General features: G+C 42.2%; 5 protein-coding genes and 1 long non-coding RNA gene across 9 annotated transcripts; 5 read left to right on the top strand and 1 right to left on the bottom strand.

Moving 5' to 3' along the window:
- Nucleotides 1-12,133: 12,133 nt before the first annotated feature.
- On the top strand, nt 12,134-16,913 carry LOC117559316. Its single transcript, XM_034236028.1, has 3 exons — nt 12,134-12,244; nt 12,453-12,611; nt 12,883-16,913. The coding sequence occupies exons 1-3, from the start codon at nt 12,207-12,209 to the stop codon at nt 16,832-16,834; spliced, it is 4,149 nt and encodes a 1,382-aa protein (XP_034091919.1). The 5' UTR covers nt 12,134-12,206; the 3' UTR covers nt 16,835-16,913.
- A 10,261-nt stretch (nt 16,914-27,174) lies between these two features.
- Nucleotides 27,175-28,201, top strand: LOC117559320. The gene is made up of 3 exons (XR_004570957.1): nt 27,175-27,195; nt 27,565-27,656; nt 28,097-28,201. It is a non-coding gene; the product is annotated as an uncharacterized LOC117559320 (long non-coding RNA).
- A 65,145-nt stretch (nt 28,202-93,346) lies between these two features.
- eppk1 (epiplakin 1) lies at nt 93,347-114,294 on the top strand. The gene is given in 4 exon segments (XM_034236027.1): nt 93,347-93,492; nt 100,441-100,547; nt 101,698-110,470; nt 110,472-114,294. Coding segments are annotated over 2 exon segments (11,676 nt in total). The 5' UTR covers nt 93,347-93,492; nt 100,441-100,547; nt 101,698-101,711; the 3' UTR covers nt 113,389-114,294.
- fbxl6 (F-box and leucine-rich repeat protein 6) lies at nt 114,283-129,890 on the bottom strand. Its single transcript, XM_034236034.1, has 10 exons — nt 129,271-129,890; nt 121,042-121,643; nt 120,281-120,439; nt 120,110-120,173; nt 119,469-119,600; nt 118,591-118,698; nt 118,360-118,473; nt 117,824-118,055; nt 114,912-115,155; nt 114,283-114,719 (listed from the first exon to the last, which is right to left on the bottom strand). Exons 2-10 carry the CDS (start codon nt 121,566-121,568, stop codon nt 114,593-114,595), a joined length of 1,707 nt encoding a protein of 568 aa, XP_034091925.1. The 5' UTR covers nt 121,569-121,643; nt 129,271-129,890; the 3' UTR covers nt 114,283-114,592.
- Nucleotides 129,397-137,462, top strand: LOC117559317. 4 transcript variants are annotated; one of them, XM_034236030.1, is made up of 3 exons: nt 129,397-129,485; nt 134,229-134,299; nt 134,581-137,462. In XM_034236030.1, exons 2-3 carry the CDS (start codon nt 134,239-134,241, stop codon nt 137,100-137,102), a joined length of 2,583 nt encoding a protein of 860 aa, XP_034091921.1. In that variant the 5' UTR covers nt 129,397-129,485; nt 134,229-134,238; the 3' UTR covers nt 137,103-137,462. The 4 variants fall into 4 exon arrangements, with proteins under 4 accessions (XP_034091921.1, XP_034091922.1, XP_034091924.1 ...); XM_034236031.1 differs by lacking the exon at nt 129,397-129,485 and adding an exon at nt 132,259-132,318; XM_034236033.1 differs by lacking the exon at nt 129,397-129,485 and adding an exon at nt 132,600-132,703.
- Nucleotides 137,463-138,596: 1,134 nt separating this feature from the next.
- On the top strand, nt 138,597-143,398 carry slc52a2 (solute carrier family 52 member 2). Its single transcript, XM_034236035.1, has 4 exons — nt 138,597-138,869; nt 139,626-140,475; nt 140,573-140,696; nt 141,917-143,398. Exons 1-4 carry the CDS (start codon nt 138,740-138,742, stop codon nt 142,121-142,123), a joined length of 1,311 nt encoding a protein of 436 aa, XP_034091926.1. The 5' UTR covers nt 138,597-138,739; the 3' UTR covers nt 142,124-143,398.
- The last annotated feature ends 781 nt before the right edge of the window (nt 143,399-144,179 follow it).

The raw sequence follows: 144,179 nt of genomic DNA, 5'->3' as shown, positions 1-144,179 counted from the left end.
CCGGTCTGAGAGCTTCAGCCTCGACTTCACATCATGCTGACCAGAGAGGAAAAGCTTCTGCAGGGTGTTAGAGATGAACACCTCCAGTTCTCTTAATACTCCGTGAAAATAAGCAATCTCAAGACATATAGTAAAATAATACAATATCAATGGTACCTTCCCTTAGTTTGGTAAATATAATGAATGCATTTACAAGTTGTCAAATGTAATCATTTTGTTCATTTTCGCAGATCGAATCTAAATATTAAAAAATAATGTTTTTCATTTCGTAAGTTGATCATACAGATCCAAAACACGCATCACTGCACAGGTGTGATGTATCATAATGTGTACATATGTACATAGATTACCAATATTATACATGAACATTTTTATTTTTACTTTCAATAACTAACTATTACTCTACTATTAGCAAGAAAGAGAGTAAGCGTAATAATGATGTGTTCACGAGCATCCAGAAGTATCTTATTGTAATGTGTGGTATTGTCCACCAGGGGGGCAGTCCTCTTTAGTTCCTCTCCCAGATCTTTCAGGCGTGCAGTCTGCCTGACAGCAGAGCAAAAGAAAAGAAACACGAGGAGTCTATCATCATATCACCACTATTAAAGCTGTAAGTAAAACATTAGAAAGCCCTGAAAAGTTAATACATTTACTCAAGTACTGTACTTTATTGTAGTTGTAGGTTCTGGTGCTGTACTTTTCAATTCATGCTACCCTATACTTTTCTCAATCAAATCTATTTAACAGCTTTAGTAAATAGAATTAGGTTAAGATTTGACATAAACAAAATGAGAAAAGCCTTTTAGATACAATAGATTGTTGTTCAGCTTCCTTATCTTTTAGTTTTGTTGCAGTACTAAACTCCTCCAACTGCTGTATTCAATGTCTGAGGCTCTGCAAGGTAATCCCATAGACTGTCTATTTAAAGGGTACAACTCAAACACACAAAAGATTAAACACTGATGTATAGCAGTACTTTTCTCCGTACCCATTTCGTTTATAAAACCCCTCAGAAGAATCGGGTGGCCCTTCGGAGGGGACCCGACCCCCAGCTTGGCGACCACTAAAACTACCAAATACTATTATATAAAGTCATTACAGGTGCAACAGTACGATGCTGCTACATTGATGCTTCAGGATTAACAATGTAATGATAAATATCTATGTATTTGTCACTGGGCCAGGTACTTCTACATTTACTTACTGCAGTGTGCTGCTTCATAACTGAAGCTTGTCACTGAAGTGTTACAGCCTAATGAAAGATTCCAGGACGAAGGACAGGGCACATCGCAGCCCACTGGCATGGCTGCTGGGGCTGTCATCTGAATGATTCATGTTGGGATCATAGTGGAAATGCCAGGAGATGAGATATTATTATTTGATTAAAAAAAATTATTGTCATTAGTAGTTTTAAATATGTATTATAAGCTGCATGAAGGTAGAAAGTTAAACAGTTCATAATTCCCTCTCTAGTTTCTATTTCATATTGCCTTGAAACATCTAAATGAATTGTTTTATAAAGCCACCTTTTACAAAATTGCATTTCTTACATCTTGATGACATAACATTGTTTTGTTTGCCCAATACACCGTTTTACTAAACACAACTTGAATGCATTATAATGTAACTTATTGTAACCTCTCTCGTGTCATTGAGCTCTGGTAATTAGCCAAATGGGAATGTTGACAGCTGGCTGCTAACTGCTAACAGCTAGCCGCTATAAGCTAACGTTAACTAGCTCAACTCCTGCTGTTTCAACGGGTCTTTTAAAAAAATTAAATGTAGCATTATTATCACCAAATGTTTTTCCCCTGTCAGAATCAGAATCAGAAACAGGTTTTTTGCCAAGTAGGTTAAGAGGAGCTTGTCTTGGTGTTTTTGTTGCATACATAAACATACATGCATACAAATAAAACAATGATAAAAAAAGTATTTCAAGAAAACTATAATGATATTAAAATATAGAAAAAGTTACATTGAATATGGATGGAACATAGCATAAGTTAAGTGGCCTTAACAATATGTTTTAAGATGAATAAGTGTATGTTACATTTGATGTGTAAATTGAGATGCAAGTAGAGTATGTTTTAAATGTATTATTTATTTATTTTTCTATTATTGATGCATTGCCAAAGACTTCATAAGCACATTTATTATTTTATCAATGCCAAAGCTTGTAGTGTTATTTACTTTTTGTTGAAAATAACAACACGAGTTGGACTGGCCACACATTTTCAGCTAAAATCAAATGACTTCTCCTACTGCTAAAGATGTTTGTTAGCTGTGTTCATATCTGAATGTTAAGAAAAACAAATGTAATTGTAAACAGATGGTGCCACTTGTGCGTCACCTTTACTTTAATCTAATCCATGTAATTTAGTAGTAACAGCCACAAACTCATCAGATTTTGAATCATGTTGCCATTCTGACTGAAAAATATGGCATCTGCATGATTCAAGTAGAAGTTAAAAGCAAGTCACAGACCCACCTGCACTCGATTTGTATGTCTGCAGTTTGTGTGATGTCAGAGAGGCACCAGTTCAGCTGGTTGTGTAACAGTAACACACATGGAGCTGTTTGTGATTATACAGAAGCATGACTACTGAAATACTTCTGCACTTACTCTAAGTGCAGAAGTATTACAGCAGTCATGCACCACTTGTTTGCACATCTGGACAAAGATGAGAACTCATATCAATCATCACAGACTAAATACACACAGAGTAAGTCAACATTGGAGTTCGTATGAAAGTACGCCAGCAAAACAAGTTCCAACACTGTATCATCATCACCCTCATTCAGCCGTATACTGCAGAAGGATCTTTCATCACATAATGTGTCAAGGGTCATGAATTCTGACTTTTGAAATTCTTACCTCCTTAGTGAAAAATCAAAACAAGCTACAGCAAATGCCTAGCTTTTACACATGGCCTTACAATCCCCCACCTCCAACATAAAGAGGTTTGTGTCATATAATATGTCAGATAATGTATGACACAGGTTGTAGGGTTGGGTATCGTTTGCATTTTCACGATTCTGATTCCGATTCTACTTTTCGATTCCGGTTCTTAACGGTTCTCAATTCCGATTCTTTGAGGGGCAGGGTAAAAAAATGATACATGCTTCTTCCACCAAAAAAAATTACATTTATTCGAGAAACTTTTACACAGGTTAGTTTACAGTAATATTCACATTAATCAGTCTGTTTATATTCACTGCTATGTAACTGTAACCTGAGAACCACTGAAGCTACAACAGTGCAACTTTTAAAGAACAGTTCTTGTTGAGAAAAACAAGCATATCTGCCTTCTCAGGCATACCGGGAAGAAATGTTTGAACATTTTAAAGTAAAATGCTTCAATCTGGTGCACTTTAAGCAGAATTACTAGAGACTAGATCTAGGGGGTACAACTCTAAACACCCATATGAAAAAGATCGGTTTACATTTTAATAATTAAATAAGTATGTGAACATAACCAATAACCTACCATAGCCAATAACAAATACATGTAACATATTTTATTTTTGTTGTTCATTCATATCTTATTTTACTATTTTATTTATGCATATTTTGTATCTCTCCAGTTTAAAACGATATGTCTGGTTTACTGTCCTATAGTATACATTGGAATGATTTCAAACCTGTTTTATCCCAATCATTATAAAAGGAGTGCCTTGGAAATATGTGTTTACATAAATTGGTAGCTAAGTAGCCTACCGGTGCACCCCCCCTTTCTCCCTCGCTCGCTCCCACGCTCACTCGCACTTTGGCTGTGAGCCAACATCCCCCATTTTCATCACTTTTCATCGTACAGGGCAAATGAAAAGTGTAACCGGGGTGAAAAGGGTGTTATATTTACTTAATTATGAATGTTGTTACATCAAGGCCGAAAATTAGGATGAGCACCAACGGTCAAAACAGTTTTTTCCCTCCCAGAGCTGTCAGCGCAGCGCCTCCACAGATCTGGCGCCCTAGGCGAACATCTATAACGCCAGTGCGACGGGTCGGCCCTGGGTTGCGGTCGGATAGTTTAAAAATCAGCTCCTAAGTTCTAACCCTATCTCCTATTCCTTGACCTCTGAGTGAAACGTCACGGGGTTAAGGGATAGTGGATAGGAGAATTCAAAAGGATTTAGGAGAAGAGACTGCGGTACTTTAGAGAATCCAACGTGTTTATGATGCGCCAGCGGACGTCATAAATGTGCGTCTGCTGCTGTAAGGAAACTATGGAAACTACAGTTTTCTATACAGCGGACTACAACATGGATGTTTAATAAGAACGAGGGACTACTGTAAACTCATCTCGAGACTCTGCACCGTGCTCTGATGCTGTTGTTTTATGCTTTATGAACGTGGACAACAGAGAAACATATTCTTCAGGACCAAAGTTGGAATTGAAATAAAAAAGGAAAGTGAAACTTATGCTCGTCACCCTCTCCCTCCGGTCCACATTAATACAAATGATCCCAGTATGATTGTATGAACTATGAAAATATCTTAAAATCAATACAAATGTATTTATTATAAACGTTAGTCCTTAACATCTATCACTGTGTATATCACCATTCAAACATCTTTTAAAAGTTGAACAACCCCACACAGCTCAGTAAAGACTGTGAGATGTTGACTTTATTTGATCATTTCAGTAAAAACTAACGTTCATATTTCTCTTTTTGATTATAATACTGATGAACGTTCAAAACAAAGCACTTTGGCAACTTACCACATACGTTTTAAAATGCTTAATAAGCACCGTAACTTTCATGATATAATTTCTCCGTCATAATCGGTTGTTTCCGTGAACCGCCGACTGTTGAGTGACGGCAAATGCTGCGGCTGCAAGGCATTGTGGGGCAGCATTTTCTCCTCTCCTTTCGGTTAGGGAGGTCCAGTGGTTCCTAAGCTAAAGGAGGTTATAAAGGAAGTTTGAAACCTCCTTTCCTATTATTCTAGAGAATTCGAACAGCACTTATCATGGCTGCCACTGAGGGACTTCCGGGTCATTTCACTCCGTTAGGAAGGTTCCTAAGCTAAATGGACTATTCGACTTCAGCCCTGGGGCCTCATTTACGGCCCGTCCACACTACAGCGTCGACAGCGTCGACAGCTTCAATCTGCCCATTCACTTTGAATGGGGTGACGTCACGTTGCCGCTTTTTTTCGCCGAACTGAATTGTGGGTAGCATAGCGGTCCGTCTCCGCCGGAGACGCCGGAGTAGCCAGCGCCAGCCAATCAAATCCCGTTTCGGAAAATCTGACAGCTCAAGCCGTAGCCAATCAAACCGCGTCTAAGCTGGGAGAGATATCCCGCCGTTCATTTCTATATTTCAAAAAAAGATGGAGAAACTAATTATCGCCGTAGAAAATCACCTGGTTTTGTATGACCAGACCCTCTTCACCTACCCGGATACAAACCGGAGGAACCAGGCATGGAGGGAGGTGGCAGAGACAGTGGGTGAAACTGGTAGGTTTTCGCCTGTTTGGGGAGTTTATATATATATTGCTCCCATAAAATCCCCGGGGTTTTTTGTTTTGTATGTCGGGGGCGGGAGATTCATGTGATTGGTTGTTGGTCGCGTTGCTTGAATAACATCCCCAAGCTTCAGACACGCCCAGCTCCAAGCTTTTTTTGAAGCTGTAGTGTGGACGCTCCGTTATAACGCCGTGCGTAGGATTCACGTGGGAAGGTTGCTTACGTAGTAGAAATCCAAAAAATAGGTACAGAAATTTTCCGACATTTTCCGATTCACCAAACATTGCGTACCGGCGAGGAAAGTGCGTACAGCACTTCCTACGCCGGTTTCCCTTTATAAATCACAATCGACTCGAAATGCGGTGCAGCTTTTGCGGGCTTCACGTAACGCCCATATTTGCCTATAAATGGTCAAATAAACGCCCATTCATTCATTCATTCTGACTGACTTTATGAAGAAGATAGCAGGAAATGACGACAGAACAGCTCACACCGTGTCAGATTTTGGTTATTTTGGGGAGGTCGAGATAAATCATATTGTTTGGTGGATGCAGTTTGAACCAGAGTAGCAGCATGGACGTCGGATCGTCACCAACATAAATAAATAAGTGGTCCGAAAAAGGTTCATGACAAAAAACATACACATAGCCTTCCTCAGGCAGTATGTTTGTAGCGGGGACAGGAGACACCTCCTTGATGAGAAACTGTAAGAAGTGAACGGGGAATCCCTCCGGAGTGGAGTCATGACGACTGGATCTGAATTATGTTTTCGTATTTGGTGGTTTGTGTCCCAGCTGTCGATCAGCTGTGCGCAGCGTCTCCACTGCAGCAACCCTATATCCACCAGTTAAAGGAAATACAACCAATGTGTTGTGTTATATTAGCTGTACAATTTACCACATATGGTGTTCTTAGCTTCCATACCTCCTGTGTTTTATGAGCGACTTATCAAGTCTTAGCAAACGGCATAACACATGATTAAACATGATAGTATATAAAACCATGCTCGTACAACCTATAGAAATGCAAAACCGCATCATTTATGAGAAAACATTTCATAACATTAACACAACATATTCGAGGTGGTTTTAAATAACATATCCGTATTTATTTATTTCTCCAAGTTATGTTTTTGTGTGCACTGAGGAGTTGCAAACAGACGTTTGTTTAATCATTTTAAGATTGGCTTTAATCAATGTTTGAAAATGAATTCTTCATATATGATAAATGAGAGGTAACATTTTATTTATGGTATTATTTCCACATATTTCTCTCCATTCTTCCTTCTGCCAACGGTGTCGCAGTTTCTCGTCTCTCCCGTGTGTGTGCTTAGTGCGTACGCATGGGTTAGAGTTTGCGTGGAGGACCGCACGTTTTCCCGTCAAGTTAGTATTTTATAAATCGCAAACATTGCGTAGAAACTGGCGTACGCCATTTTTTGAGCGTATATCCCTTTTATAAATCAGGCCCCTGGTCCCAGGTTACGCTGTAGGAAGTTTGTCTAAAAGCGGAACCGAAATTCACATTTCTAAATGATGCCGTTGGAATCGAAATGTTGGAACCGGTTCTCGGTACCCAACCCTAACAGGTTGGATGCCATGGGGCTGAGATATTTAAAATCATAAAACTTATATTTTTCTATTGGGGCTTCCTAACTAGCAGTGCAAAATCTTGTAATCTTGAAAATCAGTCATGGTTGGATGAGGGCTTTAATCTGCTTCTTAGGCAGAATATTTTCACATTTCAGTTTAACAGATGAAGACATGCCAACTAAAGTCAGTATGTGTGGGTTTCTGTATGCCGTGCCAACATGAATACAATACATCATGGTTCAAGCTTGGTGTGTGCCAGCAGTTCTCTGGAAAATCATTACTTAAGAGAAGCCAAGGCAAGACAAGTCTGGACTGTTAGACAAAGGCAGCATAGGAGCTGTTTTCATTTGACTGACACTCCGGTATTACCTCACAAAGAGTGAGCCAGCCACAGTCCTCACAAAGCTACACATAAACGTTTTTTCAGGCAAAAAATAAGTGATGGTTTTGACATTCTTTACCTTCCTATGCTCAGACAAATGTACCAAGGTAACAAAGTAAAACAACCCTGTCATTGAGATATTCTTGGATTGTTTAAAGGGGCCCTATTTTTCACAACTGCTTACTTTCAGGTTCATATTAGTACTATAATGGTTCTCTACTGTGACATGTCTCCATGCTTTAATGTTCAAAAAGCTCTTTATTTATATCATACTGCCTGTGCTGCAGCACCTCTTTTCACCCTCTGTCTGAAACCAGAGTCCAGTCTGCTCTGATTGGTTAGCTGCCCGGCTCTATTGTGATTGGTCAACCTCTCAGAGATGTCCCGCCCCTTATGGTGCGTTCACACCGGAGGGGATGCGATTTTTGGGGGGGGCGCAATTACATGTAAAGTCAATGCAAAGACGCGGACGGACACAAATTCGCTCCGGCGGCGCGAATGAAGCGGTTGATGCGAATGACGCTGCGCGATTGAAGGGGTCCGGGACAAGTTCACGTGACGCGTTCTCGCGATAGCCAATCAGCGGTGAGGATCTCCGCCTGCCGTCACTGACGTTGAAGCAGAAAACCAAAAGATCAGCCATTAGCTGTTAGCACTCAGAGCTCACAGCTCCTCATATCTGTTCAGAAACTGGACAAAAGTTAAACATGAACAAAACACAGACTGTCTGTGTCATAGTGAATACAGTCGCTGTTGTATCTGTGTCTGTATCATGTTGTTGTGAGTTTGGACGGAGCAGCTACAACGTTAGCTTAGCCTGATCCCCTGATACTCTGACCTGAGTTTCAACAGTCACATTAAAACTGTTACTAAATCAGCCTACTATCACCTAAAGAATATATCTAGGATTAAAAGACTAATGTCACAGCAGGATTTGGAAAAACGTGTCCATGCTTTTATCTTCAGTAGACTCGACTACTGGAATGGTGTCTTCACAGGTCTCACTAAAAAATCTATTAGAAAGCTGCAGCTGATTCAGAACGCCGCTGCTCGAGTCCTCACTAACACTAAGAAAGTGGATCACATCACTCCTGTTCTGAAGTCTTCACACTGGCTTCCTGTGTGTCAAAGAATAGATTTCAAAATACTGCTGCTGGTTTATAAAGCACTGAATGGTTTAGGCCCAAAATACATTTCTGACCTCCTGCTAAATTATGAACCATCCAGATCTCTCAGGTCTTCAGGGACTGGTCAGCTTTCTGTCCCCAGAGTCAGAACTAAACATGGTAAAGCAGCGTTCAGTTATTATGCTCCAAATATCTGGAACAAACTCCCAGAAACCTGCAGGTCCGCTGCAACTCTGACTACTTTTAAATCCAGGCTGAAGACTTTTCTTTTTGTCGCTGCTTTTAATTAAATCAGGAGAGACGTGATGTATGAGTACATGTTTATTATAGGGACACATGACATGCGGGAATAGTGATTGACGTATTACAACAAGTAACTGTAATGATGTTTTGGCGATTAGGCCCCGGGTTTGCAGGATGATCATTCAGGAGGGAAAGAACCGCTCTGATGAACCCCCGCGGTCTAGACACTGGTGGTGGTGATAGTAGTTCGGTCCGATCTGAAGGGAGAAGGTTTAGCTTGGCCCTGTATTTAGGAGACAGGAGGCGAAGGGGTGGAGGAGGGTTGTGCGTTGACACCTGAAATGACAACTGACAGGAAGGGGAGCGCAGATTTAAAGGGGTTAGCAGGTGCGATGATTGGCTAGCCGGGGCGTAATGCCCCTGATAACTTATTGAGATAACGTGTGACGCCCGATGATGTTGTCTTCCTGATTGAACTTACTCTGAGCTACATTTCAATCAGGAGAGACGTGATGTATGAGTACATGTTTATTATCGGGACACATGACATGCGGGAATAGTGATTGACGTATTACAACAAGTAACTGTAATGATGTTTTGGCGATTAGGCCCCGGGTTTGCAGGATGATCATTCAGGAGGGAAAGAACCGCTCTGATGAACCCCCAAAAGAAGTGAAGTATGAAGTACGGAGCTGTGAGCAATTCTTACCTTGCGGCTGGCTGCGGAGATCTATGGATGAAATTAGAGATTAACATGGGGACATGATGAGCGCCGGAATCACTTCCGGGCTGCGGGGTTAGACATGCGCGGGCCCACTGGCCGCAACCTGCACTGCAGGGTTAACATGACGCAGACCCACTGGCCGCAACCTGCACTCGCAGGGTTAAACCTAAACGCGGACCTGTGTCCGCAACCTGCACCCGCAGGGTTAAACCTAAGCGCGGACTTGTGTCCGCAACCTGCACCCGCAGGGTTAAACCTAAGCGCGGACTTGTGTCCGCAACCTGCACCCGCAGGGTTAAACCTAAGCACGGACCTGTGTCCGCAACCTGCACCCGCAGGGTTAAACCTAAGCACGGACCTGTGTCCGCAACCTGCACCCGCAGGGTTAAACCTAAGCACGGACCTGTGTCCGCAACCTGCACCCGCAGGGTTAAACCTAAGCACGGACCTGTGTCCGCAACCTGCACCCGCAGGGTTAAACCTAACGCGGACCCATGTCCGCAACCTGCATCGCAGGGTTAAAGCTACCACAGACCCATGTCCGCAACCTGCATTCGCAGGGTTAAACGTGACGCGGACCCACGTCCGCAACCTGCTCTTGCAGGATTAGCGTACGCAGATCCGGAGTCATAGCCTGACAGTTACGAGAACAGTAGACACATGACACATGCTGACGTGTTACCACCACCAGTTATAGGCATAATGACCATATTTTAGTGTTTGAGGGACCTCTGGATAGCCAGCACGGCACTGATGTCCGGGCAGATGTAGGATGTGAAGGCAGAGGAGGACCATCGTCCGAGTTGTTGCAGGGATGATGATTTTCATTTCATTTCAAACCTTATTAACAAGATTGGTCCCATTGAGATCATAGATCTCTTTTTTAAGGGAGACCTGCAGCATATAGGTTCCACATGAAACATAAAACATAAAGGACATTATACATTATATTTACAGGATACATTTACCTAGTTATAGACATTTACAAGTGCCCATAGTATCAACAAGCATTTCATTTAGCCTAGCTTTAAAAACATGCAGAGGAATGAGATTGCTCAGTTTAAATTCTTACTGAAGATTGTTCAAGCAAGTGGAGCTGCGCACGTAAAAGCTGTCTTACCTAAGACAGTCCTTGCTCTTGGCACATCTAACAATACTACATGCGATCTCAGACAATAGCTGCTTGCAACTCTCTGTGTTATCAGAGAGCAGATATAATACGGGAGTTTACCCAACAAAGCTTTATAAATAAACGTGTACCAATGACTGAGCCTCTTTACAGTAAGTGATGGCAAACCTGCCTTAGCATACAGGGTACAGTGATGAGTAAGTGCTTACAATTTGTGACAAATCTCAGTGCGCTGTGATAGGCGGCATCTAACTTGTTCAGGCGATAGGCAGGTGCATTCATATACAACAAATCACCATAGTCCAGCACAGGTAAAAAGGTCACAGTGACTAGCCTTTTCCTGGCCTCGAGCGAGAAACCGGACTTGTTTCTGAAAAAGAAACCTAGTCTAACCCTCAGCTTTTAGGCCGCAAGGTGAACCTCGAAAAGTCCTTTAGAAAAGAAATCCCGCTCCACAGAAGTGAAACTACACAATCTTTAGTTCATAAAAAAGAACGATTCATGCTTATCCACCAAAAAAAATTTCGTCGCTAAAATTCCTGCCAATTCTTCTAGGCACGTAATTATTGGCTGAACTATTCCCTTCGAAGCGTAATAATATCTTGGTCCAAAGTCGTGCCACGGTTCATCACGTGATCGTGCTACACCAATTGGGTAGCTGCATATTGTCAACAGAAGTGAAAGATGGCGGCCGCCATGGTTTCATCGAGTAGCGGAGACGAGGAAAACGCACCAGAAAGTCTCAAAAAGTCAAAATTGTCAACACACAAACATTGTTACATGCATATTACGTCTGTGAAGCACGAAAAGGTTGATTGTTTTACCAATACAAGATGGAATACGTACAGGACAAGCTTACAACGGTCGCTCGGCTTGAAGGGAGACTCTCGGAACGTGGTGGCTGAAAACCACAAGCACTGTCTTGATTTCGAGTTCGAAGATATTCCTGAGGACGCTGGCTTCCACCACACATGCTACATAAGGTTTACCGACACAAAGGCCACGAAGGTGGAAAGACGGCTCGCACGTGAGGGAGATCAAGACGTTAGGGAGGACCTTGAGGTCGAGCCCATCCCATCGACGTCTCGCAGCACGTACCGAAGCCAAACAGAGAAGCTACGATCAAGGTCAGGCCTGCCAATCGCAGGCTCTGGCCCCGTCCTTCCTGCCCTGTGCATTATATGCAAGATGAAGGAGAAAATGATCATCAAAGCAGGCAAGCGACAAAGGGATCAACTGTGTAAGGCTGAAACATTAAAAGCAGGTAAGCAAACCCCCTCCCCCACCCACACACACTACACACACACCACACACACACACACACACACATTCTCTGTGGTTGAATAACTGAAAGGTACAATTATGTGTGAGAGATACGTCAACAAACTCATTGAGTTGTCCTTTTTTTCCGTTTAGGCAAATTGCAGAAAGCTGCTGAGAAGAAAGATGACCAAAGTGTTCTTTTACATATAAAAGACAAAGACTGTGTGGCTCTGGAGGTGCGGTACCACAAAAGCTGTTACAGTCAGTACACCATGTTTTTGCTGAGACCTGACAAACCAGAGACAGAACAGTAAGTTATTTCTCCTTGGATTGCTTTACCTATTTGCACTACCACCAGACTGAAGTCCAGGTGTGTGTCGGCGATGGCTATATATATATATACACATACACATACTTAACATTATAAGTAAACATCCAATTTCCTTCTGTTATATGTGCACACAATCACAACACTTATTCATTTATCCATTTATTTACTTCTCATTCATGTGTTGTAGGGATGAGGCAATGTTTGATGCCAGTTACAAGCTGTTCTGTGAGAGGATCATCCGCCAGAGGCTGCTTGTCAACAATGAGGTGCTTAGAATGGGCCAGCTGAGGCAGGCCTTCATTGACATGGTGAAAGCAAACGAAGGTGTTGATGCTTCAAACTACAGGTAACTGCAATGTAATACAAGTCTTATTATTTATCATGTGCAAGGCCAGCTTTAAACAAAATGTGTATGACAGGCCTGTTTGGAGAAACCCCCATGATGTGTAGTGTGTAGTGTTGTTTGTGATGATGTGGGCCTTTATTTGGCTTCTTTGGTGTTAAATGTGCTGTATGGCAGATAGGTTCTAGTCTGTAATGTCTTGTATCACCTCCACCACTCTGCTTTTGATGGTACTCCTGTGACTCGTAATTGTCACTGTTTTGTTGTGTTACAGACAGGATCTGTTGAAGAAGAGGCTGGCTCAAGATTTCCCTCAGCTAGCGTTTCACATGCCCACCAAGCGCAACGTCTGCGAACTGGTTTTTGCTGAGACTCTGTCAAAGGATGCACTCGTGGACATGCTACCAGATCCATCCGGTACGGAAACAACACAGTCCAGTGAATTGAGCCAGACAGACAGCGACAATGAAACAGGGAGAACAAAGTGCCAAACAACACATGAGGACACAAGGACACTGTATACAGCAGCGTTGTTTTTGAAAAGACTGCTTAGTGACACTCCTGGCATGTCATGCCCATGGCCTCCCACTTCTGAAAATGTAAATGTCACTGAATCTCAAACTGTTGTCCCCATTGGACTATACAATCTGCTCAGCTGGATTATAGGTTCCACTGAGGAGCCAACACTGGATCATTATGTCAACATTGATGATGACGTACATTTGAAAGTGTTGTCTGTTTGTCAAGACATTGTGTACCTTGCTTCCAAGGGCCGCAAGCAGACACCCAAGTCCTTGGCTTTAGGTTTAACTGTTCGACATTTAACTGGATCATCACGCATTGTATCACTGCTTAACAGACTGGGACATTGTGCATCATGGGACACAGTTTTGAGTCTAGACACTAGCCTTGCCCAACTGACACTAGTAGAAGGCAGAGACAAAATACCGAAGGGATTCTCAAAGCGGACACCCACAACACTTGTGTGGGATAACATTGACTTTGGTGAGGAGACACTATCGGGTCGTGGAACTACTCACCATACAAATGGAATTATGCTCCAGAGTGTGCCCGGCGAGCCTATGTCCACAGCAATCAGACAGCCACTGAGAAAGGGAGTTACCTCATTCATAGCCCCCCCCCCAATGCCTATACAACCTTACCATCAGTCCAAAAGGCAAGGGCCACAGAACTTGTGTCAACCAGTGCAGTCAGCGACATGCAGAATGGACACCCACTTTGCTGTACAAGCTGAAATGGCATATGCTTTTGTGAAGTCCACATGTACGGATAGTTGTACAATCCCAAGCTGGACAGGGTTCCATACACTGCTTCAGGATGAAAACACTCTGCAGAAGTCCGCATTGTATTATCTTCCAGTCATTGAAGCCTCACCAACAGAGATGTCAACAGTCAACACTATCCTGAAGCGAAGTGTCCAGATTGCTGACCAGCTAGAACTGGATCATATAGTTTTAGTGTTTGACCAGGCTATATATGCCAAAGCACAGCAAATACGCTGGAAGGATGTTGAGTTTACAAAGCGTCTGGTGATTAGACTAGGTGAATTCCATACATGCATGTCCTACCTGAGTATTCTAGGCAAAAGGTTCGGAGATGCAGGACTGCAAGATATCCTCATTGAATCTGAAGTTGTTGCCCCAGGATCCATCAATGGGGTACTCAATGGCCATCACTACAATCGCAGCATGATGGCTCATAAACTTCTATATGAGAGTCTGCAGCGCATCCGGTTTATCACCTTCATGGACTCCTTGCCACCCCAAGAGAGAGCTGCGTGCATGGATGTCATCACTGAGATGGAATGTGCCTTTCCAGACAGATTGATGGATGTTTTGAGTGCAGATCAGAGGTTTGATAATATGTGCTCGAAATATGCAGACTTTGTGCAGAGGAGGAGTACAGAGAATGCAACATTTGCTTTCTGGAGCTCATACATTGACATGATGCAGCTACTCCTCCTGTTTGTGAGAGCAACGCGAGAATCAAACTGGCAGCTTCACCTGTCAACCGTCCGGTTAATGATGCCATGGTTTTTTGCCTACGATAGAGTAAATTACGCTCGATATTTACCTGCATACTGGCTGGAAATGATGAATCTGCCTGTCACACATCCCTCTTGCCATAGTGACATGAATGTGAAAGGCCAGTGGACTGTCCAGCGACAAAGTGTTCATGGATTTGCCTCCATTGCTTGCGACCAGGCTATTGAGCAAACGCTTAACAGAGATGCCAAGACCAAAGGTGGCTGGACAGGGATCACACAAAATCGGTCTGCAGTGTATCGCTGGATACTGTCACAGCATGAAAGAGCCGCGATAGCAAGACAGTGTGAATCAATGGCAGGGATATCTCCTGAGCTACGGACAAGAAAAGACCTGGACAAGACACGCATCTCTGCTGATGCAAAGGCTGTGAGTAGAATCTTGGACACTATTGATTCCATGCTCAACCCTTTTGATGTACACCAAGACGGCATTGTGTGTCTTAGCTCTGGAAGAGTAGCAACAGGAGAAATCACAAAGGATTTGCTTGTTGCCTCAGAAAAGGGTGAAAATGCTGTAAAGGAGTTTATGGAGCAGAGACTGTTATCCAAAACAGTTGACATATTTGCCCCCATAATATCACAAAAACTCAAGACTCTCAGTGATCAGAAAAAGCCCCCCAAAAAATCTGCAGCAGGCAAGGAAGTGATTTTGCGTGCTGACAAGAAGTTATTTTCCAGGCTCCTCATCCTTGGCCAGAGCAGAAAAATTGAAATGAGGGAAATTCTGTCATATTCCTTGGGAACTGTGTCATATCCATTAGCAAGTGCTGATGGTTCACTTGCCAAAACAAACAAATCAGCTCTCATGGATCTATTGCAGAGCAAAGGTGGAGAGTGCTTGGTTGACAAAGTTCCAATAGGTGGTGCCATTCTTTTTGATGGCATGGCAGTCATGCAGGCCATGCCATCCAGACCAGCAACATTTGGAGAGCTTGCAGAGACCATACTGCAGAGCATACTCCAACTTGCTTTGCATCACAAGTGTACACGCATTGATTTTGTCACTGACCGGTATCCACCCATCAGCATCAAAAGCCTAGAACGGTCCCGTAGAGCTGATGCAGGGTCACAACTAATAACAATCTTCAGCCCAGATCAGAGAACTCCAACCCAGTGGAAGAAGTTTCTCTCTGACGGAAAAAATAAGGAAGCACTGGCCGAATTCCTTTATGTGGCATGGACACATGCAGACCTCACAACAGTGGGTAAAAACCTCAGCTTGTACATTGCCCATCAAAATCAATGCCACTGTGTAACTGTCATGGAGGGTGTACAGTCTGTTGATGTTGTTGAAGACCTGCAGTGTGATCATGAGGAATGTGACACACGGGTGTTTTTACATGCCCAACATGCTGCACAGGAGCACAAAGCTGTCATCATCAAGAGCTCGGACACTGATGTGGCAGTCATTGCTGTAAGTCTGCAGGCAGATTTGCCATGCAGCTTATATGTGTTCACAGGGACTGGCAACAGGACACGGATCATTGACATTGCCATGGTGTCATCAGCTCTCGGAACCAGTGTGTGTTCAGCCTTGATTGGAATTCACACGTTCTCTGGGTGTGACTCCACAAGCGCTTTCTATGGCAAAGGCAAAAGAAAGTCATTTGCTGTTGCATGTGAGAAAGATGACTACCTTAAGGCTTTCAGAAGTTTAGGTACTAACTTTGACTTGGAGCAATCAACATTTGCACTTCTTTGCCGGTATGTATGTCACCTGTATGATCAGCCAGCAGCCGAACATGTAAATGATGCTAGGTACAAGGCTTTCTGTATGGCATCATCGGCCTTGCCAGAATTAAGCATTCCCCCTACTCATGATGCCCTCCATCAGCACTGCAAAAGGGCAAATTACCAGGCAGCAATAATGAGGTCCTGTCTCAAAAGAGAAATGAATGCTCCATCACCTGCTGGATATGGTTGGGAAATAGAGGATGGGAACTTACACGTCACCTGGATGACAAGAAATCCTGCCCCTGACAGTGTGTTGCATGTGATACACTGCAGCTGCAAAGAGTCTGCCTGTGAGAAAGGCAGATGTTCATGCTTCTCTGCAGGACTCTGTTGCACAGACTTATGTCGTTGCTCAAATTGTGCAAATAAAAAAGAAACAGAGGAAGAGAACGATGACTGCCCTGACACTGACAGTGAGGAATAGGAATAAAAGAGCCTTCTTTCCATCTTTCTTAAGCTCTTTTCTGTTCTTTTGGTTTTAGTGCCTGGCCGACGCGCTCACACATCACTCATAGATGCGTTTGTTTTTGGTACTAGAACAGAGTATAATCAGCAGGACTCTTTTAACCAGCTGAGGCAATCACAGCACCAATCAGCCGCTCCGCCCAGCCTGACACCAATCAATTATACTACATTACATGTCCTACTGTTTTCTATGTCATACCTTTTATATTTGTAATAAATCTCGTTTTTATGGTTCATCAGTGTTGTTTTCATTTGTGGAGGGATGAATGAGTAAATAAATGAATCAATGGACATTGGTATAAGTAAGGCAAGGCAAGTTTATTTATATAGCACTTTTCAACACAAGGCAATTCAAAGTGTTTTACAAAAAATTAAAGACATTAAGAAAATGGCATTTAAAATCAGTCATTCAAAAGAAAAGCTAATAAAAGAAACATTAAAAGAAAAAATACATGGATAAAAGTTACAGTGCAGTCTAAGATATGAATAGTTCAATTAAAAGCAGCAACAAAAAGAAAAGTCTTCAGCCTGGAAGTACTGCATTTTATTGATCTAAATTACTTAACGTAACAAGTTAACCTTCTTCTTGGACGCAGAAATCAAGTCATGTTTATTTTAAGAGTGCATTTAACGTGTACAGGGTAACAACAGACAGACAAAAAGTCCTCAGTCTAATGGAATAATCCCAATGAACCTAGCGATGTGAACATGGCAGTCCAGGAATGATAGTTTGATAAATATGAGTTTGATATACTTTATTAATCCCCGTGGGGAAATTGTTTGTAGCTGGAGTTGGCTGATAAACGCTGCTAGTCAATGTTGATTCGATGGTCAACTCTGTTCCCAGATAGTAAAACCTCTCACAAATACCGCGTATATAACGCAAATACCTCGGACTTAGTGATGTATTAAGACATATGACAAAACATGACATAAAACAAGCATACAGCACTGTTTAGAATCCATTTGGTCTGGTTTAGCGTAACCATGGCGGCCGCCATCTTTCACTTCTGTTGACAATATGCAGCTACCCAATTGGTGTAGCACGATCACGTGACGAACCGTGGCACGACTTTGGACCAAGATATTATTACGCTTCGAAGGGACTAGTTCAGCCAATAATTACGTGCCTAGAAGAATTGGCAGGAATTTTAGCGACGATATTTTTTTTGGTGGATAAGCATGACTCGTTCTTTTTTTATGAACTAAAGATTGTGTAGTTTCACTTCTGTGGAGCGGGTTGAAACGATAACAGGGTTCACCTTATGGCCTATTTGGAGGATGAGACGCCTTGATTAGCAGCGGAGGTAGCTGCGCCTATCCTGAACGAATGCCCCGAGATAATTGGGGTGATAAGCCGGATCTAATGAGAACTTGCTTAAGTAATGTGATGAGGGATACTAGTGTTAGATCCAGAGAGTGTGATAATAAATGTGTAAGCGATGGTGGAATCTGAGCTGCCGCTATGGCGGATGATCTCATGCAGATATTCCCCCCCAAAACGGAGGATGTGCAATGCACGTCTTTAAGGGACGGGGAAACCGCGATCGTCGTGAGGCCGGCGGATGCCACGTCCAGAACGGGAGATGATGGCGTGCCGAAGATTATCCGCATGCAAAGTACGGTTGCCCGGTGAGGAAGAGCAATTGTCGTTGGAGATGTTTGCTGTATACGTCTTGACGTTTATGTGGCTACACGCAGTTGGTTAGAGGAACATTAATACCATGAGCTTGATGTGATGCCTAGGCACTCCAGGTGTGTGACTAAGCCTATAGTTCCTCATGATTAGGCACGCTGTGCTCCTGGAGGAGTCTCTTCTTGTTTCTTCTTCTCTCTTCTCTTTTCCCAGTTGAGCGGGGTTATAGATTAGTAATGTTGTATTTGAACACTAGATGGCGTAAAGCAACGCATGAGGGGATCTCCCTGGGCAGTGGGTGATTGAACTGGGGAGAGACACTATTAATATTATTTACCCGAATAGCCGGTGCACGCGTAGTTTCTCCTTACTTGGCTCCCGCTTAAGGCTGAAAGACTTCCGCTGACGGATGATGGGAACTTAAAGCGCGTCGTTAATATCTTCTTTGAAGAGCCAGCCTTGCCTGCACGCTATTTAAGATTACATTATCTCCGTGCGTAGAAAGGGGAAACATTGACCTTGTCATCGAGATTGCCCTGAGCAATACCAGTCATGCTAGTAGCCTACGCTAAAGCGAATAGAGTTGTAACAAGCAGTAGCGCTTGAACAAAGTGACTAGAATGCGACCGCACCTTGAAATATTTATACAGTCGGGCAGCACTAAGAATCTGTTATTGTGTAGGAAACGGTTTAATGCCGCAATGATAGTGACAGTCATAGATATATACAGGGGTGCACATAACTTTTTTGCCCTGGTTCTCAAAGGAGCACCTGGAGATGTTGCTTGGTGCTCATCCTTAAAATGAAATAAACCGTAACTTTTGAGGGGGTCTTGACTTTATTTGCCAGACACACGGCACTGAACACACATGCAGAGGTGAACACAGAACACACATGCAGAGGTGAACACAAGACAACATTAGCACGAGCAGTAATCCTACAAGCTGTCATCACTCCCTCCTGACTGTTGTCCTCACTGTCTTCCTCTCTGTCAGACATGGTAGCTGATGATGTAGGCCTACTTCTTTCTCTCTGGTTGAGTCTGCGATTAGCTGCTTGCATCCACAAGTCAACAGCTGGTTTTGGGTCGAAAGTCTCTGTTGTCATCTTAGACAAGTGGATGTAATCAAATAAGTATGTGAACATAACCAATAACCTACCATAGCCAATAACAAATGAATGTAACTTATTTTATTTGTGTTGTTCATTCATATCTTATTTTACCTTAACATTTATTTATTTTATTTATTTATTAAGACCTCATGAAAGAAAAACTAAGAAGTGAGGATACCCGGCCCGGAGGAAGCCCGGGGTCCCCTTCTGGAGCCAGGCCCAGAAGGAGGACTCGTCGGCGAGCGTCTGGTGGCCGGGCTTGCCACGGAGCCCGGCCGGGCCCAGCCCGAAAAGGCAACGTGGGCAACACCTCCGCTTCTCCGTCCCGCGGGCCCACCACCTACGGGAAACATCAATGGGGTCGGGTGCGCTGCCAGAAGGGTGGCAGTGAAAGCGGAGGGTCTCGACGGACCAGACCCGGGCGACAGAAGCTGGCTTTGGGGACGTGGAACGTCACCTCTCTGGGGGGGAAGGAGCCGGAGCTTGTGCGGGAGGTGGAGCGTTACCAGTTGGATCTGGTTGGGCTCACCTCTACGCACAGCGTCGGCTCTGGAACCTTACTTCTGGATAGGGGTTGGACTCTATTCTTCTCCGGAGTTGCTCAAGGTGTGAGGCGCCGGGCGGGTGTGGGGATACTCACAAGTCCCCGGTTAGGTGCTTCGTTGTTGGAGTTTACCCCAGTGGACGAGAGGGTCGCCTCCCTACGCCTGCGGGTTATGGGGGGGAAAACTCTGACTGTTGTGTGTGCTTATGCACCCAACAGCAGTTCAGAGTATACAGCCTTCTTGGAGACCCTGGAAAGAGTCCTGTATGGGGCTCCTGAAGGGGACTCTTTAATCTTGCTGGGAGACTTCAACGCACATGTGGGCAATGATGGAGACACTTGGAGGGGCGTGATTGGGAGGAACGGCCCCCCTGATCTGAACCGGAGTGGTGGTTTGTTACTGGACTTCTGTGCTAGTCATGGATTGGCCATAACAAACACCATGTTCGAACATAAGGATGCTCATAAGTGTACGTGGTACCAGAGCACCCTAGGCAGAAGGTCCATGATCGATTTCGTTATCGTATCATCGGACCTGAGGCCGTATGTTTTGGACACTCGGGTAAAGAGAGGGGCGGAGTTGTCAACTGATCACCATCTGGTGGTGAGTTGGGTCGAGTGGCGGGGGAAGCCTCTGGATAGACCTGGTAAGCCCAAACGTGTAGTTCGGGTGAACTGGGAACGTCTGGAGGAGGCCCAAGTTCAGGAGGCCTTCAACTCACACCTCCGGCGGAGCTTTTCGGGCATTCCTGTGGAGGTTGGGGACATTGAACCAGAGTGGTCGGTGTTCAAAGCCTCTATTGCCGAAGCCGCGGCGGGGAGCTGTGGTCTCAAGGTCCTAGGTGCCTCAAGGGGCGGTAACCCTCGAACCTCCTGGTGGACACCGGTGGTCAGGGAAGCCGTCCGACTGAAGAAGGAGGCCTTCAGGGATTTGTTATCCCGGGGGACTCCCGAGGCAGTTGCAAGGTACCGACAGGCCCGAAGGGCAGCAGCCTCATCCGTGGCCGAGGCAAAGCAGCGGGTGTGGGAGAAGTTCGGAGAAGACATGGAGAAGGACTTTCGGGCGGCACCAAAGTTGTTCTGGAAAACTGTCCGACACCTCAGGAGGGGGAAGCAGGGAACCATCCAATCTGTGTACAGTAAGGATGGGACGTTGTTGACCTCAACTGATGGAGTGTTAGGGCGTTGGAAGGAACACTTTGAGGAACTCCTGAACCCGACAACTCCGCCCTCTATGTTAGAGGCAGAGCTGGAGTATGACGGGGGATCGACACCAATCTCCCGGGGGGAGGTCACTGAGGTCGTCAAACAACTCCACAGTGGCAAAGCCCCGGGGGTGGATGAGATCCGCCCGGAAATGCTGAAGGCTCTGGGTGTTGAGGGACTGTCATGGTTGACACGTCTCATCAACGTTGCGTGGAAGTCGGAAACAGTGCCGAAGGAGTGGCAGACCGGGGTGGTGGTCCCCCTTTTTAAAAAGGGGGATCAGAGGGTGTGTGCCAATTACAGAGGCATCACACTACTCAGCCTCCCCGGGAAAGTTTACTCTAAGGTACTCGAAAGGAGGGTCAGGCCGATTGTCGAACCTCAGATTGAGGAGGAACAATGCGGATTCCGTCCTGGTCGTGGAACGACGGATCAGCTTTTTACTCTCGCAAGGATCCTGGAGGGGGCCTGGGAGTACGCTTATCCGGTCTACATGTGTTTTGTGGACTTGGAGAAGGCGTATGACCGAGTTCCCAGGGAGTTACTGTGGGAGGTGCTGCGGGAGTATGGGGTGAGGGGGTCTCTACTCAGGGCCATCCAATCTCTGTACTCCCAAAGCGAGAGCTGTGTCCGGGTCCTCGGCAGTAAGTCGGACCCATTTCCGGTGAGGGTTGGCCTCCGTCAGGGCTGCGCTTTCTCACCAATCCTGTTTGTAATATACATGGATCGGATTTCGAGGCGTAGTCATGGGGGAGGGGGTCTGCAGTTCGGTGGACTAAGGATTGCACCACTGCTTTTTGCAGATGATGTGGTTCTAATGGCTTCATCGGTCTGCGACCTTCAGCACTCTCTGGATCGGTTCGCAACCGAGTGTGAAGCGGCTGGGATGAGGATCAGCACCTCCAAATCTGAGGCCATGGTTCTCAGCAGGAAACCAATGGACTGTCCACTTCAAGTAGGGAATGAGTCCTTACCCCAAGTGAAGGAGTTCAAGTATCTCGGGGTCTTGTTCTCGAGTGAGGGAACAATGGAGCGTGAGATGGGCCGGAGAATCGGAGCAGCGGGAGCGGTACTGCAGTCGCTTTACCGCACCGTTGTGACGAAAAGGGAGCTGAGCCAGAAGGCAAAGCTCTCTGTCTACCGGGCCATTTTCGTTCCTACCCTCACCTATGGTCATGAAGGATGGGTCATGACCGAAAGAACGAGATCGCGGATACAAGCGGCCGAGATGGGTTTTCTCCGCAGGGTGGCTGGTGTCTCCCTTAGGGATAAGGTGAGAAGTTCGGTCATCAGGGAGGGACTCGGAGTTGAGCCGCTCCTCCTTCGCGTCGAAAGGAGCCAGTTGAGGTGGTTCGGGCACCTAGTTAGGATGCCACCTGGGCGCCTCCCTAGGGAGGTGTTCCAGGCACGTCCAGCTGGGAAGAGACCAAGGGGTAGACCTAGGACCAGGTGGAGGGATTATATCTCTTCGCTGGCCTGGGAGCGCCTTGGGATCCCCCAGTCAGAGCTGGTTGATGTCGCCAGGGAAAAGAAAGTTTGGGGCTCTCTGCTGGAACTGCTACCCCCGCGACCCGACCACGGATAAGCGGAAGAAGATGGATGGATGGATGGATTTATTTATGCATTTTTTTTTATCTCTCCAGTTTTAAAGGATATTTTTGGTTACTGTCCTATAGTATGCATTGGAATGATTTAAAACCTGTTTATCCCAAAAATTATAAAGGAGTGCCTTGGAAATATGTGTTTACATAAATTGCGACCAAACCGTTTGAACTTAGACTTTACCTCACTGAGCTGTAGTTATCAGTCTGAATGGAGAGGACTCTCCCTCCACATTATTGTAGAAACATCTTCTTCTTATATCCGTTAGAGCAGCTAGCACGGCACCAGATTCTAATAACAACAGCGCTGGTACCGGTGCACCCTCCCTCGCTCACTCGCATTTTGGCTGTGAGCTGCGGGCGCCAGATAAGCCAACATCCCCCATTTTCATCACTTACTGTACAGCGCCCATCGTACAGGGCAAATGAAACGTGTAACCGGGGTGAAAAGGGTGTTATATTTACTTAATTATGAATATTGTTACATCAAGGCCGAAAATTAGGATGAGCCCCAACGGTCAAAATGTTTTTTTCCCTCCCAGAACTGCCAGCGCAGCGCCTCCACAGATCTGGCGCCCTAGGCGAACATCGAGCCAGCGCTACGGGCCGACCCTGAGTTCATATCAGGGGCCTCGCCTGGGGTAGGCATCCGGGGCTTTAGCGGATGCCCGGATGTTTTTTCTTTAGCCCCGGACAAATTCTCCCTCAATAATATAATACATTAACCTACTTTACCTATAGGACGGACGGCAGGGATGTAATTTCCCATGTTCAGTGAATGCAACACAGAGGCAAGACGACGCCACCAGACCAATCAGAGAGTTGCATGGAAATACACGTGTTTTATTGGCTGACAGGTACGTACCTCTCCTCTGTGACAATGTTTAAACTTTAAACTGTCAGCCCCGGACGCGGAGATTCTGAAGATGGACATTAGACATTTCTTTAATAAAAAAGACGGCAATTCTCAAGTGGTGGCTCACACAACAACCCCAGAGCCACCACCTGAGCCAGGTGAACAAGGTATGTACCTGTCAGTAAACCTACAAGTTATGCGAACATGTAAGCAAAGCATAAATTATAGCTACGTTGACGTTACTTTGAATCGCGCGGGTAAGCTAAACCGTTAGCAAGTAGCTATAGCTAGCCAGATATATTAAATAAACACTTTGTCATACAATCTAAATGTTGTGTTTTTTAGCGTTACTTGGTGATTTCAAAGAAAGCTCTCTGGGAAATGTTGACTTACTGTCTGTGTTCGACATGAAGCTAGAAGCTACCTTACATTACACAGTTGATCCTGAGTCCTGTCAGTTAAAGTGTTTCATAGTTAGCTTAGCTAAGCATCAACCTAGCACTGAAATATATATATGGATGTTATGTGACAGTATTTCTGAGAAAAAGTCAGCTGAAATGGTGGCATAGTTGCCACTGCTTTACGTGTCGACAGCATGTTTGAACGTATTTGCAGCAGTAAATGTGGCTGTTTGGCCACTGACGTTGCCATAACAACACCTGCATTTAAATGTGCAACCTCTTTTTGTGACAGATTTTGCATGAAAATATAATTCTTCTGATTGATATTTCCTATTGACAGCTAGTTTCTATGTGAACATTATGAGATGGACAGCCAGCTAACAAGCTTTTTATACAAATATTTCAGATCAAAGCTAATCCAGTGGGGCTCCTGAAAGGGAGCAAGGGACACTATGCTCCCAAATATTAAGCCTTGACCCGCATCTTAAAATTGATATGATCAAAAAATGATCTGCATTGTCGGAGGCCTTTTTTCCTCATTATCATGTCAAATTGTACAGCTTTCCTTAGTGTTGAAAGCAGAAAGATGACTATATTAGAGTATTAAGTGAAAATGACTATATTAAAGTTTTAAGTAAATATATTAAGTGAATTACTCAAACTGCATTTTGTATAGGAATGATTCTGTCCTATTGGCAGACAACTACTCTAACAGTGATATCTACAAGAGATGTCAATTTAACTATTTTCAATTGGTTAGTATTACATTTTGTGACAGTGTGGTGACACTCATTTGAATGAAGACAAATGTGTGTATCTTGAAATTCATTTATTTGACAGAGCTGGAAACTGATTGACTTACATACTTGTTTGTGTTTACCTACACAGTCATCACAGATGAGCCAAACAGATGAAGAAAAGGAGAACAGGAGAAAGGGACACACAAGAAGGAGATACAAAAGACAAGAACGACAATGGAGACAACAATGAACAGGAACACCAGAACAGACAAGAGTCAATGAGTAACATGACTGATTTAGGGACTGCAGATACAGGGCCAAGGCAAGTGAGACATCACTGCTTTCCATCCAGCATGTTTGGCCAGCAAAAGAGATCATTTCAACCGCAAACAGCAAGAGATGAGGGATTATTATTTCCTCCTTCCATCCCTTTTTTCTGTTTAATCTGATTATTAACAACTTCTAATAAATTGACATAGTTTATGATTTAATTGGAAAATGAAGTGTTTTTAAATAATAAACCCGTTTCTGATTCTGAGATTTATTTTTGACATATGGGTGTTGAGAGATGTATCCATATCTCTTGATGTTGCTCTCAAAGTGCACAAGATTGATGCTTTTAACTTCAGTATTTAAAAAAAGTCTTCCTGGGGGACCCCAGAGGAGGTGAGTTCCCCCCAAAATAGCACTTTGTCTGTGCTTATGTAACTCCGGTGTAGTGTCCCCTCGTCAACAGATCACTCAGAGCTGGTGATTACTTTCCTGCATTTCAATGGACAGCATATAAAAAGGACACGTGAGCTGCATTGCTTAAGAGATCCTCACATGCTATCTCTTTTACAAAATAAGTGTCCAGTCAACAACAAATTTCAGTGATCGTATAGTGGTAGTATATTTTTCACAAGCAATGTGAAACATTAAACTTATACAAACTGGTGTACAAAACTCACATACCTGCGTTGATCTCCTGGAGTGTCTCTACTCTTTCTTCTCCACATCTCTTGTCCACCATCAGAGATTGCAAACATTTCAGAAACAGCTAGAGGTAGGGGACAAACAACTTGTTCGCTGGGCATGTCAAAAACCTCCTGCTTTGATCAAGACTTTAGGGAGCCTTTAGCCCCTCTAGCAAAGGGACTGGAAAGCAAGCTTTGAAAATGCAGTACCATCTACATGTTGTCATGTTCCAGACACTGCTCTCAACCACTCAGGGCCTGCTTGAATACCTGCAGAAAGAAACAATTGACTTGGTGCAGGCAGTAGATTACAAAACAGCAGTTGAGAACACACTGAAAAGTTACCAAAGTAACGAGAAAGCACATGAGGTCTATGACAAGACCAAGGCCCTGTGCAATGATCTTGATATTCCCGAAACTGTGACACAGAGGAAGAAGCGAAGAAACATGGAAGACTTTGTAGTCGAGGCATCATGTGGAGCAATGTGAAACATTAAACATAAATAAACTGGTGTACAAAACTCACATACCTGCATTTCAATGGACAGCATCAAAGGACTCGTGAGCTGGGTTCTGGTGCTCAGATTAGCTATTGATGATCACGTTGATAAATCATATAAAACAAATAGCCAATCACACTAAAAACATGTTGCTGTGACTGTGAGCATTAAACAATTAACATTAAACTAAACAAACACAACAGAACGTTATTGTCCTTATAAAATAAAAACATACATTTTGTCCACCGAGATAATACAGGCACCTTACCCTCAAGAGATCCTCACATGCTATGAGAGTCTCCCACACTCCATTGCCGTAACAAAGCTTTTTGTTTGTGACACCAGATGGCGCAATTGTGTATGTGCGTGTGGGGAGTCTTGCAGTAGAACATTTGACTGTAGCGCCGCCACTGTGGGCTAAGCCCCGAATGTTTCCAGGTCCAGGCGACGCCCCTGGTTCATATCATGGTTCATACATGTATGCAACTCGCAAATATCTTTCTCTCTCTCTCATCTCTCCTCTATTTTCTCTTTTCTCTTCTCCCTTCTCTCTCTCCCTCTCTCAATGTTGGTACGCAAATGCGCTTTGTTTCAAATGACCCGGTGCTCTTTTTTTGGCGGAGGTGCGCATGCGCACCAGTTATGTGCAGCCCTGGATATATATAAACACTAGATGGCTCATGGGAGATTGTCCAGTGTAGCTCACCGGCCGCCATCTTGCTACAGTCAACAGCTACTCTGGTACGCGCTATGATAGTTGTTGTAAGGTGAGTGATCTGCACAAAAATACTCTTAAATCGCTGAAATCTTGACTGATTTACTAACGGTTTTGAATTATTATAAACGTTATTAGCATGGCTATGATACAGGATGCTTGGACATGTTGAAATTGCAGCTTTTCTTTGTGTATGACGTGGTTGTATTTATTAGCTGGCTAATAACAAGAGGCTGTGAGTGAGACCTAGTATTACAAAGTTGACCCAGCAACTTTACACCAGTGGGAGAGGCAGAACTGCTCTTTCTTTTCAACATAATTTAAGTTACACATGATTTCTTCCAAGTGGTTGGGCTTGTTAAAAACATCTTACATTTTAGATACATTATGATACAGGAAATTGCTGGCTTTGTGTTTACAGAAGTACCTGACTATGCCTGACTTTTGTGCAGCCTACGGCTGCTCTAATCGCCGCAGTCTGCAAACAAGAACCCGTGGGATCACCTTTCACGTGTAAGATATGACAATATTATGACTATAATTAGGATAATCGTTAATTACTTAGTGGATTTATGTATATTACAAGTCCTGCTACACAGGATCAGTGGGGCTATGTGAGATAATAGTATTGCAAGATTGATGTTGACCCAGCCTCTTTAGAATATGTTGCTACCATTTCTTTACACAATTATGTAATGTTTCTTTTGGACACCTTTGTTATTACTCTTAGTGTGGTTGTCTTATTCTTAAAGTATACATACATTACATACATACACACACACACACATACATACACACACACACATACATACATACATACATACATACAATTACCCCAAAAATATGATAATTTCGGTGTGTATTTTTGTCCTTACCCTTAATGTTAAAGGAAAGAAGGGCGGACAATGTTGACAATAATTTATATATCTGGCTACCTTTCTCATGTTTTTAAGGTTTCCCAAAACCGGAGAGAGGAGGAGGCAGTGGGAAGTTGCCCTAAGAAGGGACGGTTTTGTTTCCTCTGGCAGGACGCTGCTCTGCAGTGAGTACTTCAGGAGTGAGGACTTTTTTTTATTTTTTTTTTTATCAACAAACAGCCAGACAGACAACACAATAGCAGTTGGCAAACAAGTTAGGATGACAACAGTGTGATTTGTGTCCGACAGGATAAAAAAACAGAGACAAAACAAAAAATAAATGAATAAAACGAAACAAAAAATGGACTGCGACAGGACAAAAAAACAAAAACAAAGTCAGGATCTAAAGGCTCTGAGTCTAAGTCCATTATTAATACCATAATGCAATTTAGAGATCAAATAATGTGTATAAATGGAACAAAAAGACCAAGTATATCAAATAAAATAAAAACACAGCACTTGTTGGTCAGTCAGCCGCCTGCTAATCACAGTTTAACACCGCAGGTCCATCACCCTATTGTACAGAGACATCCGGCATGTCCAGCTCCCGTATATACTTGTAGAAGGGGTTCCACATCTTGTGGAATTTCCCCAAGGAGCCCCTCACTATGCACCTTATTTTCTCGAGTTTGGCTGAATTTAGGACTTCTTTTAACCACGAGGTGTGTGAAGGGGATGTTGGAGACTTCCACATGAGCAATATCAGGCGTCTGGCTAGTAAGGTAACAAAGGCTATGTAGGCTGTCTCCAGAGAAGAGAGTGGGCATGTGGGTGGGGTTACACCAAACAGTGCAGTCATGGCATTAGGAGTGACCGGTTTTCCAGTAATTTCTGACAGTGATCTAAAGATGTCAGTCCAATAAGAGTGTAAGACCGGACAAGACCAGAACATGTGTGCGTGACTCGCCGGTGCTTGTCTACATCTGTCACAAGTTGGGTCCACTTCCTTATATATTTTAGAGAGCCTAAGCTTAGTGAAGTGTGTGCGATGTACTACTTTGCACTGAATCAGTCCATGTCTAGCACAAATAGAAGATTTGTGTACATTAGCAAGGGCTTTTTCCCAAAGTTCTTCTGAAATCTCCTCCCCAAGATCTGTTTCCCAAAGAGATTTAATGGAGTTCAGGGTAACCAAACGAAGAGAGTAAATCTGAGCGTAAATACACGTCATCATTCCCTTCAGAGTAGGTAACGGCCTAAGGAGTGCGTCTAGCGGCGAATCAGCTGGGTGATTAGGAAACTGAGGAAATCTATTATTAACAAAACTGCAAATCTGTAGATACCTGAAGAAATGTTGCCTAGGTAGTGCAAATGTGTCAGATAGCTGTTGGAAAGAGGCAAATGTGTTGTGAATATAAAGGTCTTTGAATGTTTTAACGCCTTGGTTAAACCAAATAGTAAATGCGCCATCTAATAAGGATGGAGGAAACACATGGTTTGCAGTTACAGGGGCTAGTGTAGAGTATGTTTGGAGATCAAAGAAACGTCTGAACTGATTCCAAATGTTCAAGGTTGCTTTGACAATTACATTTTTAGTGTAAGCAGAGGAGGGGGTCTTAATGAGAGAGTGAGCCAATGCTGAAAGAGATACTGGACTACAGGAAGCAGCCTCCATTTCAAGCCAAACAGGCGGAGAATGCTGTGAGTCAGACTGCAGCCAGGACTGTATTATTCTCAGGTTTGTAGCCCAATAATAGAACCTCAAATTCGGCAGAGCAAGTCCACCCCGCGCCTTTGGTCTCTGTAAACATTTCTTGCGTATCCTTGGGGTTTTCTTGTTCCAAATAAAGTTAGAAATAATAGTGTCAGTTTTACGAAAAAAAGTTTGAGGTAGGAAAATGGGCACACATTGAAATAAATATAGAAATTTGGGGAGTATATTCATCTTTATAGAGTTAATTCGGGCAACCAGAGACAGATTTAACACTGACCAACGGTCGAAGTCTTCCTGTACGCGGGACAAAAGGGGGGCAAAATTAGCTTTATAAAGATCTTAGGAGTGAGGACTTTGACAGGACGGGGCAGACTGTCCGGCTTAAAGATGGTGTTGTGCCAACAGTATTCAATTTCCCAGCTCATCTTCAAAGGGTATGTGTATCATTGGCCAACAAGAATTCAAGGTGTATAAGATTGATTGATAAATATGTGATTAAATGTCACACTTTAGTTTTTCTTTCTGCAAGTTTAGGAATAAATAATGTGTTGTGTATTACAGCACATTTTAAACACTCAAAATGTCTTTAATTATGTTTATTTTAGCCGGAAGCAACAAGAAGCACAACCACTTCAAGAGGAGCGGAAGATGAACCTCAGCCTAATGTTGTGAGTATTCTGAATGTGGCCAAGACCAGAGAGATGGTCATTGATTTCAGGAGGGTGAGGACGTCTCTTCTACCCCTAGCCATAACTCAACAAATCACCTCTGGCTGGAAGATAACTCTCTGCTCCATAGTTTCTCTTGAATATAACCACGTTGTACATTTTACACATATATCATCTATTTAATATTTAACATTAATATTCCATATGCCTTATATTTATGTATATTATATATATAATATCCTGCCAAACTGTATATTTTCCTCTTTATTTATTTTCTTTATTTTTCTTGCTTATTTCTAATTCATTGTCAAATGCTTTGTCCCTGATGCTGCTGTAACTAAAAATGTTTCCCCAAATTGGGATCAATAAAGTACCATCTTATCTTGTTTTATTTGCATGTGGAATGTCACTAACAAATGAGAGCATCATATGGCTTGTCATATTAAATCCTTTATCTCGGTGGTACCCAGGAAGGTCTATGATGGTGTTACTAGGAGAGCCCAATATAATTTGAGGTGGTACTCTGTGTAAAAGGTTTGAGAACCACTGGCCATCTCACTTGCTCTATGTCAGGCATCCTCAAACTACGGACTCCGGTCCGGATCCGGACCGAACCACCACTGTCTCCGGACTCTGAGCAAATTATACTTTTCATATGTATTATCTCTCTGTATTATATGTGAGACATCGCCACAACGTATTCGCAACGAGTCAAAATTCTCCGCTATGTCCACTGCAAACAGCGCTCTGCATGTCTGACTGTTCCACTGTGTTCCACCTGTGTGTGTCAACGCTTTGGTCCAATCACATTCAGCATCCAGTCAGCGTTTTTTCCCCCCAAACAATCTGCGAATCAGAGGCACAGTAGGGCGGGTCTTCGCGGAATGCGGGTGGGAAAAATGTGTGTGTCTCTTTCAACCTGTCTAAGTCAGAGCGAGAATAAAAAAAATCAGAGCGAGAGTTAACAGCTCATCTAGTTCCATCTGTACTGTAGCTAGTAGCCTAGTTTCACCTACCGGGGTGGCAACTGACAACCTAAAAATAGGCCTTGCCACCCCAGTTGGCAGCTTTGTTTTGAAAGAAAAGTTGTGGCTCATCGGACATTTATGAGAGAAAGTCTCTAATGTCCGAGTGCAAGTGAATGCAGCACAAGATGCACGTCATGCACGTCCCCCGGTCCTGGCGCGAGCGTGGACATACGTTTGGCGGCGATTTCATTTTGAACTGGACGGCGCAAAACGATAAGCATTCGGACCCAAGCACTGAAGGAATGAGGTATTTGCGGTCTACAATGACAGAGAAGAGACTGTGTCAGTGTGGCTGTACTCAGCATTGAATCAAAACGCACTAAAGCTGTTGATCTTAATACGTTTGTGAGTCGTTTTGCTGAACAAGATGGTAATCACCGCATTCAGCTGTAATAGACATGTCAACTTGATGCTCTGCTCACGGATGAGCATACACAACTATTAAGATGATGACCTTACGTGTGTAAATATATTGTTTTCTTTGAGGGGGTCTGCCCCCAAAACACTGTTTTAAGTCCTGAGAAAGTCAAATAAGACGGTGTGTAAAACTACACTGCCCAGCCAAAAAAAAGTAACCACTTTGATTTAACTAGGCCAGTAGGTAAGGGCATTCCACTGGATAATAACTGCAGTATAAAATAATGCATGACTGAAGTGATGGAGACCATGTTGAAGGCAAACAAAAAGAGGAAATAACAGGTCAAATCAAGCAAATCCCCCTCTCAGATTCCACAGCAACCAGAAGAACATAAATACTGGCTGGTGATTTGATTCATCAGCTTTGTGATGGAATAAAAAATGCACAGTGCATTTCCTTAGCTGTGGGTGAGTCCACTGATACCACTGACAATGCTCAGTTGCTGGTGTTTGTGAGTTTTTATGATGAGGCAAAGAGGGAGTTTGTTGAAGATGTGTTGGGCCTGACGAACCTCAGTGGACACACAAGGGGGAATACATTTATAAAGCAATAATGGGAATGCTGAATGAAAGAGGGTGCAGCTGCCTTTATTCATAACTGCAGCTCTTACACTGCGACTCTGAGGGGTCAAACACAGACACAATAACAATGAAAACTGCTGCATACAGATTATTTTTGTTTTTGCAACCTCGTGTTAATGACCGTAATAAACGGACCTTTTTCTTATTGAAACATTTATTTTGGACCTTTAAGATTTGTATTTGAGTACCCCTGCTCTATGTCACTCATACACTTGAATAAACATGTGCAAACATTGAAACTACACCCAGGGATTGGCAACCTTTACAATCAAAATAGCCATTTTTGTCCAGAGCCTCAAAACATATTTTTGCCTTTATAAGGGGAAAAGCCTATTAAGATCAATTTCTTAAAAGTACACTGAGTTGTGTTTTCTGTTGGAGAATGTAAAAAAAAATCAGGCTCACAGTATTGATAAGTGAACATTGAATTGTTAAAAAAGCAACTTATTAATTTCCATATTACTATTATTTATATAATTGTGATAAATGAGACAGGACTGGCCTGTCTGTGAGCTCATTTTATGTTGGTTTGGTTCTATAAAGGTGTGAATATCTAAATAATATACCACCATATGCTATTGTCATTAGTTGTGTCCCTATTCTTCAAGCTAAGGCATTGCTACAGTAAATTAACAACTCTTGGCTTACAGAGTGGTAACATGAGACCGGTTTTTATATATAAAATATAAATATATTTTTATTTTATAATTTATTTTAAATATTAACAATATAATAAAAATAAATGGAAATATATACACCGGCAAATATTTAATATAAATACCTTGTGTGTGTGTATAGCTATTGCTTTATCTGCTTAATGTTATTTTCATAAGAAAGTCCATGACTATAAGTATACAGTATCATAACTACATCTTTGATGTTTATAAAAAACCAAACCGTTTGAAAATTGAGCAAGCTATGGTTATTTAAATAGTAAACCATAATGTTATGTCACTACCTGTAGCAAGATGGCGGCCATGTGGCAACGTCGGTCTCCATTGGCCAGCAGCGCGGGTGAGTCATCTAGTGTTTATATATATCTATGGTGACAGTAGTCAAGATGACTGATTACCCTGGTTGCTAAGCAACATCACCTGTAGGATGCCAGAGAACCTTAATGACGTTGTTGTGATGCCGACAGCGTAAATACATACTGAAACACATCGCTAACAGATGGGAAATATTTATAGCTGCTTATATGACAGTCGGACAGTGAATGCTTAATGACGACTGCTGCGTGTGAGTTAACAGTGGAATAGCTCCGGTGCACAATGCACTGCAGCGGCGTTTATGCCGCTGAAACACGTGATAACCGATACAACACGGCATTCTAGAAAAGTATAGGTTGAAGAAGTAGATCTGATTGAATCTGGCTTCGTATGATTGGAAACTACCCGACACAATCCTCCATGTTGTTTGACAGCGGTAAGGGAGAAAAACGGCGACGTAAACAAACGCAGACGCGATATTACACCTTTGAACCTAATTCACCTCTGTAATGTGTAAGGATTTAGTGGATCAGAGACTGTGAACGGATTGGACAGTCCTGCCGAAAATATGTTGTTGTCGCAGATCCAGCCGTTGGTGCACCGAAAAACGGAATATTCTAGTGGAGAAAAAGAAAAACGATCATTAAGTCAATAAATCGTTCAATTAATATTGGGAGTGAATTCCTAATTTATTTAGTATCTGGTCGTGTCATAAACAGGAATGTGCAGCGACTTAGTCATTGAGGAAAAGAAGCCCTACGAAACACCATTCATTTCAGGTAACACTGTGATGAAGCTTGAACTGCGTTAGTTACTGATCATTGTAATGGGTAGTAATACTCGAACTGCATTAGCAATGCATTACGATCTTCGTACGCAAAGAAATACGTTACTGAAACTCCATACTGTAACACGTTACGCCCAGTGGCGTTGCGCAATATTTCGGGGCTCCCCCGCAGGTCGGACCATGGGGCCCCGCCCCCTCCCCTAAATCAATAATAGAGTGACATGGGATAGACATCGCGGCCACTTTTTTAAATGTTTATTTTTTCAGGCATCTTTTGTAAACAGTAGGCCTATAGGTCAGTAGGAACTTTCTGTATAAAGATACATCTGATTTAAACAGTATAGGGTCAGTAGGAACTTTCTGTATAATATACATCTGATTTAAACAGTAAGGTCAGTAGGAACTGTATAATAATATACATCTGATTTAAACATCATTGATAAATACAAACAAGTGGCTGTGTATTTTTTGTAACATGAAGGTATATTGTAGAACGTTATAGCCTATCATCATTGGAGTTCACACAACGGAATGGTTCACATATATATAACATTCTGTATAAAAGAAAAGTAGCCTACAAAAAACAAACAAATCCTATAGGCTACATAGAGGATGCAATCAGGAGCTGCTTTGTAGGCCTATTATTTTATACGAGCGCGTCTCCTGGCATTCTTCTGCGCAAAGTCCTGTATAACAGTCTTTAAATCTATACTGCGCGCGTGTCGGCTCTCAATACTAAGGACTGCTAACCCAGACAGTCTCTCTTGCGACATTGTGCTCCTCAAATATGTCTTTATTAATTTAAGTTTTGAGAAAGATCTCTCAGCACTGGCAACAGTCAGTATAGTTAAAAACAATTTCAGTGCTGTGGCAACATCGGGGATACTTGGCAAAATGGACTGATTTTCAATGAGCAGGGTTTGTGCAAGGTCTTTGATTGTTCCACGCTCAATTTTCTTTATAGTAGGCCTAAGAGTATTACGGAGGGACAGGATCTGGAAAGGAAACTCGGCTGACAGGTCGTCTTTATACTGGCCTGATAAAGCACTTGCGGACTCAGACAGATCCTTGTCTGTTGCGCGCAAAAGTTCGCGGGGAAGCAGAAAAGAAAATCGCTGTGCAACTTCGCTCATTCCAACAAATCGATTTTTGAGTTGGGCAACGACAATATCGATATTTGCGTAAAATACCGCCACTCTAAAATGCTCTCCTGGGTCTTGGAGCCGCTGGTCCTCGCAAAGCTCTGAAAAGTGCCTCTTTGTGCGCCTTGCGCGTCTGTCTTTGAAGAGACTGTGGACACCCCATGAGGATGCCAGGTCTTGTGCGTGCGCTTTTAAGCCATCAAACTCTCGGAGTTGGGCAAGTGTTCGGCACGTTCCTCGCTTTTTTTGGAGAGCAAGTCTATCTTAGTTAGCGCTTGCATAATGTCAGCATAACGGAACCGCAATGATTGGACGGCGTCTTGTCTTGATGCCCATCGTTTCGGGCATAGTCTCTTCAGTGTAGGCTGGCCAGCCTTGGGCACTGAGAGGTGTGTTTCCAAAAGCTCCCATCGTTTGATGCTTCCACTAAAGAATACATATAGCCTTTCAACAGTGTCGTAGTAGTCTTTTATCTCAGGTATATTTTGACATGCGTCATTGAGTACAAGGTTTAAATTGTGCGCAGCACAATGAATGTACACTGCGTTGGGCTCTTTATCCCTTATGCGTTTTTGTACACCGGAGTAGACGCCACTCATATTGCTAGCCCCGTCATATCCTTGTCCGCGGCACTTCCCAAGTAGTATCCCCTTTCTCTCCATCGATTCGAGAATTTCTCTCTCTAGACCTGCAGCAGTTTGGTCTGTGACTGCATGGAAGCCCAAAAAACTTTCATTTATTTTCACCTCTGTAGGGTTTCCATTTTCATCATTTGCTATAGTAACATATCTGAACACTTGACTCAGTTGGTCTACTTTTGAAATGTCCTGGGTAGTATCCATTATAATCGAATAGAATTCTGCATTCTGTATGTCTGTAATGATTGTGTCCTGTACTTTTTTCGATGGCAATGAAATTATTTCGTTTTGAGTTTGAGGACTTAGGTAGTGCACCTTCTTTTTGCTTTCAATAAGCCTTTGCAGAACTGGATCATAACGCGCCATAAGTTCTATGGTAGATAAGAAATTACCATTATCTATATCACCTATTTTCTCTGTGACCCCGGAAAGCAGAGTTGCGAGAGGCCAGTGTTAGTGTAACATCAGTTATTCTGGTTAGGACCTCGGTCCAATACCCCACCTCTCTCTTAAACTCAGATGATATTTGCGCGTCAATGGTCAGATTATTTTTCCACGTATCATACACGACACATGCTGCCAAATGAGAGCGAGAGAATTTGTTTTCCTTAATCTTTTTAGAGAGACCCTGCCAATCATTTATTCCTATTCTCCACCCTTGGTGGAGGTGATGGGCAGACGGTCTGTCACCGAACAGCCAGCACTGCTCACAGTACACCCGGTCCATAGCCACTTGCGCGGAATTCTACATCCAAATTTGGATGTTTTGTTATAGAACTCTTTTGAAAAGCACCTTCCCTTCCCATCCCTTTTGAATGGCCCTTCAGGCTTGCATGGCCCGTTATTCAGAATGTACCGGTTAACATCATCGTCTTCTAAATCTACAGGGAATTTCCCCCTATCAGTAGGGTATTCAGTCACAGAGTTGTCGCTGGCCAACGTGTCCCTGGGGTGGGTGGGAGCTGCTGTCACTGTCGGGGCATGGCTAGCTGGCTGGGCAACCTTGGCTATGTCTGAACTGGCCTCGGAGGGGGCACAGCTGACTTCTTGCTGACCTGCAAAAAGGAACGGATTATATTCCAATTCCAATGTAACCTGTAGCATACTGACTCGTACTGTTTATGGCGATTGGCGAATAAAACTTTCTATTATTCTAACCTGTCTCGAAGCGTGAGGCACGACTAGCTGGCTCGGCTGTAACGGGGCTGCTGGGATCTGTGGGGGCATGGCTAGCTGGCTGGGCAGCCTTGGATATGCCTATGTCTGAACTGGCCTCGGAGGGGGCACAGCTGACTTCTTGCTGACCTGCAAAAATGAACGGATTAGATTCCAATTCCAATGTAACCTGTAGCATACTCTTACTGGTTATGGCGAATAAAACTTTCTATTATTCTAATGTCTAACCTGTCTCGAAGCGCGAGGCACGACTAGCTGGCTTGGCTGTAACGGGGCTGCTGGGCTGTCTGCCTGGACTCGGAGCTGACGGCCGGGGGCCGGGGGGGGTTGCTAGCGGTCTATCTGCAGTAACGTTAGAGTCTACGTCTACCTTTGCTGCCTGCCGGAACAATGACGTTATTTTAGGTAGTTTTGCCCTCTCTTGTTCGGCTTTCGCTCTCATTTTGCTTTTCTGAGCACCGCTTGGGTAGTGGCGCTTCATTTTTCATGTTTACCGGCAACGCAACTAATGAACGTTATTTATATGAGCAATGCTTCCCGCTTTGTTTTGAACGCTGCCCAGCCTGCCAATGAACATTAGTTATCAGCCGGCTAGCCCTATCGCAGGTGAGCAAATAATTATAATGATACACTGTTGTACTACTACAGGCAGCGTACACATGACGTAGCAACATAGCAGGGAGGGGGGGGCCCCGCCCTCTGGGCCCTGTTCCCGCGTTACGAAATCTAAGAGGATAGCCTACAGTGGGGGCGGGGCCCCCTAAGCTCCAGGGCTCCCCCGCACCGCGGGGGGTGCGGGGGCCTCCGCTACGCCACTGGTTACGCCCAACACTGCCTGAAACTCACCTTAACCCTGAACTAAAGGTAGCAATTTATTGTGTTAAACTTCCTGTCGGCTCCCATACCGTAGTCGAGGAAACGGGGGGGATGACTCTCTGTCATCTCCCAGGCAGAAGCAACGCTTCGGGTTCAATAACCCATTTATCGGAAAGACTGAAGAGAGGCGAGCTCTTCTTGGGAGGTCGTTGCATTTATTTAGCTCTTCTGTTTCGGAAGATAGATTCGGAAGATCACGGACCTTCCTCCTGCTGCCTCATTTACTTCTAGAAAGCATGTATCCCGCTCGCTCGCTCGACCACACCCACGTGCACGCGCCACACTCCTCTCTTAAAGGGGTAGCGATCTCACTCTGCATGACCCAATATCATACAATATAACAACCCAGTCTCATGGCATTTCGTGTTCACCAACACGATTTTTAATCTATTGATTCGTGTTCACCAACACGATTTCCCCCTTTTTTTCGTGTTGCACAGCACGACTTTAAAAGCAATGTATTTCTACTGGTAATGACGCTCATGGAAGCACGGCATTCGTTTGTGTCGGCTGCCCTTAAAGGCAATGTAAGCGTCCATTCTCATTGGATAACGGAGAATTGTACACCCGGAATTAAGTATTCCCCTTACTGTCGATTGATTTTACAGTGATATCTGCACTACTCATCAACTAAAAAACACCAGATTATCCTTGTTAATTACACAACATTGATTGGTTTAAATTGTGTGCAATCCTTTTGTATTTTTCCCCTTCGATTCGGAGAAACAAATATGTTTTCGGAGTAAAGGATAGCAGAAGACACTACACTACCCAGAATCTCCAGCTATCGTTTGGACTACACCATGTGCTCTGTTTGACAAACCCCGTGATAGTCCTCAAGCTCTGTGATTGGAGAGTGTGCTCCGAGGGTTACGCCGAGCCTCGAACAGCACTTGAAATGGGATGGAACCACGGCAGACTGTCCAAAACTGGATTTGAACGGGTCCACCGCGTCCCCCCCTCCCCCACCCCGTCCCCAGAACTACACATGCTGGCTATTCTGTTTCGCAACATGTTCTTTATATATGGCACGGCTCTACTGGGAGTTGTAGTTTTAAAAGACGTTTTCGTATTTCCCATAATAAGAAGTTGCCAGTATTGAACTGTGTACATCCCTGGAGGTTTAGGGGGTAGGAAACACTCAAATTTAAAACATATAATTAATAAATGGGTGAAAATTGCTTGTGCCCATAATGGGCAGCATTAATATATATACACACATGCCAGCTAAGGTCAGAAGAGCTTTATTTAACAGCTGGTCTTATGTTTGTGACCCCTGTTGTTAATTGAGAATATTACATTAATTGATAAGCCTGAAACATGCACTTGTCAAGGTTCAGAGGCACATTTTGCAAATACGGCAGTAGCCATCGATCAGCTTAAGATAAGATATACTTTATTGATCCCAAGTTGGAACATTTGCGTTACATCAGCATGTGTAACAGTTGTATGCAGTGGTGTTTATTTGTAAATCATTTAGTATAATCACACAAATTCTGTGTTTTATATTTAACAATTCTGTGTTCTTTATTTATTGATTGTTCAATACCTGACAAGGCCGGAGATGAAATATCTACATATATCTTATAAGAGTATAATACATTATGTATAATATCAGTTAAAATAAGTGCTTCAACATAGTTAACATTGCTGGAGGTATGCACAAATATTGATAGATGTCTTGTAATGCACTATTGAGGAACCTGCGACCCAAGTTTTTCATTCAATGCATAACTACACCATAGTTGTGTAGGCCTATATGATATGTCAATAAACCTTAGAAAATCTTGAAAGGGATGTGCAAAATAGTCATTATATACAGTCTTTAATTAACTATTAGTAGAGAATAACGAGTAATGAATATACTTTATAGGGATCCTATTAATATCTAATAATAAAATTCAATAATCTGCTTTAACCACTAGGTGTCCCTTTATATCAGCTGTGCACCTTTATGGTGTAAATACAACCTATCTACCAATTGGATCAAATATAAAAGTCAGCCGAATTAGTGTTGATACTGCAAGGAGACGTATTGTGTGAAAAGAAATGTAAGGTGTTGTTTAATGGCTGATATATTTATGATCCACGTCACGTTTTCAGTTCCTCATGTTTGTCTAGAAGTCTTCTCATCAGGGCTCTATAAATACAGAACTACGGCAGATATGTAATATTTAATGCAGCCGAACCGTGTATTACAATGCCGTTATGTGATGACTTCCAAAGAGAAAAGCAAGCACACTCGGAATAAAGTATTATTTTATTTTTTTTAAATGTTTTTGGTCTGTTTCCGGTATTTGTTAATGACGATGTGCTGTGAGATGTGAGACTGGAATTGCACAGGGGAAAATAACGTAGGCTATCTTTAGATGCGGATTTTGTTCAACTAATATGTTTGCGCTGTGGACCAACACTATACGGGGAAGGGGGTAGCAATAAAGATAACACCATTAAACAGTTACACAACATAACAGAAATAATATCGATAGCAGCGTCCCTAGCAACCACCTTGGTAACAATGAAAACTTCCTGAAGTAATCTTCGTAATAACTAGCAAACTAAAGATCATGTACATCCACTGCACACATAATCTGAAATAACAACTCATATTTCTCGCATCAAATGACATCAAAACGCATTTTAATGGCCAAACTAACTTTAAAATAGGCATTTTCCACCGAGAATAAAACGAAGTTCGGCCATGTTTTTTTTTTTCTGCAGGGAGAAATTTGAAGATCACGTGACATAGACGCCAGCGATTGGAATGAATGGCGTAACAGCACACTCTCCAATCACAGAGCTTGAGGACTATCACGGGGTTTGTCAAACAGAGCACATGGTGTAGTCCTAAACGATAGCTGGGGATTCTGGGTAGTGAAGTGTCTTCTGCCATCCTTTACTCCGAAAAAATATTTGTTTCTCCGAATCGAAGGGGAAAAATACAAAAGCATTGCACACAATTTAAACCAATCAATGTTGTGTAATTAACAAGGATAATCTGGTGTTTTTTAGTCGATGAGTAGTGCAGATATCACTGTAAAATCAATCGACAGTACGGGGAATACTTACTTCCGGGTGTACAATTCTCCGTTATCCAATGAGAATGGACGCTCACATTGCCTTTAAGGGCAGCCGACACAAACGAATGCCGTGCTTCCATGAACGTCATTACCAGTAGAAATACATTGCTTTTAAAATCGTGCTGTGCAACACGAAAAAAAGGGGGAAATCGTGTTGGTGAACATGAAATGCCATGAGACTGGGTTGAATATAACGAAACATCTCGTGAATTTGTTGCAGCTGCCTTTTGCCAGCGCTACCCTGACGCCTGTTTAAAGTGAGCGCAGGAGGAAGTAGCTTCAATGGGATATAGCTTAAGCCCTGCCTGCCTGCAGGAGGGGTTGTGGTTGAAGCCAGAATGGGTAAAACTCCGCATGCGATGAGGACCCGTTCCGCGTGAAGCCGGAAGCGCCGCATTAGGCGGCCCTGATGCCAGTGATACCTTCTCGAGAGACTGAAGCGTGCGTCAGTTGTTTGCGTGAAGTAGCCATTCCCATTAAGCTGGAGGAACTTCCATGGAGCCCGATTTCCTTGTCTTTTCCTCCCGCGTCCGGGTTTACGGGGCGGCCGGCTGGACCCGCTAGCCGACTGGGGAACGCCGCGTGTAGCTTAATCCGCAAGACTGCGGAGCTGATGATTAATGCCTGGAGCTGGAACGAAGCCCTGCTGCTGCTTGTGCGTTGACACCTGAAATGACAACTGACAGGAAGGGGAGCGCAGATTTAAAGGGGTTAGCAGGTGCGATGATTGGCTAGCCGGGGCGTAATACCCCCTGATCACTTATTGAGATAACGTGTGACGCCCGATGATGTTGTCTTCCTGATTGAACTTACGCTGAGCTACATTTGAACTATTCACATCTTAAACTGCACTGTAACTTTTATCCATGTATTTTTTCTTTTAATGTTTATTTTATTATCTTTTCTTTTTAATGACTGATTTTAAATGCCATTTTCTTAATGTCTTTCGTTTTTTGTAAAGCACTTTGAATTGCCTTGTGTTGAAAGGTGCTATATAAATAAACTTGCCTTGCCTAGCAAGGGCGCCGGAAGCGGGGGTGCCAGGGGGCCATTGGCCCCCCCCACTTTTCAGCCCTGCCCCACATTTTCACAGCAGCAGATTTTTTTTTTCAGTCTTTATTTCGAACAGATTAAAAAATAAAAAATAACAAATGTGAAAAACAGAATACCGTATTGTTATAATACAGTATTTATCCACATTCATGGTAATATTTGTATATTCAACAAAAAAAACAAAAAAAGTCTTCATATTAATAATAATAATAATAAATCATATGTGTCCGAAAGGGAGTAGGAGGAAGCAAATGCTTATTAATTCCCACCCCTTACTTGATCAGTCATACAGCCGTTATGCACATTACAAAAAAGGGCTATAAGAGTTATCAATAATGTTGGATATCTTGAACACACTAATGTATTATTATTGAAGTTCATTGATCTGGTTAAATTTAAAACGGCACAAATCATGTACAGAGCAAGACATAATCTACTTCGTAGGAAATTAAAAACATTGTTCATAGACAGAGAGGGTGGGTATAATTTGAGAGTAAATCTACATTTTAAACAACTCAAGGTCAGAACAACTCTGAGAAGTATGAGTTTAACAATCTCTGGGGTGATTTTATGGAATGGTTTGTAGCAGGAGTTAAAATAAAGCACAAGCATAATTCAGTTTAAAAGGATGTACAGAAACACTTTTTTGGAAAAATATGAGAATGAAGAAAGGTGATTGAAGATGAGAAATTAATGTATATGTATGTGTAAATGTATGTAGGAATAACTTGCATAATGATTTAAAGGACAATCATTGATCAAGTAAGGGGTGGGAATTAATAAGCATTTGCTTCCTCCTACTCCCTTTCGGACACATATGATTTATTATTAATATGAAGACATTTTTTGTTTTTTTTGTTGAATATACAAATATTACCATGAATGTGGATAAATACTGTATTATAACAATACGGTATTCTGTTTTTCACATTTTTTATTTTTTATTTTTTAATCTGTTCGAAATAAAGACTGAAAGAAGAAGAAGAATGATTGTCCTTTAAATCATTATGCAAGTTATTCCTTAGATTTACATTTATACATACATATACAATAATTTCTCATCTTCAATCACCTTTCTTCATTCTCATATTTTTCCAAAAACGTGTTTCTGTACATCCTTTTAAACTGAATTATGCTTGTGCTTTGTTTTAACTCCTGCTCCAAACCATTCCATAAAATCACCCTACAGGTTAAACTCATACTTATCAGAGTTGTTCTGACCTTGAGTTATTTAAAATGTAGATTTATTCTCAAATTATACCCACCCTCTCTGTCTATGAACAATGTTTTTAATTTCCTAGGAAGTAGATTATGTCTGGCTCTGTACATGATTTGTGCCGTTTTAAATTTAACCAGATCAATGAACTTCAATATGTGTGACTTCAAAAATAATACATTAGTGTGTTCAAGATATCCAACATTATTGATAACTCTTATAGCCCTTTTTTGTAATGTGCATAACGGCTGTAGGTTGGTTTTGTACGTGTTTCCCCAAATCTCTACACAGTAAATCAGATATGGCAATATTAGTGTGTTATATAGAGTATACAATGAGTTATAGTCCAGAATGTATCTGGCTTTTCCCAATATTGCGATAGTTTTAGTCAGTTTTGCTTTTACATGAGTGATATGAGGTTTTCAGCTGATGTTGTGCTCTAAAACCACACCAAGGAACTTCATTTCATATACTCTTTCTATGTGTATGTTATCTAGTATTAATTGTATCTGTGGATTTGTTTTATGTTTTCCAAATAACATAATCTTTGTTTTGCTTATATTTAATGATATTTTGTTTGTGTCAAACCAATGTTTTATTTTAATCATTTCTGCTGTTATCACTTCCATTAGCTCTTTATAATTGTCACCGGAACAACAAATATTAGTGTCATCTGCAAATAAAATAAATTTCAATATATTTGATACTCTGCAAATGTCATTGATGTATATTATGAACAGCTTTGGACCCAACACGGACCCCTGAGGTACTCCACAAGTTATGTTCATGTATTCTGATTTATGTTCACCAATTTCAACAAATTGTTGTCTGTTGCTTAAATAATTTCTCACCCAGTTTAATCCCACCCCTCTGATGCCATACCGTTCCAGTTTTATCAGTAAAATATTGTGATGGTGTCAAATGCTTTTTGTAAGTCTATAAATATTCCCACTGCTTGTTTTTTTATTGTCCATGCAGTTTGCTATTTCCTCACTTAATTCCATTAGTGCCATAGATGTTGATCTATCTTTCCTGAATCCATATTGACTGTCGTCCAAAAGCTGATGTGTTTCCATGAAACTGTGCCGCGGAAAACTGTACAAATCCCGTTTCAATAATTCCCCTCTACTCTAAAGTCGCATCTAAAACGTGATCTGATCTAGCTGTGTATATTTTGTTATTTTTTATTGTTATATTCAATCTCACTAGCTACAGGCATGTTTGAAGCTTGTAAAGGGAAGATGACAGCTCTCACTGGCCACTCTGCTGTTCCTCAACGCCGCCCCCCTCCCTCCCGCTGAAATTATGAATGTAAGGTGTATAGTAATCATAGATAACACGGCAGGGTCCGTTACAGTTTGTTTTTATCTGATTTCAAATAAGCAAAGTCTTGGCTTTCAGAATATTAAACTTGTTTCGGCAAATTCAGATGATAAATACAACTTTGAAGCTTGTGACGGCATAATTACAAGCGGAGAACGGAGTAGTTTAACGTCACAGCAGGCATAACAACAGCCGGTGTTTCTCGTGAGTGCAGTAATCCAAACGAAAATATCTTCCCTCCGTAGTATTTTGATCATTTGCTCCGCTAATAATCAATCATGATGATTGACGATGAGAAATGATGGATTCCAGAGAAGAGAAAACTTTAAAGGCCTTTTTCTCAAAATGATGACTCTGTAACAGTCATTATATAATGTGACATATTTTGCTTAATATTTGGAGTACAAAAACAATCCTGATATCATTAGAAAGCTAGGAATCAAAATATGTCTTCGGGTCAATGCGACTGATTTCGATGGAGCAGCAGGTAACTTTGCATTAGGTAAAATAAAGCAGGCAGACATAACAGGAAGAATATGTACATTTTAACCCAATCAAATAGGACATTGTCACACCATTCAAATGTATCCATGTAAATTACAACCAATAAAAAAGCTTAGATTTGTTTATTTGTTACGTTGTTTACTTTATTTGTTACGTTGTTCAGTGTGTCAACCGTTAACCTAGAAATAATATATACACTTGCAAACATGTCAGAAGACTTAAATGTAACAACTGGAAGGTCACATCCCTGACATCCACATCTCCGGAGCCTGGACCTTCATCAATCATAGAAACAGCGAAGCCAGATGAACCCAAAAGCAGCACCTCTGCGGCCGCAGAAACTGTCAAAACCGCCGCCGTCGTTGAAACGAAACAGGCTGGTTCCGACTGCATGGAGGTTTGTTGTCGGGACATTGAGGCGGGTAAAGCTGTACAGCTAACTATCGGAAAAAAGGAGACCGCTAGTAGATTAATTGAGCAAAGAGAAGGTACTTCAACGCAGAATGGTACAAAAACAGAGAGTGGTTCATTCTTTGCAAAACCACTAAACGATAGTGATAAACTGCGATGTTAACAACCTCATGATAACCTCATATTTTTTAAACTTAGGATCATACCTGTGTTTAGTCTAGAAAAAGGTAAATGTGTGCATTTTATTATAAAGTTGTGTATATTTACAGACTATTGCAAAAACTAAGAAGCTTATAAACATCAGGTTTAAAACTAAAAGAGCTTTACAAAAAAGTAACACAATTAAAGATGTTTGGAGTTTTATTTGAGTTATTCATTTAAATGTTTTGTCAAAGAGATGCTGATTTGAAACCGTTGTTAGTCCTACATACAGTTACGGCATTTCCTGTTTCTGCCGGAGAGAGGGGAGTTTGTCCCAAAGCTTGCTGCTGTATTTACTCCCTCCATCTGACAGGAGGGAGCCTCATGTGTCACTCCACGGAGTTCACTCCGTCACGGAGGGGGAGTGTGTAGGTGTAAGGGCGTGGTTTGGGATTGGGCCATACACACGCACTTTTTTTGGCCCCCCCCCCCCACTTCTAAAATGAATCCGGCGCGCCTGTTGCCTTGCCTTGATCCATCCGATCTCCATTCGGAAAAACCCGCATTTTAAAGGTTTTTCACCTGCCGTCTTGTCTGCACTAAAAGCATTAATTCATGGTTTTTTACTAACCGTTATCAGTATGTTGTTACTTCGGCATCATTTTGAAATGTGTATTACAATGAATTCACTGTAAAATAAGTTAATGTTGCATCTTGTTTGAATGATGCGAGTAAACGTAAACACAACTGACAGCCGTGGTGAAACGCGAGCGATTAGAGTGATGCGAATATTCGCATTGTGTCCGGTGTGAACGCACCATTAGCCTATCACGTAAAAAGTATTGGAGCGCTAGCCAATAGATGCGCTAGGGTTACAAAGTGATGTCACTATGTTGGGGAAATAAATAAAGGAGTCCAATTATAGTACTGGGACCCCTAGGGGTACTTGAGGGGATTGCAGGGCAGACTAACTACGAGTGATGAGTTATTTATTCAATAACGGTTTATATTTGTTCTGTGGATAGTGTCTGTATTATATTGTATATTTTTATACCTGATTGATAGTGTTTCCAATTTCTATACTGCTGACAAATAATGTTTATACCGCCTCATAATGTTCATGCTGTAAAGACATTCAGTTTATTTATATCCGTCATATGTATTTATATATATATATATATATATATATATATTTATATTTGAACAACATTTTTTCTAGGTAGAGCATTTCAATATTTAATTATACCCACCAGCTCCCCCGCCTTCTGTAGGAAAAACTTGAACATTTCTCAGAGCTGCTGTGACTCAGGTTGGCTCAGGTTATGCAGCTTGTATTTCATTATGGAATTAAAGCTTGGCGTCTAACAGAACTATTATAACATGACCTTTAAGATGCCCGCCTTAATAGAAGTACTGCAATTAAAGTGCATGAATTTGAGAAAGATCAGCCTTCCGTGAGAATCTCCACTCTGCTATCTGGTGACAGCAGAAATACCTGATGGTAAAATAATAATAAAAGCATGCAACATTTTCATCTGTTGATACAAAGACGGTACAGTTTGCCAGTCTGTTCTCTCTTTTGCAAGTTTATGACCTTCACCGTTGGTTTCTATGGTATGAAGGCAGAGTTGTGACAGCAGTCTTATGTTTCTTCAAAAAAAAGCAAGTGTGAAACCTTATAGAGATAAGATTTGTCTTCAGTCAGACAGAATCAGGGCTTTGTCTGAATTACTGCATAACAAATAAGTAACGATAGAATTAATGAGGGCTAGGTGAGCTTTCACAGGCAGCTTAAAGGTATCATATTATGTTATTTTAAGACATATATCAGGGTCTCAGATATATACAAATAAATAAAAAACATGTCTATGATGTGTTTTGCTCAAAATACCAAACAGATCATGCATTTGAGACATCCCTCATATCCTTCTATTTCAGCCCTGTTAGAGAATTGCAGGTTCAGGGTCCTTAGCTCGAGGAGGGGGAGCTAATGCCTGCTCAGAATTCTACGAGAAGCTCAGCTAAATGCTGCCGACCTGCCGTGATTAAACGCCATATCATGTTCCAAACCACATCAAGGATTATTTCTGAAACAGTATGGAGCTCAAATGCTTTTTCTCTCACAGGTTTACCACAAAGTGAGTTCCTTTTATTATTTCTGACACTTGGTGAGTTCCCTGACGCACCGGGGACACATATTTATGTATAAAAGACATCAAAAAGTGCATTTTGCATGATAGGTCGCCTTTAATGTAAAATATTAAACATATTGTTAACGACATAAAAGGTTATTTGAGGCAGCCACTAAGTGCCAAGCGGTTTAGCATTGTGGTGCATTGTTGTGGAAAAGGCAGTGATTATTATAATGAGCAGGTTCCATGGAACCTGACAAGATTTTCATAATCTCTTTTGAACACTAGTGTGTTTGTTTTAGAACACACCTGATATGTCACATCCAATTTCACTTCTTAACATCAATCCATGCATAAAATATGCAAACGCTTTCATTTTCACCGCTGATGCTCGGGTTCAAATTCCACATTTCTATGGCCGCTTTAATGTTGCCGGTCTGAGAGCTTCAGCCTCGACTTCACATCATGCTGACCAGAGAGGAAAAGCTTCTGCAGGGTGTTAGAGATGAACACCTCCAGTTCTCTTAATACTCCGTGAAAATAAGCAATCTCAAGACGTGCTGAAATAATATTGAATTAGCAGTAAAAAAGAAACTGTAGAAGAACAATACAATACATATACAAATGTGTCATTTTGACTATTTTTGCAGATTGAATCTAAATATTTTTTAAATGTTCTTTATTTTGTAAGTTGATTATAATAAAGATCCAAATGCACGCTTATTGATGCGAAACATGCATCACTGCACAGGTGTGATGTATGAAGTACATACAACAATATTACATGAGCATTTTTATTCTTCCAATAACTTACTATAACTCTACTATTAGCAAAAGGAGAGTAAGCGTGATCCCCAGAATGTTGAAGTATTCCTTCAACATTAATGCTTTATGTCTGAACACCATCAGGGTGGTGTCAGCTTGATGATTACATTGCATTTAGCTGACGCTTTTATCCAAAGCGACTTACAATAAGTACATTCGACCAGGAAGACACAACCTTGAAGAAAACAGAATCATATAAATACATCAGGTTTCATAGAGCCAAACATTTCAAGTGCTACTCAACTGGCTTTAGGTAATCCAGTCCTTTATTAGTATAAAAGTGCTTTGTTAGTAGTTCTAACGCTCGAAGTGGAGTCGAAAGAGATGAGTTTTCAGTTTGCGCCGGAAGGTGTGCAAGCTATCTGCCGTCCTGATATCAATGGGGAGCTCATTCCACCATCTTGGAGCCAGGACAGCAAACCCACGTGTTTTCGCCGATGGGAACTGATGGTGAGATAAGGTTGAGAAAACAACAGTTGAGCATTTTGACGTGTCAATAAGCAGCTCAGAAAAGAGAGGCTGGGTGTGCCGGAGATAACACGGCTGATAAAACCTGTCCTGTGCGGTCCTGGAATGCAGCACATGCCCTTGTTTGAAGACATGTTGCCCAATCAAAGTCATTAAACAGTCAACAGATAATAAGCGCTTACAGATTTTAGTATTGGGTCCTCTATTTTATGACTTTTTTACGAGGTACTATAAAAGAGTAGGCCGTTTCATTTGGTTGCATTTTATACTTTGCATTGTGCATTTTTACATCAGTATTTTAAAATCATACGATCATGACACGTATGACACTTTGACAGTCTTGACGCAGCGCATAAACATAAACATCCATGAGTATGCCCTGCTGCGAGGCTCCGGGGAGTTGACAGTACATGAGCGTGCTCTAGACCCCCCCCCCAACCCGGTCAACAACTGCTATAAAAAAATCGCTAAAGTGTCTCTTGGATTAATTTTGGCCCTTGGACAAATGTTGTTGGCGACCTCTACACTATACTATGAAGTTTTATTAAAATGTTCTACCTACTATTCTGTGACATTTTAATGATATTTTTGACATACTTTACCATGATGTTTTTTTTAATTTATGAAATACTATACTATATCATTTTATCTGACATTTAAAACATATTATAACATGACGTTTTATTTAAATTCATGACAGACTGTACTGTTTCTGAATGTATACTATAATCTGAATTGTTTATTATTTTCAGCATACCTTACTATGACTGTTTTCACATTCTTCAAAATACTATACTATGATTCTTTTCAATACTTCAATACAATTAGTTGTGAAAATATTATTTAATTATTTGGTAAATATTATCTTGTGACTTTTTCTTTCAAAAATGGTAACATACCTTTAGGTAACTTTTTTATATTTTTGTCATACTACACATTACTACTGTAACTTGGACACCTCATTCTTTGAATATTTTTCACATTTTCATCATGCTATATTATGATTCTTTCAACATACTATAACAACCTGATCTCACCAGAATGCGTGACTCCACCACGCAACCTTAACACCGCATTGCGTGGTGGAGTCACGCATTCTGCTACATTTACGTGTCGGCACCACGCAAAAAACCCCAATGTAAAGTGAATGAGGCTCTTTTGTCGTGGTGCACACACGCATTTCTACAACGTCCCGCAGTGAGCTTTTATTCTATAAAACGTTTTTTAAATCTACTTTATAGTTTGTAGTAACTCACAGGAGGCTTCTTTTATTTTATTTGTATTCATAATAATTTTTATTTGTCGTCAGAATGTATTATGGTGCATTAGTCACACATTTTTGTTCTCAAAAAACAGTGCATTGTGTGTAATACAACTGTGATTTTTATTAAATTAGTTAGTTTTTAAGGAAGGCCAGAGCTTCAGCTGTGTCAATAGATTGTTCCCTTTAGTTAACGTTATTTAAAAGATAATGATCATGTCCCCTTTATTGTATTACGAGCATCCATTCCCATTGGATAACGGAGAATGTTACACCCGGAAGTAAGTATTCTCCTTACAGTCGATTGATTTTACAGTGATATCTGAACTACTCATCAACTCAAAAACACCAGATTATCCTTGTTAATTACACAACATTGATTGGTTTAAATTGTGTACAATGCTTTTGTATTTTCCCCTTCGATTCGGAGAAACAAATATTTGTTCGGAGTTTTTGGATGGCAGAAGACACTACACTACCCAGAATCCTCAGCTATCGTTTGGGACTACACCATGTGCTCTGTTTGACAAACCCCGTGATCAGTCCTCAAGCTCTGTGATTGGTTGACCTCCAACTGCATTCCATATGAAAAAAAAAACGTTTCGTAAAAGATAAAATCATACTTTATTCAGCAGTGCTTGCTTTACTCTTTGAAAGTCATCACATGAATGCATTGTAATAAATGGTTTGGCTGCATTAAATATTACACATCTATCGTAGTTCTTTATTTATCTACAGAGATCGGGCATCAGAATAGACCGGAAACTATTCTTTTACCGTTCTGTTTTAATTTCACAATAAAGTTAGTAGTAATAATCTGTTTTGATATTATTGTTTTTTATTAACTACTAGACCGCTGGGTCATGTTAAGACCATCTTTTCTGTGTTACTGTGGGTTTTTTCCATCGCTTTTGTTACAAATATCAAAACAATAACAACATATATCCGTCGTAAACTAAACCAGAAACAGCAATATATCTTATTTTGTTAACACTTTAAACTTGACAGTTTTTTAACCCGCACCTCCTACTGGTTAAAGCACGTTATTACACGTTTGGAGTAATTGCAATGCAGGAAGATTATGTTGCTTTTTAATAACTGTTTAAAATGCATTTTTCTTAATGTCTTTCATTTTTGTAAAGCACTTTTGAATGTGTTATATTTGATGAAAACATTTAAATATTAAGAGTACATACAAAATAGTGGGAAAGTAGAAGGTCAATGATATAAATATAGAATAGAAAATATCAAGAAGATACTGTAAATAATATCTACAACAAAACAGTTTAGTGCCTGATAGGAGGATGTGCAAAACAGACAAACTAATAAGGCTTTATTTAAACATTAAAGAATACTTTAGGCTAAGGTCTTCTTTTAAATAAGAAAAAAGCTTTGGGGGTATCTATCTACAGATACATATTAAGCCTGACAAAGTGCTTAACGTCTAATATATTGCATGGTTTGTTTTGGAACTTGACAATCAACTTTCCTGCAATGTTAACTATGTTGAAGCATTTATTTTAACTGATATTATACACATTAATTATACTCTTATGTAGATAGTATAAGAAATGTGCAGAATATGACAGTTTAATGGTGGAGGTACACACATATTGATAGATGTCTTGTAATGCACTGTTGAGGAACCTGTGACCCAAGTTTTTCATTCATTGCATAACTACACCGTAGTTGTGTATATGATATGTCAATAAACCTTTGAAAATCTTGAAATGTTGAAAGGGATGTGCAAAATATCAATTATATACAGTCTTTAATGAACGATTAGAGAATAACGAGTAATGAATATGCTTTATACGGATCTGCAGATAAATGTTTAGTCTTCTCGAGCACCAACTATCAAATATCTCTCCTGATTGTTGGCACTTGACAATCACCTTCACTGAATTTTACTCAGGTGTAACTAAAGTCTGCTTTAAGGGTTGTTTATATTTCACATCATTAATCCAAATCTGTAAAGTAACTAAAATAAATGTAGTGGAGTAAAAACACCACGTTAACCTTAAAGAAAGCCCTCAGGATTATAAAAGACCCCCATCACCCCAGCCACAAACTGTTCTGTCTGCTGCCGTCTGGCAGGCGGTACCGCAGCATCCGGACTAAAACCACCAGACTCAGGGACAGCTTCATCCCACAGGCCATAAGACTATGAAACACCTGAACTCAGAAACAACATCCATAACATTCATCTGGCTGCTACTTAGAAATTATTTATCTAATATATCATATTCACAATGTAGTGACTGCTTTTTTGTCTTTTGTTTTCTTAGTTATGTTCTCTTTTATATGTGTGTGTTATGTGTTATGTGTAACGTTGCTAACTTCTTGGCCAGGTCAGCATTGAAAATGAGATTGTATCTCAATGCTTTTATCTGGTTAAATAAAGGTTAAATAAAAATTAAAAAAGATTCCAATCAATCTTGTATATAGACTCTTATTGCACTATTTCACTATTTTTTCTGTGTATCTGTTTTATTGTGTTGCACTGTTGGAGGAGCCTGCAACCTAAGGGGGGGTGGGGGGATAGGACACGTTCGATTCCTGTTTTGAATAGTGTGCCGTCGATGGGTTTCATTCCATTTCAAGGTGCTTTTTGACGCTCCGTGTAAACTTTGCGCACTGCCACTCCAACATCCAATCACAGAGCTTGGGGACTGATCACAGGGTTTGTCAAGCTAAGCACATGGTGTAGTCCCAAACGATAGCTGAGGATTCTGGGTAGTGTAGTGTCTTCTGCCATCCAAAAACTCCGAACAAATATTCGTTTCTCCGAATCGAAGGGGAAAAATACAAAAGCATTGTACACAATTTAAACCAATCAATGTTGTGTAATTAACAAGGATAATCTAGTGTTTTTGAGTTGATGAGTAGTTCAGATATCACTGTAAAATCAATCGACAGTAAAGAGAATACTCACTTCCGGGTGTACAATTCTCCGTTATCCAATGGGAATGGACGCTCGTAATACAATAAAGGGGACATGATCATTATCTTTTAAATAACGTTAACTAAAAGGAACAATCTATTGACACAGCTGAAGCTCTGGCCTTCCTTAAAAACTAACTAATTTAATCAAAATCACAGTTGTATTACACACAATGCACTGTTTTTTGAGAACAAAAATGTGTGACTAATGCACCATAATACATTCTGACGACAAATACAAATTATTATGAATACAAATAAAATAAAAGAAGCCTCCCGTGAGTTACTACAAGCTATAAAGTAGATTTTAAAAACGTTTTATAGAATAAAAGCTCACTGCGGGACGTTGTAGAAATGCGTGTGTGCACCACGACAAAAGAGCCTCATTCACTTTACATTGGGGTTTTTTGCGTGGTGCCGACACGTAAATGTAGCAGAATGCGTGACTCCACCACGCAATGTGGTGTTAAGGTTGCGTGGTGGAGTCACGCATTCTGATGAGATCAGGTTGTACTATAATATACAACAATTTGAAGTTTTTCTTTTTCACATTGATTACCATCAGTAATAATCAGCTGAAACGACAGTAAACAGGACTCAAACACACCACAAAGACACAGGAGGGAGAGAAAAACACAGTGTTTACTTGCCAGAAACAGGTGGGCTATGGTAAACAGGAAGTCAGTCCAGAAACAGGAAACGGTATCCAATATTACAAGGCAAGGCTATGGTTGCGGTCGGATAGTTTAAAAATCAGCTCCTAAGTTCTAACCCTATCTCCTATTCCTTGACCTCTGAGTGAAACGTCACGGGGTTAAGGGATAGTGGATAGGAGAATACAAAAGGACTTAGGAGAAGAGACCGCGGTACTTTAGAGAATCCGAATGCACGTTCACTATCCGACGTGTTTATGATGCGCCAGCGGACGTCATAAATGTGCGTCTGCTGCTGTGGGGAAACTATGGAAACTACAGTTTTCTATACAGCGGACTACAACATGGATGTATAATAAGAACGAGGGACTACTGTAAACTCATCTAGAGACTCTGCACCGTGCTCTGATGCTGTTGCTTTGCTTTATGAACGTGGACAACAGAGAAACATATTCTTCATGACCAAAGTTGGAATTGAAATAAAAAAGGAAAGTGAAACTTATGCTCGTCACCCTCTCCCTCCGGTCCACATTAATACAAATGATCCCAATACGTATGATTGTATGAACTATGAAAATATCTTAAAATCAATACAAATGTATTTATTATAAACGTTAGTCCTTAACATCTATCACTGTGTATATCACCATTCAAACATATTTTAAAAGTTGAACAAACCCCACACAGCTCAGTAAAGACTGTGAGATGTTGACTTTATTTGATCATTTCAGTAAAAACTAACGTTCATATTTCTCTTTTTGATTATAATACTGATGAACGTTCAAAACAAAGCACTTTGGCAACTTACCATGTATACGTTTTAAAATGCTTAATAAGCACCGTAACTTTCATGATATAATTTCTCCGTCATAATCGTTTGTTTCCGTGAACGGCCGACTGTTGTGTGACGCAAATACTGCGGCTGCAAGGCATTGTGGGGCAGCATTTTCTCCTCTCCTTTCGGTTAGGGAGGTCCAGTGGTTCCTACGCTAAAGGAGGTTATAAAGGAAGTTTGAAACCTCCTTTCCTATCATTCTAGAGAATTCGAACGGCACTTATCATGGCTGCCACTGAAGGACTTCCGGGTCATTTCACTCCGTTAGGAAGGTTCCGAAGCTAAATGGACTATTCGACTTCAGCCTATGTCTTTGCCTGGGGGCTTGCTTGATGGTTTATCAGACCTGGAAGGAGGCCAGGGTGCAGGTCCAACAGAGCAGAGGATTTCTGTTGCCAGAGACAGAAGCTACACAAACTCCTCTCCAACAGAACGTTTTAGAGCATGAACACAGAAAAACTAATATTTAATAAATAACATTACATATAAAAAACATTCCTGCATGGACAGGAAGCAGCAATCTTTTCTAATGACAAGCACAATGAGGTTGAATTTGTAATGTTTTATGAAGTCTGAGTTTAGTCACGATGATTTGCATTTGATCATATCTGGCCCAAGGGTTAGTTTCAGGTTATTGATGGTGGTTAGAATTGAAGTGGCAGTTAGGGCAAGGATAAGGTAAGAGACAGTTTGCATGCAATCACTGGAGAGCTTGGCAAGGAAATGTTGTTGTCAATAAACAGTCATTATGGTTTTAAATAATCTGAACCTCCGCACATAATCTTGGCATGTTACGTTGTGATGATTCTAAAGAAAGCTGGAAAGAGATTAATGAGGTGAGGCAGTCGGGGCTCTCAGCAGTGAGCTGGGTGCGGCGCTGACAAGGACGGACATTCCTGCCATGGAGCATTAGTTTCAGGCAGGCTGAGAACACAGAGCAATATCCTGCAGTAGCTCCAACAATGGGAAAGCTAAAGGAAGAAATACTCTTTTATAAGTAGGCAATGACAGACATATGAGGAGTGTTAAGTACACACAAAATACAGGACTTTGAAAATACTCATCCATCCTTTTTAGAAATGCTCCTTTATTTTGCACAATAGGAAGCTGTTTTTTTTTTTAAACGTTTGTATTATATGGTTTTTTGTTGTATTTGTATGCATGGTAATTGTTTAAAAAACAGTGTGTCTTTATTAATGTACAGACTGGTTATATTTTGGTTTTGGAGTAGGGGAAAGGATTTTATTCCAAATATCACAATAAGTCAAATTTCCAATCTGTAGGAGTGTTTGTGCTCTGACAATAAACAATATGTTGATCAGGAATCTCTGAAAAAGCCTAAAAAAGGAAGTTCAAAATATAGCCTATTAACTAAATAGGCAAACATGCAACTCCAAAACAGCAAATATTCAGTAGGCTGAATTATTAAATAAATGAAATAAAGTGTCTAAGAAAAGTCCCCCGTACTAACACCAGTGACCAGAACAGTTACTGAAACAGTAAATCTAACTAGAGAATGCAATTCCTCAGGAAATTGCTAGTAGGAATGCTTTATGCTGAAAAGCTGACGCTAAACTGCTATGCTGAAATGTAATGTGTAAGAAGAAAGTGAAGAATTTAGATTGAAATGATACATGAACACTGGGGGCTTGAATGTGTGATGAGAGAGGAAAATAAAGTAAAAAGGCTTGGAAAAGCAGCAGAATATTTGAACTGCAAACCTTTGAACTAACTTGATGGCGAAGGATCTGTCGCCATACCAACGGCATTTGATATCATCCCATAATACGCTTAGATGTGTTGATGGCTGCATCGTTACCAAACCTGTGAAGTTTTGGGCCGTTTGGAGCATTTTCACTGAAGTTATGAGAAAACCGTGTTTCATGGTGAGCATTGTGTTGCCATGGCAACGGCAATTGAAGAAATCTCATAACTGTCCTGTAGATGTCTTCACGGCTGGACTGTTAGCACACATGTGAAGTTTGAGCACTTTTTGAACATTTTCATAGGAGTTATAGCGACATCGTCTTTTATGGCGAGGGATACGCATCCCATTCCATGGAGACGGCATATGATAACACCCCATAATTGACGTAGAACTGTTGAGGGCTGGACCGTTAACCATTATCTGAAGTCTGGTGCTGTTTTGACCCTTTTCATAGGAGTTACGACAACATCGTGTTTTATGGCGAGGGATGCGTTTCCATGGAAACGGCATATGATAACACCCCATAATTGACGTAGAACTGTTGAGGGCTGGACCGTTAACCATTATCTGAAGTCTGGTGCTGTTTTGACCCTTTTCATAGGCGTTACGACAACATCGTGTTTTATGGCGAGGGATGCGTTTCCATGGAAACGACATATGGTGAGATGTCAGATTTGACGTAGAGCTGTTGAGGCATGGAGAGGTGATATACAGGTGAAGATTGTGGGAGGACCGGACCGTGTCCATTGGAGCTACAGCGACATCGTATTTTATGGCGAGGGATGCGTTTCCATGGCAACAGTCTACGGTGAGATCTAAGATTTGACGTAGAGCTGTTGAGGGCAGGACCATTAACCATCATCTGAAGTCTGCTGCTGTTTTAATGGCGAGGGATGCGTTGCCATAGTAACACCACATTACGTAACATCAGATTTGATGTAGAGCTGAGTTAACCATTATCTGAAATCTGCTGCTCTGAGCATGTCAGTTGGAGTTATGACATCATCGTGTTCCATGACACAGGTGTTTATATTTGAGCTAACTACGTGTCCAGAGATCAAAGGTTTCCATGGTGATGTGCATTAATCAGTGGTTTACTGGTATGATTATTTAAATCAGAGAACATAAATATATTACAAAGATTCATTTTGTCATGTATTCTGGTATCTACCAAAAATAAAGACATTCTATAGCGTTAATAACAGTATTTTAATTTAATAAATAGCAATAAATAGCTAGTTAATATAATAAAATACACAGTAACAATACAATAATTAAACAAATAACAACCAACCTTCAAATCAACCTATACATCAAAAATAAATACATTATCTAAAACAGGTGTATTTGATTTCAAATTAAAGTAATACATATAATTCAACATTTGAATGGTAACAAAAACAGTAACACTATGTATGATAAGAAAAAGGAAACAAAGAAAGTATATATATATTTTGCCCTTGTTCATGTCCATAATGTTTCCCGTTGTGTAGCGCCCTGCTGCATTTATGTCTGTTCAAGCCACTTCTTCAAGCAAACTGAAAATAAATGTACAGATATAAGTACACTGTAAAAAGAAAACGGGGGGTTACGTATTGTAACCCTAGTTATATAAGCACAGGCGGAGCCCTCTACTGGACTCAGTATATAAGGCTGCAGCGCCTCCCGACTGCCATCCTACACCCTCTTCAGCGAGCGGCATAGGAAAGACAGGGCCCCCAGGTAGAGGGCTCCGTCTGTGCTTATATAACTAGGGTTACAATACGTCAGAGGTGGGGACTCGAGTCACATAACTTGACTCGAGTCGGACTCGAGTCGCATATTTTTGGACTTGAGACTTGCTTGACTAACATTGATAAAAGACTTGACTTGACTTTGACTTGGTATTCATGACTTGAGACTTGACTTAAGCTTGAGACGGATGACTTGAAAGGACTTGACTTTTTAAAATTAAATATTTGCATTTGTATTGAGATATTAGATTTAGTTTTTTCGAAACGTGATTGGGTGATTATAGCGCCGTGCGCCAGACCTGGCAACCCACTAGAAGGCAGAGGTGTCAGTTAACATGGCAGCGTCTAGCGTTACTCCAAAAATAGTCAAGTTTGGATTTAAGGATTATGTTGTCGATGACGCCAGAGCCGTATAATAGAAGAGTTATGACATCTCCGTTCACTCCAATGGACCACTTTTTTACAGCAATGGCGGATCGTGGAGCCTCTCATTCGTTCCCCGGAAGTTAGCGCCAAGGCTAGCAGAGCGGTAGAGTTGCAGCATAATAACCGTTCGTGACGGACTTTTAAAGGTAAGAAGAAGTTTAAAGATTTATATTGCGGATATTATCAGTACATCTGATTCAAATTAACATGTGTATTAAAGGATGTCAGTGGATTATCCCTAAATCAGTAGATTTAGGGAACGTTTACAGATAACAGATCAAGCTAGGATACCGAAGCAAGTTAGCAACAGACGTTGAACAACCTTTTAATTGTAAATTCCGTTCTCTTAATGTCATTTGGTCCAACGTTGTTGAATTAGAGAAGAGGGGCTTCTAAACGGGATTGTATGCGGGGGTGGAGGGAGTTAAATATTAGATAAATATAACTTTGGTGCGTGTAAGAGTGAGTGTTTTTAGCAGAGCCATATTGTGTCCTTGTGATTATGTTGATTATTACCTGCCTGTATAATGTTGCAGCTCAGCTGATTTTGGATTGATGGTAAAGGGAGAGGGACTTAAGTGAGTGTGAAAACACAAGGTAAGTTTAATACTACTGTTTTATATAAGTAAGCATACTAAACATGTATTCTATCACTGTATTATATAAGTAATCTTGTTAGTAACCTACTGTATGGCAGGTGGAGGGGCAGTGATGTTACAGGTGGAGGAGCAAGACTGCAAACTCACAAGACAGAGAAATCAAAGTTTGTTCTCCAGAGAAGAGGTTGATTTCACTTCAATTTTTTATTTCATATTTTCTAAAGATGTGGAAATGGCAACAAAAAAAACACGTGAGAGCTGTAACCAAGACAACTGTAACAACAGGAGTAGACAGCCACCAAGGTTATTCAAGTCCCTCTCTTACTCCATTTTGCCAACCCAAACTTCCAGGTACATGACGGGACACCTTGCTTGTTTTTGTTTGCGCTCCTCTGGCAGGTGGAGGGCAGTGATCCCTTCCCTTCTTCCCTCAATCTTTGAGACTAATGTAAGTAGAAGACATGGCACTGTAAATGTTCGAACATTTAAAATATTATACCACTTAAAAATAAGAAATATTACTTTTGTTACTAAGAGTTCATACTTATTATACCTGTGTCACCTTTCACACTATCGCTGTGATCATGAGCTATGGGCTTTGTAGATACAGGTCCCGGGGTGAATCGTGGTGCAGGGGCCCTTCTCTTTTTGACCACAGGGCAATGCACGAAGATGGTGGGTATAGCCTCTGCTCTCAGCCTAGTCTTGCCCTTTTTTGTCTTGACAAACTGGTCTGCATCAAAATGTGCCTGCGGAGTGACTTGAGGTTACTTCACACACAGAACAACTGTGTCTGAATCTTGTCTGCCCACATACATATTCCATAGTGGTTGAATACACAGTATTAGGAAACACTTTATACTTACTGGACATGTTATACTCATTACATACTGTATCAATATGACCAAGAATGTGAGACAACTTTATAGAAATTCATATCACATATGTTACTGATGCCATTTGTCATACTTTGTTAAACTCACAAATAATAAAGTTCCATAACTTCAGTTGGGAACAAAGACCACACCTTATCTCCCCAAGGCAATTTCCCATCCAATAGGTGTGCTGTGTGTGTATAACCCTTTCTCCTGTCTGTTTATCCCTCTTTCAGCACAAGAACCAGAGGGGGATTCAATGGAGCCTGAATACCTGCACTGAGACCCTCACCCTGCACCCTGAGTCTCAACTCTGTGTTTTTCAAGCCTTTCCCTGTTTTTTGTATTAAACAAAACATTAAGCTTTCCCAATGGTGGGGTTTTCGTTTTGTGAAAAAGTGCAAATGCAGTGTTTGTATATAAATCACATATTTTTTTGCTGTTGGTTGTGAAATTGCTCCTGCTTCCTCCGCTCTGTGTCAGTGGGGAAGCTGTACATTCGTACTCCTTTCTCTGAGCGATTGGAGCATCCCCAGGCAGCACAGCAAACCATGGTGGCGACTAGGAGGCAGCACAGCAAACCAGGACAACAAGGAGGAAAAGGCACAGACAAACTGCATGATATGCTATTCAATGTTTATTGAATTCCATGTATTTGCAATGGATGTTCCTAAAACAACACATTTAACATCATCATCATCATGCTGCTGCTGCTAGTCCTTTGATAGTCACCTGTCGGTCTCCTGTCCTTTCTGAAAGCCATAAAGATGACATTAGTCATTTAGATAACTTGTGTCCTCAATTACCATGGGATTACTGAAACTACCATGAATTTAAGAAAATGGTAGACATTAATCTAATCTGAATTTTAAAGCATTACTTTAGATCCCCTCCCTCTAAATATATCAATAAACATTAGAAAGTGATGCTCCTGACTACCATACAAGTTTAAGAAGATAATATTGGTTTTAAAGAATTCAAAGCTATAAATAAACAGCAACAGGCTCTTTAACCAAGGCACTGTTAGCCTACCATGTAAACTAGTTGTTCACACTAATCCTAATATTATCACTTAATATTAGCAAATTCTATTTTATTTTTTAAAACATATTGATGTAAATACATACACATATCGATTTGTTGTATAAATATTGCAAATCAAAACCTTTATTCACTAATAATTACCAAAAATCGTAGTTCTATCTCCTGTTATCAATGCATTCACATTGCACGCCATGAACTTCCGGGGAACGATCCTCTTCTACATGAACCACGTGACGATAACCGTTTTTGGACTTCCGTTGTCGTAACTCTTCTATTATACGGCTCTGGATGACGCTAATAAGAAGAGAACAGCGGTATGCAGGGTCTGCAGCATAAAGATCAGTGACAGGACCACCACAACATCCAACTTCATTTGTCACTACAACAAAACAAAACCCACAGAGAAAGGTACGTGCATGTGTTGTGTTAGCTAGAAAGCAGTGGCGGCTGCTGGAAAATATTTTTGGTGGGGCTGTTGATATAGTGAGTAAAACATTTTTTTTGGGGAGAAATGACCTCTTAAATTAGGACTTCTGGTGATGTAATGGCGCGTTTCCAGTGCAGCGCGGAGCTCGCTTTAATGCTGCGTTCAGACCGGACACGATGTGAATATTCGCTTCGCTCTAAACGCTCCTATCGCATCGCTCTAGTCTCTCGAGTTTCACCACGGCTGCCAGCTGTGTTTACTCGCATCATTCAAACAAGACGCGCTGGCTCGGGAGCTACAACTACAACAAAATTAACATATTTTACCGTGATTAAATTGTAATACACGTTTCTAAATGATGCCGACGTAACAACATACTGATACCGGTTAGTAAAAACCATGAATTAATGCTTTGACAAGTCTGCAGACAGACGGCAGGCGAAAAACCTTTTAGAATGCTTGTTTTCTGAATGGAGCTTGGCTAAGCTAACGTTATATGCTCCGACCGTCCACACTCACAACAACGGCCTATACCAGGGGTGGGGAACCTCCGGCCCCCGGGCCATATACGGCCCGCGAGACCATTTGGTTTGGCCCTCGAGGTAATTTATAAACACACGCAAAAAAATTAAAGAAATCTAGACCGCAAAATAATTAAACAAGTGAGTGCCTGTTTTTCCTGGCAATGGTCATGGTCCTTGAACACAACACGAGCCTAACGTGTCATCACGTGGTATATGTCTCGTCTGACAGGGGTGCAGTGCTGACGGAGAGCACCAGAACGCCGTTCCGGGACTTCAAAAAATTGCAGTACCCATAAGTCCGTAGGCTACACATACTGCAGTTTTTGCGTGGCTGTGTCTTAGTTGTAAGCCCAGTGGCGATCTGTCATACTGATCATACAGTCAATAACTTTGTTATTAGCATCTGGTTAGCTAGCTATGCTAACGAATATAAGAAGCTTTTTCTCCAACCAGTGAGGTAAAGGCACATCTTTATATGATCATTATAGTTATCATAAAACAAGATAATAAAGTAAACAGGTATAAAATACTATATGACAGTAAAAAAAAGTTGTTATTAATAAAGAAGAATACAGTTTAAAAGGAGAGTGATTTGTAAAATATCCATAAAGAAAAAGTAAATCTGCTTACAGTTCTGTTTCATATGGGTGTTGAGAGATGTTTCCATAGATCTCTTCATTTTGCTCTCAAAGTGCACCAGATTGATGCTTTCAACTTCAATATTTAAAAATAAATCTTCCCGGGGGAGCAAGCCCCCGGACCCCCCTAGAGGAGGTTAGGTCCCCCTCACTTAAATCATGTCCATGGATAGGAAACTAAATACATTTGCACACATCTTGTGTCCATATCTTTCTGTTTGGTGTTCATGCCACAACCGTGCACGTGAATGCATGCGTGAGTCATGGCAAGATATCTGGATTAAGAGGTTGCTTTTTCTTTGCACAGCATGAAAGAAAGGCCAAATGAATGTGCTGTGATTTTTAAGCAGAGGTCAATAATTTGTACGGCCCTCGGAGGATGTTGAAAAAATTGAAATGGCCCTTGAGAGGAAAAAGGTTCCCCACCCCTGGCCTATACAGACATAAATAAACCAGCGACTGTATTCTCCATGACACAGACAGTCTGTGGTTTGTACTTGTTTAACTTTTGTCTAGTTTCTGAACAGATCGTATCTGTCCCCGGCTGTTTGAAGAGCAAGCATGGGAAATAAAAGATAGCATTTACCTGTTTGCATCCAGCTAGCCATGCCTTTCTGGTGTACCAGCTCCGTGAGAAGCCTCGTTGATACGTTTTGTCTTTTTCACGAGCTTGCTGTGATATATACAAATCGGGTTGGTCCGGTCCAAGGTCTTTAAGTATCAATTTATCTCCCAAACTTCTCCTTTCGAAAGGATTGGAAAGTAGCTCTTGCACGGAATTGGGTGCGGACCGAGGTCCGGCGACTCCACCTGCACACCATTCTCATCCAAATACTGCGTCACCTTGGTCACTCACGAGTCTAAAAAAACAACTCACGTCAACGCACGTAAAGCAACGTGGGCGCCAACGTAGGCGCCAACGTGGGCGCCAACGTGGGCGCCAACGTGGGCGCCAACGTGGGCGCCAACGTGAGCGCCCTCGTGACCAAAATATTTGACGGCGCTGATTGGCTGAAATTATGTTTCGGCGGCACAGTTTACTATTGAGACTTTTGCAACGTGCTGGTTGCTGCTGTTTGGCTCGGGGGCTCCGCCCGGTAATGATAAACTAATGCCTATATATTTTTTAAATATCTTTTTTTTAAATATATTTTTTTTAATTTAAAAACATTTTTTATTTATTTGTTTGTATGTGGGAAGAGGTGGGGCGGCGCCCCTAGCGCCCCTATGGGCCGGCCGCCACTGCTAGAAAGCTAACGTTAAGTTTAAGCTACGTTAGACTTGGTTTCAAATCGATTAAGAAAAGAGAAGACAAAACGGTAAATGAACACTAGAACCGCCAAGGGATTCATTTTGACTAACCCTGATACTGACGGGCTGTCAGGAGAGGAAGAGAGAGAGAGAGGAAAAGAGATGCCTCGTTTATTTCCCCTGTGTTATTATCAGAAGTTACTGTAATGTTGAATAATGTAGTTCATCTACTTTTAGTAGTTTGTTTAAATGTTTTAATTATGTTGTTTTTGTTTGTAGAAGTGCATCATTCCTTGATTTATTGTAAAAATGAATCTGAACTTTTTGATCTGTTATGATGATTAAACTGAAGCAATTTCAAAATGAACCCAATTAACTGAGTTTTAAATCGTCCTGCTTAGTTTATAAGGAAATTATGAAGAGGAACAAATTAAATGATTTGAAAATGATATCTATATGTAGGTGCTGAGGCTGTTGGCGGTTCTAGTGTTAACATACATTTAAATTAAATATGTGTAATTGCAAATGCCATATCTGATTTTCTTACCTGGAATTCTGCCTTTTTGAGTCCTAGCTATATTGTCTGCAGTTCTAGGGTTAATATGAATCTAATATGATTGTCATCGGTCTAAATTAGATTTCAAATGATTACGTAATGGCATCCAAGGTTTCCTTTTGCCACTATAGAGCAGGGTTGACGACACGCAATCCAAAGCAATAAGCAGCCGAAGGTTTTCAGTCAAAGAAATGTAATTTATTAACAAAATTGACTTAAATAGTCTCAAAATAACAAATCTAAATCAATATATCGGCGATATACTTTCCTATATAAACTATACTTTGCAGTCCAATTTGCAACACTAATCTCTGTTTACAATTTGCGGTCGAAAAACTGTTCCGCTCCCCGTCTCATCAGGTCTCCGAGCACCGCGGCTGTCCTCAATTACCTCACTTAAATAAACACCGGAAGGTACAAGGAAACAGATCATATTTACGATTTAACAATAATTTCATCAAAGACATTCACCATGGCAATATAAATCATTTCCATCATTAATTCATTTATCAAATTATGAATCTAAATAATAACTTTGACTTCATTGTGGCTCTAACATACCGGCCCCTAATTGTTGACGCAGTAGCAAAACAATTAATACATTATAATAGAGCCAAAAAACAAGCAGTTACTCAAAATGTAACTGTCATCAATTTACAATCATTGTCATAGTTGTTTGTGTTAGGTGTGTTTGCATGAGTTCAAGAGGAAAAGGGGGGGGGGGGCATGTGTGTATGTGTGATACTGGGTGTCAGAGGTTACTAGCACATGACACCTTGTGTTCAATCAACTGCTTCCAGAAGCAGACAGAGCTTGTCAATTGGTCGCTGTAAGGTGCTACTCTTGGTTTTCACCAAGACACTTCGGACAAGCCCTTTCGACCCTGACAATGTCTTTATCACCCGGCCCATTTGCCACGATGACGACGAGATCATTGGAGCGAAGGTGCCGTTTGGGGTTGTGCCATTTGACTCGCTGTTGCATGATTGGGAGATATTCTCTTATCCATCTCCTCCAGAAGAGATCTGCAAGGTCTTGTGCCTGTCTCCATCTCCTCCGTGAGTACAAGTCCTCCTTGTGAAAGAGTCCAGGTGGCATAATCGGTTTTGTCTTTAGCAGAAGGAGGTGATTTGGCGTGAGGGGTTCGAGATAGTTTGGGTCACTTGAAACTGTAGTCAATGGTCTGTCATTCATGATGCTCTCAACTTCGCACAAAGCTGTCTGTAGTCTCATCATCCAATCTCTGTTATTTTAGAACGGAACACAGAATCTTTTTTACAGGTCTGATGAGCCTCTCCAAAACTCCACCATGGTGGGCTCCATATGGCAGATTAAAGGTCCATTTGACTCCGTCCCCGAGTAATGCATTTTGAATCTTGTATTGATTCAGGTCTTTAAGAGCAGCTCTTAGCTCTTTCTGTGCTCCCACAAAGTTTGTGCCGTTGTCGGTCCTGATGCTTGTCACTTGCCCTCTGCGACATATGAATCTGCGCAAAGCATTGATGCAGGAGTAAGTGTCCAATGAGCTCGAAACTTCCAGATGTATAGCACGACTCACAAGGCAGGTGAAGATCACTCCCCAACGTTTTACATTTGCTCTGCCTCGTTTAACCTCCAGGGGTCCAAATAAGTCGATACCAACATGAGTAAAGGGCGGTAGATCTGGAGACACCCGATCCTCTGGGAGGTCAGCCATTTTCTGCTCTCCAACTGTGGCTAGCATTCTTCGGCAGAAAACACAGGCTCTGATTATCTTTCTGGCTGCCGAGTTAGCACGAGGCAACCAGAATCTTTGATTTAGTCTTGAGAGCATGTGGCTTCTCCCTAGGGCTGGGCGATTTTTTCGGTTTTCACGATTAATTTGCATTTTTACTTTCCTACGGTTTGTGAAATGGCTGAACCGAAAAATCGCGATTTAAAAACATTTCTAGACTCCGCAGATTTGTTTTTGCTTTAAGGGACTCCGTAGTAGCTTACTCTCTCACTTTCCAGAACGCGCCCAAAATTCAGCCACATTGCCTGTGACTACCCGATCTGCAGCTCTGCCCGATCTGCTGTTGTTATGCTGTGTTCGTTATTCTCGCGTCCAGGAGAGAAGCTTTAAAAGGAGACTAAATGGAGTCTCTGAGAAGGTTCAAATGGTGCTTTAATTAAAAAAGCTCTCGTGAGCGAAGGGAAGAGAGCGAGCTCCACCTCTCCAGCTGATATATCTCCTCCGCTGGCTCGCTGTGGGCCGGTTGGCGCTGGGAGCCGGCCCTCCACGTCTCCAATGTTCGTTGTTGAGCATAACAGAGGACTCCGACATTGTACATTAAATATATAACTAAACACGCCTGTTCTCCTCCTTATCTCTTTCATGACTTTTCATTTAATACATTTTAAACGCTGTAATCAATACTCCAAAAATATAGGAAATACTTCACGGCTGGTTTCATTTACGGTAGTTCCAGATGTTGTCTCATACTACTACCCACGTCTGTAAACAAACGTATTCAAATAAACTGTACCTTCATTTAATATTCAGCAATAATAATATCTCCACGTCTATAGTTGTAGTGTTGAAATCAGTATGTTTTGGTGTGCAACACTCCGTGTCATATCGCTACTAAATTCACCTCTATAGTAAATGGTATATTAGCCACATGCTAAATGCTAACCGTCCGGAGATGAAGGATTTTCAGAATAAAACTGGTTGTGCACAAGAACTTCTAGTTTTTCAGTATAAAACAGCATTTAAACTGACGGTATGCGTAACATTTATGATATTAAAACACATTTTACACCTCACCGTGTTTTATTCTTATAGAAGTAAGAAGAGAAGTAATGGGGCAGAAACCCTAATTTTTACGCATTTTTTGCAAAGAAAATATGTATTTACATTTTGCCTTGGTCTGGTTTGTTTAGAAAAAAACAAACCAGGCCAAATTGCCCGGCCCTACTTCTCCCCGAGTGTCCAATCAGCTGATGGATGTGGCCGAGGATCAGTTTGGATACAGTAGAGTCTCTGGGCAGGATAATGGGGTTCTTCAGATCCATTGGCATTGCTGATTTGCTTATTCGTCCTCCCACTCTTAGCATGCCTTCAACTAAGATTGGGTCCAGCTTCCTGATAGAGCTGCTTGCTCTTACTTGCCATCCTTTACCATCCTTTCTCCAAAAGTGCTAGTTCCTGAGAGAAGTGATGTCTTTGCTCACAGTGAATTATTGACCTTTCAGCTTCTCTAATGTCCTCCACAGACAGATGTTGTGAGTCAACTTTAGCTTGTTCATTTTCTCCTTTGAGGATTTCAAAAGAGTCCAATCTGGGGCATGGTCAGCTTTTGCAGATTTCCTTCTTTGATTTAGCAGAAGGAGAATTCCCCTTAATTTAAGTATCCAAGCAACCCCTCTCTGCAGTCTGCTCCATGATGAGTAATACTCAAACAGTTTGCTGGTTGGGTTGGTTTCGTGGACACTCAAACTGTTAACTGCTACGTCCTTTCTAACCTCTGGGTCCTCTGATGGAATAAGGCCCCGGTTCTTGGGTGTTTTTGGCCAATATTCCTTTTCCTTTTCCAGATACTTAGGTCCTGTTATCCACCTTGATGTCTTTAGAAAGTCGTCTACATGCAGCCCACGGGATGCGTCGTCGGCAGGGTTGTCCATGGAGCTCACATGCCTCCATTGCTTCTCCTGAGACAGGTACTTGATCACAAATTTGCCACAAATGTGTGATATCGTTTAGTCTGGTTGCTGATGTATCCGAGGACAGAGGTGCTATCTGTCCAGAAGGTTGAGTCGTTGAGGTCCACTTTAAGCTCCCTTTTCAACATCCTGTCCACCTTTACTGCAAGTGTTGCTGCAGGAAGCTCCAATCTGGGAATAGTGATCTGTTTGAGTGAAGTCACTCTGGATTTTCCCAAAATAAATGAAACATGGACCCTTCCCATACTGTTTGTAAAGCGAAGATAGCTGGTGGTGCCGTAACCTTTTTTGCTTGCGTCACAGAAGTGATGAAGCTCTGCAGTCCTGATTGGTCCAAAATTCTCAGGTTTCATACACCTGTGCACTTGAAATCTGCTAAGCTGTTCCAACTCTGTGATCCATTTCTGCCATTGTTTTGAGTATTCTTCTGGGATGATTTCATCCCATCCACACTTTATCCTGCATAGCTCTTGGAGGATCTGCCTGGCTTTGAGGATAAATGGGGAGAAGAATCCTAATAGGTTGTAGATGGAACTGACTGTAGAGAGGATCCATCTCCTGGTAAGAGCTCTGTTTTTGATATTGAATTTGAATATGAAGGAGTCTTTCTCTGTATCCCTTTTGATTCCAAGTGCTCTTTCAATTGGCAGGTTTTCCCTGTCAAAGTCCAGATCCTTGAATAGCTTTGCTCTGTGATGCTCAGGTATACTTGCAAGCACTTCACGGTTGTTACAGACCCATTTGGTCAATGAGAAACCTCCTTTGGCGCATGCGTCTCTGAGGTCTCTGATAAGCTTAATAGCTTGTTCAACTGTGGCCACTGATTTGAGGCAATCATCAACGTAAAAGGTAAAAGTTGGAATTGATTGTTTCAGTTACCTCTTCGTCGTACTTGAAGCTGTTGTCTTCTGCCACTTGTCTGAGAGCATAGTTAGAAATGCTAGGTGAGGACACAGCACCAAAGAGGTGGACCTTCATTCTATATGCCTCTAATGAATTTTCAGTGTCTCCATCTGGCCACCACAGAAACCTAAGGAAGTCTTTGTGCTCTCTCTGGACTTGCACTTGATAGAACATTGCCTAGATGTCCCCCATGAAAGCCATTTGTTCTTGGCAGAATCTAAGCAGAACTCCAATGAGAGTGTTCACCAGGTCTGGACCTTGGAGAAGTTCCTTGTTAAGAGATGTGCCTTTGCATGATGCAGTGCAGTCAAACACAACTCTAAGTTTGCGCTTTTGTTGATGGTAAACACCGTGGTGAGGTATGTACCATATCTGTCCATCATTCCTGTTAAGCTGTTCTGGTGGCTCTCTCTCTGCATAACCCTTTTTTACACATCCTCCATGAATGTTTTGTATTCCATGGCATATTCTGCATCCCTCTTAAACCTCTTTAGGAGATTTACGGCCCGTCCACACTACAGCTTCAAAAAAAGCTTGGAGCTGGGCGTGTCTGAAGCTTGGGGATTTTATTCGAGCAACGCGACCAACAACCAATCACATGAATCTCCCGCCCCCGATATACAAAGCAAAAAACCCCGGGGATTTTATGCGAGCAATATATATATAAACTCCCCAAACAGGCGAAAACCTACCAGTTTCACTCACTGTCTCTGCCACCTCCCTCCATGACTGGTTCTTCCGGTTTGTATCCCGGTAGGTGAAGAGGGTCTGGTCATACAAAACCGGGTGATTTGCTACGGCGATAATTAGTTTCTCCTCCATCTTTTTTTTAAATATAGAAATTAACGGCGGGATATCTCCCAGCTTAGACGCGGTTTGATTGGCTAGGGCTTGAGCTGTCAGATTTTCAGAAACGGGATTTGATTGGCTGGCGCTGGCTACTCCGGCGTCTCCGGCGTCAGAAGTTGAACATTCAACTTCTGACGCCGGAGACGCCGGAGACGGACCGCTATGCTACCCACAATTCAGTTCGGCGAAAAGCGAGGCAACATGACGTCACCCCATTCAAAGTGAATGGGCAGACGCGTTGGAAACCGTTTTTGAAGCTGTCGAAGCTGTAGTGTGGACGGGCCGTTAGAGTACGTTGTTTTACCATTTTGTAGTTGTCAGGCATAACTACGTATGTCCTTTTTTCGAAAAGGCAAGGGTAGGTGATAGTGTCCATCCTTGAGTTCTACTGAGCTTGATGCTATCTCCATGAACCTTTTGTCTTCACCTGACATTTCCTTCTTCTCTTCATAATCTTTTTCCGAGAAGTCCTGATTGTATTGTGTGATGAGGAGATCATTCAGGTTGGCTACTGATATTCTGTTGACCATTGTGACCACAGGTCCGGATTCCACAGCAGTACAAGCGTTGAGTGGTCCATTTACCACCATCCAAACACTGTCCTGGCTGTATATGGTCCATTTCCTTGACTTCTTATTATGTCCCAAGGTTCCATTGCCTTAGGAACATCAACTCCTATTAGAAGCTCTATGTCAGCATCAATTTCTTTCAGCTGTATGTCACTTAGATAAGGCCATCTTTCCAGATCCTTTTGGTTAGGTACATTTTCTTTTGAGACAGGAATGTTACTCTGTGTGTACACCTGAGGTAGGTCAATGTAAGTACTGCCATCTAAATGCCCTATCTCCAATCCTTTGAGTTCGTAACTCTATACAAGTCGTTCCTGACCCATTGTTCGTAGAACGACTGTCGTTTTTCGTGATTTGGGATTCAGCTGTCTCATTAGGATCAAGAAAAGCAAAGTTCCTTTGTGAACCTTGACTCGAACAGTCACTATGGCTAGGGCACAATCCCTACCGGCCCCAGTAGCTTCACCAGCCGAGACAAGTGCACTTTTGACCCAAGCTCCTTTTGTTTCAGTAGGGGGAGGCTTTTGTAGAAGTGGACTGTCAATGTGAAGTATTGTTGGGTGACTCTTTTGACACGTTTGACATGTCCGCCTTTTCCTACAGTTCCTGCTCATATGACCCCTCATCAAACATCCAAAACAATAACCATTTATCTTCAAAAAGTCAACCTTTTCCTTGTGTGGATGATTTTTGAACTGATGGCAATCAGTCAGCACATGTTTGCCTTTACAAAAGTAGCAAAAAGAGGCAGGACTGCCCCCTTGTGGCTGTTTGAAGGTGCCACGCTGCTCTGTGTTTGATGGTGCGGCGCTGCTCTCCTGATCACATGCTGCTGCGATGATGGTGGCGAAGCTGCTGCCTCTACTTTTAGGTGTTCTGTGGCTCATGGGTTGGCTCCTAGTGGCCATCCTTGGGCTAGAGATGTGGCGATCCTGTATATCCCCAAATAATGGCTCCAGGAGTATTTTAACTTGTTTTTCCATAAGCTCCACAAGGTCACGAAATCTAGCTCTCTTCTTTGTTCTTTCTTCTTTGTTCCACTGTCCGCCATTTTTCTCGCAGTTTGTAAGTGTGTATGTAATGAAGATCATAGTGTGGATTGAATCCATTTTCATAACCACTGTCTTTTAACTGATTTAAATGCGGAAACTGGGCTTATTCATCAGAATTGTGTATGACTTGACTTGCTTGACCTGAGCAATGACTTGACTTGACTTGCTTGACTCTCACCACAGTGACTTGGGACTTGCTTGATACTTGTAGGTCAAGACTTGAGACTTGCTCATGACTTGCACATGTAGGACTTACTCCCTCCTCTGCAATACGTTATATATCAGGCTCCACCCTCTACTGGACTCTATGGGTACAGTGGGTGGAGCCCCGATGTATAAATGCCCTGTCGTCCAACAACATCGACCCATCACACTGCCCCTGACTTGCCTTTGGTTAACAGCCACCGCACCCCAACTTCCTCTCATCCGGTTGTGACCGTGGAGAAGTCGGGGCCGCAGCTTGGATAGAGCACACTCACACACGCTTACCTCGTATAGAGTGTGCATGGAAAATAGTGAGGAAGGTGCTCTGGAGAGTCCTCCAGCCCTGTATGGGGCTTACTGCGCACCATGTTTCCCGGGTCCCTAAGGAGCATGGGAAAAGTGCATTATGTCCAGGGGGGGGTCAGATACCTACTGGCTGAAGTCAGGGCAAGCAGCAAAGCTGTTTTCAATGACAGTGCTTTCAGGAAGGAGAGCTCCAGAGGCTCAAATGGCTCTGTGACCAGAGCCTCGAGCACCAACGGCAGATCCCATTGCGGGGAGGAGGCCCGCACCACTGGCGCTGTCTCCTGACCCCCTACAAAAACCCTGTTATAAGCGGCTGACTGAAGGCTGACCTGCCGTCAAATCCCTCATGGCAGGACGAAATGGCTGCTGCATACACTTTAATTGTGGAATGAGCAAACCCCCTATCCCCCAGTATCTGTAAATAGGACAGAATAGAGCCCAATGTACATGATAGAGGACTCCTTTCTTCACACCGCTGGAATCCCAACCACTTCATCCTGTAACAGGCTGTGGTGGATACTGCTCTTGCTGCCTGGATAGTCTGAATAACTTTGTCAGACAGTCCCTCCCGTCTCAGCCTGTCCCTCTCAGGAGCCAAGCCTGGAGAGGTTGGCCCAGAGTGGGTAACGCCCCTATTGTGCCTGCGGTGGAAAGGCGTTGAGCTGCTATCTTGGCCATGGCTCTACCTTGGCCATGGCAGGCGGCGGAGCTGACTCCGTCCTACCTGTTGATGTAAGCCACTGTGGTGTGGTTGTCGCTCCTCACCAACACATTTGCCCTGTAGTAAGGGTCTGCAGCGCTGTAGGAGCAGTACTACTGCCCGTAGCTCTAGAAGGTTGATGTGCCGAGTTTCCGTCAGAGGCCAGCCACCACCTATAGCTCTCTCTAGGAAGGTAGTCTGTACCCTGGAAGGCAAAACGCAAATACTTTCTGTGCTTTGGAGCAATTTTTGACATGAAATTAAGCATCCTTCAGGTCGATGGTTGTGAACCAATCGCCCGGCTGCCGTAGGCCTATTTGGTTTACATATAGAACTTTTTGCAGGCAATGTGCTGATTCAGGCTGCGAAGATCCAGAATGGGTCTGCATTCTCCTGTCTTCTTGGGAACCAGGCAGTACATTGACTTTCTGTCCTGAGAGTGCACACTGTTGAAAGGAAACCTATCTCCTCCTGGATGATAGAAGTGCCTGAATGGAGGAGGGACGCTGCAAAACTGGAGTGATTACCCCAGTTTCAGTGTCCTGTCCATCCATTCTGTCGGTACTGTAGAGTTATATTTGTATTTATTCATGTTAGCAAACTATGGATAAGCTTAAAATGAGAATAATTTGGGTAAAACTGTGAGCTGCATTTGGGGCCTGTTGACATGTGTTTTTGAGGACAAAGGAAGATGGGGGAAGGTGAGAGCATGTCCTGATTTGCATTCAACTTAGAACGAGCTACAGTGGTTGTGCTATTAAGAGAGGTCTCTTGGGTTTCTCTGGTGCTTATCAACAGTAGCAGTTAAGTGAATACTGTTCAAACAATACCTGTGTTTGTGTTTTATATTGATTTCTCTGTTTTATCCTTTCATAAATGTAAGGACTACAAATGGCTATAAACATTCTGGGCTGGTTGGAGTAAACAGGGTTTTATGGCTCTGTGGGGGAGGTGTAGGTATGCAGGCCTTGAGACCTTTTGTTGGAAAGTGAGCCTGTTTGGTTTCCTGCTGCGTTTCCTGCTGCGTTGCGTCTCCCAATGAGATGACCTGAAAAGATGACCAGCTGACCTAACACCAAACCCCTCCTTCTTACTCTGGTATATATCCGGTGGATCCCTGGCGTTCGGCCTCTTCTTCACATGCTGCCCTCGGGTGAAAGTAGCTCTGCAGTATGCGAACCGGGGCAGGAGTAAGCCGGCATTACTCCTTAAGCATTACAATATAACTGTAATATATCATGTTGTATTGTAATGATTGTATTGCATTGTCATATTGCCATTAAAGTAGATTATTGTTAACGGTTACTTTGTAGATATGGATTCCTTCCTGTATTATAACCAGCTTCATAGGAACGCGCGGAGATTTGAAAAGCGGACCAGATATCCCTCCAAATCTCCAACAAAATGGTGACCCGACGTCTATAACGAAGCTGAGGAAGAATTCAGACGCTTTCAAACATCTCAGACAATCAGCAGGACTCTGCAACTTTGCAAATAAGGTAAGCAGACGATGAAAGTCGCCTGTCTGTAATTGGATACGCTAAAACTTTAGGATTGTCTGTAGGCGTTTCACAGTGTTTTTATAGTTTAAATGGAATATACAATGCATATTTTACTATGTTAGGAAAGTTATATACAAAACGTAAACGTTGATCGACAGGTAGACGAAAGTCCTGCGTGACGTAAAATAGAGCAGTTTGGCGCGGATCTGCAGGTAGTTTATTCCTGAGTGGCGTAGAGATGGTGCAGTTTGTGTGAATGCGAGGTTTGAATCCTGCACGGCAAAACCTGGAAACTCGATAAATCAGATCGAGTCGCCGTTTAAAACTGGGGTTTAAATAACAGACCAATGCTAAAAGCTTAAAGCCAGAGGTCTGTTATATATTAAACCAAGGTAGAGCGTTTCCCTTTGTCTGGAAACTTCTGCTGCTGCCATCTAGTGGCTGAAAGGGGGTATCACACCCTTGAAACTTCTGCTGCTGCCATCTAGTGGCTGAAAGGGGGTATCACACCCTTGAAACTTATGCGAGCTTAGAGTTTAATCATTACATTGCTGGCCGGTATTGAAGACGGGAAGCACGTTCCCAGTATATTAATTATAACTGATTTTGGTAAACTGGTACAAAACAATAAGGGATTGAACATTTTTTACAACGACAGCACCAGGAGATGAGTAAACTCAAGAATCTGTAGAGTGTAAATACATTGTGCAAAACACATTTTACACTCGAACTGTTTGCAAATGTAGACAATATAAATAAATGTTCAGAAAGAAGACATAGGCCTACACTTGATTCAAATTTCATTACTGTGATCCGATTGGTGTGCTCTGCAGGTTTACTATTGTTCGAAGTAACAGTGGGATTTAAAATGAGAGAAGATATGGAGATGTTCTTTCATAGTGTGTGGAATATGTGATGCTGGAAACATGTAAGTATTTCAGAGTTGTGTTGGGTAAATATGTAACAATGGATGAAACAATTTTTGGAGTGAGTTTTTGTAATATCATAAGTAGACATTAATTATGTTGTTTAGATGGCATTTAACAACTAAGACAGATAGTATGATTAGAAAGAGACAGAGTGGAAAGGGTTGGATTTATTTAACATCAGTGGGCTAGACTTCTTATAGGTAATGTGTACCGGGACCTGGACTCCCCCTCTGAGTTAGAAAGGCTTTGATCCCGACCCTCCAAGCAGACAACGAGACCTAACCCAACAGGAGACTCCTCCTTCTCCATCGAACAGACAGAGAACCAGAGCTGAACCAACAACGACCTGAGGCATCCAGAACCAAACCAGTATGCTGACAAAGAGGCAAACTCTCATCGGTCCCTCAAACAGGACATGAAGTTCCAAACTGCGCTGCGAGATTTGGCACAATAGACATGAGAGCAGAATCCGCCCTCCATAAAAACAGCAGAGAGACTGTAAAGGAGGAGTGCAACAACAGTGGCATGATGGGGCTGCAGATGTGACTGGGCCAATGGCTGCCTAAAAAAGTTACAGCGGATGGATTCAACAGCTGATGGACTGAAGAGAAGACAGAATCAGAGGAGTTGGCATGGTCGATTAGAAGTGAGGAGGCCGGGGTCACGGCTTGAGAAAACCAGGGGAGGAGGAAAGGAGAACGGGAATGAGTGAGTTACACATAAACACACTTATTCACGAAACGCACATTTAAATAACTTGAATTAACTTCATAAATACGTAAAGACAGAAAGATTTATTAATCATTTGGTAAATTAAAAATAGCAGTAAAGAGGAAAATATTAAAGTAAGATGATAATCATCCTAAAACACACTGACAGAGTAGAACCATATTCTTCAATATTTTCATCATGTTAACAATTCATTCTTTAAGACATTTTTATTCACGTGTGAATAAAGTAGTGATCTCATTGGTTACAATATTGATCACCATTAAAAGGATAGTTTTAGGAACCACTCTATAGGACAAATCTTTGTTTGTATTAATGGCTAGTGCCAAGCCACATATTAAATTCCAATCTAAAGTGTTGATTTCACCATTGTGGCATAGTTATTACCAGACTTCGGTTTTAAATCCTTGATAAAGGAGGGAGTAATTGTTGCATGTTCGGACACCCAAGGTTCCACACACTGCTAAAGAGTTTAACATCGTTTTTTAAGTAGACCAGAATTATAATGAGCTATGAAATGCAGAGCGACACAGATCCTAGTAATGTTTTGACTCAAGATAATAGTTATTGTACAAAAGTTTCTGAAATAGATCATTAGACATTTTAATACTAATTAGGTGTAATTGGATTGCAGTAGTAGTGGTACTCGAAGGAAGTGAGTTTTGTACCAAGTTTCAGGAAAAGTGGGAGGCGGAAGTCCCAATGACAAGTGAGAATCATCTTGAAAATCATAGTTGAAATCGTGACATATTTTTGTAGACAAAGGATACTGGCCTATGCTGAAATGTCAAAGTCTCTGCAGAGCACGACACATGGCCAAAAAAGACGGAGACCAACTGACCTTTGACCCTGACCGACAGTGTAACTTGACAAGGCACTGTGGATGACTGACTCTGGGGTGAACCTGACCAAACTTGACATGACAACCAGACAGTGTGAGTGTGAATGAATGCCGGCATGTGATCAGTGTAACTGCATGATTCTAAAACAATAACTAACCAAGCATGTTTTTGGACTAACATATTATTTTGGAGCTCCAAGGGAAACGAGAGGTTTCCTAAAAATTCCACAAAAAGGGGAAACTGCACATGTGATATTTTACTCTCACATGAGTTGGCGGTTTGCAAATGTAAAACTACAATCTGAAGATTCTGTTTCTTTTAGGCCGGAAGGACGGAGAGGAACACTTCTTTTCACTGAAGTGTTCACTGTGGAAATAATGATGATAATGTTCGTTATGTCCCTAACCAATTACCTGACAGTTTTTGTTCCCCTCCCATTACAGGCTTTTGTTACACATGATTTCATGTGTAAAAGGGGGGAGTGAGTATAATGTATAAATGTCAACATGGCTGTAAAATTCACAATTTAAATTTTTCTTTTAAGGATTGACAGAAACCTTCCGCCCCAACCCAGATGTTCAAACTGAGCATTGAATGTAATTAACCTGCTCCATATCTGGGGATAAGATACTGTTTGATGAATGTTGAGATGTTTCTAAATATTGATTTGAATTATAGCAGGTAACAAAGAAGCAGTGGCCAAGGGGCTACTGTGAAACCGAAGAAGTTGACCTGTGATAGTTAAACAATTTTGTAATATTTTAACAGACATTAGAGTAACTGAGGTTTGAAATGTAGAAAGAACATATTACAGTTAAGTTAAGCTAAAACATAGTAATGTAATGAGACAGAATTTAATTTAGACAACATCATGTAACTAGCCTGGTAAAGAAGTAAAAGCCATATACTTTATTGCTTAGGTCATTATGGGGATATACATTTCATCTACATTTATAATAGAAAGACATTTGATGACAGTTTGTTGGAATTCTGTATTCATTTTTTCAGCGTGATAATATCTAAGCACTGACAGGTAGAAGCAGTATCACCAGGAAATCATTCACTTTGTTAGTATCGTGATTTTGGTTGTTTTTGAATCCATAACATTAGTGTGTTTCTTTACCAGAAACATTAGCAGTTCATATTATATTTGGATTTTAAATAGGATTTCATTTAAAAATAAACACGGATGCTGGTCAGAAATTCAGAGCTATTGAAATATGTTATTTAGTTTACCTAAAGATGTTGAGGTTCTTATTTAGTTGGCACAGTCCAAGTATTAAGATTCTGAAGCTGCACTGGCAGATAGGAGGTCTACAATTAATTTGGAAAACCTGTTCACAGACGGCTGTTGTTTCAAGACACCCCACCAACAGGCTCCAAGTGGGTCAAAACAGCTGAGCGTAGGCTTGAGGGAGTTGTATCAGATTTCTCCACACAGGTCACTGGCGCCAAAAGGGGGACCCGAGAAGCACGAGGACAAAGTGGCTCAACCCCAGGCTCTCCGACCCCGACCGAGTGACCCAGCGGACCTCTTATGCCGTCTGCCTGGGAGAAAAGGGGGACAGCTCGTACCACGGGAGCCAGTGTGCGGCGGGGAAACCACCTGCTAGGACCAGGGGACGACATCAGGACGGACGTGGCCCTGGCAGACGTGGACTACTCGGAAGCAGCAGACTGGAGGAGCAGGACCCTGGAGACATCCTTACAGCAGACGACCCGGGAGGCATCATCAGCGGGCCGGAGAAGGAGGACCCTGGAGACATCTCTACAGCATCGACCCGGAAGCCGCCATCAGCGGGCCGGAGGACGAGGAGGAGGAAGACATCTCTCTAGCAGGCAGCCCAGAAGCTGCCGTCAGCGGATTGGGGGACAAAGACACGGCAAGCCAGGACGGCACAGGGGACTTGTCGAGGCAGCAGAGGAGTCTACTTCGCTCTGATCAGTTCCACCCGTGAAGGGCAAGCTGCATCTCCCCCTCCCTATTAGCTATCCTTGTGGGCTATTCCTCCGAGGGGGGGGGGGCTGATGATTCTAGCACTCAGCTACCCCCTCATGGTTCCTTCACTGCCATGGAAAGTGGTGTTCTGTCTCCATGAAGGTTTCAAGTACTCTAAATACCAGCTTCGGATGGATTTACGGACACAGTAGAAAAGAATGACCGTGGGTATATTTCAAAATGCCTTGTCTAAGTTTATCTCTGGAGAAGGAGATAAAAAGGGGGATTTGTAGAGTTATATTTGTATTTATTCATGTTAGCAAACTATGGATAAGCTTAAAATGAGAATAATTTGGGTAAAACTGTGAGCTGCATTTGGGGCCTGTTGACATGTGTTTTTGAGGACAAAGGAAGATGGGGGAAGGTGAGAGCATGTCCTGATTTGCATTCAACTTAGAACGAGCTACAGTGGTTGTGCTATTAAGAGAGGTCTCTTGGGTTTCTCTGGTGGTTATCAACAGTAGCAGTTAAGTGAATACTGTTCAAACAATACCTGTGTTTGTGTTTTATATTGATTTCTCTGTTTTATCCTTTCATAAATGTAAGGACTACAAATGGCTATAAACATTCTGGGCTGGTTGGAGTAAACAGGGTTTTATTGCTCTGTGGGGGAGGTGTAGGTATGCAGGCCTTGAGACCTTTTGTTGGAAAGTGAGCCTGTTTGGTTTCCTGCTGCGTTTCCTGCTGCGTTGCGTCTCCCAATGAGATGACCTGAAAAGATGACCAGCTGACCTAACACCAAACCCCTCCTTCTTACTCTGGTATATATCCGGTGGATCCCTGGCGTTCGGGCCTCTTCTTCACATGCTGCCCTCGGGTGAAAGTAGCTCTGCAGTATGCGAACCGGGGCAGGAGTAAGCCGGCATTACTCCTTAAGCATTACAATATAACTGTAATATATCATGTTGTATTGTAATGATTGTATTGCATTGTCATATTGCCATTAAAGTAGATTATTGTTAACGGTTACTTTGTAGATATGGATTCCTTCCTGTATTATAACCAGCTTCATAGGAACGCGCGGAGATTTGAAAAGCGGACCAGATATCCCTCCAAATCTCCAACAGTACACAGCTGAGCTTCCATTCCCCATAGAACTGTGTTGGGGGACCTGTAAGCAGCTGTGGAGTCGTAGCTAGAAGCGGTATAACTCTCTGGTGGCCCCCTCCGCCACCAAACCTTCCATAAAAGGAAGATTGGCTCATGGGGGGCTAACACAGAAAGGGCAGATTTTCTACTGAGGTCCTTGAACGCACCGCGGCACGCTCTCGGGGGGCCGGGTGCCCCGTCATAATGCCGTCTTCACACAGACGGTGAAATGCATCAATCGGAGCTATTACACTAGGCGAGGTGTATTTTCTGACAACAACATGCCGGCCATAATGTCCCTGCACCCGCATAGCGCTTTGACAGCACTTCCTGCGGTTAATCACACTCACATGCGCACGCCCACTGGCTGCCTACTTTACTGGAGTTACAACCAGGGCCGTATCCAGGATTTCCTAAATACCGAGGTCCAAACATGCTAGGGGGGTTCGGGGTATACCCCCCCCTGAGATTTTTGGGTTTTTCATGATCTAGTTAGGTGCTTTTTAAGTCCTGTGGGGGGTCACAAATTGGATAATATATTGATTTCAAACCATGTCAGTAGGCTGCAGCATCAATTCGTTTTGAAAGTGTAATGCATAAGAATCAGTTGATTGTTACTACTAATGATCTGGACATGCAGAAGAGGCTAAAATGATCACAAAACATTGTCAACATTCATTTTCCATGTCTCTCTCCTTTCCAACCCCTGTGGGGGGTCACAAATTGGATAATATATTGATTTCAAACCATGTCAGTAGGCTGCAGCATCAATTCGTTTTGAAAGTGTAATGCATAAGAATCAGTTGATTGTTACTACTAATGATCTGGACATGCAGAAGAGGCTAAAATTATCACAAAACATTGTCAACATTCATTTTCCATGTCTCTCTCCTTTCCAACCGGCACCCTCTCTTCCATCTTCTTTAGTCTCTCTGTCTTCTTCCTGTTCAGTTCTGTTGACATTATGGGGAAATTGTGGAGAGAGATGACTCTTACTCTGGGATAAATGCAATCGTTTGGCGTAGCCATTACTGACAGCCTACTACCAGGTAAATACACACTTCTACTTGTATAAAACTGACCTTTGTACGATTAATACTTCATAAAATACTGTAGATCCTTTATCTTACCTCTTTCTAATCTACACATGTATTTAACTGAAGTTACACAACAGTGTTGTTGATACAGAGTTGGAGTTTATTCACACGTCACATACTACAGTGGGTAATGTTTTCAAGAAACATTTAACAGTGCTGCCACATATGACACAGGAAAAAAAGAAAAGACTCTGAACCCTTTCTTTGCCATTATATAAAAATAGTGTTGCTACAAAAGTATAAATTAGGCTTACTAATAAGACAACTCAGATCTGAAGCTAAGTGCAATAAAAAAAGACACAATTAATAGAATCAAACCCTTTTTTTGTTGCATTTTAGTAGAGTTTAAAAAGAAATGCCTTTAAAATAGGATGCAAGCAACACTAGTTTATTAACCTGAATTGATAATAGACTATAATCAATTTAAACGGAACAGATCTTAATGTTTGCATTTTGTAAACAATAATTATAATGAATAAGTTCAAACAAACTAAAACTTACAGCTGATTAATAACGATATCTAACTTGAGTTTTTATTATATCAAAAACCTGTTGAAATGCTACTGTTATTTTTACTGTCCCCCAAAAGCGCGTCGGCAGCCTCCAGGAATGCTTCTTTCACAACTTCGCCGTCTTTGAAAGACTTCATGTGTTTCGCAAGAACGTGACTGACACGATAAGATGCTATGGTAGCAGCCTTGCTCTTGATGTTGGGCCTGGTGAAAATGGACTGCTGTGCATTTAGCTGTCCTTTCAGGCCCCTCCCCTTTTGGGAGCGTAGGGCAGAATTTGGAGGGAATTCCGTCTCGTAGTGTTTGTGCACTGTTTTGAAATGCCGCTCCTAAATTACCCTTCTTCGATAAAGCCACGCTCGCATTGCAGATGAGACAGATGGACTTTGAATTGGAATAGATACAAAAATGTTCATCCTCCCACTCGGAGGGAAAATTATATATTTTGGGCTTTTTTGCTTCTGCCATAATTGCGGTCTTGTGTGTGTGCGGACTGTCACTCCTGTTGAAACGACAACGTCAGCAAAATAGTGCCCACTGCCCACCAGCCACGCCCCGACGCATGGGGTCACGCCGGCCAATCACAAAGCTTTGCTGCGTTTAAGTGCATTATTCTGGCACAGGAAGATTATGTTATAGGACATTAACGATAAAACAGAATATTGTTGTTCTATTTTTAGACACATCTCGCAATCGACTGGTTGGGCACCCCTGATCTAGAACTAGGGTTACAATACATAACCGTCCACCGTTCTTGCAACAGGGCCTGAATTTCTGTTGAAAGGAAACCTATCTCCTCCTAGGATGATAGATTTTCCTCTCTTATGCCCCTGAATGGAGGAGGGTCCTATCCATCCACTCTATCAGTACACAGCTGAGTTTCTATTCCCCATAAAACTGTGTTTAGGGGACATGCAAGCAGCTGTGGAGCCGCAGCTAAGACTCTGTAGTAGTCTCTGGTGGCCTACTCCGCTGCCAAATCCATAACAGGAAGTTTGCCCCATGGGGGGCTGACACAGAAAGTGCCGAATTTCTCTGTCATAATGCCGCCTCTTTGAAACGGACATTATGGGGAAATGTGGAATTGTGGAGAGAGATGACTCTTACTCTGGGATAAATGCAATCGTTTTTACTGAATGCATTTTTCACACACACATCACTCTAGAACTAGGGTTACAATACGTAACCCAATGTTCTTCTGCAGAGGTCCATGAACGCACCACGGCCACTCTCACGGGGGCCGCGCACCTTTGTATTAACGCTGTGTTTCACATTCAACGGTGAAACGCATTAATCGGAGCTATTATACAGGCAAGGTGTGTTTTCTGACAACAGCACGCCGGCAATAGCGTCTCTTGAACCCGCACAGTGCTTTGACAGCACTTTCTGCGGTTTATTCCACTCACGTGCGCGTGCACACCTGCTGCTTCCTTTACTGGAGTTTACAGCGGGGCGGCGAGTGTGGGACAGTGTTCTGTCCTCTGAGGATGAGCAAGAAGCAGCATACGCCAAGCTGCGACTACTCCTCATCCACGTGACCAAGGAAATCGATCCAAAGAGCCCTTCCATATACACGGGGGCTCCCAGGAGATCATCGCGGTCTTTTTGGAAAGTGCCATGCGGCGTGATCCCCCAGGGACATCACACGGCAAGCCGTGACGGCCACACCGTAAACCAAGCTTTTAATTCGGCCGATGCTGCGGCCAAATAATTGCTCTGATCCGGTGAGGTGGGGGCATCTTGCGGAAGAGCAATGATCGAGACACCCAACACACCCGTGTTTATTTGCAGCCGCCCTGTCCCACGGCAGCGGGGCAGAGGCTCTCTGCCCAGCAGGGAGCAGATGGGCTGCCACGCTCCGCCGCCATGGTCATCACCTAGGGCAGTGGTCACCAACCTTTTTAAGCCCAAGATCACCGACCTCGGCCTAGGTGAAAGGCGAGATCTACCTATTGCAGAATTGAGTGAAAAAGACGGCCGAGGCAGTGCTTCCAATTTGAGGCCTTTTATATAAGCTAATTGCATCTGAATTACTGTTACAATGAACGCTCCATAATCAGCTCACGGCATATAGGCAGGGGTAAAGTGCTATTTTTTTATGAGTGGGGGGCGGACCTCACCTCCTCTAAGGGGGTCCGGGGGGGATGCTCCCCCGGGAAGATTTTTTTTTAAATATTGAAGTTGAAAGCATCAATCTGGTGCACTTTGAGAGCAACATGAAGAGATCTCTCAACACCCATATGAAACAGAACTATAAACAGATTTTCTTTTTCTTTATGGATATTTTACAAATCACTGTTAAACTGTATTCTTGTTTTACTGCCATATAGTATTTCATACCTGTTTTTCATTTATTCTCTTATTGTTTGTATAACTATAATGATCATATGAAAGAGATGAGTTTTCAGTCTTCGCCGGAAGATGTGCAAGCTATCTGCTGTCCTGATGTCAATGGGGAGCTCATTCCACCATCTTGGAGCCAGGATAGCAAACCCATGTGTTTTTGCCGATGGGAACTTGGGTCCCCCTCGCAGCGAGGGCGCAGCGAGTCGTTTGGCTGATGCAGAGCGTAGTGCACGCGCTGGGGTGTACGGTTTAACCATGTCCTGGATGTACGAAGGGCCAGATCCATTCGCAGCATGGTAAGCAAGTACCAGTGTCTTGAAGTGGATTCTAGCAGTTACCGGAAGCCAGTGAAGGGAGCGGAGGAGCGGAGTGGTGTGGGAAAATTTAGGAAGGTTGAAGACCAAACGAGCCGCTGCATTCTGGATGAGCTGCAGAGGTCGGATGGCACATGCAGGTAGACCAGCCAGGAGGGAGTTGCAGTAGTCTAGGCGTGAGATGACGAGAGCCTGGACCAGAACCTGCGTCGCTTTCTGTGTCAGCTGGGGACGTATCTACCTGATGTTGTAAAGCGTGTATCTGCAGCAACGGGTTGTGGCAGCTATGTTTGCAGTGAAGGACAGGTTGTTATCTAGGGTCACACCCAGATTCCTTGCAGTCTGAGTCGGGGAAACAACTGAGGTGCCGATGTTGATTGTTAGGTCAAGAGTGGGACAATCTTTTCCCGGAAGGAAGAGCAGCTCAGTCTTGTCAAGGTTGAGCTTGAGGTGATGAGCAGACATCCACTGAGAGATGTCAGCTAGACAAGCAGAGATGCGTGCGACGACCTGGGTCTCTGAGCGGGGAAAGGACAGAATTAATTGGGTGTCGTCAGCGTAGCAGTGGTATGAAAAACCATGCGGGCTACTGACTGATCCGAGTGAGTTTGTGTACAGGGAGAAGAGGAGGGGACCAAGAACAGAGCCCTGAGGGACCCCTGTAGTTAATTGACAAGGGTGGGACTCAGACCCTCTCCAAGTCACCCTGTAGGTACGGTCTTTCAGGTATGAGGTGAGGAGGGAAAGTGCAGAGCCTGAAACTCCAAGTTTTTGGAGAGTGCGAAGGAGGATCTGATGATTCACCGTGTCGAATGCAGCAGACAGGTCCAACAGGATGATGACAGAGGAGAGGGATGCAGTTTTGGCAGTGTGCAGTTCCTCCGTGACAGCAATGAGAGCAGTTTTTGTGGAGTGACCTGCCTTGAAACCAGACTGGTGCGGATCCAGAAGGTTATTCTGATGGAGATAACAGGAGAGTTGTTTAAAGACAGCGCGTTCAAGTGATTTAGACAGGAACGGGAGGAGAGAGACAGGCCTGTAGTTTATAACATCAGACGGGTTGAGAGTAGGTTTCTTTAAGAGAGGGTTTACTCTTGCCTCCTTGAGACTGTTTGGAAAGTGACCAGAAGTTAGAGAAGTGTTGATGAAATGGGTGAGAAACGGTAGAATATCAGGAGCGATAGTCTGAAGGAGGTTTGAAGGGATAGGGTCCAGAGGACAGGTGGTAGGGCGGGCAGAGGTAATGAGGGTAAGAACCTCACTTGGAGAGAGAGGGGAAAAAGAGGTTAGTGTGTTGGTGGAAGGAGGGTCTGGTGACCCAGCGGTGAGTAAAGGTGAGTCAGAAAAAGAAGAGCGAATATCATCAACCTTTTTTTCAAAGTGGGTAACAAAGTCGCTTGACAGAAGTGAGGAGGGGGGAGGGGCTTTTGGAGGGTCCAAGAGGGTGGAGAAGATGGAGAATAGTTTTTTAGGATTGGAATAGGAAGATTGGATCTTATCTTGAAAGAAAGTGCTTTTTGCCTGAGAGATCGAAGCAGAGAAAGAGGAGAGGAGAGCCTGATAGGTTAGGAGGTCGTCACGGTGTTTGGATTTCCACCGTTTCCGCTCTGCTGTCCTAAGGAGGGTTCTATTAGCACGCAGTGCATCATTTAGCCAGGGAGCAGGAGGGGACTGACGAGCCTGCCGAGATGTGAGAGGACAGAGAGAGTCCAGAGTGGATGAGAGGCAGTCTTCGCCCAGCTCTTTGTCCTCATGGAATCACCCCAGGCCCTGGCTTCCGTCTACTGGGCCTCTGTCGCCCCCTGCTGTTCCGGAGGAGCCCATGCAGCTCAGCAGGACCAAGCTGACTCCCGAGGAGCGACAGCGCCGCCTGCGGGAGGGCAGGTGCTTCTACTGTGGTGAACGGGGACACTCAGTCGCCAACTGTCGCCTAAAAGATCTGGCTCGCCAGTAAAGAAGAGGGCACTGGTGAGCCGCACTACACTTAATGTTAGTCCCTCACGTTGTCTCCCAAATGTCACTCTGTCTTCGTCTTCTGTGGTTCTTAGGCATCCTGTTTTGGTAGATTCTGGCTCAGATGCCAGTTTTATAGACTTTGAGTTGGCTAAGAAGCTGAACCTTGAGTCCTTTCCCCTTCCAAGACCAATGGAAGCAAGTGCCTTGGATGGCCGTCTTCTCTGTAGGGTAACTCACCACACCCAACCTCTTCAGCTAAGTTTCCAGGACGGTCACACTGAGCTTCTCGTCTTTTATGTTTTTCGGTCCCCGGAACACCCAATCATTTTGGGGTACCCCTGGCTTACCCTACACAACCCCCACATAGACTGGTCCACTGGCAAGATTATTGCTTGGTGTAAGGGATGTTTAAGTACCTGTTTTCCATCCAAATGTTCCCTGACTGCTCCACCAGCTGTCCCTGTAATTCAAGACATGTCAGATCCTGATTACCCTGACATTTCCAAGGTCCCTCAGTGTTACCATGACCTTAAGGAGGTTTTTAACAAGGCCAGAGCCACCTCGCTGCCCCCTCATCGTGTGTACGATTGTGCTATAGACTTGTTACCAGGCTCTTCACCACCCAGGGGTCGTCTTTATTCCCTATCTGCTCCAGAGACACGGGTGATGAAGGAATATGTGGAGTCTTCACTTTCCGCTGGATTAATTAGACCTTCTTCCTCTCCCGCTGGAGCCGGATTTTTCTTTGTGGCAAAGAAGGACAAGTCACTTCGCCCCTGCATTGACTATCGAGGTTTGAACGACATTACCATCAAGAACAGGTATCCCCTTCCTCTTATGTCATCAGCTTTCGACCAGTTACAAGGTGCTAAGATCTTTACCAAGTTAGATCTTAGAAATGCTTATCATCTGGTGAGAATAAGGGAGGGGGATGAATGGAAAACTGCTTTTAACACCCCAAGTGGGCATTACGAGTATCTCGTAATGCCCTTTGGCCTCACAAATGCCCCAGCTGTTTTTCAGACTTTGATCAATGATGTACTTCGAGACATGCTTAACATCTTCGTTTTCGTGTACCTGGATGACATCCTCATATTCTCCCCTGACAAAACGACCCACAGAGATCATGTACGCCGTGTCTTACAGCGTCTCCTGGACTACCACCTCTTTGTCAAGACCGAGAAGTGTGAGTTTGATGTTTCCACTGTTTCATTTTTGGGCTTTATTGTGTCAGTGGGCAATGTTTTGATGGATCCGGCTAAGGTTAATGATGTCTCTGAATGGCCTGTCCCTGCAAACCGCAAGAAAGTGCAGCTTTTTTTAGGGTTCGCCAACTTCTATAGGCGATTCATAAGAAACTTTACCACTGTTGCTGCTCCATTGCATGTACTAACCTCCCCAAACACAAGGTTTCAGTGGACCTCTCAGTCAGACCAAGCCTTCCAGAGGCTCAAGAAGGCCTTCACCACGGCCCCTATACTGACCCTCCCGGACCCACGTCTGCAGTTTGTGGTGGAGGTGGACGCTTCAGACGTGGGGGTTGGTGCTGTGCTCTCCCAGCGCTCCAGAGAGGACAACAAGGTTCACCCATGTGCTTTCCTCTCCCGGGAGCTTTCTCCTGCTGAGAGGAATTCCGATGTGGGGAATCGAGAGCTGTTGGCTCTTACGGTGGCACTGGAGGAGTGGCGTCACTGGTTAGAGGGAGCTGAAGTGCCATTTATTGTGTGGACCGATCACAAGAACCTGGAGTACCTGCGCACAGCGAAGAGACTCAACCCTCGTCAAGCCAGGTGGGCTCTTTTTTTTAATCAGTTCAACTTTTCACTGTCTTATCGTCCTGGTTCTAAAAACACTAAACCTGATGCTCTCTCCCGTCTCTTTGATACGGGCTCTGACCATTCTTCCCCCGCTACCATCCTGCCTCCCTCATGTATGGTGGGTGCTGTTACCTGGGCTATTGAGGAGAGGGTCAGAGAAGCAAATGTTGGTAACCCAGGGCCGAATGGTTGCCCTCAGAACAGGTTGTTTGTGCCCTCTCCTCTTCGCTCTCAGGTCATCCATTGGGCTCATGCGTCCCCTCTCTCCTGCCATCCGGGGATCAAACGGACCATGTTTGTGGTCAAGCAACGCTTCTGGTGGCCCAAGATGGAGAGTGAGGTGGGGGAGTATGTTCCCGCCTGCCCGGTGTGTGCTCGGAACAAAGTTTCTCGTCGGCCTTCCCCTGGTCTCCTACGTCCCCTTCCTGTACCTACTCGCCCTTGGTCGGACGTCTCTCTGGACTTTGTAACAGGTCTTCCCCTGTCCCAAGGTAACACAACCATTTTGACCATTGTCGACAGATTCTCAAAGTTGGTGCATTTTGTTCCTCTGCCCAAGTTACCCTCTGCCAAGGAAACGGCGGAGGTTGTCCTGTCCAATGTTTTCCGGTTACATGGCTTCCCTAAAGATGTTGTGTCGGATCGGGGTCCCCAGTTCGTCTCCAAGTTTTGGAAGGAGTTCTGCGCTCTCCTGGGTGCCACCGTTAGCCTCTCCTCCGGCCATCACCCTCAGTCCAACGGACAGACCGAGCGGCTCAACCAGGAGTTAGAGACCGGTCTGCGCTGTCTCCTCTCTCAGAACCCCACTACTTGGAGTAAGAATCTTATCTGGGTTGAGTATGCGCACAACACATTGCCTTGCTCTTCTACTGGTCTTTCCCCATTTCAGTGTGCTTATGGCTACCAACCGCCCCTGTTTCCGTCCCTGGAGGGAGAGGTCAGGGTTCCTTCTGCCTTGGCACTGATTCAGAGGTGCCGTCGCATCTGGACTGGGGCTAGACAGCAGACCGCCGACGGATCCCTGCTCCCACCTATCGTGTCGGCCAGAGAGTATGGCTCTCCACTCAGGATCTTCCTCTTCGAGTCGAGTCCCGTAAGTTGGCGCCTCGCTTTGTTGGTCCCTTCCCTGTCTCAAAGATTATTAATCCTGTTGCTGTGAGCTTCCCAGGTCCATGAGGTCACACCCAACGTTCCATGTGGCTCGGATCAAGCCGGTCAAAGAGAGCCCTCTGGTTCCTGCCTCCAGACCCCCACCACCCCCCCGGTTCATCGATGGAGGGCCAGTTTTTTCTGTCAAGCGGCTCTTGTCGACTCGCCGGCGGGGTCGTGGACGCCAGTATCTGGTGGATTGGGAGGGCTATGGTCTTGAGGAGAGGGAATGGGTATTAGGGCTGAACGATATACCGTGTCATTGCGATAACCGCGGTATGCGCATACTCGGTATTCACACTGCAGGGACGTGCGGTTTTATTCATTTTTTTTTCAAATGCTAACGCACTTTAGCACAGAATTCAAAATAAAGATACCCTTATTACTTATCGAAACTGCACATACAATATATCCAATTAAAGCTGAGACTCCACAGATTATTTAAGTATAGTATCTAAGCGATCTGATCTCGCGACAGGGGAAGCAAACACAGACATCACAACACGTACCTTTTACGGGAGATCGTCTCACCGTAGCTGTCAATCTGATCAAAAGACGTGTTCAATGGCATTAAAACGAGAAAGAAAAAACGCGGCTGAATCGGTTGATCCATAGGTTGATAATGTATCTGTGGCTTTGAAGCAATTGTTTATAATCCATAATTCTATTTTTATGTAAAAATCGGAGCACAACAGTTAGCTGCTAATGGTAGCCACCATCAATCAATCAATCAATCAATCAATGTTTATTTATATAGCCCAATATCACAAATGTTACATTTGTCTCAGTGGACTTTACAGTTTGTACAAAATATCAGTACGACAATACGACACCCTCTGTCCTTAGACCCTCACATCGTACAAGGAAAAACTTCCGAAGAAAACCCACAGTTTAAAGGAAAAAATGGGAGAAACCTCAGGGAGAGCAACAGAGGAGGGATCCCTCTCCCAGGACGGACAGACGTGCAATAGATGCCGTGTGTAAATTGAAAAGATAATACATTTGCAACATAGGTAGTCCAAATGTTTGGAAATGCATGTGTGTATAATAGGAAGATGAATCCACGAGGATATCCATCCAGGACCTATGATCCAGGACCACAGCCACGACTCAAGATCCAGGGCTCGCGATCCAGGACAGAGGAGCGCAGGATCATCCATGACTCCGGATCCCGGCGTATATAGACACCAAAAAGAAAGACATTTGGGGAAGCTGGGTTAATCGGAACATGAGAGTACACAGGTATAGACAGAGAGAAGGAAGAAGTAAGATGTCCCCCGACAAACTAAGCCTATATCAGCAAAACTAGGGGCTGAATCTAATCAGCCCTAACTATAAGCTTTATCAAAAAGGAAGGTCTTAAGCGCACTCTTAAAAACGGATAGGGTGTCTGCCGCCCGAACACAAACTGGAAGCTGATTCCACAAATGTGGAGCTTGATAAGAAAAGGCACCAGAGTGTATGCAGCTTCCGGTTTTGGCTACGCGTCACTCTCACTCCTTATTTGGTAATGTGTGTGTGTTAGACTGCGCTGGACTGCCGCATAGCCAAGACCGGAAGCAGCAGCCACTCTGGTGGCTACCATTAGCAGCTAACTTTTGCTCTGCGATATTTACATAAAAATGGAATTATGGATTATAAATTAAATCATTTTTTTATACAGAAACGTTAAAAACCTATGGATTAACCGATTCAGCCGCGTTTTTTCTTTCTCGTTTTAATGCCATTGAACACGTCTTTTGATCAGATTGACAGCGGTGAGACATCTCCCCTAGAAGCTACGTAAAGGTACGTGTTGTGATGTCTGTGTTTGCTTCCCCTGTCCGAGTTCAGATCACTCAGTGATGATACTATATACCTAAATAATCTGTGGAACCTCAGCTTTAATCGGATATCTTGTAAGTGCAGCTACGATAAGTAATAATAAGGGTACTTTTATCTTGAGTTCTGTGCCAAAGTGCATCAGCATTTTTCGCTCAGGGGTCATTTAGATGCTTCTTATGAGACTTGTGTTTTGTTTTGGTAAAAATGGTTTGTATCGTCAGTTAGCTGAGATTATTTCCGTTAATCTGGTATAACACATTAATAGGTTCTTAAATATTACGATCCCCTGAGACACTGTCGTGAAAAAAAAAGTAAAGTATCCGCCGGGACTTTGGGGTTTAACAGGTTAAAAAACCCGCAATATATACCGCAGGGGGGGAAAAAATCGCAATGTCAGTTTTTTTCAATACCGTGCAGCCCTAATGGGTATCTTCAAAGAACATTGTCGACCCAGACCTCATCCGGGATTTCCACAGGCATCATCCAAACGAGCCTGGACTGTCCGGTGCCGGTCGTTGAGGGGGGGGTACTGTCACATCCTGGCCCTGGCTGATCGCCTCACTCCCTCACCTGTGTATTTTCGCTCCCTGTTAATCACCTGCCTGGTCTCAATGAGCCTCAGCTGTCCCTAATGATCACTCCTCACCTGTGTATTTAGTCTGTGCTGTTTCCTTGGTCAGTGCCAGTTCGTCTTGTCTGTATAGCAGAAGGTGCTCCATGTTTCTCTTCTGACGTAAGCTATTGTTCTAGCTGCTTAGCATTTGTACCAACCTAGTTGGTTGTTTTTTTGTTGCTTCTCTAGTAGTTTTCCGCCAACTTAGTTGGTTGTTTTTCGTTACTTCAAGTAAGTACATTTTTTGATCATTGCCTGTTTTATTTTTACCTTTTGGATTAAACGCTTGACTAAAGACCTTATTGCCTGGTTGTGCTCTTGAGTCCTATTTTTGCTCGTGCCCGTACTTGTGCTTGATAATTACAGTTTGTTTCAATAAACATGAATTGACCTGTGCCGATAAAGCGGCACAGTTGTGGTTTTTGTGTCAGTAAGAAAAAGGCTTCTTGTACTCATTTCTTGCCAGACATCCCGCATGCTTCCACTGAACTCCAAAACACAGGTTTGGGAAAGTCCCAAAGACAGGGTGGGACTTGCCCTGCTGTGACCCCTGAAGAATGTATCAATCTGGTTCCAAGTCACACAAAGGCGTGTTGCTGCTTTAGGAGGTTGTGGGTCACCCCGCCCCACTTGAACAAAAGCACCTGGAGTTTGAAGCTTCTGTTGGAGAAATGTAAATGTCAGCTTATATGTCTCCACAGGTGAGATAATGCATTTGGTATTCATACAAGTGTTAGCTTGATTGACTTTTGGGTTGTGTAATCTACCCACTTTTTCCCTCAGGGGACAAATGAATCATCTCATGTAACTATAATTATTTATGACTTTTTGACATAAATGTAAACTGTCTGTTGCACAACTGATATTTTCTGATAAATCCAGCCATTTACAATACAGATACTATGGGTCTATTTCATTTGATAGAAACACAAACTCATTATTTGAAAGCATTTGAAACGGCCTAAATCATTTTTTTTGAACTGATGACGTCTACTCTTTTCAGTCATGAATAGGAAGCATTCTCACGCTTGATCAAGTGGAATTTTATTGTCACCTAATGAAGCCACCTGGACAAAATGATTCCACCTGCACTTGCGCATTAGTAATTAAACAACGTCAATGTTTCAACATGACACATGAGTCTGCATCTGGTTTCGGGAACATTTCACATGTCTTTACAGTACAGCTTGGTTTTTATGTTACGCAATGGATTTTTATTAAGGATTCTAAGCCCACCACTCCCTCCCCGTCCTGTTTTGCTTCTCTCAGTTGAAAACCTGCAAAACCTGAGGGTCGTCCGCACACAAAGACAATGCTCTCTGTAATCACAAGGCATCCTGTTCTGCATGTCACAACCTGGCAGGTTTGATAAGGATGATTAGCATCTCTGCTCACTTTCAATTTGTAAAGGAAAAATAATCAATCCAATAACACACAAAGAGCGTTTAAGACTCCTGTATTTGGACAGAATAATCTTTAAGACTCACCAAATGTACAACTCATTATGTGAGCTTTGTTTGAATGATTGTCAGTTGAGCAAATATGCTCACCTCTGGTACAGTAAGAAAGGATCAATCTGCATGCTTGTTATTGTTTAAGAGCACAATGGGCATGCGCTGAGGAAATCTGCAGGAATTCCTGGCATCCTGTGATCAGAGCAAAGGGATCTCCGGTCGTTGCTCCCTCGCAGGCAGGAGAGGAGGGTGTTTCTCTGAAGGGGAGGGGCTTAACTGCTGGACCTGCTTTATATCTGACCAGTGAGCACTGAGAACTGCTCTGAGATGTTTGGAGCACCTCTAAACATCAGTGACTCTCACACCGGCTAACACTGACTAACCACAGTGAGACTTTCTACACACATCAGGTAAGAGCAGCCTTATTTATCTTAATGTTTGGGGATTTAAACTTCAATCATTTCTTTGTTTCTAAAGAAATAATCAGTCTCTATAAGAAAAGGCTCTTTCTAGGTAGTGAAAGTGAACTTTAAACTGCAGCTTAGTTTCTTTAGAGTGGGACTGAGATAGTGTTGAAATTGCTGATGTCAGCCAACACCCTTCTGATAAAATTGGAAAGCAAACATTCCTCACTGATTACCACACTTCCACATTCCTGTTTGGGTAACTGGTGTACTTAATTTTATTCCATTTTATACTATGTTTTTATTTAGTTTGTTTTAAATTTTGTTTGTAAGTTTTGTTTTATTGTGTCTTAATTATGTTCTGGTGCTTTTATGACTTCTTAACATGTGGCTTGTGTGTTCATTGATCATTGTACACCTCTCCTATGTTGATGTCTTATTGTTTTGTAAGCACTTTGTGACTTTGTCTGTGAAAAGCGCTTTATAAATAAACTTTACTTACATGTTATGATAATATTTTAAGACAAGGAAAACCTGAATATCCCTGTTAAGGCTTATCTGAACATTGTGTCTTTATTATGAATCCGGCATTTTCCACAGACACAAAAATGTTTATGCAACAAGTGATACTCCATTGCCTCACTCATTCCTATTGTTCATTGTCAAGAATGCAATAAGAAAGATTGAGTGTCTATAGTCGTGGTGCAACTGGCCATGCAGACATTGTGTCCTTCAAAGGTGAAAACACATTTGCAGTGGGTTGTTAATCTCGTTCTACTCCGAACATCTTAAAACAGATACTTGCTTCAGTTGAAGCTAAAGTTAATGCCCTACAGCCTACAGTATATAACTCATTCAGACACGTAGGAGTAACATGGTTTCACTTTTTACTCTAAATACATTTCATGTAATAAGCCTTACATACCATTTAACATATTTTAAGACTGGAATATGAGGTATTTTTTCAAAGGTCATCTATGTTATGAACCATCTAATATGTCAAAGGCATCTTCATTACAAGCAAAAATAATGAACACAAATGCAGTTATTATTAGAATCAGAGCTGCAACGATTGTCTGACTTGTTGATTTACAAAAAAATTGATTGACAATCATTTGACAGATGAATTAGGATATTGTAAAGTTAAATAAAATAGTTATATAAAAAATCCTAGATTCCTGAAGATATCATATCAGGCGCTCAGACAATAATGATTGTGATGGTCACTTTCCCGCAGTTTTACAGTTTTACTCATGGGCACAAATATCTTCTATTTAGACAGATTGTCCTGGCTAAATTGAAGCTAAAGTTAGAAGCGCTATAACTCAAGCAGACGAGGAGGTCATAATCGAATAAGTAATCTAGATCATACGTAGATAACAGATATTGAGGTGTAACTACTTGCTTGTACAATTTAATATAATCTGAAACACATGTCAACTTGTTTGTTTTTGCCGACACTGTTACAGAGGTGGTAATTAAATCATATGTGTTAGCCCTGTGGCGTTGTAGTTGGACTGCATTCTATTGAGGAGTGTCTTTAATATTATGCACCCACCTTCAAGTGTCTTAATATGAATAACAAAATAAAGGATGCAGTGTGTGTGCTCAATATCAACTGTATATAACATTCACACTTCTCAAATGTCAATAAAAGCGGACCAGTTTATGTTTCTGAGACAGAGTTCCCGCCTATTTAACTTTATTGTCACTATCTCCTCTGTGGTGTGAAAGTTAAGTACAATAGGCACATTATTACCAGTGGAGCATCACGATATGATAAGCAAATAGCATGGTGCAATAAATGTAAAGTAAATGTTCAACATCTAATTCAAACATTTACAAAGTAGGACACGGCCTCATTCAGCAGCACTGCAGGACAGCTGTTGTCATACAATACACAGCCTGTGGTTCAGCATGTTGAAAAAAGTACACACCTTCAGTCTACTGAGACATGACAGGAGTGCCACTTTTTACTCGCTTAAGGTGCGTGAATGGTGATTAACATGTCATGCGGAAAAGCTCATTTAGTTGACTTTCTGACACAATTTGCACAGTAAGTAACATGGAAGACAGTGATTATAAAGACAATGGAGCCTTGTCTAGAGTTACCCTCTCTGTTGTGTATTGCAACAGTTAGCAGGTTTGTGAAGGCCATGACCAAGTTCCTTCCACACCTTGTTTTCTTAGTGGGTTTTCAATCCTCCTGAAGGCAATGACATCATGTATCACACAGAGCCTGAGCCACAAACTATCAACAGAAGGTGTGGAAAATAATGGTCTTTGCAAATCAAATTCACTTGTTTGAATGATGTAATTTGCATCAGTGAAATAGTTAGAACTTGAATATTTCGGTTATTCATTGTCAGTCTGGTACTGTATCGTCTCATTCACATTTAATTCAAAGCTTTATAGGATCTAGAACCCTAAAACACTAAAATATATTGCACTATTGTTAAGTTTTATAGTGTTGGATATTTTTTAAACCTCACTGGCTCTCTGCCTGTTTAAATCTTGACCTTTCCCTCCCACACACTCCCACTTTCCCTCCTTTTTTTGGGACATTTATACATTGTTTTTACTGTTTTTATTTGTATGTGTTATTTCTATTTGTTGAATGTGTATGTGAATGTCTGGTATTTGATTGCATTCCTGTTTCCTTTGGTTTTCTTGGTTTGTGAAGCCACAATAGTTTTGAAATCATATTATTATTAATATTTCCCAAATGTTATAAATACGGTCAGTTTTTTCCCCTCATCACCCGATGTATCATAATATGCAATGCGTCCATTTTTCTCTTTCAGCAATGTATCAATCTATTCTAAAAAACGAATATTATCCCCAACTCTGCAGTTCCCCATTAGCTGAAAGGAGCATTTATGAAAGTAACTAGTAACAAGTTATTTTACTTTACTTTAAAAATAATAACAATAAAAATACAAGTGTTTGTGTTGTTCTGTGGCACAGTAAGAGAAAAGACAACTCCCCATCATTGTAGCAATTATCATTATGAAATGTAGTGGAACAATACAGCTAGCTGATAATAAAGCATGCGGCTCTGACCGAATCACTGCAGAGCACCTTAAACTGGCAAGCCCGAAGGTTGCAGTTCTTCTTGCCATTTGTTTTACCGGCCTCATGACTCATGGTATGTTGCCAGACTCCATGTTGACTGTTACTTTGGTGCCTGTCATTAAGGACAAAGCGGGCAAGGTAGGGAGCTTGGATAACTATAGACCAATTGCTCTAGCCAGTGTGTTGTCCAAAGTCTTGGAAAGAATTTTGTTAGATAGACTATGTTCCTATTTATGTACCTCAGATAACCAGTTTGGCTTCAAGGCTAAGCATGGTACTGAGCTATGCATCTATGCTTTGAAGGAAATGGTAGAAACATATAGAAGACAGAATTCCACTGTTCTGATTGGTTTCATTGATGCCTCTAAGGCTTTTGACCGAGTTAACCACCATAAACTGTTTTTAAAATTGAGACAAAGGGGTGTGCCTAACAGTATAATTAGGATCCTGGCTTATTGGTATGCCAACCAGAGCATGCGGATCAAATGGGGGAATGCAGTCTCTGCGCCATTTGGTGTTGGTAATGGAGTCCGCCAGGGGGGGGCTCCTCTCACCATGCCTTTTTAATATCTATATGAATGATCTATCAGATGATTTAAGTGTCTGTAAAACAGGGTGTGTGATTGGTAATGTGATTGTAAACCATCTTATGTATGCCGATGATCTGGCTATTGTTTCTCCTAGCAGTGCTGGTTTTCAACAGTTGCTAAATGTTTGTTCTGATTACGGAGTCAAATTTGACGTTAAATACAATGCTAAGAAGAGCGCTGTAATGATCTGCAGAGCACAAGGGGATAAGAACCTTTGTTTTCCAACATGCTATCTGTCAGGACAGGTGCTGTCTGTTTGCTGTAACACTAAGTATCTGCTGTCTGTTTGCTGTGACACTAAGTATCTGGGACACATCATCACAGATGAAATGGCTGATGATGATGACATGTATAGACAGCGGCGTGTCTTATATATGCAAGCCAACATGTTGGCTAGAAAATTCTCTTGGTGTTCAGATAAGGTTCTGGTGAACCTCTTTAGAGCTTATTGCACTCCTCTCTATACTGCCCCCTTGTGGGTCAAGTATAAGAAGGCGAGCCTCAAGAAGCTCCAGGTTGCATATAATGACTGTTTGCGTATACTGCTTAGAAAACCAAGGTAGTGCAGTGCAAGTGAAATGTTCTGTAACGCACGAGTCAACACGTTCCATGCTCTTTTGAGAAATCGAATGTACAAATTCATCTGTCGATTGAATGTTTCTCATAACTCTGTCATTATGCTGCTTTCAAATCCGTGTTTCAGTGCTGTACGATACCAGTCACCTCTGTGGAAACATTGGTATAACTGCCTTTTTTAATTTATATTTGAGTGTTGTATGTTTTTTGTAATAATGGACCAAGAGTCTCTTTAAATAAAAGATGATTACTGATTACTGAATACAACAAAAGATATGTTTAGACATTTTGACAGGCATCTTTATTGTAGCCTCAACAATCAAGTTCTAAGTAGTGCACTTGTAGTGCAATATGAAATAAAAACAACTACACTCTTTTGGCAGTGTAACAATTAAACAAGAACTACACTCTTTTGGCAGTAACAATTAAATAAATAATAAACTGTCAGACTGACACTGAAGACAAACAAACTATTTTCAGCCTCACAAAAACAAACTAACAGTGAAATAATTTACCTCACATCTGGCCATTTTGCATAAACACAATCAATAATGGTGGATAAACTTAAGAAGGGTAACACTTTACAATAAGATACACAAAATGTGCTTAGTTACTGCTTAGTTACTGAGGAACTACTAGATAGTTAATGGTTAGTTAATGAGTAGTTCCTCAGTGACTGCGATTGAGGAACTGATGGTTAGTTACTGGTAAACAGACTGGGGGTACTGTATTAATGAATCATTCGTTAATGGTTAGTTAATGAGTAGTTCCTCAGTGAACTTATGGTTAGTTACTGGTAAACAGACTGGGGGGTACTGTATTAACGAATCATTCGGTAATGGTTACTTAATGAGCAGTTTCTCAGTGACTGCGATGGATGGTTAGATAGTTACTGGTAAACAGACTGGAGGGTACTGTATTCATGAATCATTCGTTAATGGTTACTTAATGAGGAGTTCCTGGGAGACTTTGATTGAAGCAATGGTCCGCTGCAGCAGGGCACTTTTAAACCTGCCATCTTCGGCTGGCTTGGGTCCCACCCTGGATCAACTGGTGGAGGTGGATCCGATTTACCTTACCATTACTTAGGCCGTTAGCTTGAAAAGCACCGGGTTTTCGTGTTCACACTGCAGTGGAGCAGCCTCTTAGCTCCGGAATCCGGTTCGTTTCAAGCACCAACAAATTGTCCGGCCAGAGCAAAAGCACCGCATACGTCACGCTTACGTCGAGGCGGGGGCAGAGACAGATCAACTCCTGAACAACAACAAAAAGCCCGCGTTTTATCCAGTTTGTACACAACGATGGAGAAACTTAACAAGAGTTTCAGAGTTTCTGCCATAGACTGTAAAGGTTTCTGCTCATGGTGAAGCAACGTGTCTGCGTGTTAAGGTGGAACCTGAGCATTCACCTCTCATTATAACTCATTATAAACTTTACTTCACGTGTTCATTTGAGAACAGCTGTTACATACCTGGTTGAAGGTTACAGTTCATTTAAATGAAAGATACAAGTTAACGTTACTCCCCACTCATGGTTCAGTCCGCCTTAAGAAATAAGACCGACCTCGGAAGCAGTTGTGTTTTAAAAAAACCTTTATTGACACGAGTACACTTTTTTATTAGAATATAGTCTAAACCACAGAAATGACTCCGGAAAAGCTGCAGATAGAGCCATAAGAAATGAATGCAACTGATTTCATCCGCGCGGTTTGGCTTTATGAAGCAGGCACGCAAACGGTTACGTCATGACGAAAACGATGACGAAAACGATGACGCAACGACGCATTACCAGTCGGACTCTGGGCGGTGTGAAAACAGCCAGAGCTAAACCGAAGAACCGGTTCTGAACCTGAAAAGCTCTAACACGGAGCTTGAACCGGAGTTGCGTTGGTGTGAATGAGGTAATAGATCAAGGCAGACTGGTTTACAGACTCTCCTGTTTTGCCAAGCCGGTGCTTAAACAAATAGCTCTACACCCCTGGCCGACATGTCCTTAAAATAAAGTCCGAGTTTGAAATATATGTCAAATAATGTATGCACTGCCATTTCCCCAGTGGCGAACCGTGTCTATCGCAACTGGAACTTCTGTTGACACACACATTCCCAATGTGTAAAGTCGTGTCATTTGTACGCAGACTGAAGAAAGTTGGTTGGTGCTCCTCTTCCTACTTGGCACACCGGTAACTGGCTGAGCCGCCGAATCCCTCGGAACATCATAAAAGCCACTTTCAACTGTTTTCTGGTGAAAGTTTAACTAGGCTACTGGATGAAATAATATAACTGGTATTGGTGCGAAAATTAAACACTTTTTGAAAAAAACATGATAAAATATTTTTATATATTTATAATTCTGCAAATATTACGATAAACTCACAGCTATTTTGCAGCCCGGCAGTAACACCTCCGCGGCACGGCACCGGTCCGCGGCCCGGGGGTTTGGAACCCCTGGCTTAAATAATGTAACTTGTTGGCAAAAAAAACAACATTTATAGTGGACTGAGCGCCACTATCCAATATCACCCTTGTTGTTATCAGGCACATTTACACATCAAGTGTGAGTGTGTGTATTTATTGAGTTGTGAGCAAGTAGCCTAGATAAACTGGGTAAACACAAAGGTACAATTTCAATACATGATAAAAAGACTACGCTGATAACGAACATAGAGAGAGAGATTTGATGAGCAGAATGTTCATCACCTGCCTTATCTCAACAGGGACCGAGTTTCAAAGCTCTAACAGGTCGGAGTACCTTTGGCCTTCATCAGGAGCGGCCCGGAACCTCCGAGGAGCTGAGGCTGCAGACTGATAAGGAAACAAAAAGGTTAGGAAAAAAACTTTGACTAACCAACTTTTTCTTGCACAGTCTGGTGATTTAGAGGCTTTACTTTATTATTTTTAAACTTCATGGCCTTAACTCAATTACCGAATTTCACTTTCAGTATTTTGCTGCAATATATTAGATATTCCTAGAAGGGCCAATAGGCAAACATTAGTGTTAAGCCTTTTTGCATTCCCTGATATGTGTTAGCATTAAAAACAAACAGAAAACAAGTAAAACAGCTGCAATTCTAAATTGAAAAAGAGAGCCACAGTAAACCCTCATGATAATATGTTTAAAAATCATCACAGTTGAAGTAGTTGCAACTGTCTTCCCTTCATTTAGGAACTACTTTATTACAATTATTAAGGCCTTTATACCCTACGACGTTCTTGAATTTTTATCTTGGCTTCTTCTAAAGATTAAATAACTGACAGTATGAAAACACATTGGCCAAACAATTTGTGATTCAAAATCAAGCAAGGTTTTCATGTGATGAACTTGTGGACACCACAACATAACCAAGGAGAGTAGCAATGCAAGTCAAAAGAACAACATAATGCAAAAACAATTACAATCATTTTCATTGATGGTTTGGTGAGATTTCATAGTAATATTAAGGGCAGCCCAAAACTTTAGGTAAGATATTTATATAAGTGTGCCTTGTTGTCTACTAATAGAGGAACTGACTATGAGCAAGAAGTATGAAATAAATAAATGTAAAGTTATCCTCTTAGCGCTTCATATTTAGAGAAAAATTATTTCACAAATGTAGATGCGGAAAACACTTAATCAAGTTCAGTTATGTTGAAACTGTTTTAAAAATGTAGTAATAATACTTTATGGTTATTGTAGAGGCTGTAGTAAGTGGTGCTGTTCAATTGTACTGAATTAAAAAGAAAGGGATTTTAAGAACTCCAAACTTATTTATACAAACGATGTATGTATTCACTATTATTATTATCAACAGCAACATGAACTACAGTCTCCAGAATTAACATAATGTATATCATAGGCTTGTACATTTAACAATGTAAAGACTTTCTTCATAGGAATTTCTGTAAACATATGTAATGGACACAACAACTATATAACTCACAGAAAATGCATTCAAAATCCAAACCAATTACGCAACTGTTTCTGTGTTATACAGCTCTTGAGGCAAAGATGGACTCCAAGCGAAATGGCCACACACAAGTCCAGGGACCTGTGGGGGGCATCTTTTTGGAGAAAACAAAGGAGAAGATAACCATATATCAAGCCATGAAGAAACGTCTGCTTAAGCCAGGAACAGCATTAGCCCTGCTGGAAGCACAAGCAGCCACAGTAGGTATCGTAGACCCAATAAACAACAGAATACTTCCTGTTGTAGATGCTGTTAAGGAGGGAATAGTTGGACCGGAGATGAAAGAAAAGCTCCTCATAGCAGAGAAAGCTGTCAGTGGCTATGTAGACCCCTACACTAACCAAATGATATCTGTATTCCAAGCTATTCGAAAAGATTTAGTCCCAATAGAATATGGATTGAGGCTGCTGGAAGCACAGATTGCCACAAATGGCCTGTTTGATCCTGGTGAGAAGTCAACTATTTCAGTTGAATCAGCAATTCAAAAGGGCTACTATGAAAAAGGTTTGCTCAATGACCAGATGTCCGAGCTCAAAGTATTCTACAATCCAAGCTCACAAGAAAATCTAAACTACCAAAACCTCCTCAAAAAATGCACCGTGGAGCCTGACACAGGCCTGGTGCTCCTTCCTGTTTGCATCACTTTTAAAGGTCTGCGGAGAGGTATTTCCTCCACTGAACTTTTTGAGTCAAAGATCATTGACAAACAAACATTTGATGACCTACAGAAGGGAAAGACCAGCACACAGGATGTGATGTTGATGGAAACAGTGAAAGAATACCTGGAGGGCAAAGGCAGTATCGCAGGCATTGCTGTACTCTCATCTAATCAGAGAATGAGCATTTATGAAGCCATGAAGAAAGGTATACTGATGCCTGGAACAGCACTTGTTCTACTGGAGGCACAAGCTGCAACTGGATTCATGATTGATCCTGTAGAAAATAAAAAGTACACTGTGGATGAGGCCATCAAAAACAAAGTTTTTGGCCCAGAATATCATGCAAAGCTGCGTTCTGCTGAGCGAGCAGTTACTGGCTACAAAGACCCATATTCAGGTGAAACTATATCCCTGTTTCAAGCCATGTCAAAAGACCTCATGGTTAAGGAACATGGGATCCGCCTTCTTGAGGCGCAAATTGCTACAGGTGGAATAATAGATCCCATCAACAGTCACAGACTACCAACAGAAGTGGCCTTCAAAAGAGGTTATTTTGATGAAGGAATGAACGCCATACTAGAGGATTCAGGGGATGACACAAAAGGTTTCTTTGACCCAAACACAAAAGATAATCTAACTTATCTTCAGCTGATGCAAAGGTGTGTCACTGATCCAATAACTGGACTGTGTCTCCTCCCTCTCCTCTCCAAGTCAGACTGCCTGAATTTCAACTTCATTGACTACCAAACTAAAATGACTTTCAAAGAGGAGAAGGTCAACATGACATGCGGGAAGTACATGGGAATGACAGTATCTCTGTGGGAACTCCTCATGTCAGAATACTTTGATGAACACCAGAGGCGAGACATCATTCAAAAGTTTAGAGAGGGGAAGCTCAATATCAAGATGGTTACCACAACAATTCTGGAAGTCATTGAAAAGTCTGTGAAAACAACAAACTGTGTCTTTGAAGGCATCAGAGAAACTGTTACAGCCAAACAGCTTGTGGACGCAGATATCATTAGTAAAGAGGTTATGGAGGATCTGGAAAAGGGAAAAATTTCAGTGAAGGAAGTGATAGCAGATGAAAGTGTAAATGTCTACCTACAGGGGAAAGACAGCATTGCAGGCATTTTGCTTCCTGATTCTCAAATCATGAGCATTTACCAGGCCAAACAAAAAGGGAAGTTGATGCCAGGAACTGCTCTGATTCTACTGGAGGCACAAGCAGCAACCGGGTTCATCATTGACCCAATCGGAAACAGAAAGTGTTCAGTGGATGATGCAGTCAAAGCAAAGATTGTGGGGCCTGACGTGTGTCAAAAGTTGCGCTCAGCAGAGAAAGCGGTCACTGGATACAAAAATCCATATGATGGCCAAATAATCTCATTGTTCCAAGCCATGCAAAAAGATCTCATCGTCAAAGACCATGGAATTCGACTCTTGGAAGCACAAATTGCCACTGGTGGGATCATTGACCCAGTGAACAGCCATCGCATTCCTGTCCATGTGGCCTATAAGAAGGGATACTTCAATGAGGAAATGAATGAGATACTGGCTGACCCAAGTGACGACACCAAAGGATTCTTTGACCCCAACACCCATGAGAACCTGACATACTTGCAGCTCATGGCCAGATGTGTTAGAGATCCTAGTACAGGTCTTTGCCTCTTGCCACTCAAAAGCAAAAGCAACAGAATTAACATAGATGAAAATATGAAGGAGACTTTCAAAGCAACAATAGTTACTGTTAAATATGGAAGGTTCAAAGACAAACACACAACACTTTGGGAACTTATCAATTCAGAGTATTTGACAGAGGACAAAAGACAGGAGCTTTTCAAGCTCTTCAAATCAAGGAAAATCACAATCGAGCAACTGACTGTCACCATTTCCGAGATCATTGAGAGTAAGGAGATAAAACAGCAAGCAGGGCTGAACTTTACGAGTCTCAGAGGAGAGGTCTCTGTGGTGGATCTTTTGCAACTTGAAATAGTGAATGAAACAACTTACAACAGTTTGATTGATGGAACGATAACCAGCACTGATGTGATGAACATGGACAGTGTGAGAGATTACCTACATGGGAAAAGTTGTGTAGCTGGAGTGATACTGCAACCCTCCAATAAAAAGCTGAGCATCTATGAGGCACAGAGAATCGGCATTCTCACACCTGGCACTGCCCTCTGCCTACTTGAAGCACAAGCGGCCACAGGGTTTATTGTTGATCCTTTGCAAAACAAGAAACTCACAGTAAAACAAGCTATCAGAGAAAAATTGATTGGTCCACAGATGCATGAAAAGCTTTTGTCTGCAGAGAGGGCGGTCACTGGATACACAGATCCATACACTGGTCAAAAGATCTCTCTTTTCCAAGCTTTACAAAAGGATCTGATTGTCAAGCAGCATGGCCTCCGTTTACTTGAGGCCCAGATTGCTACAGGTGGTATCATTGATCCTTTGAAGTGTCTTCACTTACCTCTTGAGGTTGCATACAGGAAAGGGTATTTTGATGCAGAACTTAATAAGGTCCTAACAGATCCGACTGATGACACAAAAGGGTTTTTTGACCCAAAGACACAACATAATTTGACATACATGGAGATGCTTGTTAGATGTGTAAAAGATAAGGAAACAGGACTGTTTCTCCTGCCAATGACTGACAAGCCAAAAGCTACTGAGACAAAGGTAAAAATGTACACAGACACAGAGATAAAGCAAGAGCTTCAAAAGACAACAATGACTGTATCAGTAGGACACTACTCAGGAAAATCTGTGTCTCTCTGGGACTTGATTCACTCTGGGTACTTTACTGAGGATCAGCAGCTTGAATTCATTGAGAAGTACAGAGCAAGAAAGATTACCACAGAAACCATAATTACATCAGTGATTTCCACCATTAAAAAACTGGAGAAAAGCAAAACTTCCAAGATGATAATGGGCCTGCGAAAACCGGTCTCTGCACAAAAACTACTAGATTCGGATGTTATTGACGCAGACACATTCAAACAGGTGAATAAAGGAAAACTCACTCTTGAATCAGTTGTCCAACATGAACCTGTGAGAGGATACCTTAAGGGAACCGGAAGCATTGCTGGAATAAAAGTTCATCCATCTCAACAAGTAATGAGCATATATGAGGCAAAAAAGGAAGATCTGTTGACACCTGGCATTGCACTTCTACTGCTTGAGGCGCAGGCAGCAACAGGATGGATCATTGATCCTCTGAAAAACAAGAACTATGCTGTTGATGAGGCAGCGAAAGAAAAAATAATTGGACCAGATTTACATGAGCAACTTCTCTCAGCTGAAAGAGCTGTCACTGGCTACAAAGATCCATACACTGATGCAACAATATCACTGTTTGAAGCCATGAATAAACAGCTGATTAAAAAAAGTGATGGTATACGTCTTCTTGAAGCACAGATGGCAACTGGAGGAATCATAGACCCAAATCAAAGTCACAGACTACCTGTTCATGTTGCTATCAAAAAGGGATATCTGGATGACGAAATCAGCAAAAATCTGTTGAACCCAGAGGATGACACAAAGGGATTTTTTGACCCAAACACTAAAGAGAAAATCTCTTACCATCAGCTGATAAAGCAATGCGAGAAAGATCCTGAAACTGGGCTACTTCTTCTACCCCTGTACAAAGAGCAATCCCATGTATTTCACACTGATGAGCAAATAGAGCTTACACTCAAAAACAAAGCTATCATCATAAATGCAGGGAGATTTAAAGACAAAGAAGTGACATTGTGGGAAGCGTTACTCTCTGAATATATTTCGGAACAAAAAAGGGAGCAGCTTATACAACAATACAAGAAAGGAGCCACGAAAATAGAGGAGCTCATTGAAATACTCACTGTTATTGTTACAGAAGTTTCATCTAAAGAAAGAAAGTTTAAAGGACTTCGAAAGCAAGTTTCAGCTAGTGAGTTGTTTGAGTCTAAGATTATCTCAAAAGAGCTTTTCACACAGATAATACAAGGGGAGATAACCGAAGATAATGTTGACAAGATGGAATCGATTCAGAAATACCTCGGAGCTACAAACTGTATAGCAGGTGTCAGAGTTGAATCTACAAAGAAAGTGATGAGCATCTACGAGGCCAAGACAAAACGCCTGCTGACGCCTGGGACATCTCTTGTACTGCTTGAGGCACAAGCTGCCACTGGCTTTGTCATTGACCCAGTGAAAAACAAGAAACTCTCTGTAGAGGAAGCTGTGGCTCAAGGAGTGGTTGGCAGTGAGTGGAAAAAAAAACTGCTTTCAGCAGAACGAGCAGTTACAGGATACATAGATCACTACACTGGAAACACAATTTCATTGTTCCAAGCCTTGAAAAAAGATCTTATTGTGAAAGATCATGGAATTCGTCTCCTTGAAGCACAAATTGCCACTGGAGGCATAATTGACCCAGTGCACAGTCACAGAGTACCTGTACAGGTGGCATACACAAGAGGTTACTTTGATGAAGAAATGAATGAGATCCTGTCCGACCCTGATGATGACACCAAGGGCTTCTTTGATCCCAACACTCAAGAGAACCTCACATATCTTCAGCTGGTGGAGAGGTGTGTCACAGATCCCATTACAGGCCTTAGCTTACTGGTGATTGCAAAGAAAGGAGAGTTGTATTTCTTTGTTGATGAGGCAACAAAACTCATTTTGAAATCTACAACCACAACCAAAGCGGGAGGAAAATACCAAAGAACAACAGTGTCTCTGTGGGATCTGCTCTACTCCAAATACATCACTGAGGAGAAGAGGAGAGAGCTTGTGCAACAGTACAAGTCTGGATCAATCACAATCGAACACTTCCTGAAAATAATACTGACAATCATTGAGCCGCAGACTACAACAACCTCGTCCTCCTCAATCGTCATGTGCCAACCACCAGAAAGACAAGTGGACAGCAGCACACGATCTACTATCACGACTACAGTCACAGAGACAACTGAAGTTAAAAACTTCCATGGAATCAGAAAAGACGTCACACCTAGTGAGTTGTTTAAATCACAAATCATCAATGAGGACCTTTACAACAATCTTACAGCTGGAAATGTCACAGTGACAGAAGTAAGTGAAATGGATTCAGTGCGAAAGTACTTAGAGGGAACTAACAGCATTGCAGGAGTGTACCTGCAGTCCACCAAAGAGACCCTGAGTATCTATGAAGCCAAAAGCAAAGGCCTGCTAACTCCTGGTACTACTCTTGTTCTACTTGAGGCTCAAGCTGCCACTGGCTTTGTCATTGACCCAGTGAAAAACAAGAAACTTTCAGTGGAAGAAGCTGTATCTCAAAGAGTGGTTGGCAGCGAATGGAAAAACAAACTGCTTTCAGCAGAAAGGGCAGTTACAGGTTACAAAGATCCCTACACTGGAAACACAATTTCATTGTTCCAAGCCTTGAAAAAAGATCTTATTGTTAAAGATCATGGAATTCGTCTCCTTGAAGCCCAAATTGCCACTGGAGGCATAATTGACCCAGTGCACAGTCACAGAGTACCTGTACAGGTGGCATACACAAGAGGTTACTTTGATGAAGAAATGAACCAGATCCTGTCCGACCCTGATGATGACACCAAGGGCTTCTTTGATCCCAACACTCAAGAGAACCTCACATATCTTCAGCTGGTTGAGAGATGTGTCACAGATCCCATTACAGGCCTTAGCTTACTGGTGATTGCAAAGAAAGGAGAGTTGTATTTCTTTGTTGATGAGGCAACAAAACTCATTTTGAAATCTACAACCACAACCAAAGCGGGAGGAAAATACCAAAGAACGACAGTGTCTCTGTGGGATCTGCTCTACTCCAAATACATCACTGAGGAGAAGAGGAGAGAGCTTGTGCAACAGTACAAGTCTGGATCAATCACAATCGAACACTTCCTGAAAATAATACTGACAATCATTGAGCCGCAGACTACAACAACCTCGTCCTCCTCAATCGTCATGTGCCAACCACCAGAAAGACAAGTGGACAGCAGCACACAATCTACTATCACGACTACAGTCACAGAGACAACTGAAGTTAAAAACTTCCATGGAATCAGAAAAGACGTCACAGCTAGTGAGTTGTTTAAATCACAAATCATCAATGAGGACCTTTACAACAATCTTACAGCTGGAAATGTCACAGTGACAGAAGTAAGTGAAATGGATTCAGTGCGAAAGTACTTAGAGGGAACTAACAGCATTGCAGGAGTGTACCTGCAGTCCACCAAAGAGACCCTGAGTATCTATGAAGCCAAAAGCAAAGGCCTGTTAACTCCTGGTACTACTCTTGTTCTACTTGAGGCTCAAGCTGCCACTGGCTTTGTTATTGACCCAGTGAAAAACAAGAAACTTTCAGTGGAAGAAGCTGTATCTCAAAGAGTGGTTGGCAGCGAATGGAAAAACAAACTGCTTTCAGCAGAAAGGGCAGTTACAGGATACAAAGATCCCTACACTGGAAACACAATTTCATTGTTCCAAGCCTTGAAAAAAGATCTTATTGTTAAAGATCATGGAATTCGTCTCCTTGAAGCCCAAATTGCCACTGGAGGCATAATTGACCCAGTGCACAGTCACAGAGTACCTGTACAGGTGGCATACACAAGAGGTTACTTTGATGAAGAAATGAACCAGATCCTGTCCGACCCTGATGATGACACCAAGGGCTTCTTTGATCCCAACACTCAAGAGAACCTCACATATCTTCAGCTGGTTGAGAGATGTGTCACAGATCCCATTACAGGCCTTAGCTTACTGGTGATTGCAAAGAAAGGAGAGTTGTATTTCTTTGTTGATGAGGCAACAAAACTCATTTTGAAATCTACAACCACAACCAAAGCGGGAGGAAAATACCAAAGAACAACAGTGTCTCTGTGGGATCTGCTCTACTCCAAATACATCACTGAGGAGAAGAGGAGAGAGCTTGTGCAACAGTACAAGTCTGGATCAATCACAATCGAACACTTCCTGAAAATAATACTGACAATCATTGAGCCGCAGACTACAACAACCTCGTCCTCCTCAATCGTCATGTGCCAACCACCAGAAAGACAAGTGGACAGCAGCACACAATCTACTATCACGACTACAGTCACAGAGACAACTGAAGTTAAAAACTTCCATGGAATCAGAAAAGACGTCACAGCTAGTGAGTTGTTTAAATCACAAATCATCAATGAGGACCTTTACATCAATCTTACAGCTGGAAATGTCACAGTGACAGAAGTAAGTGAAATGGATTCAGTGCGAAAGTACTTAGAGGGAACTAACAGCATTGCAGGAGTGTACCTGCAGTCCACCAAAGAGACCCTGAGTATCTATGAAGCCAAAAGCAAAGGCCTGTTAACTCCTGGTACTACTCTTGTTCTACTTGAGGCTCAAGCTGCCACTGGCTTTGTCATTGACCCAGTGAAAAACAAGAAACTTTCAGTGGAAGAAGCTGTATCTCAAAGAGTGGTTGGCAGCGAATGGAAAAACAAACTGCTTTCAGCAGAAAGGGCAGTTACAGGATACAAAGATCCCTACACTGGAAACACAATTTCATTGTTCCAAGCCTTGAAAAAAGATCTTATTGTTAAAGATCATGGAATTCGTCTCCTTGAAGCCCAAATTGCCACTGGAGGCATAATTGACCCAGTGCACAGTCACAGAGTACCTGTACAGGTGGCATACACAAGAGGTTACTTTGATGAAGAAATGAACCAGATCCTGTCCGACCCTGATGATGACACCAAGGGCTTCTTTGATCCCAACACTCAAGAGAACCTCACATATCTTCAGCTGGTTGAGAGATGTGTCACAGATCCCATTACAGGCCTTAGCTTACTGGTGATTGCAAAGAAAGGAGAGTTGTATTTCTTTGTTGATGAGGCAACAAAACTCATTTTGAAATCTACAACCACAACCAAAGCGGGAGGAAAATACCAAAGAACGACAGTGTCTCTGTGGGATCTGCTCTACTCCAAATACATCACTGAGGAGAAGAGGAGAGAGCTTGTGCAACAGTACAAGTCTGGATCAATCACAATCGAACACTTCCTGAAAATAATACTGACAATCATTGAGCCGCAGACTACAACAACCTCGTCCTCCTCAATCGTCATGTGCCAACCACCAGAAAGACAAGTGGACAGCAGCACACGAATCTACTATCACGACTACAGTCACAGAGACAACTGAAGTTCAAAACTTCCATGGAATCAGAAAAGACGTCACAGCTAGTGAGTTGTTTAAATCACAAATCATCAATGAGGACCTTTACAACAATCTTACAGCTGGAAATGTCACAGTGACAGAAGTAAGTGAAATGGATTCAGTGCGAAAGTACTTAGAGGGAACTAACAGCATTGCAGGAGTGTACCTGCAGTCCACCAAAGAGACCCTGAGTATCTATGAAGCCAAAAGCAAAGGCCTGCTAACTCCTGGTACTACTCTTGTTCTACTTGAGGCTCAAGCTGCCACTGGCTTTGTCATTGACCCAGTGAAAAACAAGAAACTTTCAGTGGAAGAAGCTGTATTTCAAAGAGTGGTTGGCAGCGAATGGAAAAACAAACTGCTTTCAGCAGAAAGGGCAGTTACAGGATACAAAGATCCCTACACTGGAAACACAATTTCATTGTTCCAAGCCTTGAAAAAAGATCTTATTGTTAAAGATCATGGAATTCGTCTCCTTGAAGCCCAAATTGCCACTGGAGGCATAATTGACCCAGTGCACAGTCACAGAGTACCTGTACAGGTGGCATACACAAGAGGTTACTTTGATGAAGAAATGAACCAGATCCTGTCCGACCCTGATGATGACACCAAGGGCTTCTTTGATCCCAACACTCAAGAGAACCTCACATATCTTCAGCTGGTTGAGAGATGTGTCACAGATCCCATTACAGGCCTTAGCTTACTGGTGATTGCAAAGAAAGGAGAGTTGTATTTCTTTGTTGATGAGGCAACAAAACTCATTTTGAAATCTACAACCACAACCAAAGCGGGAGGAAAATACCAAAGAACGACAGTGTCTCTGTGGGATCTGCTCTACTCCAAATACATCACTGAGGAGAAGAGGAGAGAGCTTGTGCAACAGTACAAGTCTGGATCAATCACAATCGAACACTTCCTGAAAATAATACTGACAATCATTGAGCCGCAGACTACAACAACCTCGTCCTCCTCAATCGTCATGTGCCAACCACCAGAAAGACAAGTGGACAGCAGCACACAATCTACTATCACGACTACAGTCACAGAGACAACTGAAGTTCAAAACTTCCATGGAATCAGAAAAGACGTCACAGCTAGTGAGTTGTTTAAATCACAAATCATCAATGAGGACCTTTACATCAATCTTACAGCTGGAAATGTCACAGTGACAGAAGTAAGTGAAATGGATTCAGTGCGAAAGTACTTAGAGGGAACTAACAGCATTGCAGGAGTGTACCTGCAGTCCACCAAAAAGACCCTGAGTATCTATGAAGCCAAAAGCAAAGGCCTGTTAACTCCTGGTACTACTCTTGTTCTACTTGAGGCTCAAGCTGCCACTGGCTTTGTCATTGACCCAGTGAAAAACAAGAAACTTTCGGTGGAAGAAGCTGTATCTCAAAGAGTGGTTGGCAGCGAATGGAAAAACAAACTGCTTTCAGCAGAAAGGGCAGTTACAGGATACAAAGATCCCCACACTGGAAACACAATTTCATTGTTCCAAGCCTTGAAAAAAGATCTTATTGTTAAAGATCATGGAATTCGTCTCCTTGAAGCCCAAATTGCCACTGGAGGCATAATTGACCCAGTGCACAGTCACAGAGTACCTGTACAGGTGGCATACACAAGAGGTTACTTTGATGAAGAAATGAACCAGATCCTGTCCGACCCTGATGATGACACCAAGGGCTTCTTTGATCCCAACACTCAAGAGAACCTCACATATCTTCAGCTGGTTGAGAGATGTGTCACAGATCCCATTACAGGCCTTAGCTTACTGGTGATTGCAAAGAAAGGAGAGTTGTATTTCTTTGTTGATGAGGCAACAAAACTCATTTTGAAATCTACAACCACAACCAAAGCGGGAGGAAAATACCAAAGAACGACAGTGTCTCTGTGGGATCTGCTCTACTCCAAATACATCACTGAGGAGAAGAGGAGAGAGCTTGTGCAACAGTACAAGTCTGGATCAATCACAATCGAACACTTCCTGAAAATAATACTGACAATCATTGAGCCGCAGACTACAACAACCTCGTCCTCCTCAATCGTCATGTGCCAACCACCAGAAAGACAAGTGGACAGCAGCACACGATCTACTATCACGACTACAGTCACAGAGACAACTGAAGTTCAAAACTTCCATGGAATCAGAAAAGACGTCACAGCTAGTGAGTTGTTTAAATCACAAATCATCAATGAGGACCTTTACAACAATCTTACAGCTGGAAATATCACAGTGACAGAAGTAAGTGAAATGGATTCAGTGCGAAAGTACTTAGAGGGAACTAACAGCATTGCAGGAGTGTACCTGCAGTCCACTAAAGAGACCCTGAGTATCTATGAAGCCAAAAGCAAAGGCCTGCTAACTCCTGGTACTACTCTTGTTCTACTTGAGGCTCAAGCTGCCACTGGCTTTGTCATTGACCCAGTGAAAAACAAGAAACTTTCAGTGGAAGAAGCTGTATCTCAAAGAGTGGTTGGCAGCGAATGGAAAAACAAACTGCTTTCAGCAGAAAGGGCAGTTACAGGATACAAAGATCCCCACACTGGAAACACAATTTCATTGTTCCAAGCCTTGAAAAAAGATCTTATTGTTAAAGATCATGGAATTCGTCTCCTTGAAGCCCAAATTGCCACTGGAGGCATAATTGACCCAGTGCACAGTCACAGAGTACCTGTACAGGTGGCATACACAAGAGGTTACTTTGATGAAGAAATGAACCAGATCCTGTCCGACCCTGATGATGACACCAAGGGCTTCTTTGATCCCAACACTCAAGAGAACCTCACATATCTTCAGCTGGTGGAGAGGTGTGTCACAGATCCCATTACAGGCCTCAGTTTACTATCATTGAGAAAGTGAATGAAACCAAAGCTTTTTTCATGCATTTTATTTTCTGTTGTGCATGCATTCTTAGATTTTTACTCAACAGAATGCAGGATGTTGAAACACGAGACAAATACACGCAGACTGTAGTTCTCCAACTACTGTTACCTATAATGCTTCAGTTACAACTGCTTGTTGTGGAGTGTAGATTATTTGAACCAGCACCCACAAAACCAGTGACACTGACACAACTCCACTTTGGAATTTAGCCATTCTTAACCCCCCTCAAAATAAATCAACTTTGAGAAATGTTGAATTTAGTGGCCGTAAAACTCTATTAAACTGATGAAATCATCTATTTTCTCAAAATATACATACAGATCTTACATAGATAAACACTTAAAATACAGCATATTGTTTTTAAATCTTTGTTTTCTGTATTCAAGGCTGTCACTGGGAAATAAAATCTTAGATTTGCAATACTTTTTGGGGATTTTGTATTCTTCTGCACAGCACTTGGGTCTGGATGTTTTAGAGTGCTTCATAAATAAAGTTGGATTGGATTTGTGGGAATTATGAATTGCATTATCGTATATTGATGTGGGTAGATGGAGTTAAGCTGTGCCTATAGAAGCTAGACTTAGATATGTTACCATTTAGGCCGAAAAGATGAACACTTAATTCTTAATTAAGTTATACTTTGCTTTCATTTGAAGTCAGCCCTGCTCTTTCTGTATTATTGTAAATTATGTTTTGTTGAAACTGTTTCATTATATGGCCAACTAAACAAATGAAATATATATTTTGACATTTTTGGAAGTTGATGTGTATTGAACAACAGACTTTAAAATTATTTCCTGATTGAAGAGTCCACACATGTTGGACAACTCTTCACCCATAATCATTTCTGTTCAACAACAATAAAGCAAATACAATGAAAAACATGTTTTATTTCAAACAAGAGTGTGAAATATGTCTCAATTGGAAACACTTAAATGTATATCCGTAACAAATATGTGAATGCAGCAAGAAAGCATTTGGTCATTCTGTAAATTAAGCTTAAAAGTGCAGCACCCTCTAGTGGAAGGACAGTATTACAAACTTTAAAGTTTTATATTTAATATCAAACAGTTATTGACGACATTCCTTAAAAAACAATCCATGAGGAAGTGTGTTTTTAAGACATTGAAATAAGCCTTTCGGATTCTGATTTTTGAAACCCGAATAAATGTGAAAACCACTACAGTTTGTCCAGCAGCTGGCGAATGTCTTCTTGGCCACGGTAAATTCTCTTTATTCCTCTTGGAAGATAGCGGCAGGATGAAAGGTTAAGGTAGCCAAGAGCCGTCGTTTGGCCGACGACAAGCCTGCAAAATAAAGCAAAGACACCAATTTATTTTTTGTGAAACCCTTGGAAAGATAATGAAAATGCTAAATTTGCAATACTCAAGATTTACAAATGTCATGCTGGATTCATGATCAGTTCTGATGATGTGATTGTCAAACGTTTATTTGATTAATGGGACTGGTAGAGTCAAGACAAACTATACATTAAGTACCTGAGGGCAGGTGGTGTGATCCTGGTCCCACTCAGGTTCAGTGAATGGAGGGTATCTGCCTGTGAGGCCTGAGCGAGGTGACTCATGGCTATCTCCAGGTCCTCCTCGGAGAAGAGCTGATTTGCAATGTCAAGCTGTTGCAGTGTTCGACTCCATTTCTGGGTGACCATGTGAAGCTCCTTCTTCGGTGATGATAACCCAACATTGCTGCAGAAATACTGTCCCCAGAACAGACACTCCAGTTCTGCCAAATCACAGCAAAATAAAGGAGTATTAATTAATAAATTGGGTTTTTAATGACACTCAGATCTGATATTAAGAACACAGCAGGCTATTGTATTAGGAACTTAAAAATAATAAACATTCCTTTGTAAATGTGCTTAAATATAAGTATAAAAAAGGGGTATTTCATCTCATCAATAATAGTTCAAGTCATTGTGGATTTCATATGAAAAGACCAGCCTATCATAATTAGTTCCCAATGTAAATCTTGCTTAAAGCTTTTTGAGTTATTATGTTCCTGTAGTGTGTTATATAGGTTTTTTCTGCATGTCAATTATCTGCAAAGGTTAAAGTCCCTGTGTTCCCTCCAGATGGAGTTTCCCCCCTGCCCCTGCCTGAAATGTCTCCATTGGTCTTGTTTACTTCGGTAACATAATGACGTCACTATGTAACACTAGCGCTTCTATTGGCTATATAGCGCTCTTAACACATTGTACTTGATAAACTAAGAGGCGGGACATCTCTAAGTTGACCAATCACAACAGAGCCGGCCAGCTAACAAATCAGAGCAGACTGGGCTCAGAGGCCTCTACTACGAAGCAGGATTTTCGCTTAGCGAGCTAACTTCAGGGAAAACTCTGGATTTCCGGTCCTACGACACTGGTTCACTTCTTAGCGGGCTAGATCTCCATGGTAACTTATGCTGAACGGCTAGCCTGCTCCGGAGCAGGTTAGGTTCCAGGATAAGAGAGCAACTCAGTGAAAGCACCACCTGCTGACCAATCAGAGCTCAGTGTGCGGAGTTTAAAGCGATCAAGTCATATTACAGGGGAAAGGAAATACAGAAAAGCTGCCGTTGCAGGAAAGACGGCCGGCAAAAATCACCGACTGTGTGAACGTGAACATTATTAGAATATCACCTCCCATCTTCAGAGCAATCTGACTATTATAACATTAGCGTTAAGAAAGCTTACTTAAATATCTGCCACAACATAAGTAACCGGATCAGAGTAACATTAAGTACAGTCCGCGGCACTGTGAGTGCAGACGTCGATGTGTCCCATTATCATTCATATCACATCATAATGTATAATTTCCTTATCCGAGTCAGCTTCTTGAGCCGTATCTGGCCGTGCAACACTCACAGTGTCACATGCTGTATGCAGAAGTATTATTTTAAGTAACACATTAAGTTGACGAAACACTCGAGACAAATGTAATTAAAGTCAGATCGTGTCTTAGTGATATCCTAAACCTGTTAATGTATGCATTCAAACACTTTTTCTGTTACCAGCTGTATTCACCTTGCAGGTGCAGCTATGTGGCTTTGATCCTGGATCAAGTGTTAAGTCATGGATGTTTAAAGTTTAACTTCTTCATATTTGACTAATATTATTCTACAGGATGCTTTTAATACACTGCAACACTCCTTGTCCCTCCGATTCTGACACTGGAAGGGACATGCCTTGACAAAGTAGCATCCTACAAATATCTGGGCATATGGATTGATGAAAAGATGGCCTTTGATGTTCATATTGGGAACCTACTGAGAAAACTTAGACCTAAACTGGGCTTTTTCTTCCGTTTAAAGAAATGTTTCCCGTCTGAAGCCAGGAAGAGAATTGTGCAGAGTTCCTTTCTGTCTGTATTAGACTATGGCGATGTGATCTATATGCATGCTCCTTCCTCCCTGCTTAAAAAGCTGGATTCTGCGTACCATACTGCTATACGTTTTGTAACGGGTGCAGGCTCTCGCACCCACCACTGCACTTTGTATCAGTCCCTAGGATGGTCCTCTCTGTACCAAAGAAGACAATCACACATGTTGATCTTTATCCTTAAGTCATTGCTAGGTAAGCTGCCCTTATATATCTCCAGACTTCTGTCCTTTTATACTTGCTTTTTTAATACCAGACGAGCAGCCAATGGGATGCTTTTAAATGTTCCTTTGATGCAGTCAGAGCTTGGTAAAGCTGCATTCTCCCACTATGCTCCCTTTTTATGGAATACGCTGCAAGTAAAACTTTGTCTAGAGGCACTTCCTACTGTAAATGCTTTTAAAAGGTATGCTACGATTAGCCCTTCATGAAACATGTAACTGTTTTACCTGATGCTGATGTGATTATGCTTCTTGCCACTGCACAAATGGCCTTCTGTATTTATATTTGAATTGTATGTTTTTTGTTTAATGCCCTTGTTTTATGTTGAAACTTGTTGTGTGCCGTGTTGGTCAGGACTCCCTGGAAGAAGAGATCTTGTATCTCAATGGGACATTCCGGGATAAATAAAATAAAGGAAAAATTAAAATTAAAGTTCCCTTTTCATTCAGGAAGTATGACGCTGCGCTGTCAGTACGCTTGTCCATGTTTGTGATTGGTCAAATGCTCCAAATACCACCCCTCTCATGTGAACGCGCACCTAACTAGATAGGACATGGCTGGCTTGAGCGATCCGCTTGATATCCGTGTCGTAGGACCGTTTAGCGAGAGCGCGTATGTTTTGGATTAGACCAACCGGCTAACTCAAACATATCCAGGTTAGGTTGAACCGGCTTCGTAGTACAGGCCTCTAGTTTCAGACAGAGGGTGAAAAGAGGTGCTGCAGCACAGACAGTATGAGAACAATAAAGAGCTTTTTGTAACGCCAAATCAACAAATAAACTAAATATGTATCACATGAGTTAAGCGTACCAAGACAGGGTAGTGATGAGAGACCGGATGGTGTGATTCGTGAACAGCCTCGCAGGTCCAGCACCCGCAGCCTGGTGGAGCCAAACAGGATGTCCCACAAATCTTTATCAGTCATGTAGGAATAAGAGGTGGTAGCGATACACAGCTCCTCCAGTAACGGGAAGCCTAATGTTGAATCTGCACTATTACGCATCGTCTTATGCAGGGGCCTCACATTCAGCATCCGGAAGGTCTGATGGGAATTACAATAAAAGTGCAAGTTTCATGGGTAAACAATGTAAACACATATGGTATACTAATGTAATGTAATGGTATACTCATTTATTGTTCAGTGGCAGGTAGCAAGGAGAGTGAAACATTTATCGCTAACAAGCGGCTAAAATGTAAAACTGAACTTGCAAATAACAATTATTCCAATGGATAATCAGCCGATTATTTCCTCCATAAATCATGTTGATTTTAAAATGTCATAAAATAGTGATGGTTTGTGTATTGTCTGACCAGCAGTCCAAAACTGCTTTAGGTTATTTTCTTACCTTGAGTTTAGGGCATGCCATTTGTAGTGCGTGGATGAAAATTGGAAGTTCACAATCTTTACTGTCTAGCTTTGTGTTGACTTCCAACAACTCCAAATCAGGACAGCTCCCCTTCTGAAATAACAAATCCAATATGTTGAGAGTAACAAGTGTATCTGCTCTCCATGGCTTCAGGTCTATGTGTATTGCATACACTCAAACAACATAGCTGGAAGGCTAGGTGTGACTTACGGTGATCGCTGACAGAAGTCTGTCATTCTTTATTCCATGAGTGAACAGAATCTGCTTGATCTGGCTCCCATGATTTTCAAGATACTCCAGGAGCCCCTCAACCTGAAACTACAAAAAAAGGTTTATTTAGAAATGTAATACCAAGCAGGTGGTGGGAATTGGTAATTGGACAATTACCATACATCATTTGAAGTCTCATGTTTTTCATATTTCACTCGGTCCTGACACTTTCATAAATGTCTACAGTTGCATTCAAACTAAATCAGGCATTGTTATGGTGAGCACAGGGTTGTACAGCAGTATTGAGGGTGACTCATTTGGTAAACCTATGAGATCCTCATTGATCGCAAGTAATGTTGTCACCGCTGCCAGGGAGGGCGGTGTTTAGCTTAGTTTTATCTTTTCTCTCTGCAGCTTTTTCCAGCATCCCCCTGCCGTCCTCACTGTTGCAGCCCAAACTCACGTCTTACATTCTGATGAGTGGTATGATTGCAGCCTAATAGTTGGATATTTTATTGTAATGCAAAATTGATTTAACTGCTCCCACAACAAGGTCTGTTAAATATTGAGTTACCAGGTCATCTGGAAAGAAACATTGCTTTTTAGTTCTTCAAATGTATTTGTTTGCTGCCAAGTGACATCGTGTTCCAATATAAGAAATACATCTCAAATGCCGATATCTCAACATGGCCACTCAGCAAAACAATCTTGACTGACAAAAAGAACTACAAGTAAGTGTTAAAATGTGTATTTTTGACCATGGGGTTAATGGTGCTTTTAAAGATGACAACATCTAATAAATTATAGGATGCATCCGCCACTAACATGTTGTTTTTACAGTGAAACTAATTTAACTGCTGAGCTGGTCCTGGACATACCTCTGAGTACTGCAGATCTATGCCCTGCAGAGACTGGCTGTGCAGACCGAGGCTGTGGAAGGCTGTCACTGCCAGGCCTGTACAGTAGGAGATCTTGAGGGAGCGGAGTTGGGGGCAAAACTGCGACACAGCCTTCATTGAGCAGAAAAACATAGGGTAAATACAACATGCGATGATAAAGACGGCATCCTATGAATTATCAGACAATATTTTGTAACAAAAATGCTTTTAAATGACTACTCCAAACTGGGCCATACTTTGTTACACTTTTTTTTTTTAGAACAAAACTATTCAAATACAGTTTATTGGATTTGGTTAACAATTACTTCCATAATTGACGCACCTGATGATTATTTTCAAAATGGACATTTTGTTTTTAAAATGTCAGACTGTGCCCAAGGTAATGTAGTAGATATTCAAACACTCAAAAAGAATCTTTAGCTTTTTGGATATATGACAAAAATGGAACCACATTTAAGACACTAAAAACAGCAAGTATTTAGATAAAAAGTGATAGAAACAATTAAATAATTATCAAAATAGAAGCCTGGTTGATTTCTCAACTGATTGGTTTATTGAATAATCTTTGCAGTTAAGAAGCTTATGACATAAAAGACAGATATCTAGTGTTGGTGACTTACCTCCACTGCATAGGTGACATTCTTTTTCCAGTGACAGAGAGAGAAGTTTCGTAGCTGAGAGAATCTAAAGAACAACGACTACATTTTATAATTTTTTTTAAAACATATCGAAAAATACAAGACCTACAAGCACAAACTAAATAACAGTTTATAGTCACTACAAATGCAGACCTGTTCTGTGCCATCCAGTCAAAAGTCTCCTTAATCTTCATCTCAGTTTTAGGTAGCTGGGTTTTCCCTGGTGCAATCCAGCAGTGACCCACAGTAACTTTACGCCACAGGACCGGACTGGAGGCAGCAGCGTTCCACAAACGACAAACTCGTCCCACCCTGAACCAGAACAGCAGAAGAAAAGTTAGTTTGGTCTGAAATAAACAATAATAATAAATGGAACAGCAAAAAATGCATTACATACATAAAAGTATGACTAGGCAACCACCATTACATCAAACAGCAGCAACAACAAAATAAGTACTCAGTATTATATTAGTCCATCATTGCATTAAAATCAATTAAAGTCAAACTGCATTGTCCCGCGACCCGACCACGGATAAGCGGGAGAACGATGGATGGATGCATTGTCCAGTTTTTTTGCCCCAAAGCATTTGATGGGGTTTTTTCTATGGTATTTTATTAAATACATGTGGAATTGTATACTGTATAACACAATTGACTGTTCAGGCCTATAATAATATTTCACATGTATCTCTTTGAAATTGTGATTAAATGTGACATTAAATGGATCAAATCTTAAATTATGTGATAATCTGTCATTTCAACAATTATGTAAATGATGATGGCAATCCTAATTTATTTATTTTCTCAAGTTAAACAACCATTTTGGAGTTATAGATTTGGACGACAGCATTTTTTATTAGATATTTGAGTAGTCACTAAGCTAAGCTACATCAAATCAAATATGTGTTTATTACCTGCATAGAAATGGTACAGCGCCATCCTGGACCACCACCATCTGAAAAATACTGACTAGCACCTCCTCAGGGAGACTCTGACCCCATCTGTGGTCTGTTGTTTTCTGTGGTACAAACAGATTAGTGTCCTCTTTTTCCTTCACAACAGGATTATTTGCCACTTTAGGTTTGGGACGGACTGTCTTTTTTTTCTTAATCTGACTAGCTTTTCTTTTTCCTTTAGTCAGCTTCTTTTTTTTGCTTCCCTTCTTTTGGGGGGTCCAAGCCGAGCCGTCGTACTGAGAAGTGGAACTGGATATGACCAGAAGCATATCCTCCCCTTGATGCACGGTGTAGCCCAGCGGGACAGGCCGGGAGACTCTGGCCTTTTTACGCTTCTTGGCCTTTGCATTTGTAGGTTTACTAGTGGTCCTCTTCAGAGATGCCTTCTTGGTCTTTGGTCCGTCTTCTCCTTGACCTGATGTACTTGATGTGCTCGGTGTGGTGTCTTCACTTCTTTCACTGTGGGTTGGAGCCTCTGCTTCCATCGTGTACTAATAATTAGTCTTTATCAGAAGCTTTTGTCAAATAACCACAGTGGCTGAGAAGTAACATATCGGCTTCTGAAAAAAAGAAAACAAATAAGATTAGTCTGTATCTGTGTGGGTGACTTATTGTAGATAAGAATGATATACAGAATGGTAAGACAAGCAGCAGTGGATGGATGTAAATCCAGAGTAACTTGTGAGATTGCAATCATATCTAGTGATTTACTTGTTTTAAGAACTTTCTTAATAAATAAAGCTTATGCTAATATAATAGTGTGTCAGCTAAATGGGATCGTACAATAGAGCAGAATCCTGCATATAGTGTCATAAATCCAACATGCTTTAAACAAACACGGTATATGGACATGCACACAAACTGTAAATAATGATTCTTCACTCTGTGTTTAGTATTTACTCTGTTGAGCGATTTGTTTAATTTACAACAGAACACTTTTATTTTAGTGTTGGTCATTTGTGCTTTTATATTTATATATAGGCTACTGTTATTAAACAATTTGTTCGCATACTTGTCTACATAATAGTCCTGTCTGACCTTAACCTTTGTTGTCCTTGTTCCTGAATGTTATGTCTATTTTTGTGCAAGTACATAAAGAGTAATGTAAAAAAGAAGACCAGTCAAATTCCTTGTATGTGTACACATTATTGGAAAATAAGGCTATTACATTTGTCTATGTTATGTTTTTGGGTTCCAATCATGTTGCATTGCTCAAGTATCTGTAATATTGTATTATTAATATCAGGGCTCGACATTATAAATGGCCCGCTGGCCCGGAAGCACTATTTATGGCGCATTTCCACTGCAGCGGGTAGCCCCGTTTAAGCGTCCTTAATCGTCCTCGTCCAGGTCAGTTTTTGGTGGCCTTTCCATATAGCGTAGCACCGGCTAGCGGGTACTTTTTCCGCCCCCATAAAATTGTGGTTCTATCAGGCCAGGGCTGAACTAGTGACGTCAACACTCTCGACTGCTGATTGGTCAGAGAGAATCGTTACAAGATCGCGCGCGAGTTCATCCCTAGCGTCGCATATCTAGAAGCAAGCTTGCAGCATTTTTATACACGGAGGAGCTACAAAAATGGCAACGTCAAAGAAAAGCACAGAAGAGGTGACGACGTTCCTACATCTCATTGGGGATGATAAAATCCAGCGGGAGCTCGACGGAACAACTCGAAATGTGAAAAAAAAAAAAAATGCCGATCGCCCCGCCTACACTGCGTTGCTACCCCAGGTCCTAAACTGTAATGGATGTGCGCCACGGCCTCGGACGGCCAGCGAGGCAGCCCGAGGCCTGAGCGAGGACGCTTAAACGGGGCTACCCCGCTGCAGTGGAAATGTGCCATTAGACACCCCGGGCCAGCATAACGTACTTTCCAACTTGCCCGCTCCGGCCACTAAAAATATTGCTTTAAAAAAAAAAAATTGTCCTGTGGTATTTTGACTAGCAATGTTGTTAAATTGTTTAGTTTATTAACGCTACAACTGAGGTTACCTACTGTAACCCCAGCTTCTATGAGTAAATGGTGTAGCCCTCTAAAGCTATCGCTATTGGGTAATCCCCCTGCGCCCCCGCGCAGTACTGAAACACTTGTAGTCCACGACCACCCGCAAGGTGGGCCCCACCCTCGGGCTTCCTTCCGGTATAAATAGGAAGGAGGCCCGACAATCTGCTCCCATACAAAATAATTTTTCTTCAGCTATTCGTAGAGCCAGTGGGGCCCAGCACTTAGAGGGCTGCGCCATTTACTCATAGAAGCTGGGGTTACAGTAGGTAACCTCAGTTCTATTTCGTATATGGCTTCGCCCTCTAAAGCTATCGCTATTGGGTTAAGGGCGAAGCATGATGTAGTCTGCGCCCCACTGGGTCCGCCCGGCACTAGAAGCACAGACACACCTGCTCAATAACACCCCCTGCCTGTTGGGCCATGCGTAATGGCGCATCACCATCCCTGGAACATAGCAAAACATGCCTATCTTCCAGACGGGGTGAAGGCTGGGAACAATACATACCGGCCGCTGTGAGAAAGTAGAGACGAAGGTCCCACCTTGTCCAGCGATCATAGAGGGGGAACAGCAGCTCTCTGCGTGTCAGACAGGTAGGAGAGCGCCCAGCTGGATCCCTGACGTCACTCACTCTGACCAGGCACTCCGTACAAAGTGTGTCAGAGGAAAAAGGAACATCCCTCCTATAAGAGGGAAAAAGGGCCGCTCTCCGCGTGCCGAGAGGCGCACAGATGGATCCCTGACGTCACTCACTCTGACGGGACACCCAGTACAGGGTGCGTCAGAGATGAAAGGGAGACATCCCTCAAATACAAATGAATAAATGAACAGGGGGAAGACCAAGATGCAGCAGTGCAAATATCTTCCACTGACATTCCTCCGTGCAAAGCCGTGGAGGAGGAAATTCCTCTGGTGGAGTGCGCCTTACTCTCCGGGGGCTCCACCCCAGAGGAGACATATGCCTGCGACACAGCCTCACACAGCCAGTGTGACAGCCGTTGTGCAGACAGAGGTTGCCCGATCGAGCGCTCTCTATAGTGCACAAACGGGCGCTGAGAACGGCGCCAGGCCGCCGTGCGCGCCACATAGCACGACAGCGTGCACACCGGACAGAGGAGATGAGACGTGGCTTCTTCCTCCGACCTGTGAGGAGGGGGAAAGAAGCCAGCCAGGGTGATCACTCTTGACCTAAAAGAGTTGTGATGACCTTAGGCATGAAGCCGGGTTAGGGCGTAAAACAGCTGAACTGCCATCTCCTTAGATCCGGAGACATGACGGAGCCACAGAGAGAGCAGACAAATCACTCACCCTTCTCGCTGCTATTAGAGCCAAAAGCAGTACTACCTTGGCTGATAACAGTTTAAGGGGAACCTGATCAGGTTCAAATGGGGCTTTGCTTTAGTGCGTGTAACACCAAAGCCACATCCCACAGAGGCGCCAGTGTGCGTGACACAGGTCTGAGTCTCCATACTCCTCGCATACAACGGCTGCTGCGTTCTGCGAGCCCCTCGGTTCAATTCGCCGGGAATATACATTGCTCTGATGGAGAGCAACGTGTGTGCGCGCCCAGAACAGCAGCCGCCTGGCTGCGTTCAGAAGCTGCGCAGATCGTACTCCTCCCTGGCGATTGAGGTAGGCTGCTTCCATAGCCGTGGCCTGTTGTCTGTGCAAATCAACACGTTTGATTGTACAGCAACGGGGCGACTCCCCCGTTCTTTTCCGAGATTTAGAAAAATAGCGGGAGTAAAAACCGCGCAAGACACTGTTCCTGGGATGACAGGAGTGTTTCTTGTATCCCACGGAACTGCTGGGGGGAGAGGCTTCTCTGTGATGTGCCGCAATGGTGACGAGCCACGCCATCGCCCACGCTGCCCGTGAGGCAAAAGGGCTGCGAGGGAGTTTCCACACGCTGCATATCACTCCGTCTTTCATCATGAGGTCCATACACACGCCCAGAGGATGAGAGGTGTGTGTATGCTGTCCACACGAGGCGTTATAACGGTGCTCGTGGATTTATTATGACCGTGTGTAGGAGGCATATCTGGGACAGAGGAATGCCGCAAGCTCTGCAGTTTATAAACCAATAGGTTAAAAACAGCAGGCTTCTGCAGCGAATGAACCACCTCTGGAGTGTCCCCCTGTTGGAAGAGACCCAAGGGGATCATCACGTGACCAGCTGACGCCAAGCAGCTGCGTCACGTAGAGGGCAGTGTGGGTTGTGACATGCCGGAGGAGAGCTGTCAGTTCCTCCACTCGCTGCCGCGAGAGCCGCGCTCTGCTGGCTGAGTTTAATTCCACTCAAGATAACCGTTTGTCTGAGAGGGAAGAGGACAGCTCTTCTTCCAATTCATTATGAAACCCAGGCTTTGACAGATGCGATACGAGATGTACCGTCTGTAAAGCGACTTCCTCCCTGGAGCGAGCCAGCAAATAGCAGGTCGTCCAGAGAAAACCACACTCTCGTCCCTCCTCTGTGTAGTGGCTCCAGCCTTCTCTACACAAAAATGGGAGGAGCCAGGAAATATCCGAACGGCAGACGATTGTCTGGTCTGATATTCCCTGAAATGAGAAAACGCAGGAATTTCCTGTGTTTTGGGATGATGGGTACGTGGAAGTATGCATCCTTCAGGTGGAAGTGAACCAGTCGTCCTGGTGAACACATTCCAGCACCTGTTTGATCATCAGCATGTGGAATACTGACAGATCGAGGATGTCTCATTGCCCCAGTCTTTTTCGGGATTAGAAAAATAACGGGAGTGAAAACCCCTGATTTTCATCCCTTTGAGGAACCCTGGAAATATCCTCTTTCAACAGGAGTTCCAGCAGCTCAGATTGGAGCGCAAGACATAGCTTCTGGGAGGACAGGAGTGTTTCCTGTATCCCATTGAACTGTGGGGGGGGGGGGGGGGGAAGGCGAACTGCAGGACGTATCCTCTGCTGATCAGCCTGCTCATCCATCTGTCCATCAGACCCACGCGCTGCCACTCTGAGAAAAACTCTGAGAGCGGGCGCACATGCTCGAGATGTGTTTTTTTTTGTCGTCATGGTGACGAGCCACGCCAGAGCCCCTGCCACCGCTGCCCGTGACGCAACCCAAGGTGTGCTTGGACCGAAAGGGCTGCGCGGGGGCCTCCACATGCTGCGTCTCACTCCGACTCTCATCATGAGGCTCGTACATGCTCAGGGGATGGATGGAGGTGTGTGCAGTGCTGCCCACATGAAGCATTATAACGGCGCTCATGGGTTATTATGACCGTGTGTAGGAGGCGTATCTCGGACATAGGAATGCCGCGAGCTCTGCAGGTTATTAACCGATAGGTTAAAACCAGCAGGCTTCTGCAGGGAGCCCTGCTGTCTACTTAATCAACAGATTAGTGGCAGCTGGCTTAATTACCGGCTCTGCTTCCTCGGAGGCTCTCGCGGAGCAGACCAGGAGCGGGGGAGCCTCAATCCCCTTTGACCCGCCGCCGGGAGACCCTGTCTCTGGGGTGGCGGGGGAGCGGAGACGTGGGACGGAGCCCCTGCAGCCGCCGAAGGGCGAGTCTGACGCCGAGGCGGTTGCTGTGGGCGTCTCTCCGCTTGCGGCCTCCTGTGGCCGGCGTGGACGCCACGGCTGCTGCGGACGTTGGTGCCGCTGTGGCAGCTCAGCCGGCTGGAGCCAGCTGGAGCCAGCTGGAGCCAGCTGTACATGCTGGCGAATGCCGTCCGCCTGTTCCGCGGCCGTCTTCATGGACTCCACCATAGCGTGGAACTGGGGTCCGAACAGCCCGTCCGGGCTGATTGGAGCGTCCAGTAGCACTTTTCTGGCCGTCTCCGTAACAGACGCCTTCTTCAGCCAGGATCTGTGTCACCCACGCGAAAATCCTCGCCTGGGAGACAGCGACGGACGCCCACAGAATGAGCGCCATGCTGGCCGCCTTGCTGATTTCCTCTGGGGGATTACCCAATAGCGATAGCTTTAGAGGCCGAAGCCATATTGCCAAAAAACGTTTCAGCCAGCTTGATCGATGGAGTTGGCTTCTAGTGGTGCAGTGACGCATACTAAAACCCTTTTATAATCTATCGATTAGATTTATGATTCGAAATTATAAAAGTAGGGTAGACATGTGGAGATTATCCGGCTGAACAAAACGTGCATTTATCAAACAGGTTTGTTTTCCACATACCTTATTTCCAGCTATTTTCCAAAACCCTGTGGAGAAATCCCATTTTTTGTCGAGGGAACCAGCAGCTTCCTTCCTAGTTTTAGGATGCGTCACTGCACCTCTCAATATGATGCCAATATAAACAAGAGAGGCTTCTCAATACTCAAATTTCCCCTCCTCGACTCCTCGGTCCTCCGGTAGTGACCCGGAAATGAATTTCAGCGCGCCATTTTGAAGGACATCTCATTTCTCTAAATGCACACAGAGGACCGAGGATCGAGCGTCGAGGAGGCTCTCTGGAGGAGCTATGACCGAGGATACACTGATGGTTCCTCCACGGCTCCTCCGCGGATGCATTTCCGGGAACGGTGGAGGCGTGACGCACGGCCGGACTTATCTCAGCCAATGACAGCTATGCATGCATCCCCTGGATATTATTTTAGAAACTGCTCTCATCACAACACGATGTTTACAGTGAGAACAGCTGTGAGGTCCGTGCAGAAAGCAGAGCAGTGTGTATATTATATATCACTCAGTATAACAGACCTACTCTCTTTATTTGCTTTAGTTTAGTAGATATCTACAAACAAAGAGTCCATATTTTTCTAAGACCATTTAGTGCTTCACATAATAAAATACACGGCTGTATCTTGATTATGCTTTAGGAGCTGTAGGTGTGCGTGGCACAGTGTGTAGGTGTGTGTGTTGTACAGTGCGTAGATGCGGCGGACAGACGGGTCTCAGTTGGTTTGGTGTCCTCTGCTTACTTTTAATACAACTTTTTGTTCAAAGTAAATATATAAGTTGTCATGAACACATCTGTCCATCAGACAGAGGGCTGCTGTGCCTCCTGTCATCATTAATGGACGTCTCTTTAAAATGACTGCTCAGAGGAGAGGAGTTCTCATTTATCTAACTGCCTGCTGCTTCCCCTCTTCTCTCCTCGGTTCCCCTCCTCAGTCCTCCGCTCGCATCTCCTGTGGGCGGGACTAAGTCTCGAGGATAGGAGTCGAGATGGGGACATTTAAGAATTGAGAAGCCTCTATGGTCTTCTGTCGGCTCTGTATATCAATGCCGACCTATGCTGACAAGTAAGTGAAGAGTAGAAAATATAAAAGGTATTGGCTATAGGGAAATGTCCCAGCAGTTCAGGATAATGAAGTTTCTAATCTATAGCCATTACATTTCTAACTCCTAGTGACAGGAAGGCAGAAAGCGCATTATACAAATAATAATACTCATAATAATAGCAGACATTTTTTAACAATGACCACAATATCATTATTTTAATAAACCAAATGTGAACAATTGAGGAAAATGAGGAAGAACTGATGATTCAAATGTTGTAGTACAAGTAGTAATGTAGTTAGTGCATACATTACTATTGCAACAAATGTGTTAATTTTCTTCATTATTAGTCGATTTTTTTTTTGGACGAATGCTCCGGGCCAGTGGTTACAACGGTGGGGCCAGTGATAATACAACTGAATATACACTATGGGAGTTTCGTAAAATCGACCAGCAAAGTTATGTGGGGTGAATGGTATATTTTGTTTTTAAACTGTGCTGCTGCAATATTGATCAAGGAAACAGCAGGAATACATGGAAATGTAACGTGTAACTAACAGACTTATTTAATAAATGTGTCAATGTGCGTGCGCATCCTCGATTGTTTGTAAAAGGAAGCTAGTCAAGCTAGTCACATCCAAACTATGTCTATGAAGTGATAAAAGAGAAGACTGCAAAAATAAAATAAAATAAACATCAGCGTTCTGTATGGTGCTAAATACTAATGAAGCATTTACTTATAAGAGCACATTGCAACGTTGATTTGTTAGCAAGCTAAATTAATCATACCAGCTCATAATGTAATGAGCTAACGTTACTGTTGCAACTATCTAGGAAGTTGACGAGCCACCGTGCACATAACGTAGCGGAAAGGTGGAACAACATGTGCAACTGCGTTGACAACAAACGAAATGAACACACACACACAACAGAAAAAAGTACAAATGAATTCGTTGCTATTTTTGCAATACCTGCTGCTGCTTCACCAACACCACTGGCAACCGGCTACTTCCATCTTCTGTAGTATACCCACAATGCATTTCACATCGCTCCTGTGATTGGTGGAGACCTCAAGTATAGCCCGCCTTTGTAAAGCTATCCAATCATTGGCCAGCCTGCTGTCCATGTTTTGACTCCCTAATGCTGTGTACTGAGGTTCAGAAAAGCACGGTGGTGTTGTTTTGAGGTAAGAAGAACTAATACTTTAAACGACTTTTACTGATACTTGTCAATTTAAAATTACTTGTAAATGCTATAGTACGCAAAGAGGTCTTATTCTCTGGTATCATTCAAGATTTATTGCAGTATATTATGCTACATTTCCTGTACATAAAGTTGGTGCTAACGCTAGCAAGTTGCTCACAACAATGCTAACATTAGCATGCAGAGCTATTGTTGCATTAGCCCTCATTTGCAAGTTGAGTGTTAATGTTTTTTTAGTTAAAGTTTATTTTTACAATTAATCACGGAAATTATCTAGTGTTGTCCTTTTTATAGTATTTTTTGCAAAAGCAAAATGTATGTGCTCCCAGCTAATAAGGCTCTCCAGGTGTACTGGTCAAGACGAGGGACTCCCTGGGCCCTTCTCACTTCTCTTATTTTTCATTTCCTCGCTCCTCGGTCTCACCGGAAGTTGATTTGTCTGCGCCATCTTGAGTAGCGTCCCAATTGCCTTATTTTTGCCGGATGAGCGAGGAGCTATAACCGAGGAACCACCTTCGATGAAATCCTCAGACACTCGCCCCGCCCCCTTACTGTGTATCGCTCACTGATTGGACGATGCAGTGCATGCACTGATCTGATGCTTCTTGACATGAGAGCAGTTTGCCAGCGGAGTGAAGAAAATACATGAACCTCACGGGAGTCACTCCTCAGTTTATATTGTGTTTTGTTTCAATTAATGTATAATTTAGTTACAAATATGTGATATATTTGAACAACAAAGTGGTAAAAAATAGATTTATTCATTTTTTGGAAACATTTTCATGATCGCTTTTTTCGTTTTACATTTTCATTTATTGTCATTTCCATTCAGTCAGTCATTAAGTGCTATTTAAAATGTTAATTTGCTACATATCCAAACAAACAAAGTGTGCAATCCAATGAATGTTAATCTAACTGGGTTTTGATAGATAACATATCTCTTTTTCTTCTCTGAATTATTTTTATTTATTTTGTGCACTCTAATCAATATTAATCAAACTATTGTTCGTTTATAAATTTTAAGAATGGCGTTTATCTTTTTTGAGAATTAGTTCTTATTTTATTTAATGTATTTGGGTCTACAACAGATGATACAAATGTTTGTGTCAGTAAATGTGCACTAACAGAGGCGGGGGTGTTTGTGAAAATAACGGGGACAGAGCTGCTGTCAGACGATCAGCTGTGCAGCGTCATCACAAACGTGCTTCTCGTGGTTTCCTTGCCTCCAAGCCCCCAGGTAGTGCGCCGGACTCACATGAAAATATTCGTGCTGGCCAAACGGTGGTACTACACTTCCGTTTGGTTGCCAGGCCCGGAAACACTTTTTCCCATTGACTTACATGGGGAAAGAGTGGTCTGTAACTCGTTGGATAAAATTTTTTTAACTAAATAAACTACCCAGTATGAACACTTGTATAGCCCTTATTAAAAACATTCGTTCCTCAAGTTGTAAAAATGTGCTAATAACGTTATTCTGAGAGTTATTTCCCTCTGCATTATGAACGCGCATCTAACCCACGGGACCGCGCCGCCCGGCACGTTCATGTTACGTGTCCCGACCAATCAGAGCACACTGTGCTCACAGGGAGGGTGGGGCTGGAGCTATTGGAGCTACAACGAGCCGTTAAAGGCAGAGAGTGAAATTCAGTGAATACACATAGTTTACAGAGATGCTGTATGAGAAACCAATGTGAGTTGCGTTTATCTTTACCCATGGATGCACAATAAGAACGGATCCATATCGTCTTACTGCCATCCCACGGAGCTGTAATAATGGATATATTGCACATGTTTGCTGTAATTCATTATCATACATGGGCTGTATGATTAAATCTTGTACCGTAAATGTTGTATTAAATAAAGTTAATATTACCGACATTATTAACGTCCCTGTAGCTTCGTATTGCACTAAGAAGCTTATTGCACTGTATATAAATATATATATATATATACAGTGCAATAATAATTTCATGCTAAATGAAGCTCTGTTGGATATCACTAGATCCTGTTACAGCGTAATATAAGTACATAACGATTGATGTGTACATTAGCATCATTACTAGCTAGCCGCTAGCTGCTAACTGCCGCCTCGTTCATATCAAATCCATGATAACAACAATCCATTACCATGCTGTCATGAACGCGCGGTGCTGTTACGTACATGGCCGTATCTACCATTGAGGTCACCGAGGTCCGGACCTCGGTAATATTTTCCGAGCTGTGTATAACAAAACGTGTGAAATAATTGCACTAAAAGGGGTTCTTTGTAGTACTTCCATTTACTGGCGATGGGGGCGCTGCATAACTACGTAGCCTCGGTTAAAGCAAACAGAAGAAGACGACATGTATCAACAAACCACCGCAGCCCGGACTTGTACCGGAGCAGCGGAGGAGTGATGAAGTATCTACAGATCTGAGTCCATCGGGCTGCTTGTGTTCCTGTTCATCAGGACATCATATGACCAACAGATCCTGTGTGAACGCTCTACATTAGTCAGTGGACGTCCGACAACATGCACACTAACTTATATTGCAGCTTTAGGCTATACTTTGGTTTAAATTGCGTGAATAAACTAGCTAGAGAGCTAACGTTAATTACATTCATCCAATGTCAGAAGGATTACCTTTTAACAAACGTTGTAATGGTTTTCTTTCATTTCAATTTGAGTAAAACATTGAAGATATAACATTGTATTGTTTTCTTTTTACATTGACTCAGATATAATGAAAAGACTACGTCAGTCGAAGCTCAGCTTTGGTAAGGAAGAGACAGGACAGGCAGAGAGAGAGAGATGGAAGTCAGGGAGGAACTGCAGGTACAGTCACACAAATATAATGTAGGCTTAATAAGCCCATCTATAACAATAGTCTTCATTTACAATAGGCATCATTTTAAAACATACATCTATTACAGTTATGATGTCATAATAACATACAATTGTATAAAACACAATTTCCTTACATCTTTGTTCTCTTTTTGAGAATCAAACGAAACAGATTTAAATAAAAAAAATAATGCAAATGAACAAGTGAAATGAACTAAACTGCTGACTTGCTTTTAATTCACTGGCAGGAGCGACAAGTGAGGAGGAGCAAACAGTGAACAACGAGGGAGAGATTGAACAAAGAGAAAGCGTAGAGGACAGAGTAATGAACAGGAAGAAGACAGAGAGACTCAAGACGATGGAAGAGAGGCTGCAGGTTATGGAAAGGAGAGAGACATGGAAAATGAATGTTGACAATGTGTTGTGATCATTTTAGCCTCTTCTCCATGTCCAGATCATTAATAGTAACAATCAACTGATTCTTATGTATTACACTTTCAAAAATAATTGATGCTGACATTGTCAGCCCACTGACATGGGTTGAAATCAATATATTATCCAATATGTGACCCCCCACAGGACTTAAAAAGCACCTAAATAGATCATGAAAATCCCAAAAATCTCGGGGGGTATACCCCGAACCCCCCTAACATGTTTGGACCTCGGTATTTAGGAAATCCTGGATACGGCCCTGGTTACGTGTACGCAAATTGACGTGCTTGATGTGAACGAGCATTTTGGTTAAAGTTGCGCATGCGCTATGAGCGCACATACGGGTACTTCTCAGGCATGCTGGGTAATCTGTGACGTTTCACTCTCTCAAAAGTTGGGCCATTTTATCATCATGCGCTAATGAGCAGCTCTCATAGGAATGAATGAGGCCCCGCCTCCCACGCTGTATCCAGTTCTTATTATACATCCATGCTCGTGGTTTCCTTGCATCTCTCCATGCTTCCCTGGTGGGAGGGACTAGTCACAGGGAAACGACGCAAGTGAGGGACGCAAGGAATCCATTTAACCGAAGTGAGAAGGGCCCCCTGAGTGGATAAGACCCCATAACTATAGTGGCTCATAATAAACAGATGTATACTTATTTTCCTGTTGATAAGGTATACCATTCTAAACAAATATATTGTCTCTAATACAATGGCCCTGCGCAAAAAATGTAACATAGGTTATTGTCTAATGTTTGGACGCTGATGTCTGTTTCACTGTAATTTGTTGTAATTATGATGTTTCATATTTTTCCACTTTATATAGAGAAACATTCTACAACATAATATAAATGTACTTTTTGGTACAAACTATTACAATCTTTAGATAAAATGTAGCATCATTAATGTAAAAGATAAATGTTGGAAAAAGTTTAGAACTTAGCTCTTTTTTTCCGGCAAGGTAATGAGTGACTTTTCCTACAGAACTTCAGTATAGTGTTATTGTGCATGCTACTGCCAGGGGGAGGCATTCTTCTGCTTTCTCCACAACATCACTGAAAGTGTGATTTTTCTGTGTAGTTTCACCTATTGCTCATTCAGAAGAACAGACTATAAGAACTGTAACCTTCAAAGTTAATCTTATTCTTACTAATGCCATGATGCCGTCTTACAGCATTATTGTTTTATATTTGTACTGGTAGTAGTTTCCAGGATGGTTTTCTTTGCTTTTCAGGATTGAAAAAATATGTGACAAACTGATACAAAAAAAACGATCCTTATCTAAAATACATGGAAACAGCCATAGTTACAAAAATGATTGTGGACATAAGGTTGTACACACCCGGGTATTTACCAAGACTTCGAGTATTGTTACACATGAACATCCCCTTTCTTCTTAGTGTGGTTATGCTTCTGAATGATGAAGATGCCCCCTTTTTCTTTTTTGAACGGTGACTCTCTTTTCAGACAGCACACAATGGAGGATGTCCAAGATTTCTCCCTTGGTGGTAAAGAGGCAGTAACAGAAGCTAATCTGAGTAAGTCTAACACTTTAACCATGCTTTTAACGTAAGTAAGCCCAACTTGTAGTTAAATTGTTATCAAGATACGATATGATGAAATTCACTATATACTGCAAATCTTTGGGAACAGTTTTCTGGAATTATTTTATATTTATAGCATTACAACCTTTCAGAATGTTTCCATCTTCCGTGGTTAAAAATTGAAAGCGCAAAATTGAAAGCGCAAATTAATTAAATCCATAAAAATCCTACATTTTGTACTTTTCTGCTCACTTGCTAATTTGTCTGTTTTTCAGGAGATGAGTACTATTGGAAGCTTGTTGCAGACTTCATTGGTCCTCAATCAGGAGAAGGATTGGAGCTTGAAAGTGCACCGTGCAAGAACAGACTTTTAATTCAAGTAGGACTTCTGACAGAGGACAATAATTTCCCATGGATTGCCATCGTATCTTGGCTAATGAAAATCTTCCCGAGTCATTGGTCAACTAACTTTCGTTGTTTGGTGGAAAGAGGCATCGCAACCACGTTGAGTCTGGGAAGTGATGCAAGGCAAATCTTTCTTGATTCAGACGTCAACTTTAACTTTGTTGGCCCAATATGTGACAGCATTGGAGTTGAACGGCAACATCTTTTGGAAATCAGGGATTTTAGTGAGCGAGCACAGTCAATAGAAGTCACTAATGGGCTGATTCTCGAGTTGAGCAACTTTGTCAGCAGGGAGAAACTTGCACCAGTTGTTATAGTGACTTGGCTTAGAAACTTCAACCCTGAGTTTTGTAAGAAAGGGGATTTTCAAAAGGCATATAAAGTCCTTAGACCTAAGATAAAGAAGTTAAAACTGCATTACCGCAATTATGAAACAAGGAGTCACAGGAGGAATGCAGCGATGGAAAATCTGCTTCAAAGTCCATTTGAACTGGTGCGTAAGAAAATGCCCAAAGTGACTGTGAAGAAGCGCATGAGAAAAGACGACACCATCCATTTTGAAAAAGTTATAATCAAGGAGGAATACGAGAGCCATGAAATCATGGAAGGGGAGGAATCTAACATGAGAAGAGACGTAAAGAAAATAATTGTGAAAGAAGATGCCTCTGTAAACGATGACAGTGATGAGGATTTGGACGAGTCCAACAGTGGAGAAGAAACATCAGATAACAAAGAAGATACCTCGACTCTGCTTGACATTGCAATGCTGTCTGTCCAAAAGCTGTCCAAAATGTACGGTGGGAAAACCGAAGCATGCAAGCAAGTTTGCTTGGATCTCCTCAAAAATCAGTATGCTCTGACATGCAAGGAGCATCGAGCCATGGCAGAGTTTGAGCAAAAACTAGACACACTTTGTGGAGAGCCTTCACTTGTTTACCCCGTTGTGTTTTTAAACTACAATGCCAATTTCCTTGTTGACTTGCAAGATGCTGTGGAGCAGCAGATCATGGCCTTTGAGAAAGAGATCATTCTATCAACCGGAGAGAAACTAGGCCGGGACAAACTTTCAAAATTCAAGAGCTTTGTGAATTTATCTGAAAGTGCCACTTCACGCTACATCCACATGGCTTGTGATACCCTAAATACAACCAACCCTGGCATGAAAAACTACAGGAAACACTGGGTAGCTTTCTGCGAAGAAAAGAAAAACCCCTCCAGAATTGCAGTAAATCCATCAAAACGATTCCAGAACTACTTCGAAGCTGCAGCGGGTCTTATCCACCATCACAAAGAGACGGCTCTGTTCTTTTCTGATTTGCTTGCAATGACAAACGACACAAACATTATTCTGGAGAGCGTTGCTGCTGATGCTAATGACTCTGTGATTCAGAGCTTTGTGTGTGTCCTGGCCATTGTTTACTGCAAAGTCCTCGGTCCTTACTGGCAGCTCCTGAATAGCAGCGGAGATTACTCCCTCTTCTGCCAGTACATACTCTCCCTGTACCAAAAGTTCCTCGATTGGTCCAAAGATCCTTCAACACTGCTAGAACCTGAAGCTGAGACAAATGTTTTTCTGCAGTACCCATCACAGGAGAAAATCTTTGATGGAGTGTTTCATTTCTGTGGCCAGTGGCACACTAATAGGGACCTTATCAGAGCTTGCCTGAAAAGGATAGTGAAGGTGATTGCTGCTGTCACTGAGGAACACCTGAAGGATTTCCTGCCAGGAGGAACGTTTGGTCAAATCCCTTCACCAGACCTGATCTCACAACTGGAAAGTTGCACCTTTTCCGCCTTGATGGCGAAATATCCTTTCAGCACTGCAGAAGAAAGTCCCATCAAGAAGAAAAAACATGACAAGTCTTCCAAACGCTCTTCACAGAAGAACCTTCAGGAAGATGATGACCAATCCGGTTCCTCTGACAGCAGCTCTGATGAATCTTCCAGTTGGCAAAGAAGTGGCCAAAATGATGCCGACAGTCCCAAGATTAAGAAAGTAAGGAAAGTACAGGAAGAGCGAGTGGAGAACAACGATAGGGATTACATTGTAGCTAAAGTGAAAAGAAACGGAGGGCCATGCAAGACACAGCAGGATGTTGACAAAATGATGCTGCGCTTTGACGGAAAAACAAGGGAAGACAAACGGGAAGGAATCCGTTGTGAGATAATGTACCAGAAAATGGTTTTGGACAACACAGACCATAACTTGGGTGGTACTTTCAGCAACACCACACAAATGGTGTTGAAGCTGAAGCTTGCACTTCCTCGTGTTAAACCTGGTTACTCGCTTGTTTGGGCCCCTAAAAAAACAAAGACAAAGCCTGTGGTTCAACCTAATGCTGCTACTGGATGGGATGTGCCAACAGCACATGAGAATTTTCATGGCGTCTGAAAAAAAGTGTGGTTTTGGAGAAAAGAGAATAATTGTCACTCTCTTATGATTTTACATTTGCAAACTAAAATTATCCTTTTTATTGTATGATTCTGTATATATCTATTGCAGCTGTCATGTGTGTTACTTACTGTTCTTCAACTGCCTTTATTTAAAAAATATAAGGTTTGATTCTTGTAGATTATCATGTGCATATAATTGTATAATTTGTACGGTGCTGTTTTGTTACCTTTTTCAGTTACTGGGGGAAACTTTTTTTTTAATACATGATTATGCATTGGGATTATGAGGTCAGTTGATAACTGCTGATTTAAAATATGTTGTATAAACCACTAATGAAATAAACAGCGCCTTCGTGCATCGTTTGTTATTTACTGCCTGTAGAGATGTAAGCTTATGTTTAGGCTCTATTTAACATCGTCTCCCTGGAATTAGGTCCCTTAATATCGTGTTTTTCTCAGATTTGAAGGGTATTCCTGGTTGCATTAAAGGCATCAGCAATGTTAATGAGTTCATGCATATAAAAGCCTTGACTGGGAGGGGCTCAAGTTTACAGAAAGGCAGCACTGAAAGAGGGTTCACTGTGCCTGATGTCAAAGCCTTAATGCATTTATTGTTCCAAGACTATACTTGAAAAATAAATTAACCTTACCCACTATGTCTCCAAGAGAAGATGATGGAGTCCCCAAACCTTGCAATGATATAATAATATATCCCCATATACAGCACACACATATTTACAACCAATTCGTGCATGAATCATAGTCACCAACGAATTGTCAAATGAAAGTCCTCAAGTGTAAACATTTTAAGGAAAAACCTTGATTTTGATTGAGTTTCATCCAACCAGTGGTCTAGGAATGGTTTCTTTGACGATGGTGCCTTCAAGTTTCTCGGGAAACGCATTTACTATGGCAACAACACATAACAACGCTGTATAAACTGTTATAATTCTTTCAAGTTAAGTTGAGTGCCTCTTTTTCTGTCTAACAGCCAGTATGCAGATAAAAGGATAGTCCATGGAAATAGCTGGACACTGGTAATGCGGAATAAATGTTTGAAATAGCAAATAATACAGTTAACCAGACGTTTGTAACCATCGGAGAAATGGGGGTACATTAACTCGAGTTCACATGTTGTAGGTATTTATAGGTCTATTTGACTTAATATTACAATATTTATATTATATCCTGCTACTTTTGAAACAATTATGCTCCTTCTCTACTTCATTTTAGATCATATTGTACTTTTTACTCCACTACTTAGACTGCATATCTTAAGTCACTTAAAGTTAATTTGCAACTTTAGATTATTAATGGAAAATATACTATTAACCAGCAGTGTATAATGCTGATGATCACAGTAATGCATCTTTAATAATAATACAATAACGTTAAATTATTCTGAAATAGGCTGATCTACATAATAACTAATTTAGAGTCTTGTACTGAAAGTTGAATTTACGAGGCGCACGGAAAGGCAACTGAAGGGGCGGAAACTTTGCGTAAGTGTCCACCACCATTCTTCACGTTAAAGCAGTGTGTGAAGAACAAACGGTGTCGTCGTTCAGCCTAAACAAGCCCGTAAAACGTGTTACCAGCCTTTTGTTTGTTATTATATCCGCAGTCCGCAGCACCATGTCCGGCAGCTGGTGGAGCAGTGAGCCGGTGACCCACGGGCTTGTGGCTCTGTTCGCCATGGGGTCCTGGATTTCTGTCAACAGTCTGTGGGTCGAGCTCCCGGTGGTAGTCAACGTGCTGCCCGAAGGTCAGTGATGCAACTTACCTTACCTGACCTTTGGTCTATCACAATTGAGCCCTTATTAATGAATAAAGTAATATAATGTTGACACTTTGCTTTATCATTCATTATCTTTGGCTTCAGTGGGACTTTGGTAAAAACCTGAGAAGTTAGCGTGTACCAAACGACCACAGCTAGCTACGTGTTTCATTCAGTCATTCATGTACTCGTGTGATGCAGTATTAAGAATAATTAAATGTAACTGTGTTGAATACAGCATAGCTACGGGTATAACAATATCAATCAATAAATAATAAGAAGCAAAGTAATGGTACATCGTTATCCATATTCCAGCTACACAGTAAACTATACCTTATAACAATACAATCATATTTTCAATAACACTGAGGTCCTTCTGTTGAATTGAATGAATGTTGATGTTGCGAATTGTATTCTTTTTATATGAGATTTTTCGGAATAATAAAATATCGGAATACTTCCTCACATCTTATTTTATGTGTCTTGCAAGCTACATTTTAGTGTGTTTTTAATGTATGGTAACTACTGGAAATCTTAACTTATATGAAGTAGCAATGTAACAAAAGAAGTAGATGCCTAAAAATACAGCTGCATGAGTGATTTAAAATAAGTACCTTTTCATGGAAAAGAGAAGTTCAAGTTTGTGTTTTTCATAGCTCCCATTTCGATGTATTGTAACATACAAGAATATATAATATAAACCTATTCCTCATTGCCCTAACTGATAATTGTATCTGCTTTCAGGCTGGAATCTGCCTGCCTATATCTCAGTGCTGATAGCATTTGGCAACATTGGTCCAGTGGCAGTGACCATCACTCACCACTGTGCTCCGGGGCGTTTAAACGAACGCATCGTCATCCACTGCATCCAGGCGCTGGCCGTGGTGTCCTCCGCCCTTCTGGCTGTCTTCTGGTCACACACCCTCACAATAGCTGGAGAAGAAAGGTCGCTGCCTTTCCTGCTCTTCACCTTTCTGCTGTCTTTTGTTTGCTGCACGTCCAACGTCACCTTCCTGCCTTTCATGTTTAGTTACCCTCAACAGTATATTCGTACGTTCTTCATCGGTCAGGGCCTCAGTGCCTTGGTCCCTTGTGTTGTGGCCTTAGGGCAAGGCGTTGGCAAGCTGGAGTGTAAAACCGTGAATGGCACAGTGCATCCAGAATATTTAAAAGAGAACTTTCCTGCACAGAACTTCTTCTGGTCTTTGTTTGTCATGCTGTCAATCTCAGCTCTGAGTTTCCAGGCTTTAATGCGAAGACAGGTAAAGTCACAGGAAGATGCACCTGCACTGGAGTCAGAAAATGCAGCAGCGGTGAAAAACGGAATGGAATCGGACCTGCTACAGAACAGAGGGACACCGGTGTCTGAGGAGCTGGTGCAGATTGAAGAAGTGCCACAGACATTTTGGACAAAGAGGAACATCTACCTGCTGTCTCTGCTCGCCATCTCAAACGCCCTCACCAACGGCGTGCTGCCCTCTGTGCAGAGCTTCACCTGCTTGCCTTACGGGACCATGACCTTTCACCTCTCTGTCGTCCTAGGCAACATAGCCAACCCCCTGGCCTGCTTTGTAGCAATGTTTGTTGTTTTAAGGTGAGAAAATACATCTATTCATTACAAAGTTGGGACTTGATTTAAAAAAGAAATATTCAGGTACAGTGTTTTGATTAACCCCATGTTTGTTTTCCAGGTCCTCCACTGGTCTCAGCTTCCTGTCTATCGGGGGGATTGCGTTTGCTTCATATCTCATGGCGTTGGCAGCAATCAGCCCCTGTCCTCCTCTCCGGGAAAACTCTGCAGGAGGGGCTTTAGTGGTGAGAATGCAGTTATTTTACACATTTTAGTCTGAAGGAAAGTAAAAAATTAAACACTTACACACACAGTGAAAACTGTTTTGTTCCTCAGCTTCTAATTTAGCAGTTGGAAATGAACACATGTTTTGACTGCCAAAGTTGTGTTTTTTTATTATGTAGCAAGTTGACTGCAAAAAAAGGCGCACATGTTAATATTGCACCATTAATACCGAAATGCTGCAAGTAGCACACACACAACCATGGGAACTGTTTCAAGAGGACACTCAATGATTACTCTAATCACTCAGTGATTACTAAGTGTTTTATCTGTTTGTTTGGTGGGAAAACATCCAAGTCATGTGAGCAAGGTCATCACTTTTTTTGTTCCCTTGTGAAATTGCATGCTTCTGCTTCTCATGTGTTGTCAAATGGGTGAATTTGTTTTTCATAATTTGGAGTGTGTTAAACTCCTACAACAACAGCAGGGTATCACACATTTTCTTGAAGCTATCAGGATTGAGCAAAAAGGATTCCAGTTCTCATATTAGATCTGATCTAAAGTCTTATGGCGCGTTTCCACTGCAGTGGGTAGCCCCGTTTAAGCGTCCTTAACCGTCCTCAAGCGGCCAGGCCAGTTTTTGGTGGCGTTTCCATATAGCCTAGTACCGGCTAGCGGGTACTTTTTCCCTCTTTTTCCGGCCCCATAAAATCGTGGTTCCCTCAGACCAGGGCCAGGTGCTGAACTAGTGACGTCAACACTCTCGACTGCTGATTGGTCAGAGAGAATCGTCACAAGATCGCGCGCGAGTTCATCCCTAGCGTCGCATATATATCTAGAAGCAAGCTTGCAGCATTTTTATACACAGCATTTTGTAAACGGATGAGCTACAAAAATGGCTACGTCTAATAAGAAAAGCACACCGTGGTCGACCGAGGAGGTGACGACGTTCCTACATCTCATTGGGGATGATCAAATCCAGCGGGAGCTCGACGGAACAACTCGAAATGTGAACAAAAACAAAGCCGATCGCCCCGCCTACACTGCGTTGCTACCCCAGGTCCTAAACTGTAATGGAAATGCGCCACGGCCTCGGACGGCCAGCGAGGCAGCCCGAGGCCTGAGCGAGGACGCTTAGGGACGCTTAAACGGGGCTACCCCGTTACAGTGTAAATACGCCATTAGTTTACCTCCCTGTTCATGTCCACCACTGATTCCAGCTGCTTGCTTGTGCCCCCTACAGGTCATCTCCTGGATTGTTTTCACTGGCCTCCTCTCCTATGTGAAGGTGGCAATCGGGACTTTGCTTCACGAGGCGGGTCACTCGGCCCTGCTGTGGTGCGGCATCTCCATCCAGGCCGGCTCACTGATCGGAGCCCTCACCATGTTCCCCCTCATCAACGTCTATCAAGTGTTTGAACAGGGCCAAGATTGCGTGAATAACTGCTGACTGCAGGAGTGAGAAATGTAAGGTTTTATATAGGCTCAATTCGTAACAGAATGACTACTTTAACACAGTTTTTCACGGCTCAGGAGTGAAGAATCTTCTTTTCTAGTGATGAAGCATCCTCTCCTGATCCAGAGGCATCTGAGCCTGTGACAACATTCCCAGATAATGGAAGCTTTGTACGCTGCACATTGGCCAAGGGGAAGTAAAAAGCGTATGATGCCTTTACACCACAAGTGCTTTGTGTGGTGGTTTGAATCCCTCTAGTTGTTTACTGTTGCAAAAACAGCAGCTGATATTTTCACAACACAACAGTCCATGGGAAAAGCTCTTTACTCAGGAACACAATCACTAACTTCTTCATTTACATGTGGTGCTCCTAAATAGAATTCATAATAAATATTGACACTGTTAGTTGCCTATTACAGTCCCTTCCATACAAGAAGTATTTTACTTTAATCTTTTTTTATTTACATGACTTTTTTCAAAATGTTGCCTACCTCTTTGTTTTTGATTCCGTTGAAGCACATGATGCCTTTTGGTCTGATATACAAGTTAGTATTGCTGAAGCCAGCAGTATGAAACGTTCATATTTTGTAATGAAGTTACATAAACAGTTTCATAAATGAAGTGCCATTACTTAGATTTCACGCCAAAATGATTTTTGCTATGTTGACTTTTCAAAAGAAGGTTCTCGTAATTTGAATTTTCCTTTACACTTGACAATGTTTCATAATGCTTTATATGTTGGAATACTAGTTTATTTACTATTATTTTTGATTGTCATTACTTCCGAATGTACAGTGATGTTGTGTTACCTTAAGGGAACAATAGCTGGCTTTGATGGGGAGTAAAGAGATGCAGTTTCAGTAAACCGTGGATTTTCTCATCCCAGTCACTAAATTAACAATAATTGATATCTTTGGTATGCATAAATTCCTTGTAAGGTAGTTGTTTCAACTATGCTGCTACAGTAAATCTCATTTAATAACTTCATTAACTCTACAGAAGTTTACAGAGGAAGAATATTTGTTAATGTTGCCTCAACTTTATGGTTACAATCCCATAGAGTAATCCTGCATTTTTAATATATTAATAATTGGTTTGATTCTTTGCCATCTTTAAAAAATGTTTTGAAAGTTAAATTATGTTTTTTATGTATTTTCTTCATATGTGGTGATTTTTTGCTTTTCTTATTTGAGTTGATATTCAAATGGCTGAAACGTTTATTATGAAGGTTATGGAACAACTTGTAAATAATAAAGATTTGTTGAAATAGTTGTTGTCTTAAAGCTGCAGTATTTGATATATTCTGGCTGTTCCCCTTTTGTTCTGTTAAAGGTACAGGATGCACCTGGCTGTCAGCCGTTATCCAGAGCAGGATGCAGGTTGCTGTCAGCTGTTATCCAGAGCATTAAGGCACAGTGCACTGTCAAACCTGAACCACAGTAGAAATAACTGCAGTTCTAAAGAAACTTGACCTGGAGTTATTATATCTTGCAGTGTTTAGTGTCTACATTTAGCCTGTTAAGCCCTGAGCCTGTTTTTCAGGTTTCAGGCTCGAAAATGACATTCCCAGAACAAATATATATATAGAAATGTTATTGATTGGGATAACCCCCTTGAGATGCACCATCTCGTTTTCAAGGGGGTCCCGACAATAGCAACAACTTACAGACATTGATAAACAAAAAGACCAAATGCAAAACATGACACACAAGACAAACCACATACAGTCTGTTAAGTGAAATTCAAGCAATGCACACAATCATTACAATTTGAGACAGTCGAGCAAATCAGTTTCATCAATATCAGTTATAACAAGTACAGACCAGTTGAAAGTGAGATAGCAATGCATGTTTAAATAAACCCAATGATGCAAGAGATCTAATAGCAGCAGGTAAAGTATTCCAGTCTGTTGGGGCTTTGAAAATGAACGCTCTTCTGCCAATCCATTTTTTTGCAGAGGGGACAGAGAAATAAATCTGAACAGAATGTCTAACTTGATGAATTGGTGAGTAAGGTACAAAATACTGCTTTAAATAAGGGGGATAGTTAA

This window comes from Gymnodraco acuticeps, unplaced genomic scaffold, assembly GCF_902827175.1.
Source record: "Gymnodraco acuticeps unplaced genomic scaffold, fGymAcu1.1, whole genome shotgun sequence".
Taxonomy (NCBI): domain Eukaryota; kingdom Metazoa; phylum Chordata; class Actinopteri; order Perciformes; family Bathydraconidae; genus Gymnodraco; species Gymnodraco acuticeps.
Note: the sequence above shows the minus strand (reverse complement) of the source record. Positions and strands in the feature narration are given on the sequence as shown.

Bases quoted from the DNA above. Each gene is read 5' to 3' on its own strand.
- fbxl6 (XM_034236034.1), bottom strand. From the start codon at position 121,568: ATGGAAGCAGAGGCTCCAACCCACAGTGAAAGAAGTGAAGACACCACA. The intron at 118,699-119,468 runs GTATGTCCAGGA...CTTTTTTTGTAG, and splicing joins TAGATCTGCAGTACTCAGAG to TTTCAGGTTGAGGGGCTCCT. The intron at 114,720-114,911 runs GTACTTAATGTA...TTTATTTTGCAG, and splicing joins ATCACACCACCTGCCCTCAG to GCTTGTCGTCGGCCAAACGA.
- LOC117559316 (XM_034236028.1), top strand. From the start codon at position 12,207: ATGTTTTTGCTGAGACCTGACAAACCAGAGACAGAACA. The intron at 12,245-12,452 runs GTAAGTTATTTC...CATGTGTTGTAG, and splicing joins GACAAACCAGAGACAGAACA to GGATGAGGCAATGTTTGATG. The intron at 12,612-12,882 runs GTAACTGCAATG...GTTGTGTTACAG, and splicing joins GTTGATGCTTCAAACTACAG to ACAGGATCTGTTGAAGAAGA.
- LOC117559317 (XM_034236029.1), top strand. From the start codon at position 134,179: ATGATGAAGATGCCCCCTTTTTCTTTTTTGAACGGTGACTCTCTTTTC. The intron at 134,300-134,580 runs GTAAGTCTAACA...TCTGTTTTTCAG, and splicing joins AGTAACAGAAGCTAATCTGA to GAGATGAGTACTATTGGAAG.
- slc52a2 (XM_034236035.1), top strand. From the start codon at position 138,740: ATGTCCGGCAGCTGGTGGAGCAGTGAGCCGGTGACCCACGGGCTTGTG. The intron at 138,870-139,625 runs GTCAGTGATGCA...ATCTGCTTTCAG, and splicing joins AGTCAACGTGCTGCCCGAAG to GCTGGAATCTGCCTGCCTAT. The intron at 140,697-141,916 runs GTGAGAATGCAG...TGCCCCCTACAG, and splicing joins CTGCAGGAGGGGCTTTAGTG to GTCATCTCCTGGATTGTTTT.